We start from the raw sequence: 144,179 nt of genomic DNA, 5'->3' as shown, positions 1-144,179 counted from the left end.
CAGGGCATCCTCAGCCTGCCCGCATTCCTGCTGCTGCCAGCGGCCACTGGCCCGTGGGCTCCACTCGGGTTACAGCTGCATGGACAGGGCAGCCTGTGCCGGGCAGGGGCCACGGGGCTTTGGGCCCTGGGGCTGCTGCTGCTGCTGCTGCTGCTGGGGGCCATGGGCCCAACAGGGCCCCGAGCTCAGCCCCTGCCCCGCCAGCTGCCCTCAAAGCCCCACACTCCCCGAGCATCCCCATCACACCTGCCAGCGGGAAATACCACGGGCTTCAGGAAAGAAATTCCCCATAGTGACTACACGAAGGGATCCAAGGGGAAAGTCAGCACCAGCTGAGGTTTACAGCACCTTGACAATGGTGGCTGCAGGGCAGGTGAGATCTCCAGCGCCTGTGGCAGTGCCTGCTCTGCATGTGAGCCTGTGGGGCTGCTCCCAGTGGGACACAGCACCGGGCTCAGGCCAGTCTCAGCCCCTCACAGCTGATCCCAAGGAGCAGGCTCAGAAAGCATTTCCAGACCACTTCCTGTAGATATTTCAAAGGACTACATGTCATTCAAGGAAGTCACCTTGCACATTTAGTTTTGGTGTCGTGGCATGAGAAGCCATGAAGGTGCCTCTGAATGTGCGCTCAGGGCACTTTCACTGCCATCCCAAAGGGAACAGAAAGGACAGGCTTCTGCTTTCAGCACTGCTGAGCTCCTCACTACAATGATATCTCAGGAGAACGCAAGGTTGTGGGCGCCCAGGGGCCTATTACAGGAATTATAACACCGCGCTACAAAAATGACAAATTACAATAAAGTGAGGCAGCCCTTTCAATGCAATGTTTTATCAGTTTTATCAGGGCTTACTGAATGCAGCGTTGGCACCCTGCAGCAGCAACAGGGCCGGCTCAGCTGGTGAAGCCCAGGGGATATTTTGAAACATCTGCATCCCGTGCCACCAGAGCAGTGAATGTGGGGACAGCCACCTGCAGTGCAGGATCCTTGGGTCATCTTTTAGTCCTGTGGGTGGGCCACCCTTTACATCAGGGGCAGCTCTGGGTATCAAATTATCCAAAGATGAGAGGGACATACATGTTCCAGTTAGGTAGTCTCTCCTTGCAGAGTGGAAGACTTTTACCAAGGGAAGTTTGAAGTCATATATTCATTTGCTTTTTAAGGAGTTCCCAGATATTTCTATTGATTCAATTCGTCATGTAGCATTTTGAGACTCAATTCGGGAAAGATTCTTTCTTTTTAAAACTCAGGGAGGGATAAGAGTCGCAAAATTTTACCGAATTTTTCACATGATTTATACAGTTTTCTCAAGGCTTCAATGTTCTAATACTCAAATCATATTTTGAGTTCTGCCACCGGCATTCCTGAACCCACTAATACCAGGATAAGGGTGAGAGACAGGAACTGCTCTCTTGTAAAGCACAGACAATCCACCTGCTGTCTGACATCTTCCCTCCTTCTCTACCCCCTGCCCAGTCACATAGGCCTGGATTCTACCCTAACCCATTCTCCAGTACCTCTCCTCACTGGATCCCCCTCAGATAGCTCACAAAATGGAGTCCCTCCTCTGGAGGGGGTTGTCAATGTTGTCAACTCCCTCCCACCCCCAGCTCTCTCATCGCGTCTTCCCCGTGTTGCGTCCTACCCCTGCATCAGGAACCACCTCTGCATTGGGATCCAGAGCTTCCTTGCCTACTCCCGCTGCCCTACCCCCTCCAACTCAGCCCTTTGTGGATCCCACACTGTCAGAGCTGGAAGCGTGAGGGGCGGTAACCGGAAGGCCGCCATCTTGGCTACCAAAGGCCCACAACACCAGGCCTGGCCAGTCACCCCAAGGCCCCGCTCCTCTGCCGAAGAACAAGTTCCCTCTTCTGGAGAGGAGAGGGAAGGTTCATCCCACCTTCAGCATGAGCCTGAGGATTCTTGGCAGAGGATGGAGAAGCTGGCGGCTGAAGAGGGGGACTGGGAATTGGTAGCTAAAGTACAAGCAGCACCGGTGCAGTACCAGAGGGGGGCTAACCCCCGATGGGAAGCTGTCCCACACGGGAGATGAAAGATCTTTGTAAAGCAGCGAAAGACCATGGGAGGCGCTCACCGTACTTTAATAATTTGTTAAATGCCATCTTCACTGCACATGTTATGGTGCCTCACGATCTGCTCCGTTTTATACACATCCTACTTTCTCCCACTGAAATTATTCTGTGGGAAGGAATGGGGAAAAAACTAATAAAACAATTATTAAAAGACTATACTAGAGAAGACAGGTGGGCACACCTAACACTAGTACATCTAGCCAGTGAGGAAGATTTCACAAAACCTCATTCAATAGACCTTCCCAGAGCTCTGTTAGAAGAGATAAAAGTGCTGAAAAGACAGCTCTCAAGCAGACACCCAATGGAAAAACACCTACTCTAGATTTCATAGACATTCTGCAGGGACCTGGGCAATCCTTTCTAAAATTTATAGACCACCTTACACAAGCAATAGAGAAGCAAGGTGAACATCCAAACCCAGCAAGGTACTCCTTACTAAACTTGCTGAAACAAATGCTAACAACAACTGCAAAAACATTTTTCCTTTGCTACCCCTTAACCCAAAGCCTACCACTGCACAAATGGTCGAGGCATGCACACTTAGGGCATCCTTACACTGTGATGCCAGCCTAGCTAAGGCTACCAGTAAGGGCGTAGCAGAGGTGCGAGTAGCCTCCCAAGTTATTCCCTGACATACACATGAAAAAGGACCTGGCTTTAAGTGTAGGGAGATGGGGCATTTTCAACACAATTGTAAAAATTAAGGCTATTACAAGGGACCTTCTAGCTGTCACAGCCACTGTCCTCACTGCCCCCCTCGTCCACACGCTTTACAACATCAGCAAAACCACTGGCCTGCAGGAAACCCCACACAGACACAGAAAGGCCCTGCACGATGACACCAAATGCGAGGTCGTTCTGCCCTACTCTCCCCAACATCGTGGAGAACCAGCACAGAGACCTTCTCAGATGCATCAGGACAGCTCAATCACTGCAGAAAACTCGACAGAAGACAGCTCTGCCCTGGAACCTAAAGGCAGCTGGTAGGGGCCTTTTCGATTCCAATCAAAGATATTTATGTTCACCATATACCAACAGGCAAATACAGGCCTCAAGGACGGCCCAGAGACATTTTGATTTAAACCAACACTGGGGAAGGGATGGAGACACTAACTATACTACCTGAGGTACTCGCCTTGATGTCTTTGCAGGAGATAACTCTCCAGGCTCTATGCTTAGACTCTCCCCTTTTCATTCCAAAAGGAACAGTTAGAGCCAGAGCCTGCCTCCTACAGGACATGATCACCACACCAGTTGATCCAATGGTGATGTGGGCACAGACAACAGGCAGAAACAGACCCATTCTGAAGTGTGCTTTGTCATGTAAAGGGAGAAAGAGATATCTTTCAGGACTATTAGATACAAGAGCTGATGCCACTATAATTTCCTGCTCTGATTGGCTAAAGAATGGCCCCTGGTTCCAGCTGCTCTGGTAAGTATTAGCTACCAGGGGAGCCACTACCGGCTTCTGGAGTCAAGGTACCATCTGCATGGAAGGTCCTGAGGGCACACTTGCTACAGTAAGATCATTCATCACCCAGGCACCAATAACAATTTGAGAAAAAAGACCTCTTGTCTTAAAGTGGGACAGGGCTAGAGATCCTATCAATACCTCAGGATTTCTAGACAGGGCCAATGAGCAGCGCGCCCCCCTTCAATCAACCTGGAAGACCAACGACCCCATATGGGTGGATTAGTGGCCCCTCTCAGGCAGAAAGTTAAAGGCCCTGCAGTCCCACCTGCAGGAGCAGCTCTCTGTGGGCCACATTGTACCATCTACTACCCCCTGCAATGCACCTGTCACTATCATATGAAAGCCTGGCAAAGATAAGAGGTGGTTGCTGCAGGACCTCAGGAAAATCAACGAGGTCATCGAGGACATGGGTGCCCTCCAGTCCAGCCTGCCCTCAGCCTCCATGATACCTTGAGATTGCCGATGGTGCGGCATGCCGTAGTTGTGGGCAGCAGTTTTTGGAGTCCTCCTATTTTTCGGATATCTTCTTTGCCATTTAGGCTGTGATTGATGGAGCCTGACCACAGGAAGAGCATTGCTTTGAAGTTTGCATGGGTTGAGGTGTGAAGGAAGGCTAATTCAGGGAGGTTTAGTCCAATTGTACCTATGATTACACTGTTATTGGCAGATGGTTGATATAGATCCTAATGACTACTTTTTTGACACCCCCATGCAGCCCAATGACACCCTCCTGGTTTGCCTTTTCCGTCACTAAATTGACAAGTACCTTTACAGAGGCACCAGTGGACTGTATTGCCTCAACGACTGAAGAGTAGCCCAAATATTTGTCAATGACTTGAAATCCTAATTCTCTCGCCCTAATGCTAATAGTTTTCCGTTATATGGACCATATAATGAACATCCTAATGCTATCATTTCTCATTACATGGACGACACAGTCGTTTGTGCAGAAGCTCAATTCATTTTGGATGTTGCAGTACAAGATGTCATCACTGCAATACAAGAGAAAGGTTTTAAGATTACAGCAGATAAAGTTCAAAGGACAGCCCCTTCGAAGTGTCTCGGCCTAAAAACTGCAGAGAGAACCATCACACCACAAACACTGCACATCAAGGACAACCCAAAGACTCTGCCAGAACTCCACTAGCTCTGTGGAAGCAGTTGGCTATGTTCACTGCTGGGATCCACCACAGAAGATCTCATGCCACTGTTCCTGCTGCTCACTAAAGGCAGTGAAGGACTCGATTCCCGTGATCACTGACACTGGAGGCAAAAGCAGCTGTACAAAAGGTATCCTGGGTGATTCAAACTAAACAGGCACACAGATACCACCCTAATTTTCCTTTCTCCCTGGCAATCCTTGGTGTAAGTCCAAAATTCCATACATTATTGTTTCTGTGGGACTCAACTATCTCAGATGCCCTGATAATAATTGATTCGGTTTTCAGATGACACCAATCTACTAAAATGATAACAACCCAATAGAAAGTTATTGCACAACTTATCAGGAAAGCTAGAAAGTGTCTGTGCTCCCTTGCAGGAACAGACCTTATGAATATATACTTACCTCTCACTCAAGAGCCCCTCAATTGCCTACTTCAAACATCTGAAACACTGCAATATGCCTTAGATAGATTTTGGACAGGCAAGGATCCGCCACCAATTCTACCATCAAAACATTCCTGTGCTGCTCAGGATGTTCAAAATTACGTGAGACCTGGCAAGATCCATTGTAGCAACCTGCCGAAATTGTCAGAAACATGGCCTTGCTTCTCTCAGAGCTGCAGTCAATCCAAGAGGACTAGAGAGTCTCTAAATCTGGCAATCAGACACCACACATCAAGCCCCTTCTGGCAGACTAAAGTACATCCATGTCTCAATCGACACCTTTTCCAGTGGGATTTGCCTCTGCCCATGCTGGTGAAAAATCAGAAGAGGCTATAAAACATTAATTTTTAAGTTTTTCCACCTAAGCATATCCACACAAAATTAAAACTGACAATGCTCTTGCTTATACCTTGCACTGATTCCAACAAGTTTCTGACCACTGGGATATAAAACATGTCACAGGCATACCACATTCCACCACAGGACAGTCCATAGCCAAGAAGGCCCACTTGAGCCATCAAAAGGATCCTTGATCAACTGAGAGGGGTAATCCAGATATTATCTTCCATTGAAAGACTGGCCAAGGCCTTTTATGCACTCAACATTTTTAACAACCCATTTATGGAGACAACTCCCCCAGTCATCAGGCAGTTTACTAATTCAGCTGCAGCCCAATTAAAAGACCAGCCACCTGTGTTGATCAAAGACCCTGAATCTAAACAAATTATCGGCACCTTCCCATTGATTACTTGGGAAAGAGAAGATGCCCTTGTCTTTACAGAAACACTCGTAAGATGGATCCCAGCAAAATACATAAAAAATCTTTCTGGGAAGGGTGAGGCAAACACCAGAGCCACCATCAGAAGAACAGAATGGAAGCCTAAGAGAGACAGCAGCAGCCTGAAAAAGAAGAAAGGAAAGGACAGAAGATCTCCTAAGCAGCGTTGACCACACACACCAAGACCAAGATAGCTCAGACATCATTAACCAGGATATATGAATTAACATTTGTAAAAATTATATTTTAGCAATGATATATGGTTCTTCTAATAAGCTGTGTTCACACCCTTGCCTTACAGAAGAGAAAGTTTAGTGGCACCAGAACTTAAGTTCCACCTTCTAATCTCTTCATCAGTTTACTTTAAGGACACCCAAGCCTCCAGATACTAAATTAGCTAAAGTCAGTGGATGCTGCTATTGTTTGCTGCTGCAGCAGGAATCTGGATGCTCCTCACTGAGCCACATGCCTTCAGCTGGGCGCTTCCACAGACAAGCCACAATTTCTTGTCCATGGCCATGCCTGTCAGGCTTTTGAAGGCATGTGTTTTTTCTACCTGTTGTCACATAGGGAGTCAGTATACCAGGGCACCCAGCTGCTAAAAGATCAAGGAAACAAGATCCAGATAGAAGGCAACAACGACTGGTTCACTGGACTTTCCAAACACAGGGCTTTGCGAGGCTGGCTTTCATCTTTAGTAAAGATGGTTTTGTGAACTTGGTTTTTTGTATTCATTGTGTTGGTTTTTTTGTCCTTTTTTACTAAATGCCTGCAAAACTCTATAGCAGAAGCCTTTTTTATAGATAACAAAAAGGGGGAGATGTGAGGGTCCAGGGGCCTATCACTGGAACTGTAATACCTCAGGGCAAAGTGACCAAGGTAAAAGAGAGACACCGCTCTGAATGCAATGGTGTCGCCCATGGGCATTTAAAGGCTCATGGCTTTTTATTGGTATCACTCAGTTCAACTGCTGTATTTTCTTTATATGTATTCCCCCTAGAAGATCCTCGACTCTCCTGTACCTTTTCAGTCCTGGCTCTTTCCACTGCTCCCCGGCTTTTCCAACCAATTTTCCCTCTGAGTGCCAAACCCCATTTTGTCTCCGTTCCTGGACCCTATTCAGGGCAATCCACTTATATGTTTGCAGTTCCACACAAAGATCCCTCACTCGCCTCGTTCACCAGCAGTTTAAGCAAGCGTGTTCCCAGCTCTGCATGTGCAGGTCACACACAGAGCCTGGCTGTGGACAGGCTGCAACAGAAAACCTGAGTGCACCGGGGAACATGGCCTCTAATAAAAGGCACGAATCCAGCAACCCACCAAAGAAAAGACATACACGTCTCTACATTTTCCTTATCCTCGCAGTCCTCATGACACTTTCCTCATTTTCTCTGGGAATTTGGCATCTCTCTCTCTTGCCTGCAGGTCCAGCCACACGTATGACCCTGCAGGAACAGCCTGACCCCCAGAGAAGTGGAGGACCACACTTTGTCAGGAACTGTAGTGACAGGACAAGGAAAAATGGGATCAAACTACAAGAGATGCAAGGGATTAGATAATGGGAAGAAGTTCTTTACTCTCAGGGTGCTTGCCCCTGACACAGGGACCAGTGCACAGAGGCTGTGGATGCCCCATCCCCAGCAACATCCAAGGCCAGGTGGGACAGGGGCTACAGCAACCTGCTTGCTCAGCTTGGAACCACATCATCTTGAGGGTCCCTTCCAAGCCAAACCATTGAAATGATTTGATCATTCTGCCATCCCCATCTCTCACTGCGGAGCAGCCCTGAAACATCAGTGACATCACAGCTCCCAGAGGGTTCCAGGTGGAACGTCCAGGACCTGGAAACGAGCACAGCAGACACTTCCCTGGCTGCCAAGGGTCAGTTGCTGCTCACCCTGCGCTCTGACCCCCAGTGCTGAGGTGCTGCTGCTGCCTGGGCTTTTCCTGCTGCCTGATCTGGAGCGCCAATCCCAGCAGGATGTGCTCTGCTGTGCCCGTGCAGGTACAGTGCCATGCCAGGCAGGGGGCACCCGGCTTGGGCAGGCTGCCGCCATGTGGGAATGGATGGTGTGGGACAGGAAGCCCACTGGGAGATTGTGCTGCCCCTTGCAGACTGACAGAGACACCGTGGAGGACATGGAAGTGGACCTGGGCCTGGATGAGGAAGAAATGATGGAGGTGGACTCCTCCTCTACTTCCATGTCCTCCACTGTTGAGGACATGGAAGTAGACGAGGAGGACACCATCGAGGAGATGGAAGTCGATGAGGAGGATGACAACGAGGACATGGAAGTTGACGAGGAGAATGAGGAGGAGCCCATGGTCCTTGGATGAAGATGGAGCCCCACAGGTAAGACAGGCAGATGCTTCCCACGCCCTTCCCACAAACACACTGGGTCACCTGACACCAGGCTGGGGCAGGGCTGGATGGCCCCGCTCAGGGACATGGTGCCCGCAGGGGGCCTGGATTGTGCTGCCACAAGCACCAGCCCCGGCCTGCCCTGCGCTTGCCTGGGGCCACGCCAGCCCTGCCAGCCCCGGCCCAGCCCCTGGGGCCCAGCTCCCAGCCCTGCTGGGCCCAGTGCTGCCAGCTGAGTCCAGCTCCGCTGCTTCCTTTCTAACAGGACTCATGCACATGATGGCACTGCTCCGATGCCTTTGTAAATACGTTTCAGAATTCAGAAGTTGCTTTGTAAATACGTTCACTGCGTTGGAAGTTATTTGTAAATATGTTTCGAAGATTGTTAGCCCATCGGATCTCATGTAAATATGTTCTGTACATTATTCCTGTGGTTGTAATAACGATTGTCACAATGAAACTTCTTCTGTGAATCCTAGATTTGCTGATCTTCGGCAAATAAATCCTGTTTCTTTTTAAAACCTGACTTCTCTCGGCCATTCCTTTGGGCACAGGCAGCCTTTGCACACTTGTGGGTTCCACTTGTTCCGCGTTCCCAGGGCTGGAGGTCCCTGCTGGTGCTGGCACGGCCACCCCGGGGCTGGGGGTCCCTGTGCACAGGGGCTCCCACTGACACCACTCCTGCCACTGGGCACTGCTGCTCTTCCTGGCCTGCGGCACAGCGCTGTCCCCAAGAGCTCAGCTCTCACACAGGGGGCTCACAGCACTGGCCCCTGCAGCCATGCCACCAAAGCAGCCAGCAAACCTTCAGCCACCATTCCTGCTGCAGCCACAGGCACTCCTGGGCCCAGAGTCGCCAGCAGGCCACAGCCATGCAAAATCCACCTGCACGCTCTCAAGGCCATCACAGCCTTGGAACTGGGCCAGCTACATCTGGGATGCTGCAGCGGCTGATCTTTAAGCCTTGCAGCCTCCAAAGACCCTGGTCTCTGCTTCCCAGCCTGCTCTGCACTGCTCTGAGTCCGCATTGTTCCAGAGACAAAAGTCAAGCCAGGGCATCCTCACCCTGCCCGCATTCCTGCTGCTGCCAGCAGCCTCTGGCCCCTGGGCCCCACTCGGGTGACAGCTGTAGGGACGGGGCAGCCTGTGCCGGGCAGGGGCCACGGGGCTTTGGGCCCTGCGGCTGGTGCTGCTGCTGCTGCTGGGGGCCATGGACCCAACAGGGCCCCGAGCTCAGCCCCTGCCCGGGCAGCTGCCCTCAAAGCCCCACACTCCCCGAGCATCCCCATCACACCTGCCAGCGGGAAATACCACGGGCTTCAGGAAAGAAATTCCCCATAGTGACTAAACCAAGGGATCCAAGGGGAAAGTCAGCACCAGCTGAGGTTTACAGCACCTTGACAATGGTGGCTGCAGGGCAGGTGAGATCTCCAGCGCCTGTGGCAGTGCCTGCTCTGCATGTGAGCCTGTGGGGCTGCTCCCAGTGGGACACAGCACCGGGCTCAGGCCAGTCTCAGCCCCTCACAGCTGATCCCAAGGAGCAGGCTCAGAAAGCATTTCCAGACCACTTCCTGTAGATATTTCAAAGGACTACATGTCATTCAAGGAAGTCACCTTGCACATTTAGTTTTGGTGTCGTGGCATGAGAAGCCATGAAGGTGCCTCTGAATGTGCGCTCAGGGCACTTTCACTGCCATCCCAAAGGGAACAGAAAGGACAGGCTTCTGCTTTCAGCACTGCTGAGCTCCTCACTACAATGATATCTCAGGAGAACGCAAGGTTGTGGATGCCCAGGGGCCTATTACTGGAACTATAATACCTCACGACAAAAATGACAAATTAAAGTAAAATCAGGCAGCCCTTTCAATGCAATGTTTTATCAGTTTTATCAGGGCTTACTGAATGCAGCGTTGGCACCCTGCAGCAGCAACAGGGCCGGCTCAGCTGGTGAAGCTCAGGGGACATTGTGAAACATCTGCATCCCGTGCCACCAGAGCAGTGAATGTGGGGACAGCCACCTGCAGTGCAGGATCCTTGGGTCATCTTTTAGTCCTGTGGGTGGGCCACCCTTTACATCAGGGGCAGCTCTGGGTATCAAATTATCCAAAGATGAGAGGGACATATATGTTCCAGTTAGGTAGTCTCTCCTTGCAGAGTGGAAGACTTTTACTTAGGGAAGTTGGAAGTCATTTGTTCATTGGCTGTTTACGGAGTTCCCAGACATTTCTGTGTATTCTGTTCGTTTTATAGCATTCTGGGACTGAGTTAGGGAAAGTCTCTATTTTTAGAAAACTCAGGGAGTGATAAGAGTCGCAACATTTTACCAAATTTTTCATATGATTTATGAAGTTTTCTCAAGGGTTCAAAGTTCTAATATTCAATCCAGTCTTTGAGTTCTGCCCCCCGCATTCCTGAACCCTCTGACACCAATAGGATGAGAGACGGAAACTGCTGTAAAGCACAGACAAGCCACCTGCTGTCTGCCATCTCCCCTCCTTCCCTACCCCCTACCCACGTCTGTAGTGATCACACAGGCCTGGATTCTACCCTAACCCATTCTACAGTACCTCTCCTCACTGGATCCCCCTCAGATAGCTCACAAAATGGAGTCCCTCCTCTGGAGGGGGTTGTCAATGTCAAACTCCCTCCCACCCTCGGCTGGCTCATCGGGTCCTCCCCCTGTTTGGGTCCTATCCCTGCATCAGGAACCACCTCTGCATTGGGATCCAGAGCTTCCTTGCCTACAGCCGCTGCCCTACCCCCTCCAACTCGGCCCCTTGTGGATCCCACACTGTCGGAGCTGGAAGTGTGAGGGGCGGTAACCGGAAGGCCGCCATCTTGGCTACCAAAGGCCCACAACACCAGGCCTGGCCAGTCACCCCAAGGCCCCGCTCCTCTGCCGAAGAACAAGTTCCCTCTTCTGGAGAGGAGAGGGAAGGTTCATCCCACCTTCAGCATGAGCCTGAGGATTCTTGGCAGAGGATGGAGAAGCTGGCGGCTGAAGAGGGGGACTGGGAATTGGTAGCTAAAGTACAAGCAGCACCGGTGCAGTACCAGAGGGGGGCTAACCCCCGATGGGAAGCTGTCCCACACGGGAGATGAAAGATCTTTGTAAAGCAGCGAAAGACCATGGGAGGCGCTCACCGTACTTTAATAATTTGTTAAATGCCATCTTCACTGCACATGTTATGGTGCCTCACGATCTGCTCCGTTTTATACACATCCTACTTTCTCCCACTGAAATTATTCTGTGGGAAGAAATGGGGAAAAAACTAATAAAACAACTATTAAAAGACTATCCTAGGGAAGACTGGTGGACACACATAACATTAGTCCATCTAGCCAGTGAGGAAGATTTCACTTAGCCTCATTCAATAGACCTTCCCTGAGCTCTGTTAGAAGAGATAAAAGTGCTGAAAAGACAGCTCTCATGCAGACACCCAATGGAGAAACATCTACTCTAGATTTCACAGACATTCTCCAGGGACCTGTGGAATGCTTTCTAAAATTTATTGACCACCTTACAGAAGCAATAGAGAAGCAAGGTGAACATCCAAAAGCCAGGAAGGTACTGCCTCCTAAACTTGCTGAAACAAGTGCTAACAACACCTGTAAAGACATTTTAACTTCTCTACCCCTCAACAGATAGCCTACCATTGCACAAATGGTTGTGGCACGCACCATTAGGGCATCCTTATACTGTGATGCTAGCCGAGATAATGCTTCCTGTCACGGTGTAGTAGAGGTGCTAGTAGCCTCCCAGGTTATTCCCTGGCACACACATCAAAAAGGACCTTGCTTTAAATGTGCAGAGATGAGGCATTCTCAATAGAATTGTAAAAATACAGGCTATTACGAGGGACCTTCTAGCTGTCACAGCCACTGTCCTCACTGCCCCCCTCGTCCACACGCTTTACAACATCAGCAAAACCGCTGGCCTGCGGGAAACCCCACACAGACACAGAAAGGCCCTGCACGATGACACCAAATGCGAGGTCGTTCTGCCCTACTCTCCCCAACATCGTGGAGAACCAGCACAGCAACCTTCTCAGATCCAGCGGGACAGCTCGATCACTGCGGAAAACTCAACAGAAGACAGCTCTGCCCTGGAACCTAAAGGCAGCTAGTAAGCGCCTTTTCAATTCCAATCCACGATATTTATGTTCACCATATTCCCAGAGGCAAACACAGGCCTCAAGGACGGCCCAAAAACATTTTCATTTAAACCAACACTGGGGAAGGGATGGAGACACTAACTATACTACCTGAGGTACTCGCCTTGACGTCTTTGCAGGAGATAACTCTCCAGGCTCTATGCTTAGACCCTCCCCTTTTCATTCCAAAAGGAACAGTTATAGCCAGTGCCTACCTCCGACGGGACATGATCACCACACCAGCTGATCCAATGGTGATGTGGGCACAGACAACAGGCAGAAACAGTCCCATTCTAAAGTGTGCTTTGTCATGTAAAGGGAGAAAGAGATGTCTTTCACGACTATTAGATACAGGAGCTGACATCACCATAATTTCCTGCTCTGGTTGGTTAAAAGAATGGCCCCTGGTTCCAGCTGCTGGGGTAATTTAAGCCATCGAGAGAGCCACTACCGGCTTCTGGAGTCAAGGTACCATCTGCATGGAAGGTCCTGAGGGCACACTTGCTACAGTAAGATCATTCATCACCCAGGCACCAATAACAATTTGAGAAGAAGACCTCTTGTCCCAATGGGGGACAGGGCTAGAGATCCTATCAATACCTCAGGATTTCCACACGGGGCCACAGAGCAGCGCGCCACACTTCAGTCAACCTGTAAGATCAACGACCCCATATGGGTGGATCAGTGGCCCCTCTCAGGCAGAAAGTTAAAGGCCCTGCAGTCCCACCTGCAGGAGCAGCTCTCTGTGGGCCACACTGTACCATCTACTACCCCCTGCAATGCACCTGTCACTATCATACAAAAGCCTGGCAAAGACAAGAGGTGGCTGCTGCAGGACCGCAGGAAAATCAACGAGGTCATCGAGGACATGGGTGCCCTCCAGTCCAGCCTGCCCTCAGCCTCCATGATACCCCGAGACTGGTAGATACTTGTTATACATCTAAATGACTGCTTTTTTGACTTCTCCTTGCACGCCAACGAAAGCCCCTTGTTTGCTTTTTCCGTCCCCAAATCGACAAGCACCTTAACAGAGGTGCCAGTGGACTGTATTGCCTCAAGGGAATGAAGAAGAACCCAACTACTTGTCAATGCCTTGCAGCCCAAATTCTTTCGCAAAGCCAGAAAAGATGTCCTAATGCTATCATTTTTCATTACATGGACCATATATTAGTTTGTGCAGAAGCTCTGATCATTTTGGACTTTGCAGTACAGGATGTCATCACTGCGGTACAGCAGAAAGGTTTTGAGATTGCAACAGGTAAAGCCCAAAAGACAGCCCCCTGGAAGTATCTCGGCCTAAAAAGCACAGAGAGAACCATCACAGGCTAAACACTGCACATCAAGGACAACCCAAAGACTCTGCATGAATTCCACCAGCTCTGTGGAAGCATCAGTTGGGTACGCTCACTGCTGGGAATCACCACAGAAGATCTCGTGCCACTGTTCCTGCTGCTCCTTAAAGGCAGTGAAGGACTTGATTCCCGTGATCACTGACACTGGAGGCAAAAGCAGCTGTACAAAAGGTATCCTGGGTGATTCAAACTAAACAGGCACACAGACACCACCCTGATTTTCCTTTCTCCCTGGCAATGCTTGGTGTAAGTCCAAAATTCCATACATTATTGTTTCAGGAGGACTATACTATCTCAGATCCCAAAATACAAATTGAATGTGTCTTCAGAGCACACCAACCTACTAAAATGATAACAATCCAACAGAAAGTTATTACACAACTAATCAGGAAAGCTAGAAAACATCAGTGCTCCCTTGCAGGAACAGACCTTGTGAATATATACTTAGTTCTCACTCCAGAGCACCTCAATTGCCTACTTCAAACATCTGAAACACTGCAATATGCCTTAGACAGTCTTTAAACAGGCAAAGATCAGCCACCAATTCTACCGTCAAACCATTTCTGTGCTGCACAGGATGTTCAAAATCACCTGAGACCTGGCAAGATCCATTGTAGCCACCTGCCCAAATCGTCAGGAACATGGCCTTGCTTCTCTCAGAGCTGGAGTCAATCCAAGAGGACTAGAGAGTCTCCACATCTGGCAATCAGACATCACACACTAAGCCCCTTTTGCCAGACTAAAATACTTCCACGTCTCAATCGACACCTTTTCCAGTGGGATTTTTGCCCCTGCCCATGCTGGTGAAAAATCAGAAGAGGCTATAAAACATTACTTTTTAGTTTTTTCCACCTGAGCACTTCTACAGGAAATTAAAAGTGATAGTGCTCCTGCATATACCTCACACTGATGCAAACAAGTTTCTGACCACTGGGGTATAAAACATGTCACAGGCATGCCATGCTCCACCACAGGACAGTCCATAGCCGAGAGGGCCCACTGATCCATCAAAAGGATCCTTGATCAACTGAGAGGGGTAGTCCAGATATTATCTTCCATTGAAAGACTGGCCAAGGCCTTTTATGTATTCAACTTTTTGAACAACTCATTTATGGAGCCAACTCCCCCAGTCATCAGGCAGTTTACTAATTCAACTGCAGCCCAATTAAAAGACCAGCCACCTGTGTTGATCAAAGACCCTGAATCTAAACAAATTTATGGGCCCTTTCCCATTAAATACTTGGGGAAGAGAAGATGCCCTTGTCTTTACAGCAACACTCCTAAGATTGATCCCAGCAAAACACATAAAAACTCTTTCTGGGAACGGTGAGGCAAACACCAGAGCCACCACCAGAAGAACAGAATGGAAGCCTAAGAGGGACAGCAGCAGCCTGGAAAAGAAGAAGAAAAAGGACAGAAGAAGATCTCCTAAGCAGCATTGACCACACACACCAAGACCAAGATAGCTCAGACACCACTAACCAGGATATATGAATTAACATTTGTAAAAATTATATTTTAGCATTGATATGTGATTCTTCTAATAAGCTGTGTTCACACCCTTGGCTTACAGAAGAGAAAGTTTAGTGGCACCAGAACTTAAATTTCATCTTCTACTCACTTTATCTGTTTACTTTTAGGACACCCAAGCCTCCAGATACTAAATTAGCTAAAGTCAGAGGATGTTGCCATTGGTTGCCGCTGCAGCTGGAATCTGGATGCTCCTCACTGAGCCGCATGCCTTCAGCTGGGCGCTTCCACAGACAAGCCACAATTTCTTGTCCATGGCCATGCCTGTCAGGCTTTTGAAGGCATGTGTTTTTTCTACCTGTTGTCACATAGGGAGTCAGTATACCAGGGCACCCAGCTGCTAAAAGATCAAGGAAACAAGATCCAGATAGAAGGCAACAACGACTGGTTCACTGGACTTTCCAAACACAGGGCTTTGCGAGGCTGGCTTTCATCTTTAGTAAAGATGGTTTTGTGAACTTGGTTTTTTGTATTCATTGTGTTGGTTTTTTTGTCCTTTTTTACTAAATGCCTGCAAAACTCTATAGCAGAAGCCTTTTTTATAGATAACAAAAAGGGGGAGATGTGAGGGTCCAGGGGCCTATCACTGGAACTGTAATACCTCAGGGCAAAGTGACCAAGGTAAAAGAGAGACACCGCTCTGAATGCAATGGTGTCGCCCATGGGCATTTAAAGGCTCATGGCTTTTTATTGGTATCACTCAGTTCAACTGCTGTATTTTCTTTATATGTATTCCCCCTAGAAGATCCTCGACTCTCCTGTACCTTTTCAGTCCTGGCTCTTTCCACTGCTCCCCGGCTTTTCCAACCAATTTTCCCTCTGAGTGCCAAACCCCATTTTGTCTCCGTTCCTGGACCCTATTCAGGGCAATCCACTTATATGTTTGCAGTTCCACACAAAGATCCCTCACTCGCCTCGTTCACCAGCAGTTTAAGCAAGCGTGTTCCCAGCTCTGCATGTGCAGGTCACACACAGAGCCTGGCTGTGGACAGGCTGCAACAGAAAACCTGAGTGCACCGGGGAACATGGCCTCTAATAAAAGGCACGAATCCAGCAACCCACCAAAGAAAAGACATACACGTCTCTACATTTTCCTTATCCTCGCAGTCCTCATGACACTTTCCTCATTTTCTCTGGGAATTTGGCATCTCTCTCTCTTGCCTGCAGGTCCAGCCACACGTATGACCCTGCAGGAACAGCCTGACCCCCAGAGAAGTGGAGGACCACACTTTGTCAGGAACTGTAGTGACAGGACAAGGAAAAATGGGATCAAACTACAAGAGATGCAAGGGATTAGATAATGGGAAGAAGTTCTTTACTCTCAGGGTGCTTGCCCCTGACACAGGGACCAGTGCACAGAGGCTGTGGATGCCCCATCCCCAGCAACATCCAAGGCCAGGTGGGACAGGGGCTACAGCAACCTGCTTGCTCAGCTTGGAACCACATCATCTTGAGGGTCCCTTCCAAGCCAAACCATTGAAATGATTTGATCATTCTGCCATCCCCATCTCTCACTGCGGAGCAGCCCTGAAACATCAGTGACATCACAGCTCCCAGAGGGTTCCAGGTGGAACGTCCAGGACCTGGAAACGAGCACAGCAGACACTTCCCTGGCTGCCAAGGGTCAGTTGCTGCTCACCCTGCGCTCTGACCCCCAGTGCTGAGGTGCTGCTGCTGCCTGGGCTTTTCCTGCTGCCTGATCTGGAGCGCCAATCCCAGCAGGATGTGCTCTGCTGTGCCCGTGCAGGTACAGTGCCATGCCAGGCAGGGGGCACCCGGCTTGGGCAGGCTGCCGCCATGTGGGAATGGATGGTGTGGGACAGGAAGCCCACTGGGAGATTGTGCTGCCCCTTGCAGACTGACAGAGACACCGTGGAGGACATGGAAGTGGACCTGGGCCTGGATGAGGAAGAAATGATGGAGGTGGACTCCTCCTCTACTTCCATGTCCTCCACTGTTGAGGACATGGAAGTAGACGAGGAGGACACCATCGAGGAGATGGAAGTCGATGAGGAGGATGACAACGAGGACATGGAAGTTGACGAGGAGAATGAGGAGGAGCCCATGGTCCTTGGATGAAGATGGAGCCCCACAGGTAAGACAGGCAGATGCTTCCCACGCCCTTCCCACAAACACACTGGGTCACCTGACACCAGGCTGGGGCAGGGCTGGATGGCCCCGCTCAGGGACATGGTGCCCGCAGGGGGCCTGGATTGTGCTGCCACAAGCACCAGCCCCGGCCTGCCCTGCGCTTGCCTGGGGCCACGCCAGCCCTGCCAGCCCCGGCCCAGCCCCTGGGGCCCAGCTCCCAGCCCTGCTGGGCCCAGTGCTGCCAGCTGAGTCCAGCTCCGCTGCTTCCTTTCTAACAGGACTCATGCACATGATGGCACTGCTCCGATGCCTTTGTAAATACGTTTCAGAATTCAGAAGTTGCTTTGTAAATACGTTCACTGCGTTGGAAGTTATTTGTAAATATGTTTCGAAGATTGTTAGCCCATCGGATCTCATGTAAATATGTTCTGTACATTATTCCTGTGGTTGTAATAACGATTGTCACAATGAAACTTCTTCTGTGAATCCTAGATTTGCTGATCTTCGGCAAATAAATCCTGTTTCTTTTTAAAACCTGACTTCTCTCGGCCATTCCTTTGGGCACAGGCAGCCTTTGCACACTTGTGGGTTCCACTTGTTCCGCGTTCCCAGGGCTGGAGGTCCCTGCTGGTGCTGGCACGGCCACCCCGGGGCTGGGGGTCCCTGTGCACAGGGGCTCCCACTGACACCACTCCTGCCACTGGGCACTGCTGCTCTTCCTGGCCTGCGGCACAGCGCTGTCCCCAAGAGCTCAGCTCTCACACAGGGGGCTCACAGCACTGGCCCCTGCAGCCATGCCACCAAAGCAGCCAGCAAACCTTCAGCCACCATTCCTGCTGCAGCCACAGGCACTCCTGGGCCCAGAGTCGCCAGCAGGCCACAGCCATGCAAAATCCACCTGCACGCTCTCAAGGCCATCACAGCCTTGGAACTGGGCCAGCTACATCTGGGATGCTGCAGCGGCTGATCTTTAAGCCTTGCAGCCTCCAAAGACCCTGGTCTCTGCTTCCCAGCCTGCTCTGCACTGCTCTGAGTCCGCATTGTTCCAGAGACAAAAGTCAAGCCAGGGCATCCTCACCCTGCCCGCATTCCTGCTGCTGCCAGCGGCCTCTGGCCCCTGGGCCCCACTCGGGTGACAGCTGTAGGGACGGGGCAGCCTGTGCCGGGCAGGGGCCACGGGGCTTTGGGCCCTGCGGCTGGTGCTGCTGCTGCTGCTGGGGGCCATGGACCCAACAGGGCCCCGAGCTCAGCCCCTGCCCGGGCAGCTGCCCTCAAAGCCCCACACTCCCCGAGCATCCCCATCACACCTGCCAGCGGGAAATACCACGGGCTTCAGGAAAGAAATTCCCCATAGTGACTAAACCAAGGGATCCAAGGGGAAAGTCAGCACCAGCTGAGGTTTACAGCACCTTGACAATGGTGGCTGCAGGGCAGGTGAGATCTCCAGCGCCTGTGGCAGTGCCTGCTCTGCATGTGAGCCTGTGGGGCTGCTCCCAGTGGGACACAGCACCGGGCTCAGGCCAGTCTCAGCCCCTCACAGCTGATCCCAAGGAGCAGGCTCAGAAAGCATTTCCAGACCACTTCCTGTAGATATTTCAAAGGACTACATGTCATTCAAGGAAGTCACCTTGCACATTTAGTTTTGGTGTCGTGGCATGAGAAGCCATGAAGGTGCCTCTGAATGTGCGCTCAGGGCACTTTCACTGCCATCCCAAAGGGAACAGAAAGGACAGGCTTCTGCTTTCAGCACTGCTGAGCTCCTCACTACAATGATATCTCAGGAGAACGCAAGGTTGTGGATGCCCAGGGGCCTATTACTGGAACTATAATACCTCACGACAAAAATGACAAATTAAAGTAAAATCAGGCAGCCCTTTCAATGCAATGTTTTATCAGTTTTATCAGGGCTTACTGAATGCAGCGTTGGCACCCTGCAGCAGCAACAGGGCCGGCTCAGCTGGTGAAGCTCAGGGGACATTGTGAAACATCTGCATCCCGTGCCACCAGAGCAGTGAATGTGGGGACAGCCACCTGCAGTGCAGGATCCTTGGGTCATCTTTTAGTCCTGTGGGTGGGCCACCCTTTACATCAGGGGCAGCTCTGGGTATCAAATTATCCAAAGATGAGAGGGACATATATGTTCCAGTTAGGTAGTCTCTCCTTGCAGAGTGGAAGACTTTTACTTAGGGAAGTTGGAAGTCATTTGTTCATTGGCTGTTTACGGAGTTCCCAGACATTTCTGTGTATTCTGTTCGTTTTATAGCATTCTGGGACTGAGTTAGGGAAAGTCTCTATTTTTAGAAAACTCAGGGAGTGATAAGAGTCGCAACATTTTACCAAATTTTTCATATGATTTATGAAGTTTTCTCAAGGGTTCAAAGTTCTAATATTCAATCCAGTCTTTGAGTTCTGCCCCCCGCATTCCTGAACCCTCTGACACCAATAGGATGAGAGACGGAAACTGCTGTAAAGCACAGACAAGCCACCTGCTGTCTGCCATCTCCCCTCCTTCCCTACCCCCTACCCACGTCTGTAGTGATCACACAGGCCTGGATTCTACCCTAACCCATTCTACAGTACCTCTCCTCACTGGATCCCCCTCAGATAGCTCACAAAATGGAGTCCCTCCTCTGGAGGGGGTTGTCAATGTCAAACTCCCTCCCACCCTCGGCTGGCTCATCGGGTCCTCCCCCTGTTTGGGTCCTATCCCTGCATCAGGAACCACCTCTGCATTGGGATCCAGAGCTTCCTTGCCTACAGCCGCTGCCCTACCCCCTCCAACTCGGCCCCTTGTGGATCCCACACTGTCGGAGCTGGAAGTGTGAGGGGCGGTAACCGGAAGGCCGCCATCTTGGCTACCAAAGGCCCACAACACCAGGCCTGGCCAGTCACCCCAAGGCCCCGCTCCTCTGCCGAAGAACAAGTTCCCTCTTCTGGAGAGGAGAGGGAAGGTTCATCCCACCTTCAGCATGAGCCTGAGGATTCTTGGCAGAGGATGGAGAAGCTGGCGGCTGAAGAGGGGGACTGGGAATTGGTAGCTAAAGTACAAGCAGCACCGGTGCAGTACCAGAGGGGGGCTAACCCCCGATGGGAAGCTGTCCCACACGGGAGATGAAAGATCTTTGTAAAGCAGCGAAAGACCATGGGAGGCGCTCACCGTACTTTAATAATTTGTTAAATGCCATCTTCACTGCACATGTTATGGTGCCTCACGATCTGCTCCGTTTTATACACATCCTACTTTCTCCCACTGAAATTATTCTGTGGGAAGAAATGGGGAAAAAACTAATAAAACAACTATTAAAAGACTATCCTAGGGAAGACTGGTGGACACACATAACATTAGTCCATCTAGCCAGTGAGGAAGATTTCACTTAGCCTCATTCAATAGACCTTCCCTGAGCTCTGTTAGAAGAGATAAAAGTGCTGAAAAGACAGCTCTCATGCAGACACCCAATGGAGAAACATCTACTCTAGATTTCACAGACATTCTCCAGGGACCTGTGGAATGCTTTCTAAAATTTATTGACCACCTTACAGAAGCAATAGAGAAGCAAGGTGAACATCCAAAAGCCAGGAAGGTACTGCCTCCTAAACTTGCTGAAACAAGTGCTAACAACACCTGTAAAGACATTTTAACTTCTCTACCCCTCAACAGATAGCCTACCATTGCACAAATGGTTGTGGCACGCACCATTAGGGCATCCTTATACTGTGATGCTAGCCGAGATAATGCTTCCTGTCACGGTGTAGTAGAGGTGCTAGTAGCCTCCCAGGTTATTCCCTGGCACACACATCAAAAAGGACCTTGCTTTAAATGTGCAGAGATGAGGCATTCTCAATAGAATTGTAAAAATACAGGCTATTACGAGGGACCTTCTAGCTGTCACAGCCACTGTCCTCACTGCCCCCCTCGTCCACACGCTTTACAACATCAGCAAAACCGCTGGCCTGCGGGAAACCCCACACAGACACAGAAAGGCCCTGCACGATGACACCAAATGCGAGGTCGTTCTGCCCTACTCTCCCCAACATCGTGGAGAACCAGCACAGCAACCTTCTCAGATCCAGCGGGACAGCTCGATCACTGCGGAAAACTCAACAGAAGACAGCTCTGCCCTGGAACCTAAAGGCAGCTAGTAAGCGCCTTTTCAATTCCAATCCACGATATTTATGTTCACCATATTCCCAGAGGCAAACACAGGCCTCAAGGACGGCCCAAAAACATTTTCATTTAAACCAACACTGGGGAAGGGATGGAGACACTAACTATACTACCTGAGGTACTCGCCTTGACGTCTTTGCAGGAGATAACTCTCCAGGCTCTATGCTTAGACCCTCCCCTTTTCATTCCAAAAGGAACAGTTATAGCCAGTGCCTACCTCCGACGGGACATGATCACCACACCAGCTGATCCAATGGTGATGTGGGCACAGACAACAGGCAGAAACAGTCCCATTCTAAAGTGTGCTTTGTCATGTAAAGGGAGAAAGAGATGTCTTTCACGACTATTAGATACAGGAGCTGACATCACCATAATTTCCTGCTCTGGTTGGTTAAAAGAATGGCCCCTGGTTCCAGCTGCTGGGGTAATTTAAGCCATCGAGAGAGCCACTACCGGCTTCTGGAGTCAAGGTACCATCTGCATGGAAGGTCCTGAGGGCACACTTGCTACAGTAAGATCATTCATCACCCAGGCACCAATAACAATTTGAGAAGAAGACCTCTTGTCCCAATGGGGGACAGGGCTAGAGATCCTATCAATACCTCAGGATTTCCACACGGGGCCACAGAGCAGCGCGCCACACTTCAGTCAACCTGTAAGATCAACGACCCCATATGGGTGGATCAGTGGCCCCTCTCAGGCAGAAAGTTAAAGGCCCTGCAGTCCCACCTGCAGGAGCAGCTCTCTGTGGGCCACACTGTACCATCTACTACCCCCTGCAATGCACCTGTCACTATCATACAAAAGCCTGGCAAAGACAAGAGGTGGCTGCTGCAGGACCGCAGGAAAATCAACGAGGTCATCGAGGACATGGGTGCCCTCCAGTCCAGCCTGCCCTCAGCCTCCATGATACCCCGAGACTGGTAGATACTTGTTATACATCTAAATGACTGCTTTTTTGACTTCTCCTTGCACGCCAACGAAAGCCCCTTGTTTGCTTTTTCCGTCCCCAAATCGACAAGCACCTTAACAGAGGTGCCAGTGGACTGTATTGCCTCAAGGGAATGAAGAAGAACCCAACTACTTGTCAATGCCTTGCAGCCCAAATTCTTTCGCAAAGCCAGAAAAGATGTCCTAATGCTATCATTTTTCATTACATGGACCATATATTAGTTTGTGCAGAAGCTCTGATCATTTTGGACTTTGCAGTACAGGATGTCATCACTGCGGTACAGCAGAAAGGTTTTGAGATTGCAACAGGTAAAGCCCAAAAGACAGCCCCCTGGAAGTATCTCGGCCTAAAAAGCACAGAGAGAACCATCACAGGCTAAACACTGCACATCAAGGACAACCCAAAGACTCTGCATGAATTCCACCAGCTCTGTGGAAGCATCAGTTGGGTACGCTCACTGCTGGGAATCACCACAGAAGATCTCGTGCCACTGTTCCTGCTGCTCCTTAAAGGCAGTGAAGGACTTGATTCCCGTGATCACTGACACTGGAGGCAAAAGCAGCTGTACAAAAGGTATCCTGGGTGATTCAAACTAAACAGGCACACAGACACCACCCTGATTTTCCTTTCTCCCTGGCAATGCTTGGTGTAAGTCCAAAATTCCATACATTATTGTTTCAGGAGGACTATACTATCTCAGATCCCAAAATACAAATTGAATGTGTCTTCAGAGCACACCAACCTACTAAAATGATAACAATCCAACAGAAAGTTATTACACAACTAATCAGGAAAGCTAGAAAACATCAGTGCTCCCTTGCAGGAACAGACCTTGTGAATATATACTTAGTTCTCACTCCAGAGCACCTCAATTGCCTACTTCAAACATCTGAAACACTGCAATATGCCTTAGACAGTCTTTAAACAGGCAAAGATCAGCCACCAATTCTACCGTCAAACCATTTCTGTGCTGCACAGGATGTTCAAAATCACCTGAGACCTGGCAAGATCCATTGTAGCCACCTGCCCAAATCGTCAGGAACATGGCCTTGCTTCTCTCAGAGCTGGAGTCAATCCAAGAGGACTAGAGAGTCTCCACATCTGGCAATCAGACATCACACACTAAGCCCCTTTTGCCAGACTAAAATACTTCCACGTCTCAATCGACACCTTTTCCAGTGGGATTTTTGCCCCTGCCCATGCTGGTGAAAAATCAGAAGAGGCTATAAAACATTACTTTTTAGTTTTTTCCACCTGAGCACTTCTACAGGAAATTAAAAGTGATAGTGCTCCTGCATATACCTCACACTGATGCAAACAAGTTTCTGACCACTGGGGTATAAAACATGTCACAGGCATGCCATACTCCACCACAGGACAGTCCATAGCCGAGAGGGCCCACTGATCCATCAAAAGGATCCTTGATCAACTGAGAGGGGTAGTCCAGATATTATCTTCCATTGAAAGACTGGCCAAGGCCTTTTATGTATTCAACTTTTTGAACAACTCATTTATGGAGCCAACTCCCCCAGTCATCAGGCAGTTTACTAATTCAACTGCAGCCCAATTAAAAGACCAGCCACCTGTGTTGATCAAAGACCCTGAATCTAAACAAATTTATGGGCCCTTTCCCATTAAATACTTGGGGAAGAGAAGATGCCCTTGTCTTTACAGCAACACTCCTAAGATTGATCCCAGCAAAACACATAAAAACTCTTTCTGGGAACGGTGAGGCAAACACCAGAGCCACCACCAGAAGAACAGAATGGAAGCCTAAGAGGGACAGCAGCAGCCTGGAAAAGAAGAAGAAAAAGGACAGAAGAAGATCTCCTAAGCAGCATTGACCACACACACCAAGACCAAGATAGCTCAGACACCACTAACCAGGATATATGAATTAACATTTGTAAAAATTATATTTTAGCATTGATATGTGATTCTTCTAATAAGCTGTGTTCACACCCTTGGCTTACAGAAGAGAAAGTTTAGTGGCACCAGAACTTAAATTTCATCTTCTACTCACTTTATCTGTTTACTTTTAGGACACCCAAGCCTCCAGATACTAAATTAGCTAAAGTCAGAGGATGTTGCCATTGGTTGCCGCTGCAGCTGGAATCTGGATGCTCCTCACTGAGCCGCATGCCTTCAGCTGGGCGCTTCCACAGACAAGCCACAATTTCTTGTCCATGGCCATGCCTGTCAGGCTTTTGAAGGCATGTGTTTTTTCTACCTGTTGTCACATAGGGAGTCAGTATACCAGGGCATCCAGCTACTAAAAGATCAAGGAAAAACGATCCAGATGGAAGGCAACTACGACTGGTTCACTGGACTTTCCAAACAAAGGGGAGATGAAAGGCTGGCTTTCATCTTTAGTTAAGACTCTTGTGTGGAATTTGTTTATTGTATTCATTGTGTTGGTTATTTCGTCCTATTTTGCTAAATGCCTGCAAAACTCTATGGCAGGAGCCTTCTTTATAGACAACAAAAAGGGGGGAGTTGTGAGGGCCCAGGGGCCTACCACTGGAACTGTAATACCTCAGGGCAAAGTGACCAAGGAAAAAGAGAGACACCGCTCTGAATGCAATGGTGCCGACCATGGGCATCTGCAGGCTCCGGATGATACAGCACGTTTGTTCATATCACCGAGTTGAACTGCTGTGTTTTCCTTATATGTACACCCGCTGGAAGGTTCTCCCCTCTATTCTACCGTTTTGGTCCTGGCTCACTGCAATGCTACTCTGATTTTCCCCCCATTTTCCATCTGTGTGCCCAGCCCCTTTTTTCTCCCTTCCTAGACCCTCTTCAGGGCAATCCACAGTGTTTGGAGTTCCACACAAGGATCCTTCTCTCACCTCGTTCACCAGCAGTTTAAGCAAGTGTGCTCCCAGCGCTAGGAGTGCAGGTCGCTCACAGAGGCTGGGTGTAGACAGGCAGCAACACAGGAACTGAGTGCACCAGAGAACCTGGCCTCTAATACCAGGCATGAATCCTGTTGCCCACCCAAACCAACGCCTTGCATTTTTCTACATTTCCCGTCTTCTCTCATCTCTCGTGTCACTTTCCCCATTTTCTCTGACTGGGAACTTGGCTTCCCTGTCCTGTATGCAGGTCCAGCCACACGTGTGACCCTGCAGGAACAGCCTGACCCACAGGGAAGTGGGAGAGGACTCTTGGTCAGGAACTGTAGTGACAGGACAAGGGGGAATGGGAACAAACTGCAAGAGGTAGAGGAGATTTGATGATGGGAAGAAGTCCTTTACTCTCAGGGTGCTTGTCCCTGACACAGGGACCAGTGCACAGAGGCTGTGGATGCCCCATCCCCAGCAACATCCAAGGCCAGGTGGGACAGGGGCTACAGCAACCTGCTGTGCTGGGAGCTTGCTCAGCTTGGAACCACATCATCTTTAGGGTCCCTTCCAAGCCAAACCATTGAAATGATTTGATCATTCTGCCATCCCCATCTCTCACTGCGGAGCAGCCCTGAAACATCAGTGACATCACAGCTCCCAGAGGGTTCCAGGTGGAACGTCCAGGACCTGGAAACAAGCACAGCAGACACTTCCCCGGCTGCCAAGGGTCAGTTGCTGCTCACCCTGCGCTCTGACCCCCAGTGCTGAGGTGCTGCTGCTGCCTGGGCTTTTCCTGCTGCCTGATCTGGAGCGCCAATCCCAGCACAATGTGCTCTGCTGTGCCAATGGAGGTACAGTGCCATGCCAGGCAGGGGGCACCCGGCTTGGGCAGGCTGCCGCCATGTGGGAATGGATGGTGTGGGACAGGAAGCCCACTGGGAGATTGTGCTGCCCCTTGCAGACTGACAGAGACACCGTGGAGGACATGGAAGTGGACCTGGGCCTGGATGAGGAAGAAATGATGGAGGTGGACTCCTCCTCTACTTCCATGTCCTCCACTGTTGAGGACATGGAAGTAGACGAGGAGGACACCATCGAGGAGATGGAAGTCGATGAGGAGGATGACAACGAGGACATGGAAGTTGACGAGGAGAATGAGGAGGAGCCCATGGTCCTTGGATGAAGATGGAGCCCCACAGGTAAGACAGGCAGATGCTTCCCACGCCCTTCCCACAAACACACTGGGTCACCTGACACCAGGCTGGGGCAGGGCTGGATGGCCCCGCTCAGGGACACGGTGCCCGCAGGGGGCCTGGATTGTGCTGCCACAAGCACCAGCCCCGGCCTGCCCTGCGCTTGCCTGGGGCCACGCCAGCCCTGCCAGCCCCGGCCCAGCCCCTGGGGCCCAGCTCCCAGCCCTGCTGGGCCCAGTGCTGCCAGCTGAGTCCAGCTCCGCTGCTTCCTTTCTAACAGGACTCATGCACATGATGGCACTGCTCCGATGCCTTTGTAAATACGTTTCAGAATTCAGAAGTTGCTTTGTAAATACGTTCACTGCGTTGGAAGTTATTTGTAAATATGTTTCGAAGATTGTTAGCCCATCGGATCTCATGTAAATATGTTCTGTACATTATTCCTGTGGTTGTAATAACGATTGTCACAATGAAACTTCTTCTGTGAATCCTAGATTTGCTGATCTTCGGCAAATAAATCCTGTTTCTTTTTAAAACCTGACTTCTCTCGGCCATTCCTTTGGGCACAGGCAGCCTTTGCACACTTGTGGGTTCCACTTGTTCCGCGTTCCCAGGGCTGGAGGTCCCTGCTGGTGCTGGCACGGCCACCCCGGGGCTGGGGGTCCCTGTGCACAGGGGCTCCCACTGACACCACTCCTGCCACTGGGCACTGCTGCTCTTCCTGGCCTGCGGCACAGCGCTGTCCCCAAGAGCTCAGCTCTCACACAGGGGGCTCACAGCACTGGCCCCTGCAGCCATGCCACCAAAGCAGCCAGCAAACCTTCAGCCACCATTCCTGCTGCAGCCACAGGCACTCCTGGGCCCAGAGTCGCCAGCAGGCCACAGCCATGCAAAATCCACCTGCACGCTCTCAAGGCCATCACAGCCTTGGAACTGGGCCAGCTACATCTGGGATGCTGCAGCGGCTGATCTTTAAGCCTTGCAGCCTCCAAAGACCCTGGTCTCTGCTTCCCAGCCTGCTCTGCACTGCTCTGAGTCCGCATTGTTCCAGAGACAAAAGTCAAGCCAGGGCATCCTCACCCTGCCCGCATTCCTGCTGCTGCCAGCGGCCTCTGGCCCCTGGGCCCCACTCGGGTGACAGCTGTAGGGACGGGGCAGCCTGTGCCGGGCAGGGGCCACGGGGCTTTGGGCCCTGCGGCTGGTGCTGCTGCTGCTGCTGGGGGCCATGGACCCAACAGGGCCCCGAGCTCAGCCCCTGCCCGGGCAGCTGCCCTCAAAGCCCCACACTCCCCGAGCATCCCCATCACACCTGCCAGCGGGAAATACCACGGGCTTCAGGAAAGAAATTCCCCATAGTGACTAAACCAAGGGATCCAAGGGGAAAGTCAGCACCAGCTGAGGTTTACAGCACCTTGACAATGGTGGCTGCAGGGCAGGTGAGATCTCCAGCGCCTGTGGCAGTGCCTGCTCTGCATGTGAGCCTGTGGGGCTGCTCCCAGTGGGACACAGCACCGGGCTCAGGCCAGTCTCAGCCCCTCACAGCTGATCCCAAGGAGCAGGCTCAGAAAGCATTTCCAGACCACTTCCTGTAGATATTTCAAAGGACTACATGTCATTCAAGGAAGTCACCTTGCACATTTAGTTTTGGTGTCGTGGCATGAGAAGCCATGAAGGTGCCTCTGAATGTGCGCTCAGGGCACTTTCACTGCCATCCCAAAGGGAACAGAAAGGACAGGCTTCTGCTTTCAGCACTGCTGAGCTCCTCACTACAATGATATCTCAGGAGAACGCAAGGTTGTGGATGCCCAGGGGCCTATTACTGGAACTATAATACCTCACGACAAAAATGACAAATTAAAGTAAAATCAGGCAGCCCTTTCAATGCAATGTTTTATCAGTTTTATCAGGGCTTACTGAATGCAGCGTTGGCACCCTGCAGCAGCAACAGGGCCGGCTCAGCTGGTGAAGCTCAGGGGACATTGTGAAACATCTGCATCCCGTGCCACCAGAGCAGTGAATGTGGGGACAGCCACCTGCAGTGCAGGATCCTTGGGTCATCTTTTAGTCCTGTGGGTGGGCCACCCTTTACATCAGGGGCAGCTCTGGGTATCAAATTATCCAAAGATGAGAGGGACATATATGTTCCAGTTAGGTAGTCTCTCCTTGCAGAGTGGAAGACTTTTACTTAGGGAAGTTGGAAGTCATTTGTTCATTGGCTGTTTACGGAGTTCCCAGACATTTCTGTGTATTCTGTTCGTTTTATAGCATTCTGGGACTGAGTTAGGGAAAGTCTCTATTTTTAGAAAACTCAGGGAGTGATAAGAGTCGCAACATTTTACCAAATTTTTCATATGATTTATGAAGTTTTCTCAAGGGTTCAAAGTTCTAATATTCAATCCAGTCTTTGAGTTCTGCCCCCCGCATTCCTGAACCCTCTGACACCAATAGGATGAGAGACGGAAACTGCTGTAAAGCACAGACAAGCCACCTGCTGTCTGCCATCTCCCCTCCTTCCCTACCCCCTACCCACGTCTGTAGTGATCACACAGGCCTGGATTCTACCCTAACCCATTCTACAGTACCTCTCCTCACTGGATCCCCCTCAGATAGCTCACAAAATGGAGTCCCTCCTCTGGAGGGGGTTGTCAATGTCAAACTCCCTCCCACCCTCGGCTGGCTCATCGGGTCCTCCCCCTGTTTGGGTCCTATCCCTGCATCAGGAACCACCTCTGCATTGGGATCCAGAGCTTCCTTGCCTACAGCCGCTGCCCTACCCCCTCCAACTCGGCCCCTTGTGGATCCCACACTGTCGGAGCTGGAAGTGTGAGGGGCGGTAACCGGAAGGCCGCCATCTTGGCTACCAAAGGCCCACAACACCAGGCCTGGCCAGTCACCCCAAGGCCCCGCTCCTCTGCCGAAGAACAAGTTCCCTCTTCTGGAGAGGAGAGGGAAGGTTCATCCCACCTTCAGCATGAGCCTGAGGATTCTTGGCAGAGGATGGAGAAGCTGGCGGCTGAAGAGGGGGACTGGGAATTGGTAGCTAAAGTACAAGCAGCACCGGTGCAGTACCAGAGGGGGGCTAACCCCCGATGGGAAGCTGTCCCACACGGGAGATGAAAGATCTTTGTAAAGCAGCGAAAGACCATGGGAGGCGCTCACCGTACTTTAATAATTTGTTAAATGCCATCTTCACTGCACATGTTATGGTGCCTCACGATCTGCTCCGTTTTATACACATCCTACTTTCTCCCACTGAAATTATTCTGTGGGAAGAAATGGGGAAAAAACTAATAAAACAACTATTAAAAGACTATCCTAGGGAAGACTGGTGGACACACATAACATTAGTCCATCTAGCCAGTGAGGAAGATTTCACTTAGCCTCATTCAATAGACCTTCCCTGAGCTCTGTTAGAAGAGATAAAAGTGCTGAAAAGACAGCTCTCATGCAGACACCCAATGGAGAAACATCTACTCTAGATTTCACAGACATTCTCCAGGGACCTGTGGAATGCTTTCTAAAATTTATTGACCACCTTACAGAAGCAATAGAGAAGCAAGGTGAACATCCAAAAGCCAGGAAGGTACTGCCTCCTAAACTTGCTGAAACAAGTGCTAACAACACCTGTAAAGACATTTTAACTTCTCTACCCCTCAACAGATAGCCTACCATTGCACAAATGGTTGTGGCACGCACCATTAGGGCATCCTTATACTGTGATGCTAGCCGAGATAATGCTTCCTGTCACGGTGTAGTAGAGGTGCTAGTAGCCTCCCAGGTTATTCCCTGGCACACACATCAAAAAGGACCTTGCTTTAAATGTGCAGAGATGAGGCATTCTCAATAGAATTGTAAAAATACAGGCTATTACGAGGGACCTTCTAGCTGTCACAGCCACTGTCCTCACTGCCCCCCTCGTCCACACGCTTTACAACATCAGCAAAACCGCTGGCCTGCGGGAAACCCCACACAGACACAGAAAGGCCCTGCACGATGACACCAAATGCGAGGTCGTTCTGCCCTACTCTCCCCAACATCGTGGAGAACCAGCACAGCAACCTTCTCAGATCCAGCGGGACAGCTCGATCACTGCGGAAAACTCAACAGAAGACAGCTCTGCCCTGGAACCTAAAGGCAGCTAGTAAGCGCCTTTTCAATTCCAATCCACGATATTTATGTTCACCATATTCCCAGAGGCAAACACAGGCCTCAAGGACGGCCCAAAAACATTTTCATTTAAACCAACACTGGGGAAGGGATGGAGACACTAACTATACTACCTGAGGTACTCGCCTTGACGTCTTTGCAGGAGATAACTCTCCAGGCTCTATGCTTAGACCCTCCCCTTTTCATTCCAAAAGGAACAGTTATAGCCAGTGCCTACCTCCGACGGGACATGATCACCACACCAGCTGATCCAATGGTGATGTGGGCACAGACAACAGGCAGAAACAGTCCCATTCTAAAGTGTGCTTTGTCATGTAAAGGGAGAAAGAGATGTCTTTCACGACTATTAGATACAGGAGCTGACATCACCATAATTTCCTGCTCTGGTTGGTTAAAAGAATGGCCCCTGGTTCCAGCTGCTGGGGTAATTTAAGCCATCGAGAGAGCCACTACCGGCTTCTGGAGTCAAGGTACCATCTGCATGGAAGGTCCTGAGGGCACACTTGCTACAGTAAGATCATTCATCACCCAGGCACCAATAACAATTTGAGAAGAAGACCTCTTGTCCCAATGGGGGACAGGGCTAGAGATCCTATCAATACCTCAGGATTTCCACACGGGGCCACAGAGCAGCGCGCCACACTTCAGTCAACCTGTAAGATCAACGACCCCATATGGGTGGATCAGTGGCCCCTCTCAGGCAGAAAGTTAAAGGCCCTGCAGTCCCACCTGCAGGAGCAGCTCTCTGTGGGCCACACTGTACCATCTACTACCCCCTGCAATGCACCTGTCACTATCATACAAAAGCCTGGCAAAGACAAGAGGTGGCTGCTGCAGGACCGCAGGAAAATCAACGAGGTCATCGAGGACATGGGTGCCCTCCAGTCCAGCCTGCCCTCAGCCTCCATGATACCCCGAGACTGGTAGATACTTGTTATACATCTAAATGACTGCTTTTTTGACTTCTCCTTGCACGCCAACGAAAGCCCCTTGTTTGCTTTTTCCGTCCCCAAATCGACAAGCACCTTAACAGAGGTGCCAGTGGACTGTATTGCCTCAAGGGAATGAAGAAGAACCCAACTACTTGTCAATGCCTTGCAGCCCAAATTCTTTCGCAAAGCCAGAAAAGATGTCCTAATGCTATCATTTTTCATTACATGGACCATATATTAGTTTGTGCAGAAGCTCTGATCATTTTGGACTTTGCAGTACAGGATGTCATCACTGCGGTACAGCAGAAAGGTTTTGAGATTGCAACAGGTAAAGCCCAAAAGACAGCCCCCTGGAAGTATCTCGGCCTAAAAAGCACAGAGAGAACCATCACAGGCTAAACACTGCACATCAAGGACAACCCAAAGACTCTGCATGAATTCCACCAGCTCTGTGGAAGCATCAGTTGGGTACGCTCACTGCTGGGAATCACCACAGAAGATCTCGTGCCACTGTTCCTGCTGCTCCTTAAAGGCAGTGAAGGACTTGATTCCCGTGATCACTGACACTGGAGGCAAAAGCAGCTGTACAAAAGGTATCCTGGGTGATTCAAACTAAACAGGCACACAGACACCACCCTGATTTTCCTTTCTCCCTGGCAATGCTTGGTGTAAGTCCAAAATTCCATACATTATTGTTTCAGGAGGACTATACTATCTCAGATCCCAAAATACAAATTGAATGTGTCTTCAGAGCACACCAACCTACTAAAATGATAACAATCCAACAGAAAGTTATTACACAACTAATCAGGAAAGCTAGAAAACATCAGTGCTCCCTTGCAGGAACAGACCTTGTGAATATATACTTAGTTCTCACTCCAGAGCACCTCAATTGCCTACTTCAAACATCTGAAACACTGCAATATGCCTTAGACAGTCTTTAAACAGGCAAAGATCAGCCACCAATTCTACCGTCAAACCATTTCTGTGCTGCACAGGATGTTCAAAATCACCTGAGACCTGGCAAGATCCATTGTAGCCACCTGCCCAAATCGTCAGGAACATGGCCTTGCTTCTCTCAGAGCTGGAGTCAATCCAAGAGGACTAGAGAGTCTCCACATCTGGCAATCAGACATCACACACTAAGCCCCTTTTGCCAGACTAAAATACTTCCACGTCTCAATCGACACCTTTTCCAGTGGGATTTTTGCCCCTGCCCATGCTGGTGAAAAATCAGAAGAGGCTATAAAACATTACTTTTTAGTTTTTTCCACCTGAGCACTTCTACAGGAAATTAAAAGTGATAGTGCTCCTGCATATACCTCACACTGATGCAAACAAGTTTCTGACCACTGGGGTATAAAACATGTCACAGGCATGCCATACTCCACCACAGGACAGTCCATAGCCGAGAGGGCCCACTGATCCATCAAAAGGATCCTTGATCAACTGAGAGGGGTAGTCCAGATATTATCTTCCATTGAAAGACTGGCCAAGGCCTTTTATGTATTCAACTTTTTGAACAACTCATTTATGGAGCCAACTCCCCCAGTCATCAGGCAGTTTACTAATTCAACTGCAGCCCAATTAAAAGACCAGCCACCTGTGTTGATCAAAGACCCTGAATCTAAACAAATTTATGGGCCCTTTCCCATTAAATACTTGGGGAAGAGAAGATGCCCTTGTCTTTACAGCAACACTCCTAAGATTGATCCCAGCAAAACACATAAAAACTCTTTCTGGGAACGGTGAGGCAAACACCAGAGCCACCACCAGAAGAACAGAATGGAAGCCTAAGAGGGACAGCAGCAGCCTGGAAAAGAAGAAGAAAAAGGACAGAAGAAGATCTCCTAAGCAGCATTGACCACACACACCAAGACCAAGATAGCTCAGACACCACTAACCAGGATATATGAATTAACATTTGTAAAAATTATATTTTAGCATTGATATGTGATTCTTCTAATAAGCTGTGTTCACACCCTTGGCTTACAGAAGAGAAAGTTTAGTGGCACCAGAACTTAAATTTCATCTTCTACTCACTTTATCTGTTTACTTTTAGGACACCCAAGCCTCCAGATACTAAATTAGCTAAAGTCAGAGGATGTTGCCATTGGTTGCCGCTGCAGCTGGAATCTGGATGCTCCTCACTGAGCCGCATGCCTTCAGCTGGGCGCTTCCACAGACAAGCCACAATTTCTTGTCCATGGCCATGCCTGTCAGGCTTTTGAAGGCATGTGTTTTTTCTACCTGTTGTCACATAGGGAGTCAGTATACCAGGGCATCCAGCTACTAAAAGATCAAGGAAAAACGATCCAGATGGAAGGCAACTACGACTGGTTCACTGGACTTTCCAAACAAAGGGGAGATGAAAGGCTGGCTTTCATCTTTAGTTAAGACTCTTGTGTGGAATTTGTTTATTGTATTCATTGTGTTGGTTATTTCGTCCTATTTTGCTAAATGCCTGCAAAACTCTATGGCAGGAGCCTTCTTTATAGACAACAAAAAGGGGGGAGTTGTGAGGGCCCAGGGGCCTACCACTGGAACTGTAATACCTCAGGGCAAAGTGACCAAGGAAAAAGAGAGACACCGCTCTGAATGCAATGGTGCCGACCATGGGCATCTGCAGGCTCCGGATGATACAGCACGTTTGTTCATATCACCGAGTTGAACTGCTGTGTTTTCCTTATATGTACACCCGCTGGAAGGTTCTCCCCTCTATTCTACCGTTTTGGTCCTGGCTCACTGCAATGCTACTCTGATTTTCCCCCCATTTTCCATCTGTGTGCCCAGCCCCTTTTTTCTCCCTTCCTAGACCCTCTTCAGGGCAATCCACAGTGTTTGGAGTTCCACACAAGGATCCTTCTCTCACCTCGTTCACCAGCAGTTTAAGCAAGTGTGCTCCCAGCGCTAGGAGTGCAGGTCGCTCACAGAGGCTGGGTGTAGACAGGCAGCAACACAGGAACTGAGTGCACCAGAGAACCTGGCCTCTAATACCAGGCATGAATCCTGTTGCCCACCCAAACCAACGCCTTGCATTTTTCTACATTTCCCGTCTTCTCTCATCTCTCGTGTCACTTTCCCCATTTTCTCTGACTGGGAACTTGGCTTCCCTGTCCTGTATGCAGGTCCAGCCACACGTGTGACCCTGCAGGAACAGCCTGACCCACAGGGAAGTGGGAGAGGACTCTTGGTCAGGAACTGTAGTGACAGGACAAGGGGGAATGGGAACAAACTGCAAGAGGTAGAGGAGATTTGATGATGGGAAGAAGTCCTTTACTCTCAGGGTGCTTGTCCCTGACACAGGGACCAGTGCACAGAGGCTGTGGATGCCCCATCCCCAGCAACATCCAAGGCCAGGTGGGACAGGGGCTACAGCAACCTGCTGTGCTGGGAGCTTGCTCAGCTTGGAACCACATCATCTTTAGGGTCCCTTCCAAGCCAAACCATTGAAATGATTTGATCATTCTGCCATCCCCATCTCTCACTGCGGAGCAGCCCTGAAACATCAGTGACATCACAGCTCCCAGAGGGTTCCAGGTGGAACGTCCAGGACCTGGAAACAAGCACAGCAGACACTTCCCCGGCTGCCAAGGGTCAGTTGCTGCTCACCCTGCGCTCTGACCCCCAGTGCTGAGGTGCTGCTGCTGCCTGGGCTTTTCCTGCTGCCTGATCTGGAGCGCCAATCCCAGCACAATGTGCTCTGCTGTGCCAATGGAGGTACAGTGCCATGCCAGGCAGGGGGCACCGGGCTTGGGCAGGCTGCCGCCATGTGGGAATGGATGGTGTGGGACAGGAAGCCCACTGGGAGATTGTGCTGCCCCTTGCAGACTGACAGAGACACCGTGGAGGACATGGAAGTGGACCTGGGCCTGGATGAGGAAGAAATGATGGAGGTGGACTCCTCCTCTACTTCCATGTCCTCCACTGTTGAGGACATGGAAGTAGACGAGGAGGACACCATCGAGGAGATGGAAGTCGATGAGGAGGATGACAACGAGGACATGGAAGTTGACGAGGAGAATGAGGAGGAGCCCATGGTCCTTGGATGAAGATGGAGCCCCACAGGTAAGACAGGCAGATGCTTCCCACGCCCTTCCCACAAACACACTGGGTCACCTGACACCAGGCTGGGGCAGGGCTGGATGGCCCCGCTCAGGGACACGGTGCCCGCAGGGGGCCTGGATTGTGCTGCCACAAGCACCAGCCCCGGCCTGCCCTGCGCTTGCCTGGGGCCACGCCAGCCCTGCCAGCCCCGGCCCAGCCCCTGGGGCCCAGCTCCCAGCCCTGCTGGGCCCAGTGCTGCCAGCTGAGTCCAGCTCTGCTGCTTCCTTTCTAACAGGACTCATGCACATGATGGCACTGCTCCGATGCCTTTGTAAATACGTTTCAGAATTCAGAAGTTGCTTTGTAAATACGTTCACTGCGTTGGAAGTTATTTGTAAATATGTTTCGAAGATTGTTAGCCCATCGGATCTCATGTAAATATGTTCTGTACATTATTCCTGTGGTTGTAATAACGATTGTCACAATGAAACTTCTTCTGTGAATCCTAGATTTGCTGATCTTCGGCAAATAAATCCTGTTTCTTTTTAAAACCTGACTTCTCTCGGCCATTCCTTTGGGCACAGGCAGCCTTTGCACACTTGTGGGTTCCACTTGTTCCGCGTTCCCAGGGCTGGAGGTCCCTGCTGGTGCTGGCACGGCCACCCCGGGGCTGGGGGTCCCTGTGCACAGGGGCTCCCACTGACACCACTCCTGCCACTGGGCACTGCTGCTCTTCCTGGCCTGCGGCACAGCGCTGTCCCCAAGAGCTCAGCTCTCACACAGGGGGCTCACAGCACTGGCCCCTGCAGCCATGCCACCAAAGCAGCCAGCAAACCTTCAGCCACCATTCCTGCTGCAGCCACAGGCACTCCTGGGCCCAGAGTCGCCAGCAGGCCACAGCCATGCAAAATCCACCTGCACGCTCTCAAGGCCATCACAGCCTTGGAACTGGGCCAGCTACATCTGGGATGCTGCAGCGGCTGATCTTTAAGCCTTGCAGCCTCCAAAGACCCTGGTCTCTGCTTCCCAGCCTGCTCTGCACTGCTCTGAGTCCGCATTGTTCCAGAGACAAAAGTCAAGCCAGGGCATCCTCACCCTGCCCGCATTCCTGCTGCTGCCAGCGGCCTCTGGCCCCTGGGCCCCACTCGGGTGACAGCTGTAGGGACGGGGCAGCCTGTGCCGGGCAGGGGCCACGGGGCTTTGGGCCCTGCGGCTGGTGCTGCTGCTGCTGCTGGGGGCCATGGACCCAACAGGGCCCCGAGCTCAGCCCCTGCCCGGGCAGCTGCCCTCAAAGCCCCACACTCCCCGAGCATCCCCATCACACCTGCCAGCGGGAAATACCACGGGCTTCAGGAAAGAAATTCCCCATAGTGACTAAACCAAGGGATCCAAGGGGAAAGTCAGCACCAGCTGAGGTTTACAGCACCTTGACAATGGTGGCTGCAGGGCAGGTGAGATCTCCAGCGCCTGTGGCAGTGCCTGCTCTGCATGTGAGCCTGTGGGGCTGCTCCCAGTGGGACACAGCACCGGGCTCAGGCCAGTCTCAGCCCCTCACAGCTGATCCCAAGGAGCAGGCTCAGAAAGCATTTCCAGACCACTTCCTGTAGATATTTCAAAGGACTACATGTCATTCAAGGAAGTCACCTTGCACATTTAGTTTTGGTGTCGTGGCATGAGAAGCCATGAAGGTGCCTCTGAATGTGCGCTCAGGGCACTTTCACTGCCATCCCAAAGGGAACAGAAAGGACAGGCTTCTGCTTTCAGCACTGCTGAGCTCCTCACTACAATGATATCTCAGGAGAACGCAAGGTTGTGGATGCCCAGGGGCCTATTACTGGAACTATAATACCTCACGACAAAAATGACAAATTAAAGTAAAATCAGGCAGCCCTTTCAATGCAATGTTTTATCAGTTTTATCAGGGCTTACTGAATGCAGCGTTGGCACCCTGCAGCAGCAACAGGGCCGGCTCAGCTGGTGAAGCTCAGGGGACATTGTGAAACATCTGCATCCCGTGCCACCAGAGCAGTGAATGTGGGGACAGCCACCTGCAGTGCAGGATCCTTGGGTCATCTTTTAGTCCTGTGGGTGGGCCACCCTTTACATCAGGGGCAGCTCTGGGTATCAAATTATCCAAAGATGAGAGGGACATATATGTTCCAGTTAGGTAGTCTCTCCTTGCAGAGTGGAAGACTTTTACTTAGGGAAGTTGGAAGTCATTTGTTCATTGGCTGTTTACGGAGTTCCCAGACATTTCTGTGTATTCTGTTCGTTTTATAGCATTCTGGGACTGAGTTAGGGAAAGTCTCTATTTTTAGAAAACTCAGGGAGTGATAAGAGTCGCAACATTTTACCAAATTTTTCATATGATTTATGAAGTTTTCTCAAGGGTTCAAAGTTCTAATATTCAATCCAGTCTTTGAGTTCTGCCCCCCGCATTCCTGAACCCTCTGACACCAATAGGATGAGAGACGGAAACTGCTGTAAAGCACAGACAAGCCACCTGCTGTCTGCCATCTCCCCTCCTTCCCTACCCCCTACCCACGTCTGTAGTGATCACACAGGCCTGGATTCTACCCTAACCCATTCTACAGTACCTCTCCTCACTGGATCCCCCTCAGATAGCTCACAAAATGGAGTCCCTCCTCTGGAGGGGGTTGTCAATGTCAAACTCCCTCCCACCCTCGGCTGGCTCATCGGGTCCTCCCCCTGTTTGGGTCCTATCCCTGCATCAGGAACCACCTCTGCATTGGGATCCAGAGCTTCCTTGCCTACAGCCGCTGCCCTACCCCCTCCAACTCGGCCCCTTGTGGATCCCACACTGTCGGAGCTGGAAGTGTGAGGGGCGGTAACCGGAAGGCCGCCATCTTGGCTACCAAAGGCCCACAACACCAGGCCTGGCCAGTCACCCCAAGGCCCCGCTCCTCTGCCGAAGAACAAGTTCCCTCTTCTGGAGAGGAGAGGGAAGGTTCATCCCACCTTCAGCATGAGCCTGAGGATTCTTGGCAGAGGATGGAGAAGCTGGCGGCTGAAGAGGGGGACTGGGAATTGGTAGCTAAAGTACAAGCAGCACCGGTGCAGTACCAGAGGGGGGCTAACCCCCGATGGGAAGCTGTCCCACACGGGAGATGAAAGATCTTTGTAAAGCAGCGAAAGACCATGGGAGGCGCTCACCGTACTTTAATAATTTGTTAAATGCCATCTTCACTGCACATGTTATGGTGCCTCACGATCTGCTCCGTTTTATACACATCCTACTTTCTCCCACTGAAATTATTCTGTGGGAAGAAATGGGGAAAAAACTAATAAAACAACTATTAAAAGACTATCCTAGGGAAGACTGGTGGACACACATAACATTAGTCCATCTAGCCAGTGAGGAAGATTTCACTTAGCCTCATTCAATAGACCTTCCCTGAGCTCTGTTAGAAGAGATAAAAGTGCTGAAAAGACAGCTCTCATGCAGACACCCAATGGAGAAACATCTACTCTAGATTTCACAGACATTCTCCAGGGACCTGTGGAATGCTTTCTAAAATTTATTGACCACCTTACAGAAGCAATAGAGAAGCAAGGTGAACATCCAAAAGCCAGGAAGGTACTGCCTCCTAAACTTGCTGAAACAAGTGCTAACAACACCTGTAAAGACATTTTAACTTCTCTACCCCTCAACAGATAGCCTACCATTGCACAAATGGTTGTGGCACGCACCATTAGGGCATCCTTATACTGTGATGCTAGCCGAGATAATGCTTCCTGTCACGGTGTAGTAGAGGTGCTAGTAGCCTCCCAGGTTATTCCCTGGCACACACATCAAAAAGGACCTTGCTTTAAATGTGCAGAGATGAGGCATTCTCAATAGAATTGTAAAAATACAGGCTATTACGAGGGACCTTCTAGCTGTCACAGCCACTGTCCTCACTGCCCCCCTCGTCCACACGCTTTACAACATCAGCAAAACCGCTGGCCTGCGGGAAACCCCACACAGACACAGAAAGGCCCTGCACGATGACACCAAATGCGAGGTCGTTCTGCCCTACTCTCCCCAACATCGTGGAGAACCAGCACAGCAACCTTCTCAGATCCAGCGGGACAGCTCGATCACTGCGGAAAACTCAACAGAAGACAGCTCTGCCCTGGAACCTAAAGGCAGCTAGTAAGCGCCTTTTCAATTCCAATCCACGATATTTATGTTCACCATATTCCCAGAGGCAAACACAGGCCTCAAGGACGGCCCAAAAACATTTTCATTTAAACCAACACTGGGGAAGGGATGGAGACACTAACTATACTACCTGAGGTACTCGCCTTGACGTCTTTGCAGGAGATAACTCTCCAGGCTCTATGCTTAGACCCTCCCCTTTTCATTCCAAAAGGAACAGTTATAGCCAGTGCCTACCTCCGACGGGACATGATCACCACACCAGCTGATCCAATGGTGATGTGGGCACAGACAACAGGCAGAAACAGTCCCATTCTAAAGTGTGCTTTGTCATGTAAAGGGAGAAAGAGATGTCTTTCACGACTATTAGATACAGGAGCTGACATCACCATAATTTCCTGCTCTGGTTGGTTAAAAGAATGGCCCCTGGTTCCAGCTGCTGGGGTAATTTAAGCCATCGAGAGAGCCACTACCGGCTTCTGGAGTCAAGGTACCATCTGCATGGAAGGTCCTGAGGGCACACTTGCTACAGTAAGATCATTCATCACCCAGGCACCAATAACAATTTGAGAAGAAGACCTCTTGTCCCAATGGGGGACAGGGCTAGAGATCCTATCAATACCTCAGGATTTCCACACGGGGCCACAGAGCAGCGCGCCACACTTCAGTCAACCTGTAAGATCAACGACCCCATATGGGTGGATCAGTGGCCCCTCTCAGGCAGAAAGTTAAAGGCCCTGCAGTCCCACCTGCAGGAGCAGCTCTCTGTGGGCCACACTGTACCATCTACTACCCCCTGCAATGCACCTGTCACTATCATACAAAAGCCTGGCAAAGACAAGAGGTGGCTGCTGCAGGACCGCAGGAAAATCAACGAGGTCATCGAGGACATGGGTGCCCTCCAGTCCAGCCTGCCCTCAGCCTCCATGATACCCCGAGACTGGTAGATACTTGTTATACATCTAAATGACTGCTTTTTTGACTTCTCCTTGCACGCCAACGAAAGCCCCTTGTTTGCTTTTTCCGTCCCCAAATCGACAAGCACCTTAACAGAGGTGCCAGTGGACTGTATTGCCTCAAGGGAATGAAGAAGAACCCAACTACTTGTCAATGCCTTGCAGCCCAAATTCTTTCGCAAAGCCAGAAAAGATGTCCTAATGCTATCATTTTTCATTACATGGACCATATATTAGTTTGTGCAGAAGCTCTGATCATTTTGGACTTTGCAGTACAGGATGTCATCACTGCGGTACAGCAGAAAGGTTTTGAGATTGCAACAGGTAAAGCCCAAAAGACAGCCCCCTGGAAGTATCTCGGCCTAAAAAGCACAGAGAGAACCATCACAGGCTAAACACTGCACATCAAGGACAACCCAAAGACTCTGCATGAATTCCACCAGCTCTGTGGAAGCATCAGTTGGGTACGCTCACTGCTGGGAATCACCACAGAAGATCTCGTGCCACTGTTCCTGCTGCTCCTTAAAGGCAGTGAAGGACTTGATTCCCGTGATCACTGACACTGGAGGCAAAAGCAGCTGTACAAAAGGTATCCTGGGTGATTCAAACTAAACAGGCACACAGACACCACCCTGATTTTCCTTTCTCCCTGGCAATGCTTGGTGTAAGTCCAAAATTCCATACATTATTGTTTCAGGAGGACTATACTATCTCAGATCCCAAAATACAAATTGAATGTGTCTTCAGAGCACACCAACCTACTAAAATGATAACAATCCAACAGAAAGTTATTACACAACTAATCAGGAAAGCTAGAAAACATCAGTGCTCCCTTGCAGGAACAGACCTTGTGAATATATACTTAGTTCTCACTCCAGAGCACCTCAATTGCCTACTTCAAACATCTGAAACACTGCAATATGCCTTAGACAGTCTTTAAACAGGCAAAGATCAGCCACCAATTCTACCGTCAAACCATTTCTGTGCTGCACAGGATGTTCAAAATCACCTGAGACCTGGCAAGATCCATTGTAGCCACCTGCCCAAATCGTCAGGAACATGGCCTTGCTTCTCTCAGAGCTGGAGTCAATCCAAGAGGACTAGAGAGTCTCCACATCTGGCAATCAGACATCACACACTAAGCCCCTTTTGCCAGACTAAAATACTTCCACGTCTCAATCGACACCTTTTCCAGTGGGATTTTTGCCCCTGCCCATGCTGGTGAAAAATCAGAAGAGGCTATAAAACATTACTTTTTAGTTTTTTCCACCTGAGCACTTCTACAGGAAATTAAAAGTGATAGTGCTCCTGCATATACCTCACACTGATGCAAACAAGTTTCTGACCACTGGGGTATAAAACATGTCACAGGCATGCCATACTCCACCACAGGACAGTCCATAGCCGAGAGGGCCCACTGATCCATCAAAAGGATCCTTGATCAACTGAGAGGGGTAGTCCAGATATTATCTTCCATTGAAAGACTGGCCAAGGCCTTTTATGTATTCAACTTTTTGAACAACTCATTTATGGAGCCAACTCCCCCAGTCATCAGGCAGTTTACTAATTCAACTGCAGCCCAATTAAAAGACCAGCCACCTGTGTTGATCAAAGACCCTGAATCTAAACAAATTTATGGGCCCTTTCCCATTAAATACTTGGGGAAGAGAAGATGCCCTTGTCTTTACAGCAACACTCCTAAGATTGATCCCAGCAAAACACATAAAAACTCTTTCTGGGAACGGTGAGGCAAACACCAGAGCCACCACCAGAAGAACAGAATGGAAGCCTAAGAGGGACAGCAGCAGCCTGGAAAAGAAGAAGAAAAAGGACAGAAGAAGATCTCCTAAGCAGCATTGACCACACACACCAAGACCAAGATAGCTCAGACACCACTAACCAGGATATATGAATTAACATTTGTAAAAATTATATTTTAGCATTGATATGTGATTCTTCTAATAAGCTGTGTTCACACCCTTGGCTTACAGAAGAGAAAGTTTAGTGGCACCAGAACTTAAATTTCATCTTCTACTCACTTTATCTGTTTACTTTTAGGACACCCAAGCCTCCAGATACTAAATTAGCTAAAGTCAGAGGATGTTGCCATTGGTTGCCGCTGCAGCTGGAATCTGGATGCTCCTCACTGAGCCGCATGCCTTCAGCTGGGCGCTTCCACAGACAAGCCACAATTTCTTGTCCATGGCCATGCCTGTCAGGCTTTTGAAGGCATGTGTTTTTTCTACCTGTTGTCACATAGGGAGTCAGTATACCAGGGCATCCAGCTACTAAAAGATCAAGGAAAAACGATCCAGATGGAAGGCAACTACGACTGGTTCACTGGACTTTCCAAACAAAGGGGAGATGAAAGGCTGGCTTTCATCTTTAGTTAAGACTCTTGTGTGGAATTTGTTTATTGTATTCATTGTGTTGGTTATTTCGTCCTATTTTGCTAAATGCCTGCAAAACTCTATGGCAGGAGCCTTCTTTATAGACAACAAAAAGGGGGGAGTTGTGAGGGCCCAGGGGCCTACCACTGGAACTGTAATACCTCAGGGCAAAGTGACCAAGGAAAAAGAGAGACACCGCTCTGAATGCAATGGTGCCGACCATGGGCATCTGCAGGCTCCGGATGATACAGCACGTTTGTTCATATCACCGAGTTGAACTGCTGTGTTTTCCTTATATGTACACCCGCTGGAAGGTTCTCCCCTCTATTCTACCGTTTTGGTCCTGGCTCACTGCAATGCTACTCTGATTTTCCCCCCATTTTCCATCTGTGTGCCCAGCCCCTTTTTTCTCCCTTCCTAGACCCTCTTCAGGGCAATCCACAGTGTTTGGAGTTCCACACAAGGATCCTTCTCTCACCTCGTTCACCAGCAGTTTAAGCAAGTGTGCTCCCAGCGCTAGGAGTGCAGGTCGCTCACAGAGGCTGGGTGTAGACAGGCAGCAACACAGGAACTGAGTGCACCAGAGAACCTGGCCTCTAATACCAGGCATGAATCCTGTTGCCCACCCAAACCAACGCCTTGCATTTTTCTACATTTCCCGTCTTCTCTCATCTCTCGTGTCACTTTCCCCATTTTCTCTGACTGGGAACTTGGCTTCCCTGTCCTGTATGCAGGTCCAGCCACACGTGTGACCCTGCAGGAACAGCCTGACCCACAGGGAAGTGGGAGAGGACTCTTGGTCAGGAACTGTAGTGACAGGACAAGGGGGAATGGGAACAAACTGCAAGAGGTAGAGGAGATTTGATGATGGGAAGAAGTCCTTTACTCTCAGGGTGCTTGTCCCTGACACAGGGACCAGTGCACAGAGGCTGTGGATGCCCCATCCCCAGCAACATCCAAGGCCAGGTGGGACAGGGGCTACAGCAACCTGCTGTGCTGGGAGCTTGCTCAGCTTGGAACCACATCATCTTTAGGGTCCCTTCCAAGCCAAACCATTGAAATGATTTGATCATTCTGCCATCCCCATCTCTCACTGCGGAGCAGCCCTGAAACATCAGTGACATCACAGCTCCCAGAGGGTTCCAGGTGGAACGTCCAGGACCTGGAAACAAGCACAGCAGACACTTCCCCGGCTGCCAAGGGTCAGTTGCTGCTCACCCTGCGCTCTGACCCCCAGTGCTGAGGTGCTGCTGCTGCCTGGGCTTTTCCTGCTGCCTGATCTGGAGCGCCAATCCCAGCACAATGTGCTCTGCTGTGCCAATGGAGGTACAGTGCCATGCCAGGCAGGGGGCACCCGGCTTGGGCAGGCTGCCGCCATGTGGGAATGGATGGTGTGGGACAGGAAGCCCACTGGGAGATTGTGCTGCCCCTTGCAGACTGACAGAGACACCGTGGAGGACATGGAAGTGGACCTGGGCCTGGATGAGGAAGAAATGATGGAGGTGGACTCCTCCTCTACTTCCATGTCCTCCACTGTTGAGGACATGGAAGTAGACGAGGAGGACACCATCGAGGAGATGGAAGTCGATGAGGAGGATGACAACGAGGACATGGAAGTTGACGAGGAGAATGAGGAGGAGCCCATGGTCCTTGGATGAAGATGGAGCCCCACAGGTAAGACAGGCAGATGCTTCCCACGCCCTTCCCACAAACACACTGGGTCACCTGACACCAGGCTGGGGCAGGGCTGGATGGCCCCGCTCAGGGACACGGTGCCCGCAGGGGGCCTGGATTGTGCTGCCACAAGCACCAGCCCCGGCCTGCCCTGCGCTTGCCTGGGGCCACGCCAGCCCTGCCAGCCCCGGCCCAGCCCCTGGGGCCCAGCTCCCAGCCCTGCTGGGCCCAGTGCTGCCAGCTGAGTCCAGCTCCGCTGCTTCCTTTCTAACAGGACTCATGCACATGATGGCACTGCTCCGATGCCTTTGTAAATACGTTTCAGAATTCAGAAGTTGCTTTGTAAATACGTTCACTGCGTTGGAAGTTATTTGTAAATATGTTTCGAAGATTGTTAGCCCATCGGATCTCATGTAAATATGTTCTGTACATTATTCCTGTGGTTGTAATAACGATTGTCACAATGAAACTTCTTCTGTAAATCCTAGATTTGCTGATCTTTGGCAAATAAATCCTGTTTCTTTTTAAAACCTGACTTCTCTCGGCCATTCCTTTGGGCACAGGCAGCCTTTGCACACTTGTGGGTTCCACTTGTTCCGCGTTCCCAGGGCTGGAGGTCCCTGCTGGTGCTGGCACGGCCACCCCGGGGCTGGGGGTCCCTGTGCACAGGGGCTCCCACTGACACCACTCCTGCCACTGGGCACTGCTGCTCTTCCTGGCCTGCGGCACAGCGCTGTCCCCAAGAGCTCAGCTCTCACACAGGGGGCTCACAGCACTGGCCCCTGCAGCCATGCCACCAAAGCAGCCAGCAAACCTTCAGCCACCATTCCTGCTGCAGCCACAGGCACTCCTGGGCCCAGAGTCGCCAGCAGGCCACAGCCATGCAAAATCCACCTGCACGCTCTCAAGGCCATCACAGCCTTGGAACTGGGCCAGCTACATCTGGGATGCTGCAGCGGCTGATCTTTAAGCGTTGCAGAGTCCATAGGACCTGGTCTCTGCTTCCCAGCCTGCTCTACACTGCTCTGAGCCCGCATAGTTCCAGCGACAAAAGCCAGGCCAGAGCATCCTCACCCTGCCCGCTCTCCTGCTGCTGCCAGCGGCCACTGGCCCCTGGGCCCCACTCGGGTGACAGCTGCAGGGACAGGGCAGCCTGTGCTGGGCAGGGGCCACGGGGCTTTGGGCCCTGCGGCTGGTGCTGCTGCTGCTGCTGCTGGGGGCCATGGGCCCAACAGGGCCCCGAGCTCAGCCCCTGCCCGGGCAGCTGCCCTCAAAGCCCCACACTCCCCGAGCATCCCCATCACACCTGCCAGCGGGAAATACCACGGGCTTCAGGAAAGAAATTCCCCATAGTGACTAAACCAAGGGATCCAAGGGGAAAGTCAGCACCAGCTGAGGTTTACAGCATCTTGACAATGGTGGCTGCAGGGCAGGTGAGATCTGCAGGGCCTCTGGCAGTGCCTGCTCTGCATGTGAGCCTGTGGGGCTGCTCCCAGTGGGACACAGCACCGGGCTCCGGCCATCCCTCTGCCCCTCACAGCTGATCCCAAGGAGCAGGCTCAGAAAGCATTTCCAGACCACTTCCTGTAGATATTTCAAAGGACTACATGTCATTCAAGGAAGCCCCCTTGCACATTTAGTTTTGGTGTCGTGGCATGAGAAGCCATGAAGGTGCCTCTGAATGTGCGCTCAGGACACTTCCACTGCCATCCCAAAGGGATCACAAAGGACAGGCCTCAGCTTTCAGCACTGCTGAGCTCCTCACCCAGCAATGAAATCTCAGGAAGGGGCAGGAATTATGTGCTCCAGTGATTCTGGACTCCAATAAATGGCATAAATTCCACAGGCTATCTAACCCAATGACCTGCATGTCTCTTTTTCCTCTTTCTCTCATCCCTCATGTCAGTTTCCCCAAAACCTACCATTGCACATATGGCCAAAGCATCAACCATTAGGATATCCTTACACCATGATGCCAGCGTAGCTAAGGCAACATTAGTTTGAGCAGAAGCTCAAATCATTTTGCATGTTGCAGTACAAAATGTCATCACCACAGTACGGGAGAAAGATTTTTAGATTGCACCAGATAAATTCTAAAAGACAGACCCCTGGAAGTAGCTCGGCCTAAAAAGCGCAGAGAGAACCATCACACTCCAAACACAGCAAATCAAGGACAACCAAAAGACTTTGCCAGAACTCCACAGGCTGTGTGGAAGCTGTTTTGATGTCGTGGCATGAGAAGCCATGAAGTGCTCTGAAAGTGTACTCAGGGCACTTCCACTGCCATCCCAAATGGAACACAAAGGACAGGCCTCTACTTTCAGCACTGCTGAGCTCCTCACCCAGCAATGAAGTCTCTGGAAGATGCAGGAATTGAGTGTACCAGGGAACCTGGCCTCTAATAAAAGGCATGAATCCCACAGCCCACCCAACCCAAAGCCTTGTATATCTGTACCTTTTTCTTCTTCTCTCTTCTCTCGTGCCCCTTTCCCCATATTCTCTGTCCAGGAGTTTGGCTTCTCTCTCTCCTGTCTGCAGGTTCAGCCGCACGTGTGACCCTGTAGGAACAGCCTGACCTGCAAGCAAAGGTCACGTTATTTCAAAGCACTGCACTGCTCCAGCTTGGGGAGGAACTGGGAACTGAAGACATGTGCTCCTCCTTGGGAGCAGCTCCTTCCCATACCATACAGTGAGGAGTGGGATATCTACCACTGACCTCCTCCCATGCAGCAGCACCCCTGAAGTGCTGCTTTTCCCTCCCAGAATTGCCACCCTGATCCACCCAAGGTGTCCCTCCGCTGCCCGGCTGGCTCTGATCCACAGTGGAGGTGGAACCCTGAGCCCAGCAGACACTGATTCCTTCCCTTCTAGCCCAGGTCCTAGCAGAGCACTAAAACTCCACACCAGGAGAGGATTTGGAGGCTACATGGAGAAAGGGGAATTGTGTCTGATTGGGGCAGACAGAATAAAATGCAGCTGCCAAAGGGAAATCAAAGCATCACGCAGAGTACAGCCAGGTATGCTGCACATCAAGGCTGTGCTGGTGTAGAAATACTGTATTAAAAGGAATTTATGATCACTACTATCTGCCAACAAAAATACACAGAATACATTAAACTTCAGTTTTAAATGCAGAAAAGATAGGAAATTCAGAGTGGTTTTCACCACAAACACATCTCAATGGCCAGCCCAGCACTGGGGTCAAGGGGAGGCAATATTTGGTTGCAACCTCTTGATGGCATTTCTTCTTCTCCTAATGCAGGAATTCTGCCTGCCCAGGACAGCAAGGATGCAGGTGAACAGCTACAGAGCTGCTCACAGATGGACAGACAGACCAAAGCTGCTCATCTTCCACCTTCTGAGGAGGATTTCTTATTCAACCTTTCCTTTCTCTCTTCCTTTTACCTAAAAAGATACCTGGGATAGAGTAACAGCTTGCAGGAGACAGGGAGCATCTCCTACCAAAGGGAAGTGAAGGCAAGGGTAATTATTTTGTAGAATAAATACATGTACTCACAGACAAAAAGCTCTGGTCTTGGGAACAACTGGATTGATCCCTCCCTGTTCAAGACCAAAGAGACATTTCCCTGATCAAAGGACCTGGTCCCTCCTGTGTAAGACTGGGATGTTTGTCACAATTCAGACAGAAACATTTCAAAGCCTGTAGTCATCCAATAGGTATAAATGCTTTTAGAAAATGCAGGAAAATCCATCTTGGAAGATTTCCTATTAAAACAAGGTTTGTATTTCTGGTAGACTCTCTTTCTCTCCATCAGTCCTGTCCACTGGAAGCTGCACTGGTTGCATATGTGAGAGGACAGGTGTTATTATCTCCCCATTTTAGGGGAGGATAGGCTACATGTTCCTCCTCCACGCTTGGAATGCTTTCCATGGACAGATCCCAACCTTCTCCTGCTCCTTAAATTTGTGATACACAGGACCTTTAATCTCTGTCTATCTATGGGAGCATCCTCCCACGCTGAGAAATCGGGCTCTGCAGGAATTTGGTGCCCTCACCAATGTGTGCCCCTTGCTGGCGGTGGAGTGCTGGTCAGAAAGGAGTTTGTAGGATCTCCATGAAAAGGGCAACATCACATCTCCTGTCCCTGGCTCGGGCAACACCAGGACAGGGCTCTGCCAGCAAGGAAAACACAGCCAATGCTAACCTGCTCTAGTGGGAGACGTCCCTGCCCACGGCAGGGAGGTGGAACAAGGTCAGCTGTGAGGTCCCTTCCAGGCCAGGCTCTGAAGGATGAAATGCCATCGCAGGCTGAACGGGAGGTGGGAGGATGATCCCCTCCTCTGCAGACACAGCCAGGGCCCGGCTGGCTGCCTCCCCCCAAAGCCCAAAGCGTTCCTGACCATGCCACCAGCGCTGGGCAGGCCAGGTCACAGCCCCAGCAGTGGCTGTGGCAGCTCTGGGCTGTCACACAGCCGGGAATGGCCCCTGACAGGGAGCACAGCACAGCTCCAGCTGCATCCAGCCACAGCAGCCTGCCAGGGAGGGGAAGGAGGTGGATGGAATCCCATCGAGGGAATCACCCAAAGGGAAAGCACAGGAGCAGGCTCCAGAAGGGTGGGGGGCTGGGGGGCCCAGCCCTCCTGTTTCTGTTCTCAGTGTGAGAAATGCTACTCACTTCCAAAAAATTTAAAAGGTTTATTAAAACCTTATCAGAAATACAACAGCAGACGGAATAGAGAAAAGATTACAGCGCTGGGAGCAGAGGATTTCCCCACCATGTGCTCACCCACACCAGGGAGGTTTCATCTTGTAACCCTTTAGCCCCCCCAAAGTTCTCTCCATCGACTCCTCCTTCCCTGCCCAGGGGTGGAAATCCCTTCCTGACACCCTGAGTGGGGCTCAGGTGCTGCCACAGGAACGAGTGACCCTCCCAAATGTCCCAAACCCTTTACCCTGATAACAACACAAGGGGGTAAAGCATAACTATAAAACTTCTCTGAACATTTTCCTTTTAATTGTGAGAGTCAACCATGGCATTACTCATCTGTCTAATCAGTAAGAAGAAAACAAAACCAAACCCAGGCCTGGTGCTTATGAGCTGCACCCCCAGCACAGCCAAATCCCCAAGGCTGCATCAGCCAAGGCACAAACCCTTCCTGCTCCTCCTTTGCACACTAAATGGGATTTAACCAGGAGCATCCGAACCCCAGAGCAAAACTCACAGCCCTGATGTGTTTAAGCAGCTCTTGGTGCTCCAGAGATTTCCCCTCCCCACCCAGCACAGCAGCCCAGGTTCATGGCACAGCAGGACAAATGCGCTGCTTTAATAAATAAACCATGAAAAACATCTCTGTTTTCAACAAAAAGATTGACACCGACACATAAAAATGTTACAGCTGCTCAAGGAAGGTCTTCTGTCTTATTTAGTTTGGGGTATTTTGAAGTCAAAAGTGTGTTTGAGGGCAGGCTGGCTTGAATAATGTGATTAAAATTGCTGATTTAGACAAGTAAGCTGGAAATACTGAATTTTAATCATGTTTCAGTATGTAGCTTCTAGACATTTCCCTTAAAAATAGTTGATTCTCTTTGATTCCTATAATTTGATACTATTCAACAACTGGGAGCACACACTGGAACAATACATGTGTAAGCAATTACAAAGCTTCACATGCTGCTAAAACAGAACCATTCTGTTAATAGCTTTTTCCCGAGAGAAATTAATTTTTTACTTATTGTTTGCATTAAGTTGCATTTGGGAAAGGAAACTCAATTTAAAAAATACAAAACCACGCTTTCATTTAAGCCATTTCGTAACATTTTTTCTCCTTGACACCTCAGACAAATAAAATATGTGTATTCACAGGTAGGCACTGCATAGATGTGTTACTGAATCGTCCCTTTTCCCTGAGAGCTGCAAATCCTACAGCTGCCAGACCTCGTCCCTTGCTCCTCATAAAGGGAAAGAAGAGTTTCCATTCTAGTTAATTTCCCAGCTCTAAATCAACTACCCAGTGAGTAGAAATAGCTGTGAAATCCCCTCCACAAACCTGCCAGAAGGGTTCCAGCTGTGGAGAGGGAAGCAGCAAATTCCTGCTCCCACAATTGGTTTGGAACCCTTACCAATTAAAAAATATCCCACTCTTGGGATATTTTTAACCACAACTAAAATAAATTAAAATCAATTAAAAATAAGATCACAGACTCACAGTCTGGCTTGGGTGGAAAGGAACCTTAAAGCTCATCCAGTGCCATCCCCTGCCATGGCAGGGGACACCTCCCACTGTCCCAATGTCCAGCCTGGCCTTGGGCATTGCCAGGGATCCAGGGGCAGCCACAGCTGCTCTGGGCACCCTGTGCCAGGGCCTGCCCACCCTCACAGGGAAGAATTCCTCCCTAATATCCAATCTGAACCTGCTCTCAGTTGGAATAGGTGTTATTGCATTGCCTTGGGATGATGGATCTGGAGAAAGCCCCAGGGTGTGAGCAGAGCTCCCAATGCCGCTGCTGGGGACGTGCCACCCACCTGCTCCTCAGTCACTCAGCTGCCTCACAGCCAAAAGGACAGTGTCAAACAGGAAAAGTACTCCCAAAGGATAAAACCCTTGTCACTGCACAAATGACAGGTCTTTTTTGGAAAAAAATGTCAAAGCAGAGCGACAGAATTTATTTTCCCAACAGGAGACACTGATCCTCCTTTGGCGACACTGCAGGGATGGTGTTATTCCTGATCCTGATTTAATCTCTTTATTAGCTGCAGAAGCACCAGGACAGGCTTTGGTCTCCCATGCCAGCTCTGACTGACTGTCCCCACAAGCTGTCCCCACCCCTGGGTGCTGCCTCTGCAGCCCAAAGCACCTGGAGGTCCCTCTGAGCACTGGCACTCCTTCATTTGGATGCGTCCTGTCCATAAAGACACTTCAAGAGACGCCGAGGAAGACTTTAATTTATAGCCCCATTCTTTTAATCTTGGTCAGCCAGATTTTTTCAGACATCTGTTTATATCTCCTTATAATATATTGGCTGGAGCAGCAGCACCAGGCAGCAGCTCCCTCGCTGGGGCTCTGCTGACATTTATAAACCAAAGCGATTTCTCTCGTGTGCTTTATATTATCAGCTAAACCTGTCCACTTAAATTATTGCCTTGTAACCAAATCACAACTATCTGTTACTCTGCTCTGTGCACGTTTCCCAGGCTCTATACCAATATCAAGCTTTGCAGAGGCTAAAAACAAGATGATAAATTAATAAACAAATGGAAAACAGGACATGCTTTCACCAGGCTCACAACTGAGGGAGGATCAGGCACGTTGTGCACCACATTAGTAAAAGCAGAGGGCTGCTGTGTGGAATATGCAGCACACAGTGATAACCAAAGCACCCCATCTCTCTTCTTCTAGAGCAACCAAATGACCAGCTGTGTTTCCTCACTAAAGGAGAAAGGTCTCATCCTGGGCTCCTTTCCAGCACATCATTCCACATTCCACAGGTGGGTTTGTGTTCCAGCATGGGGACAGGGCTGAGCCCCAACTCACTGCACAGCTACAGGCTGGAAAGTTGTACATCACACACTGACCTGCAAACCTCCCACCAAGGTTGTGCAGTAACTCACTGCACTCCTGGCAGTGGCTTCCCCACCCCATCCCATCCCCCCCCATCCCATCCCCACCCCTTGAACAAAGCTGACAGCCACTGACTGCCCATCAAGAGGAGTCCAAGAGGGACAGGAGACTCTCCCCTGCAGCACCACCCTGTCCCCTTGGCACAGGAATGTCCCCTGGGAAGGCTGGAGAAAGCAGAACAAAGGTAATCCAGCTCACTGAGGCAGATTCCTGGCTTGTCGCCAAGTGAGCATCCTTGTTTGCCATTGTAAGAGAATTCAAAATCTATCAAGGGTTTGGAAACAAGCCCCAGTTATGACTCAGTAAGTGGCTCTGCAGCTCTCAAAAATTACCTCGGTGTGTGAGCAAGCCTCAGCTAGCATCTACCTTCCTTTACTCTTTGTTTCTCACCATGCAGGGAGTGAGGGAAAAAGGACTTTCTTTCTAGTACAGGCAACGAAGGAATTTGGAATCAATATGTGAATGTTCCAGCAAACCACACCGGCAGTGCTGCAGTACTGAAATAATCACACTGCCAGAGCATCCATAATAAGTTCTCCGACGGCACCACACCTTCTCCCTTAATAAAATAATGATTAAAAGCTACCAGGAGACAAATCCCAGCGAGCAGCAGAGCTCCCCACAGCTGCGTCCCCAGCTCCAGGAGCCACCAGTGCCAGGGCTGGGGACCTGGCTGAGGCTGGGGCATCCCGTGCTGGTGGCACATGGGGACACTGTGCCTGACTCCAGCTGTGCCTGGGTGGATGGGATGTCCCACACCAGTGTGCTCAGAGGAAAACAGAGGAGCCAGACCCAGTCTGGGGGCTCAGCTCACACCCTGACCCCAGACTCTGGTTACAGCTGCTGAGCAAGGAAGCAGCAAAGCCTGCCTCCATTTTTCTTTCCTTTCTTTCCTACAAAGGCAAGTCTACCTCTCTCCAGATTGTTTGTTCCTTCAAAACAAAACATTTTTACACACGCAAAAGGAAGACATGTAACAGACACAGGTGAGAATGAGATGGATTACTGATGGGAAGAAGAGGCCCAGAGCCTGAATCTCATTTTATTTCTTTCTGTCCCTTCTTCACTCAGCTTTTTGCATTAGTTCACTGTCTGGCATTTACTGCTCCTCCCAGTTAAGCGCCACTGGAAAATGTCATTAATATGCTCTATGTCACCTCCTCCTGATAGCTGGTGGAGAGATTTCACAGCACCAGGCCTGGAAGCTCCCCCAGCAGCTGCCCCAGCAACCCCAGCATTCCCCACCTCAGGCAGGGAGGAAGCTCAGACACCTGTGTGCACATCCCAAGTACAAACTCCTGTGACAAACTCCTCTTCCTGGGGAAGAAATGCTTTACAAATGCACTCCCTGGGCAGCTCCTCCTCCCATGGTACTGCTGGGAAGCCACAGCTGCCTGCTGAGTGCAGCATCTCCTCAGAGCAGCACCAGCCTGGGCACTGCCTCTCCACTGCTCAGGTAACCAGGGACAGCAGGGGCTCTGCAGGGGATGGGATGCAGGACGAACCCCTGGGGTGATGCACCATGCCCAGTGCCATGGTGCCACCTCTCCCAGGCGCTGCCCAGCTCAGGCTGGAGGAGCTGGGCTGCCTCTGCCTGCGAGTGACCAGCCCCGGTGCTGCCAGCCTGGTTTCATCACTGTTCTGTCTGATCATTGCCCAGAGGGCTGACAAGGACAGAGATGTCCTTCTCTTCATGGGATTGCAGAGGAAACCCTAAGAGAGGAGGTTTGTCCTTACAGCATGAGCAAACTGTGGAGGATTTTATTAAGAGTTGGTTAGCTGAGAAAGGCCACACTGACTTAATGCCGCTGGTTAAGCTTGAAAGGGAGGTCAGCAGTCTCTGATTCAGTGACTGCTGACAGGCAAGAATGCTGGATGACCTTGCTGCAACATGAGGAAAGGGAGGTGAGATTAGTCCTGAATATCTGCAGAATGTAACAGAAGAATAAGCACAAGAATGTAGAAGTAGGTGTAGTTGCTGATATGTAACTAACCAATCCTGAGCTCAACTTTTGCAATATGTATGAAGCTTATTAAGAACTGTATTTAACCCGCCGTATTCGATCAATAAATTGGACTTGGATGAACCAACTGGTGTCTGGGTCTCCTTCCTCCGACAGCAAACAATTGACACTGCTGCTTCCTTCTGCCTCCCAGGACACCCAGATGGAGCAACACAGGGGTTTAGATGGTGGATGCTGCTGCCTATTTCCCAATAAGCATCTCCTGCGGAAAAGCTGCTTGGGTGAACATTCAGGGAGAGCAGCCAAGTCCACACACCAGACTCACCATGGCCAGTTCAGCCACGAGAGGCAGAAGGGCCTTTTGTATGATAAATTCCTGCAAAGGCTTATTCCAGCACGCCAAAGGGGAATCAGAGACAAAAGAGTTGGCCATGTGGTGTGCACAGGGTTAATTAGGGGTCAGTGGCCAATGGTCCAAAGGCACTGGGGTGGCACAAAGGGCAGGGCAAAGGGCACTGCCCTACAGGGGAGACGCAGAGCCAGGCACCAGGGATACCACAACCAATGAGGGAACAGGGAAAGGAGAAACTACCAGAGTTTGGGACATATGGGGAAAGGAACTGGGGTGGTTCATAGTGTTGTGCAAGGCTCCATGGGGAAGTTTTCTCTTGCAGCCTAGGTGGAGACTCTATAGCATATTCTTCCAGGGCAAGGCCCTGGGGATTGCCCTGAGGGATTCAAAGGATTCCACACCCAGACACACAGGGAGCAGGCAGGGCCTGATCCCCCAGCGACAGACCTTGCAGAGGCTCTTCCAGAAAGGCCTGAAGGGAATGAATTGTTGAGAGACTAAATGAAGAGTTCAAAGCACCTCAATAAAACTAAGGAAGTCTCATGTACGAGCTTCAGTTGGCTAGTTTATCAGACAAACCTTTCTGTGACATTCCAAGCTATGTTAAGAAACATCCTGGAAATCGACCTGTCAGAATGGTGATGTCAAAGTATGACATCTTCTCCAACATCTGATTTTGTTCTGTGCTGCACTGGAGCAGGGACAGAAGCCATCTGAAATGCTTTCAAGCTTGCCAAGGGTGAATCTGTCCCCTGTCCAACATCCAGCACAGCTGCTGGCAGCAAAGGCATTCCTGGGAAAGCCCCAAAGCCACCCTGTTCTGCTACATCCCAACAGCAGGTGTGCTCCTGCCCAGGCTCCTCACAGGTCCCAAAGCAGCAGCACTGCTTTCTGCTTGAACCCCCCACTTGGACAGGGACAGGGAAAGAATTGTGGAACAGTTTGGTTGGAAGGGACCTTAAAGATCATCCAGTTCCAGCCCTCCTGCCACAGTGATGCCACCCCAAAAGGGCTGATCCCATTGCAGTTTCTCATTTAGCAAGAGACAAGTGACTCACTGGTGCTTGCTGTGCTGCTGCTCTCCCATGGCTGATGCCACAGAGCTCACTGGTGGACTCAGGGTGTTAAGGGCTGCTCACACCAGGATTACAGGGAGACACACCTCCACAATAACCCCTGGGAGAACTTTCTTGCACCCAGTGATTTTTAATGCCAACCTCGCTGCAGTAACCATATCTTTAAGCACCATCCATCAGGCCTTCAGCTCAAACATTTGTTTGGCTGAAAAGGGTTTTAGAGCCACTCTTTTGTCACAGTGCTGAGAGGTCTTCTCTGTAATTTGTTCCCCTCAGCAAATAGAATGAAAATGTTTTTAAAATGATGCCAGAATCCAATCCCTCCTCCTGTGATTCAATCCACAGCTAGCAGAGAACAAAGCCTCACAAGGAAGGGGCTCTCCACTAAGTAACCCTTGATTAGAGATGTGAAAGCACCATTCCATTTGGACATTGGGCTGGACAGCGCTCAAAACTGGGCCTTTTCCCTGAGCCAGGGTTCTTCTGTGGCATTGGGATTTATGTTCTCCCAGCTGATCAGCCGGTGCTGAGTGCTCTGAACGCTGCTATTCAAACAGAGGCACCCTGTGGGGGAGGCTGGGCTGGGCTCTCTCCTCACACCGCCTGCCCAATCCACTTGGCTTCTCCTGCAGCTCCTGCAGCAAGGGGGAAGGAGGGGCAGGCGAGTCCCTGGGACAGGCAGGGCCGTGGGGAGGGCCTGGCAGTGCCAGAGCAGGTCCCTGTGACTGCCACCCACTCTCCATGGCAGCCAAGGTGACGATGATGATGGTGGTGGCACACCAGGGGGCCCAGCCTCATGCCCAGAGCTGAGCCTGCTGAACACACACCAAACCTCATCCCTCCCGTGCAGGGGAGCCACAAGGACAGGAGGGGTGTCTGTCACACACAGGGCACAGTGTGGCCCTCCCATGAGGTGCCTGGGTCCCCTGGGAAGTCTGGAAGTGATGGAATTGAAGGTGGAAGCCAGCGAGGAGCCTAGGGAGAAGGGATCTCAGGGAAGGAGGGGTGACAGGAGGGCTCCAGGGGGAAGTACAGGGCCTCTGATGGGGGCACTGCTGCAGCATCTGCTGATGTACCTGCTGCTGCTGCTGCTGCTGCAGGAGGGAAATGCTTCCTGTGGCAAAGAGCTCATCCAACAAGTGCTCCATTCTCCACCTCCCTGCTGGGAGGGCTGCTCTGCCTTCAGTGCAACAGCAGAAAACACACCAGGAAAAAATAATCACAGGGCAGGAAGAAGAAGGAGTGTCCTTTTGTAGAGTGGGCACAACCTGTTTTCACTTTGCCAGCAAAGCCTTCTCCCCAGCTTCAAGGCAGGCACTGCAGTGAGTTACCACAGCCCTGGGCGCAGCAGGAGCCATGTGCTCAGGATTTAATACAAGGCACTTAATTTATTTTTTCTTCTGATACTGGGCTTGAAGTCTGTGAACTGCAGCAGTTTAGAGAGTTTAATCCCACAAAGGTCCGAGCAGAAGAAACAGAGAGACCAAACGTATCCAGCCACACTGATATCTCATCTCTCAAATGGCACACCAGGCTGCAGAGACACTGCAGTGACCTTTGTCTCACCATGTCCCCAAGTCAACATCCATGAGAAGCTTACTTACAAATGCTAGTTTTAATCCCTTTCCAACTCCCTACAATATTTATCCCCAAGCCAATGCTACAATCCATTCAATAATTGTCATTCCTCAGGTCTATTTGTTACTCCAGAAAGCCCATCTGGGATGCTGAAGGCTTGGCTACGTTCAGAGAAGATCAATACAGGATGTAGGCAGAGAAGAACAAGGCAGCTGACCAGGAGAATTGAGAACCTGACAAAAGGAACTGAGGATGATATTAATTTTGTGGGATTTTAGGCATTTAATACCTTTTGAGAGAGGCTTCTTTACTATGATGGAGGTTAGCACCTCCAGAACATCATCAACCATCATGTCTCCCACATGTGTCACTCTCAGCCTCTCCTCCTCTCTCAGCGACTCAGGAGAGGGCCACCAAAGAACCTGGCAATGTGGAGGCACAGAACAGACACAATAGGGAGGGATAATCCATCAGGACCAACACCAGTGTGAGAATCAGGTGGTTTAAAACAGCCCTGGTTAATCTGTTGTTGGAAACAAGGAGTTAAAGGCTAAAAGGACTCAACTTGAGGAGGGTAAAGGAGCTAAAAAGGAAACTATTTTCCAGGGAAGGGCTGGGAAGCTCAAGAAGGGGATTCATGACCAGGCCTCAGCACTCTCTGTTCCTGTCCTCAGCTTCTGAGTCTGTAACTCAGCGCTGAAGTTGCAAGGATGAGACACGCACAACACAAACTCCCTTCTCCCAGCTCCAGCTCGCAGTGGGAGCGTTTCAGGACACGCTGTGCCGCTGTCAGGGCGTGCAGCTGACTGCCTTGGATCCCCTCTGTGCTCGATGGGTGTCAGCTGCCTCCCCTCACCCAGGCCCCAGCCCTGTCCCAGCAGTGGTGCCCCCCAGGCCGGAGCATCCCGGGGCCGAGGGCTCCGCGGGGCTTGGCCAGCACTGCCCAGGCCAGCCTGGAGGTGCTGCTCCCACCCCCTGGCTGCCAGACCAGCAGGATGCATGGGCAGAGCTGCCTGCCAGCCCTGCTGCCAAGGCAGAGTGAGAACAAATTTGGATAATAAAAGCTGGAATAAGGAGATGCCTTGGAGAGCGCGCTGGAATAGTGCTTTGCGAAGCTTCAATTTAAAGCCTTGTTTCTACAGCTAACGCAGCCATAAGGGACATTAGCCTAATTTCGGTCAAGAGAACTTGCCAACACTGCAGTATTTAAGATAGACACTAAAGATGTGTTTTATCTCACAGATAGATCACTGGGAAAGGAAGGAGCTGTGCCACACTTGGTTCACAGGAAAATAAATTGACGTTCTCCCTGGGCCTAATTGGTGGATGCTGTTTTATAACACCACATGCACGAGCAGCCTCCCATTTTATCAGTGTGCAGCTGAGATTGGTGCCAAATCCACTAGAAAGTGGGGTTAGATACAGGAACCCACAGGGACATGCTTCAAATGGGCACCCAAGCACACAGACCTGGGCATTTTCCAGCCACAGAGTATCTGAAATATTGGGCAATGTCCTGAAGGGTCAGGTCCTTCTACTGATGGTGCTCACCAGCTGAGCCATAGTTGGTGGGGGGGCTTTCAGGGCCAAGGGGAGAAAACTGGGGATAGAAGAAAAGAACTGTCTTGGCTTCCTCAGGACCAGCACCAGGAACTCACCTGGCCTGGTTTTTAGAGATGCTCCATTGTGAGTCAATAGAAAGCAAAGAAAAGAGAGGCTGTACCCTGAAGCTTTAGGAGAAAAGTGTTGCAAGCTCCTGCTCCCATCATACCCCACTCTGAGGAACTAAAACATTCCCAGGAGTCCAAGTGTATTAAGGCTGGCATGGCTCCACAAGTCCCACGTGCCAGCCTTGGAGCTGGGTTTGAGACATGTCCAAGATAATGCTGGTGCCATGGCACAAAGGCTTGTCCCAGACTTGCAGCTTCTGCAGTGGAAAGTTGAAAATGCCCTTTTATTTGCAGTTGTTACACAGAAATAACAGCCATGTAACCTTGTCCCAGCCTTGGAAAAGAAATCAGCTTGCAGAGGAAGCCTGAGGGAGCACGACCCTGAGCTGCAGGCTCAAGGGCAGGAGGGTGGCTCTGCTCTGCCACGGATTCTGCCCTTGCAGGAGAACTAAATCACTACAACAGCCAGAAATGTCCCTCGGGAAGGAAATCCTCTCAAAGATAAATCAATAACTCAGTGTAATTTTAGCATGCAGCCAGGAGAATTTACATTGCCAGGAAGGCTGAGAGCTCTGCCACAGAGACAGAGGCACAGCATCATCAAACAGCCCTGCAGCAGATCCTGCACAGAGCTCGGGCTCTGGGTGTTCACTGCCAAGCCACGAGGCTGGGCTCTGCATTTTGGGACCCCACAGACCCAAATCACAGGGACAGCAGCAGGGATGTGGTCCAGCCAAACTCCCTTGGGACAAACCCACCTTTCCCTTTTCTCCTCTGCAGCAGCAAGGCTGCAGTCATGGCAGTGCTGGCAAACACTCCAGATCCTGCAGGGTGAGACACACAAAGCTCAGCTAAACCAGGCTCAGGAGCAGAGGGGGAGTGCTCCAGCCACAGCCCCCATCCCTGGCCAGGGGTTCCCACCAGCCAAGCCACCCACAAAACAGCACAACAAGGATGTGCCACAGCCCCCGGTGATTAATGAGACTGCAATTTACGTAATTATATTAATGCTAAGTACACTCGGAGCAGTAAGTTCAAGGGAAGTGATGACACTGTAGAAGAGCACAGTTCAACACTGAGCAGTAACTCCAGCAAAAAGGGGGGAGAAAAAAAAGCCCCTAATTATTCAGTAGCTCTTCTCCCAGATTCTCAGGGTCAGCTTGGAGGAGAAGGTGGCCTGAATTATATTTTCGTTTCCAGAACATCAACAGAATTGCTAAGTGAGTTCCAGCGGCAAGGTCAGAGCCTGCCCATTGTTATGCATGCCAGCCCCATCCCCCCGCAAGCTCTGCCGTGTCCCTGCCAGTGCTGCCACCACCGAGCCCTGCCACCCCGGGGACACAGGACCAGCTCCTGTGCCAGTGCTTGTCCTGGTCCCCAGCACGGACAGACAAACTGCAACAACCAATTCCTCAGAAGCCAGGTGTAGCCTCCATGTGTGAAGGTGCAGGAGCCTGTCCAGGATAAGCCTGAGGAGCAAACAGCCCAGTCCAGCCAGCAGAGGTTTGTGCACAGCCAGCCCTCTGCAGAGTGCCTGCTGGCACAGCCACAGCCCCTGGCAGATGTGGAGCCTGTGCCAGGGCATGCAGAGCTGGGAAGGACTGTGCCCACACACACACAGAGCTCTTCCCCTGTACACCCACCTGGAGCCACGGAAGCATTTTGGAGCACCCGTGCTGGCCACAGTCCTGTCACTCCTCACAGGTTCCTTTGGTGCCAACAAGCTCTCACACAGATTGTGCCCTCAGTGCTGATGTGCTCCAAGAGCCTCAGTCTGCAAATCCAGCTTTACAGCAGTTACCAATGCACACTGGGCTTCTGCATTGCTTCATTGAGACTTGGACTTTTACAGGGGCCTGGAGTGCCAGGACACAGGGAATGGCTTCCACTGCCAGAGGGCAGGGATGGATGGGATATTGGGAATCAGGAATTGTTCCCTGGGAGGGTGGGCAGGCCCTGGCACAGGGTGCTCAGAGCAGCTGGGGCTGCCCCTGGATCCCTGGCAGTGCCCAAGGCCAGGCTGGACACTGGGGCTGGAGCAGCCTGGGACAGTGGGAGGTGTCCCTGCCATGGCAGGGGATTGGAATTGGATGAGTTCAAGGTTCCCTTCCAACCCAAACCATTCTGGGATCCAATGACTCTGCACCTCTGAAATGATGAGATCTGCCTGCAGAGCTGCCCCAAGGGCCGAGGTCAGTGCTGGAAGCTAAAGGTGCATTATGACCACCCCACACAAAGCCAGGACAATGACTTGTTTTGCTCCTACAACACAGAACATGAAGCTGCCTGAAAAGCAAGGGCAGAAGAACGCTGCAAAGACAACACAAAAGAGGAGACCCCACAAGCCTCATGTGACCCCTGTGTCTGATTGAAAACCAAACTGAATTAAATGAGAAGTCACAAGTTTGGTGTCTCAGGATTGCACTCAGAGCTCTCCTGGTGCCTTCCACACTCAGCAGCAGCATCCAGCAAGAGGGAACATGCAGAAGGCAACTCAGTGATGATTAGGAAGACACATATAAAGTTATCCATCACAGAGCAACCTGTGTGCACCTACATGTCCTGCAATACAATCAGAAATCAATAGCAAGATGCAGAAATCCTCAATCACTCAGTAAAATATAAAGAACAATTGTAATATTGATTTTAAAAGCACCACTGTAAAGACAGTTGAGAAGAAGCCTGAGAAAGCAAAGCAAAATGCCTGAATTGAAACCTTTTTTTTCTTTTCCCTCAGAAAGATATTAATAATGGATTTTCAATGCAAGAAGAAAAACTGAAACCCACAGCAGATTCTCCTGGTAATAACAGCTTTCTGCAAAGCCCAGCTATTAATGTAACAGGGACATCCATCAATCAAGCACACAGAAAGTACTTTGAGAGCTAAAAAAAGAGCATGCAAACATCTGCTTTTGGCAACTTAAATTTTGCCCTTAAGCACAAAGAACATAATAAATTAACAGGAGGTTGGGCTTGAACTTGTTTTCCTCCATCCTGGACCTAAATGCTGAGGATAAGGATGAAGGTACACAAACATGCTGCTGCAGGGATATGTCATGACAAAAAGTCGGCGAAAGGAGCACAATTTCATTTGTGCTTTCATTTGAGAACACTGGTGCAAGAGGACACCAAGCAGGGGTGTAGCATCTCCCTGTGTGCAGTTCAGGGAGCTCCTGTGAACCCTTTTCCACCTCCAGCATCCTCAGCACATCCAAGACTGCTGGGGTGGTCCCACAGTGGAGTGACAATGTGCCAGTGTGCTCCAACGTGCCCATGGCTCCCCCCTCGCCCAGCTGCTTCCCTGCTCCCCGTGGAGCTGTGGTGATTTTGGCAGCTCCTCAGTCCCTCAGTCTTCTCTTCAACCACCACATCACACCTGGGGTCCATCCACGCAGCCAAGCACTGCCTGGGGTGTCCCAGCAACCCCAGAAAAGCTGGATTGGCACCAGGGGAATGGCTGCAGAAAGCAGCTGGGGTGTCCCCACGCCTCCAGTGTCTCCCCCCTTGTAAAACACAGCAGGTCAGAGCAAGTGCTGGAGATAATGAACACAATTTATGGATTCCAGCACAAGAGGCTGCAGGCATGGCTGCAACTAAGTCTTAATAAATTCTGAAGAGTGACACCATAAAATGGCATTATGGAAGGCTGTATTTATTGTCTCCCCATGCTTCTGTCTCCAAGGTGCCACGTTACACTTAATAACAGTTTTCTCCCCAGCTGCCAGTGTTGCAAATCCTGACAACCCTCCCCAAACACACACATCTCACCCAGTACACAGCTTCCATGGCAGGAACAGGCAAAAAGGATTAAACCAGTGCTGCCCAGCTGCTGCCCAGCCTGTCCCCTCTGTGCTGGCTCTGCAGGGCTCCCTGCCACGTAGCAGGACAGGAGTTCTGTCCCTGGAAGTGATGCAGAGGAGGAGCAGCTGCTGTGGGGTGGTACCTGCATGCCCAGTGTCCTGCTGGGACAGGAGCATCCCTGCCCTGCCCTGCTGGGAACACCAAGGCCCTGCCAGCAGAGCAGCCCCACCTGAAACTACTGCCTGCTGACACAGCAAGCTCCGGGCAAGGCACCAGCACAGCCCTGGGGAGAACCATGGGCAACCAGGGATCCTTATGGAGAACCAGAGATCCTCAAGGAAGACCATGGAGAACCAGAGATTCTCAAGGAGAACCATGGAGAACCAGAGGACCTCTGGTTCCTGGTGCCAGAAGGGCAGGAAACCTCCCCATTCAGCATTCCCACCTCCCCTACCACTGCAGTGTGCACTTCCATGGTTCCATATTTAGCTTTTGGGCCACGCATACAGTTTTTCTGGAGCATAATCTCCACTGAGTTTCTTGTTCTCCCTGCTGGTGTAGTGTTCTAAGCCTGCAAGAAAATCACTTTGAGCTTCAGGCAGTGCCTTGGGTGTGGATGGAGACTTGACAAGTATAAAGATGCTGCTGTTCCATCCCTGCCTGTATCACCTGAACTGCAGAAGGCACAAAAAAAATCATGTGAACCATCTTTAGTTCTCTTCAGAATACAAAAAGGTAATAAAAATGCCCAAACTCACATCTATCAGTTTATCAAGTACAGCAAGCTGTACAAACAGGAGTGCAGGTGTGTTTTGCACTCACAGTGGATGGAGCTGAGTGTGAACATCTCCTCACCCAGTGTCCCCCACTCTGGCCTCCGTGTCCCTCCTCTCTTGCCAGCTGACAGCCACCAGCTCTCCTCAGCAGCCTGGCTCTGCTCCTCCTCCAGGACAAGTCCTTTCCCCTTCAGAAAGCAAACCAAAGGTTTGGAGAGCATCTGAAGAGATCAGTGTGTGGAAGGATGATGAAACAGGAGTCAAGTGAAAGCCCCTTGGCTTCTCTTCCAGCAAAGGCTCTGCCCTCATGGACCCCCTTCCCTGCAGCCTCTGGCTCCTGGCTCCAGCCCTCTGGACCCACAGCTCCCCAGCAGCTCAGACATTTCCTGCTGCCTCTTTTCAGAGGAGCCCTTTCTGTGCTTGCCCTGCTCAGACTGCAGCTGATGTTAGTGGGGCAGCAGTCAGCACCACCACCAGGGCTTGCAGCCCTCTGTGAAGCCACTGTGAGATTTTCTGTCTCAAAAAAGGCACTGCCAGACAGTCCCTGATAGCTGAGCCTGGAAACACCTCTGGGATCAACCCCTGCTCCAGCAGTGTCCCCTCCAGCCCCAGGGCTGTGCTCAGGAGGGTCTGGGATGTCCCAGGACTCCATCACCTCTCTTGTGGAGCTGGCCTGCTCCAGCCACCCTGCAGTAACCATTTTTCTGTGTTTAAGCAGTGTTTTCTGTATGTTTTGCTGCTGGGATGGCAGCACAGCCAGTGGGGCAGCAGCCACTCATCCAGCATTTCCTCAGACAGTCTATAAATACCTGCACTCCACCTGTAAAACCCATCACCATGTGCACCCCCCTTACAGCTCCAGCTAATCCAGATACAGCCAGGGATAACAATTTTTTTGTGTATTATCTGGTGAAGAACAGACAGATAACTGTAATTAGTAGCACCCTGGTTAGGTGAAATGATAGTGTAATTAATGAAGATCAGGTAGGCTTTGTTTCAGATAAGGAAAGCAGCAGATTCTATCAAAAATGTAAATGCAGCTCAAAATCCAGTCTCAGTGATCACTTAGAGGTGCTTTTAGAAACACCACCAGCCTGAGATGCAGAGGTTTCGCTTGGGCTGAATGACACATCCTAAAAATAAACCCTGGTCCGGGGCTAACATGTAAATTGTTGATTAGATCTATTTATTCCCACCCCGCAGTGATGGGGGAGACTTGCAGCTCCCTGCTCCTCCTCTGGCTTTGCAGGATCACAGGCACATTCCTGTTATTGCTGCTTGCAAGGACTCTGCAACCCTGGGAGCTCTCCAGCAGCAGAAACAGCAGCAATTCCAAGTGACAGGCTGCATACATTAATTCTGTATTCACATAACATCCTGTTGCAAGTGAATGGCCCAAGCAAAACTTCCTGCAGTCTGAAGGATCAGGCAGAAAAATCAGAAGAGAGGAGCCTGAGTCTTTCGAATCAGAAATGCTGTCCCTCATTAGAATTTCCAACACCACCACCCTTACTCCTTCTAAAATGTAAACACATAATAAAAAATTAAACGTTAATCTGGCGTGGAAGAGTTCTTTCAATAAATGGGAATTAGCTGTACAAAACATCAGGACAGACCCAAGGAGATTACATTTCCTTCCCCAGCTTTTGCTGGTAAAGCAGGGCTGGAAAAACAGAGCCATATTTTATTTTATTTTAACTGGGAAGCTTCCTCAGGATGCCAAAGGAAGCAGCTTCAGTAAAGCAGAGCCATTTGTCTCAGTGTGCGTTCAAGTAAGAACAAATGCAAAACCAGCTTCTAGACCTCAAGGAGCATCAAATAGCTTTTTAATTTATGTCCCAAATTCCCTGCAGTTTCTGAAATTAACAGAGGGCAGGGTTCAGAGAAAATGCCTCGCTCACTCAAGACAGCTGGATGGATATTCTGAGTTTTCCTCAGAGGAGAAGGTGCTTTTGCACCAGAATGGAGCAGGCACAGCACGTGGCTCTGGAAGGATCTGTGGAAAAAGCAGACCTGTTGCTTGTGTGACCCTATAAATAAATGTATGGAAAACTGAATAACTTAGGAAAGAAAAAGGAGAAAAAAAAAGAAACCGGAGCCCCATCTGAGCAAGAGGACAATTTGCAGGCAAGAGCTGTGAAGGAGCAAGTGAAATATTCCTCACAGGAGCCATCTGACTGTGCTGACTGCTGAAAACCCTCTGGCCTTGTCCCTGCCCGCCCAGAATCAGCTCTGTGGAAGTTTCAGTAAGTCAGGCCTTAACCCATGGGGGAAACTGCAGGGAGGAAGGGCCTGGGCAAGACCATGGAAAACACTCCCTAATTATGGAAAAAGATAATGCTGCAAAACTGTGGGTAAGGGATGTATATGATGCAGACTGAACAGCAAGGAAAAACCAGGGATTAGCCCCTAGAGCCAAGTTCTTTTGTAACAACTGCCACACACATCCCAAGGCCCAAATCCAGCAGCTCCTGGAGCATATGGCCACATGTATCCTGGGAAAAGGGCTCAGAAATGGTCATCCTGGCCACAGGCTCAGACACCTGTGCTCCAGCAAACCTTCAGTCAGGGCAGGGTCTGGGTACAGAGACAGCAATGCCAAAGGGACAGATGTGGAAGGAGGTGGAAAGATGGTGCATCCCCTCAGGGCTGGGGCTGCCTCCTTCACCACCAGCAAATGACAGCAAACACAGGAGAGTGGGCTGAACACACAATGTCTGCAAGATATCTATAGGTCAGGGCTGAATCTATGACATTACAGAATAAAGTTGACAAATTTAGGAAAAAAAAAATCTCTGCAGGAATGCCTGACCCCAGAGCTGCCAGCCTCTCCCAGAGTGTGTGGTCAGTCACATCCTGCAGCAAACACCAAACACTGCAGTGCCTGCAGTGCCTGTCCCACACAAGATCACACATTTGAAGGCTGAGGGAATTGCTGTGATTATGTTTGATCAAACCTTCATAACTGTTTCAGTAACCCTGGGACCCAAGTCCCATGTTTTGAAAGCATATTCCCCCAGGAATTTCCCATTTCCCAAGGAAAATGTTGGAGCTTTGGGCCTGCTGTGGCTTGCTGGCTTTGGAAAGAGGAGAGATGCTAGCCAGACTGGAAATTCAAGATAACCAAGGCTGGAGGCACTGCCAAAACATTTCAGCAGAGGGAAAACATTTTTTTTCCAAAGCACTGTTACAAGCTTGAAATAAATGTGCAGACTGTTAGATAAAGACAGAGATAAAAATAGGCCTGTTATTAAATACCTCTTCTTTAATGAGGTTCATCCTTCTAAACAGTCACGCGAAGGTTATTGGAGCTATTGCAGCAAATCCAGCCTACTTGCACATAAAAACCAGAGCGAGGTATTCCTCATCACCCAGCACACATTTGAGCACCTCTCAGCAGCTCACAGGCTCACAGCATCCCCAGCTTGGCAGGGAGGAGATAAAAGCAAGGAATGAGAGATGTCTTCCCTGGGAAACAGTCTCTCTTCCTTCAAAGCACTTTTCCCCCACCAAACAATGTACATTTAACCACGGGAATGGTTCCACTGCTGATGTCTGCTGCTATTACACCACCAGCAGCCTGAGCATCATTAAAGTGAAGTTTGAAATTATTCTGAAAGCTGCAGCTTAACCTCCTCCTGTTGCACTAAAACCACTGCTTGACTCTCAGCACCTCATCCCCTGGTTTATGGCCACTCCTGACCACCTGGAATACCCTGCAGGGCTCAGAATTCCACAAACCACTAGCAGGAGTCATGGCTTGGCTCATGGAAACACAGCCCTGCACCCTTGTTCTGGCAGTGCCCACAGCCTAGCCCATGGCTCCGTGTTACAGAAGCTGAGATTTTATTCTGGCTGCTCAGAAGCACAGTTAGTTTTTGGCAGAAGGAGCATCCCTGCAAAAGTCTTTTGTAACCAGTTTGAAACCAGAACATCATGGCCAGCAAGGGACAGGACTGACCTGACACACCAAAAACCCACCCCAAGCCCACTCTGCTACTTAACCTGAGCAAGCATTGTAGGGCTTTTCCTCACCACACCAGTGCTGTCAGGACACTGCCACTTCTGCAAATGACAGAAGAGAAGTTTTACCTGCATTTGGGGGGCAAAAGCTGGCTCCCAATTCATGGAATTGGGGGTCCCAATTCTGTACAGAAATGCTGAAACCAAGCTGCAGGGCAGGACATTTGTGCTGTGATTCCCTGCCCAGAGCTGGCATCCTTCAAACACATCCTCCTGCTGGAGCAGGGGGCTGGGAACCCCTGTCTGCTCACTGTCCCAGCATCTCCCGAGCCCCAGTCCTGTCCTCTCACCAACAGCTGGAGGGAAACATCACCATCCCTCTTACCCAGACCAGGACCAGGGCATGGAGGGTGTGCTTGGTGAGCCCCATCTGCCTGGCACTGCCCCACACGCCAGGCAGGAGCAGCACCTGGAGCTTCAGCCCTGGCACTTCTGCCAAGGACTTGGAATTAGGCACAAGTGTTAGGGACACTGTGCCACCTGGGATGTGAGGATGAGGGGCAAAGGAAAGCTCACAAGGGTAGGAAGCTGAGAGAGGAGCCCATGAAGGCAGCTGGCAATAAAAAGGACAGGCAGGAGATAAATTAAGGAGATGGAAAGCCTCCTATGCTAGAAGTCAGATTGAAAACAAGTAGAGGGAGAACTACCAGGGACTATAACTCAGCTTCCAAGCCCTGAACATTAGCTCTCAAGTCAGCCTGGCCTGTCCTACCTGCTGGAATCATCCTCCAGCTCTCCTGTTGCTGGCCAGACAAGATTATAACAACTCCAGAGTTGAGATTCCTCCCATCTGCACATCACTAACAAGTCATTTTATAAAGAAACGTGGAGAAGAAGCATTTCATCTAGTATAGATGAGGTTTTTGAAATTCCATTTGCCTTCCCTCTGTATGCAAAACCGTGCTGATCTGATGAGGCTCCTATTTCCTGCATTAGACATGTCAAACTTTGCAAAAACGGGCATACGCTGGTGGTTTCACTCTGTATTTCACAGCCCTCTCTTGACTGTGCTGCCATAAATATTTCAGAGACCTGCCCACCACTGTCTCAGTTAGGTCTGGGTCAGTGAGAAGCCAATGGTTTGGACAGTGATGAATTCAGCAGAGCAATTAGCAAGAGTTGTTGCAGCTCAGGACATCCCAGCGAGCAGCAGGAGCAGACAAGGTGTGAGGGGACCCTCAGCAGCAGCCAGGTCACCCTCACGGGCTGTGGCACAGGCCTGGCACAGATCCTGCTGCCTCCTGCCTCCCCTGCCTCAGGAACCTCCTGTCAGCCAAATCAGTGCTGCCTCATTTGGCCACTGGAATCCCCTGGAGGACAGACTGGCAGTGAAACTGGGCTGAGGTGCTGCCCATCCTCAGCCCTGTCCTTGCACAACAAGCCCTTCAAAGCAGCCCTGAAAACACCTCCCTGCCGTGGCTGCCTGCAGAACTGGGCTCCCACAGGTGTAAAACCTTGTTTGAGCAGCAAATGAGACGGGAGAAGACCTGTGACAAGCAGGAGCAGCAAAGGCAGCCTGAGAATCCTTGGGAGCTGCAGCCATGGATATTTAAATGCCAAGCAATGTATCACTGGCTCCCTGCTGAACATGAGATGGTTTCATCTTTGCAGAAGCAGCACCAACAGCATGCTCATATCAGCTTCACTCTGGCAGCCTGACCAGCAGCAGCAGCTGTGGCTCCTTGGTTTTTAACTGGGAAATCATTGGGCACTGCAGAAAATTACTCTGGGCAGCACAAACAGTGGGGAGTCACTGCAGGTTCAGCTCTGCAAGGCAGAGCTTTAACCACAGCTGAAGGTGCAGGCCAGCTGAGCTCCCTGCTCTGCCCTGAGACATCCATCCAAAGCCCAGAGAGATCCACGCTGCACCGTGCCAGTCACAGTGCCAGGCTCTGCTCCATCCCTCCAGTCTGCAGGGAGCTGCTCTGCAGCAAAGGCAGCCTCTGTGCCCCACTGCTGCCTCTCTGCAGAGCAATCTGTAAATATTTTGATATTTGGGCAGTGGAGGTTCTCACTTGTCCATCTGGATTGGAAACTGGACTCATTAACTCCCAACTGTCAGCTGGAAAAGCTGCCAGAGGGTTTCTGCCACACTAGGGAGCAGCAAAGGACAGCTGCCACGGGGATGGGCAGAGCAGAGCCCTGTGCAGCCCCAGCTCTCCATTCATCACTGCTGGGGGGCGATTAATGCCCTTTTCCTTTCCCAATTAAACCCCTGCCTCTAATATCCTTGCTCTGAATCTTCACAGCAAACTCTTCCCAGAGGAGCCATTGCTGGGTGGAAAATTTCCCACCACTGCTGCGTGGAAAATCTGCTGCTCAGTGATACAACGAGATGGCCAGAGAAATCCAACTTTCAATCATCATCAGGAATGCTGAACAAAATATTGGGAAATTTGGTGCCCAAATAACAAAAGTAAAGTATGTTCCAGCTCCCAAGGGTACTGTCACATGGAGAAAGTGTATTCTGAAAGAAAAAAGACTGCAGAGGAAGCACAACTTCAAACAAACTCTGTTACCTGACCATGAGGAGTCAGAGCAGGGGTGTGAACCTTCATTCAGAGGAAACAGCAATCCCACTCACTAAACCCCAAAAAACCTCCAGGTTCCCGTGGACTCCAACCATGGACAGAAGGAAAAGCCCCACAGATGATGCTCAAAAGTCTAAGAGCAGAGGTGCTGGAAGCCTCTCTGGGGAACACATCTCCCTTCAGTCTGAGCCTGCACCTGGTGCATTATTTAGTGCCAAGTGAGAAAGAAGCAATGCCTAACCAAGTGTTAAAGGGCTTTGGGAAGTTTCACCAACCTTTCCAGAGCCATCAGCTCCGGCTGCCTGGCAGAAGAGACAACTGATCTTGCTTCCAGATTAAAGGCAGCACAGCTCTTAGGGCAACTGTCTCTCTGTGTTTGCATCCAGCCACCTCCAGCAGCTTGAAGTGTGCTCAAAGTGCAAGGAAGCACTTGATCAAAATCCAGCTCACACTGTAGACAGCGAGGAACAAGCACCCAAAGCATTACAGACACAACAACAATCGAATCTGAGGAGGGATTTGACAGGTTACAGGTTGATGACGCTGCTGCAGTCCCGGTGGAAATGTGGATTGATGCAATTAGCAACAGGGAACTGGAAACTCAGCAGAGGAAAACTGGGAACACATCTATAAAAGATGAGCTGCTGCACCATTGTAGAGAAGCACAAAATCCTGCGTGAGCTCAGAACAGGAACAAGTTGAAACAGGAGTGAGATGGGAGAAACGCAGCTCCAAGCTCCCTCCCAGTGCTCAGAACTGTAGATCCAAATTCTAAATTCAAACACTTGAATTTGCTTCCCCCAGAGAGACTGGCCTAGTTTGCCGCAGGGATACAACGGGAGAGGGAGTGGGGGTGTCCTGGAGACATGGGCAGCAGAAGGCAAACCCTGAGCCCAGCCAGGCTCTGCTCAGCTGCCAGTGAGTGCAGCCACATGGAAAACATGGCAAGATGCAGAACCAGTGGGATGGACACGCTGCCAAGTTGCGTGGCTCTGCTGCAGCACCAAAAGGTGAATCCCTGTGCAGCCACAGCAGCAGCTGTGCCAGGTCAGCTCCCTGCCAGCCAGAGCTGAGCTCACACTGGGAAAGTGTGGCCAGAGGCTACAGGGATGGGCTCATGCTGGCAGCAGGGCCCCAGCCTTGGCTAACACGTGCTGAAGGTGTCAGTGTCAGTCCTCACAGGGATTTCACTGCAGAAGAACCCCAGGAGACAGAAACCCAGGCTGGAAGCAGGAGACCAAGGCCGGCTCCTCTTTGTGCCACGTCCCCAGTGCTGGGGTCTGTAGCAGTCAGAACATGAGGCAGGACACCATTTAAGTCTTTACAAGAGTAACCAAAATTACTCTCCTCTGTGAATACTGACAAGCTCCCCACTTCCACAAGCCCTTCACTGCATGTGCCCAACATGGAATAACTACAAAAATGAAGCGGAATAAGGCACCCGAGCAGTGGAGAAGGTGCTTGTGAACAAACCCTGCAATGAGGTTTCTAATGATTGCAAGTATGTACATGTTCTGCTCCAACAAAGCTGGTGGGGACCTGCCAGGCTGAATAATGAGCAGGGACACCACACGCCTTCCATACATACTGGTACAGAAATGGAACATAAGTATATACTGCAGCTCTGTGGAACGCAGGGGCTTTTGTAGCCATTTATGTTATACAAAGATTTACATTTGGAAAAGTCATTCTGCTATATCTGGCAGAAATTTCAAGACAAATGGAACCCATACTTATTCTTTCAATGATAATACTGAGCACAGGATAAAGCTCTTAAATTCAGAGCACTTTATAAAAATTAATTACTACTTAGTTCACCCTTGTGAGGTGGGAAGGTATTACACCTGCATATACATGAGGACACCAAAGCACAAGTGGATTAAACAGCTCGTTCAGGATCCCAGAGACAGGCTAATTGTTGAAATATGTATGCACATGTGCATCTGTGTGTGTTTGAATGGGTTTGGCCCCTCCAGAGCCTTCTCAGCACACAGAGGCCAAGCTGCTCTGCTGGGCTCCTCTCACCGCAGAGTCCCAGGCATGTCTAATGAAAGACACCAACCCAAAGAAAGGGAAGAGATTTTTTGTGGTTTGCACAGATGGAAATAAAAGCTAGCTTTCAAACAGGCGAGGAACAGAAAAGCCATTGTTAAAAAGCTGTGCAGTGCTCCAGTGACAGCCCCTAATCAGCTTGCCACTGAGCAGCGCCACACCAGAGCACAGCAGACCTGGGAATCCACGTGCCAACAAATGTTATAAAACCTGGCCCTTGACAAATGAAGAGAGAAAGGGCTGTGGAGCCAGTGACAGAGACAGCCCCCCACCCACAGGGGGCTGGCAGCCCACTCCTCCTGCTCCAGTGACCTGAAAGCCCTGGAGCAACCTCTCCCCTCCTTGGACGCTTTGCTCACCACCTCCAGTCCCTGCACTGGGTCACCGAGTCCTCCTCTCTGTGTGAGCACCAGCAAAAGCACACATTGTCATGGGAACAAACAGCTCTTAGAGAGTCTGCAAGGCTCCTGTCAGTGCTGGCAGGTGGGTTCCAGAGGCATGCTATAATTAGCAGTTACCTGGATGCAGGGCTTGCCACTGATCCGTGGGGTAAAACACTTCCAGGTCTTCAGGATCAGCGTCATCCTCTGTCCCCAGCTCCTTCCCACTGTCATCTTTTTCATCATTTATGTCGCTCTCTTCTATTTTTGTAAGGGCAAACTCCTTTTGGAGAGAAGAGATTCAGCTCATTAGCAATTGCATCTGGATAATTTAGTGCTGGCTGAGAATACAAAATTTTTTCCCTTGCCAGCAGATTTTTTTTTTTTTGACATCTGAGATTCTTTCCACATGGTTAAATTTAGATTTAAAGTATATTAAAGGTTAAATATACATAACTAGCATGACATTTGTGCTGAACAAAGCAACGCAGCTTATTTCCTATTCCAGAGTAGGTTGCAGGTTTCAAACCAGCTCTCACAGAGCCTTACCTGTATTTCAGTCAGAGGCAGGAGCCCTGGCTATTATTAGGGTTGTATAACATTGTAAGACCCCATTTTCCCTTGCCTAAAAATATGTCAAACTTTTAACTTTTTCAGCTGAAATTTTCCACACGAGTGGAATGCCTCAAGGCTTGTTGGTTGGTTTGGGGTTTGGTGAGTTTTTTTGGGTTTTGTTGGGTTGTTTGTTTTTTTTTTTTTTTTCTTTTTCTTAAATGCACTTATTTCAGGCTTGGAGAAGATTTCAGCTAAAATAGTTCAGCTGTTTCCAAAATAGGACACGGGAAAAAACACACCGAGCTGCCCACATGATACAAATGTGAGGATCCTCTTCTCCACCCTCTTCCAGTGTTCTCCAAGGCTTTTAAAACAATGAGGCAGGGATTTAATCACCACCTCCATGGCAATGCAGCACGAGGCTGGCAGAGGTGTGGGAGAGCAGCCAGCACGAGCGGCTCGATGTTACACCAAGGGAAAAACAGCAGGGAAAAAAATCCTTGCTGTGAGGGAAACCTTGGTGTTCAATGGAAAGCCTCCCTGGGGAGCTGGTGGGAGTCACAAAAAACTCTGGAGAGTGCACAGAAATGACCTGTACTCTCACACCAGGCACTGACTCTGGGTCTGGGCTGTTCTGGTTCCAGCAGGAACAGATGAACTGGTCCAGGCTCATCATCCCCACAGCTCAGTGCCTGCTGAAGGGAATATTTTCAGCTTCTGAGATCACCAATTCAGTCACCACTGAGGAATTTGAGTTAACCACCCTACAGGGAATGATAGTCCTAATTGTTGGCAATTAAGATGGAGTTACAGCTCACTTCATGAAGTGTTTGGTTCTTGATCCTTAGGATGTTTTCACAGGGAAAAATGTAAGTAAATTCAGAGGTTAACTGGGAAATTCTGGGACACATTCTGCCTTCAGTTCTTCCACTCTTTGGGAAAAAATGCATGCACATTTTCTGTCAGAATTTGGATGCTCTGCATATAAATATCCGTTTCCAGCCTAGAAGAGTCTTTCTGAGCAACAGAAATGTCAACCTGAGCAAAACACGCAGAGTAGCAACAACAGTGTGGATGTGGCACTTGGGGACGTGGGCTGGTGGTGGCCTTGGCAGCACTGGGTTAAAGGTTGTACTCAATGATCACAAAGGTCTCTCCCAACCTACACAATTGCACAGTTCCATGATTGTGGTAACACACAAGGAAGGCTGACAAACCTATAGAATGTTTTTATTTCAGCTGTGGAAAGCGACTGCGATTTCAGAAATGCACGAGGAACCAGATCTTAACTCCTGCTTTTGCTGAGTGCATCAGGGGCTTGCAATTGTTTAAATTATAACAAATGGTTAAAGCTCAGGAACAATCACAGCCATAAAAGCCCAGGTTCTGCACATGAAAATCAATGTTAACATTTTCTGAGCCAAGACTCAACAGGACTAAAAAAGAGTGAGTGGAGCAGTTATTACTTAGCTGATTTCCACAGCTCTGTGATTATCCAAGAGGGAGTTAGTGATACAGGCTATTGTAAATTTACCACCAGGCCTCCCAGTGCTGGATCTGTTCACACACATAATGGAGACAGCTGATGTTTACCAGCTCTGCTCAGGAAAAGTGTGGGGTTTAAACGCTCAGTAAGGATAAAAGGATGTGACTTGGTTCATTTAAGTGCTGCTGTCACTGCCTGGCCACAGTTGCTTTGCAATACCCCATTTTCATTAGCATTTCTAGCAAAAATGGGCAGCACCACACAAGCGATTCCTCATTTACACAGAAATCAGCAGCACCCTTTCTGGTTTGTTTTCGTAATTCAAGCAGGAGAAAGACATTTCCTAAAGAATAATGAGCATTTCCTTAAAGGCAAAAAGCATCCGTGTTTTATCAGTCTGAAGTCAAGTGGAGCAGCCAAAACTTACAGGCACTCTCTGTCCCAGGCTGGAGCAGGAGAGGAGCACAGAGCCCAGCAGCAGCAGCAGGCTGACCCTGGAGGTGCTGGAGAGGAGCCTGGCCCAAGGAGACATTGCCACCAGCCTCCAATGCAAAGCAAAACAAACCCAACAGTATTTTTTTTCCCATTTTTGCAGGTTTCCAGACTCTTTACACAACACTTTGCAACACAGCGTGGGATCAGGGGTGTGACATGGCAGGAGGCACAACACCTCGAGGTGTGAGCACAGGGACTCGTGGGGCTCACTGCTAATGGGGTTTGTGACAGGTAATGCCAAGAACTCATACTGACCCCACAGGGGATGATATTTCTCCTAGAAAATATGAGGAGACCTGCAAGACTTGTTTAAAATCTCTGTGTCAGTGCCATGGATGACAACTGGAGGGAAAAATAAAAAGCCGTGCAATCCTGTGAAGGTTTTTTATGCCTGTGCCTCATTTTAAGCACTGAAGTAGCTGCGTTAATTCAAATTAAACAAAACGACCAGCTGCCCAAGGAACAGGGGTTCATCTCATCCATATGTAGGTTTTTCTTGAGGAAAACAACATTTTGCAGAGGTCAGCAAGGTTTACTCAGTGGTTCCTACAGCACAAGGCTTTACCTGCTGCTCAGAGCAGAGGCTCAGCCCAGCCATGGGGCCAGGAGCTGGCTCTGACCATGCTCAGGTGTTCCAGGGAGCAGAGCCATGGCACAGACCCACTCTGATGGGGCACAGAGCCACCCTGATGGAGCACAGAGCTACCCTGATGGAGGACAGAGCCATCCTGATGAGGTACAGAGCCATCCTGATGGGGCACAGAGCCATCCTGATGGGGCACAGAGCCACCCTGATGGGGTACAAAGCCATCCTGATGGGGCACAGAGCCACCCTTATGGGGTACAGAGCCACCCTGATGGGGCACAGAGTCACCCTGATGGGTACAGAGCCACCCTGATGGGGTACAGAGCCACCCTGATGGGTACAGAGCCATCCTGATGGGGCACAGAGCCACCCTGATGGGTATAGAGCCACCCTGATGGGTACAGAGCCACCCTGATGGGGCACAGAGCACATCACGGGGAAATGAAGGCTGCTGCTGCTGCTGTGGGTGCCAGTGCCTGGGCACAGAGCAGTTGTGCCCACCCTGCGTGTGAGCTCACACACGTGTGCCCCCAGTGCCTCACACGAGGCTCGGGATCCACCTACAGCCTTCAGCTCTCTGCTGGGCTAGGGAGTGCAGCAGCCTGCCAGCACACAGGCTGCACAAGTATTTCCTTTGATTGGCTCTAAATTTACACACTGCTAAATTAAACTAAATGAGGTCTTTTGAAAGAAGATAGGACTGATTAGTTCCTTTCAAACACTCCTTCATTACTCATCCCTCCATCAAGTCTGCTCCTACTCCTATCCAGGTTTTAAAGAAGTTCCTCCCCTACACACAGTCCGAAATATCTTGCTTTGCTGTCCATCAGGGTGGCACATCAGGTAGCAGAGCTCTCCCTCACTGAAGCAACCACTTTGTGTCCCACAAAGCAGAAAACCTGCTCACAGCAGCACCCAACACCAGCTCCTGGCACCAAAGAGCCTCTGCCCCCAGAAGCCTTCAGGGACGTGGAGGGAAGCCTCCTCTCCTTCCACCCTTTCACTGGTACCTTGTCCCTACACTCCACTTTGTTATTTCTTCCTCTCCCTGCTTGGTTTTTGCCAGAAAAGGAAGAGGAAACCAGGAGAGGGACAGAGCAGAGGTAACAGTGCACCTGATGTACTTCTGCAGCCTCCAAAAACTCCTGAGCCAGGGTCTTCCTGAGCAGCAGCCTCTTCCTTTGAGCCACCTCGACCACATCAACTGGATTTTTCTCATTAATTGGTTTTGGAACAGATCTGGATTTCTGACACCCACAGCATGCCTGAGCAATGAGCATCCCCCTGCTTAACTCACACAGTTCAGGAAAGCATCACCTCTCAGTTCCTACTTCAGTGTCTCCTCTTTCCTAAAGGGTCAAAGAACCACCTCAAGGGCCCACAAGCCCTTATTAAACCACAGCTGGAGTAAAAGAAAAGCTCCCTGTTTTCATAAGCTAACCTGTGGCCAGAGCCTCCAGCTCTCTCCTGGGACATGGCCAAGCAAATCCAGGCTACAACCAACACCCAGGCTCCTGAGCTGGCACACCCAGAGCACAATGCACAGCCTCAAACTCCCTCTGCTCCCAGATCTTGATCCTTGTGTCCTTCTGGACAGTCCCACAGTCCTGACCTCAGTCCAGTGTGACCACAACACACAATTAATTCCCTCTCACCTCAGAACAAACTAAAGCTTTTTACACAGGAACAGGTTTCTTGGTTTGATTGAGGTTTTTTCAGTTATAAAACAAGCAGCAAAACTGGAATAATGAAAAATAGATGTATCCCTCAAACTTTATCTGCAAGCCTGGAAATAAAAAGAGAAAAAAAAAAAAAAAAGAAAGAGAAATTCAACAAAGCAGTGGCTGAAAGCAAACGCACCCTCCCAATAAAAATAGAGCTCACGTGTACCGAGGAGGCTGCTAGCAAATGACAGCACAGCCTCTTCCAAGCCTCCAGCCTCCTGCCTGCCTGGCAGATGACATCTGCACAACAATTAGCACTTTGCTTCAGTCCCAGGTAGGCAGGAGGAGCCAACATGTGCAACAGGGGCTCTGGAGCTCCTGGAGAGGAGCTTCTGCACAGGCTGACATCTCCTTACAGACAGACACACACACAGAGCAGGAGAGGATTTCCACACAGAATGTTCTGTGGATACAGTGGATTTCCAGAAACAACTCTCACAGCCTGCGAAGCAGAAAGGATGGGCGTGGTGACCTCACCTGCACACGGAATGTTTGCTTGGATTTGAGGGCATCTTTGGGGATCCAGCACGTACAGCAGCCAGGCAGCAGCAAAACTGGACTAGGAAGGTCACAAATTCCCCTTGTGCAGAATGGAGGGGCTGTTTTTTCTCAATAATCCTTTTTGTCAAACAAAATCAGGCACTAGGGAAAGAGCAAAGGGTCAGACTCTGAGAAGTCTCCTCTGCTGGCAGTAACCCTCCTGTCAGAGATGGGGATGTTGCTGGCTGGGAGGTTCTGCTCCACAGCTCCAGAAATCCTGGTCTGCACCAACAGCAGCAGAAACAGCCCAGAGCTGTGCTCCCCATTAGCAGGGACATTCCAGTGAGGGCAGAGCTGTGCACAGCCCCGGGAATGCAGCTCCCACAGCCACAGGTGACAGCCCCAAGGCAGCCAGTGAGAGGAGCACATGTCATTGATGCCTCCTGCTGCTGGCAGCGCTGCCCTCACAGCCCAGCACAGAGCCCACACTGCCCGTCCTGTGCCACTCCAACAAATCCTCCAGGAGCCTCATCTGAGCCCTGACCTGCTGCTCCAGGAGAGCACACAGACATCCCACAGCCCCTCAGCCCCAACATCAGCCTCTGGCTTTGCAGCCAGCTGGAAGCAGAATTCCAGAATCACTGAGCTTGGAAGAGACTGCCAGGACCATTGAGTCCAAGTTGTGCCTGATCCCCACCTCGTCCCCTGCCCAGAGCACTCAGTGCCACCTCCAGCCCTTCCTGGGCACCTCCAGGGATGGGAACTCCAAACCCCCCTGGGCAGCCCCTCCCAATCCCTGAGCCCCCTTTCCATGGGGAAATTCCTGCTGTGCCCACCCTGAGCCTGTAGGCAATTTCCTCTTGTCTTGTCCCTCATTCCCTGGGAGCAGAGCCTGACTCCAATCTGGCTCCTCCCTCCTGGAGAAGGTTCCCCTGAGTCTCCTATTCTCCAGGCTGAGCCCCTTTCCCAGCTGCTCCTCACAGTTCCATATACTGCTGGGACTCTCCAGCCCCTTCCCAGCTCTGTTCCCTTCCCTGGACATGCTCCAGCCCCTCCATGTTTTTCTTGCCATGAGAGCTCAGAACTGGACACAAGACTGGAGGTCCCTCAGCAGTACCAGCACAGGGGACAGGCACTGTCCTGCTCCTGCTGCCACCCCAGTGCTGATACAAAAACACCAATTATCTCCAAGAATAAGCAATACCAATAAGCTAATCCTTGTTTTCACCTAGGGATGACCTGAGGGAGCAGGATTGGTATTACAGCCTTACAAACTGTCTGCAGGTTAACTCAGGGCAGGTTTCTGTCCAGCCAGCCTCACTGAGATGGCAAGGGGAGCACCAGCAGCACACTGTGCCATCCAGCACAAAGCACCAACAGAGCTCCCTCAGTGAGAGCAGGGCAGGGATGGGAACCCCCAGGCACCTCCAGTTGAAGCAGGGCACAAAGCCCTGGCGGCACTCACAGCCTCTGAGGCTGAAGGAGAAGTTTCCTGGGCAACAGCAGCTCAGGGAATGAGCTCCAGCCAGCCATGCACGGGGGCTGTGGGACTGGAGAGGCTCTCAGGACACAGAGTGCACTCACAGCGAGCTGAGATCCCCTTCACACACAATGTCCTTCCAATGGTGGCATCCAGGGCCGAGCCCCTGTGACAGGCTGAGGGATGTGCAGTGCCACAGACAAAGAGAAGGAAATTCAGCTGACCTGACCTGCAATTTCCCTCCTCTGAGCAAGAGGGTCCCCAGGTCTGTGAGGAGCACTCATGTTTGCTGGTGTGCTACAGACACCTTGGGAGCACCCTGTGGCCAGCTGTCCCTCCTGCTTGCCAACTGCACAGCTACACCAGCAGGAGAAAGAGGAGGCTTGGAGCTGAAATTCAGCCTATGCCTAGGACAGGAAACAGCTGGACGGTGAAGAGAGGATTATTGGGAGGCCACAGAGGATCACTGGGAGGCCACACTCTAATGCCCTTCCCCAGTCACTAGCTGGGTGTGCACAACCCTGTGCTTTCACGCAGGACAACCTGCACACATCATCACCCGAGGTCAATGCCCAGGATGATCCCAGCAGCTCTGCTCCTCCAGGCATCCTGTCCTCAGGAAAGCACCCCTGTGCCTCCAGTGGGTGTCCCAGCCCCACTCCAGTGAGAGCCCCAAGCCCTGCCAGAGGGTCCCACCTGGGCACAAAGCCCCAGCCAGGCAAGGCAGCCCAGGGAGCACCAGTTGTTTTCCAGCCCCCTCACACCTCCAGGATCCCAGTGGAGAGGGTGTAGCTGCCACACAGACCATTCCATTCATGTCGCTTATGAAATGGCTTTAAAAAAACATTTATTCTTCTTGCCTGCTCCTCATCATTTACTCCTACTAGGACTCTGCTCTGGCATGTTAAAAACACTCCTACACAAAGGGAAAAGTTGTGGGAACACCTTCTTGCTGCCTACAGAGAACCCACACAGCAAGGAAGCCACACTTTGAGGCTGGTAGGAATAAACTGGGCTGGCTGGGCCCAGCCTGAGCAGGGGCAGCAGGTCCTGCTCCAAACTTGAACCAGCCCACAGGAGGGAATTGTAACACGGGCACAGGGTGGCAGGGGCAGGATAACCATGGCACAAACACATGTTTACAGAACTTGGCATCTACTGAGCACTCATGCAACCTTTGTAACCACTGCTAACAAATATTAACAATAAATATTAATAACCCCTCCAGGCTACCTGTGCAGCCATCAGCTCACATCAGCCCCTCGAGCAGCAGCTTGGCCACGACACTACCCAACGAAGCTCCGACAGCCCTGCCAGGTGCCAGGAGCAGGACAGGGATGTGTCCAGCAGCAGGAGACAGCCCAGCAGTGCCTGGGCACGGTGGGGGCAGCTCCTGGCACCAGCAGCTTCACCAGCACTGCCACAGCTCCCCCAAGAGCAAGGGAGGGGTGGTTGTGTGTTGGATAAAGCCAGAACCGCCCCTTCTACGCGGCCACAGCAACCCTGACCCTGCTGTTTATACAGCTCGCACAGTTTAACACTAAGCATCGTTTAGTCTATCATTTAAATTGACTTCATTCATTCATTCAGCAAGCTGCATTCACACAAAACGCTGCTCTCCAGAGGGCAGGAGCACAGCTTTGAGCTGGGATGGTGTGAAGGCTGAGCAAGGCTGCCCTCATCCTCGTTAGCGACCGTGGCACAGGGGCCACGCTCATTAGTGCTGCTGGCAGAAGGGGCCACGCTCCACCGGGGCTCAGCACGACCCCAATTCCATGAGCTGCCTCCCCCAGACCCTCCACGCCAGAGACAGACTGCTGAGTCCAGCACGGGGAATCTTCTCTGCCAGCATGGAGTGTGCAGAAGCAGAGCGTGCCTCGGAGATCAGAGGCTGAATTTATCATTTATTATTTATAAGCAGCGCATCTCTCTGAATTTCTGGCAGCTGCTCTCACAGGGCTCTGCTCTGCCTGCACACCACATGACACTGACTCCTCAGAGCTCCGGGGTTGGCAGGGACCTCTGGGCCCACACCAGAGCACTGGTGCTGATTTGCTCCAATTTAGGACTTCAGGACTTGCCTGGAGATGAGAGTGCACAGGGACCTTCAGGACAAACATCTTTCTAAAAGCTGTCACACTGCTTGACCTCCACCACATGAAACAGCTTTTCCCTTCCTCTTCGCCTCCCCACCACCCAGCCAAAACACCTCTCATCCTACCCATACCTATTCCCTTCTCCCACTCCTTGCTGCAATTTCCCATGCACAGCACAGACAATAAGTGATGTTTTCTCCCCCCCTCAGATCTATCCTTTCCACCAGTTCCTATCTGCAAGGTGACACGTTGCCTCACACTATCCCAGGAGTCTCCCAGCATTCCGTGTGTTTTTATCCCCTCTGCTTTCCCAAGCTTGGAGAATCTAACAGGAAAGAAAGCACATGCTGCACTAACAAGGTCCCAGAGAATCCTGATGTCCCACTGCAGCTGGGCCCACGAATTGCCAAAGATTTAACTGGCTTGTTCCCAGCCTCTCTGGAAACAGCTTTTTGTATTTTCCAAGTGCCTGCTGTTCACCCATGGTTCTCATAGGGAATAACAACCTCCTTCCCCTGTCAGATGCCAGCTTCCCTATAAAGAAACTCAATTAAGAGGTTAAGAAACCATGAAAAAAAAATTCCTGCTCAGTGTTACAGAAATCCAGCGGTGATGGATCCAGCACACGACTCCCACAGCAGCAGCCACACCACACTGCCTGCCCAGCACAGCCATCCCTGCCCCTGGCTGAATCTCAGTCAGGAGCCCCAGCTCAGCCTGCAGGTTTCCTTCCCATGGGGATTGCCAAGCCAAGGAACCCCTGCCAGTCCCTGCAGAGCACTGGCACAGAGCTGCCCCAACAGTGGGCACGCAAAGGACTCCTCCAGCTGCCCTATTGATCTGCCAGGAGGCACGAGCTGTGAGATTCATGAAAAATGCATTTTCTCACCTCTCCATAGAGCGTCAGTCGGTGGTGACAGCTCTGACTCCCTGTGACAAGCCAGGGGACTGGGAGCAGCAGGGAGCAGAATGGCACACGGGCAGCAAACGTGGGGCTCACCTGCTGCATGCCCTGGGTATGTGCACAGGAATAACATGGCATAGCAGCTTGTGGACTGAGCTCATGGAATGCCTGGCTGGATGTCCAGCCCTGGCTTGGCTCCCACATGCTTCCAGTTTTGTGGCAAGCTCCCAGATGAAAAGGCAGAGGCCACTGGGATCCACCTCGTGGGTCAAACCCAGTCAGGAGCTTCCAGACTGGCAGCAAAACCTGGGATAAAGCCCTAACAAGCCAATCTCAAACCCACCCCTGAAGGGGAGGAAGGAGCTCTCTGGGGATGAACACAACCTGCTGCCACATAGGCTCCCTCAGGACCAGTCCTGGCTTTGTCCCCAGTCCCTGCATCAATCTGGACACATCAGTGCCCACGCTGGGCACTGCTCAGCTGCTCCATTCCAACACTGACACCATGGTTACAAACACTGAGGTCAGCAGCAGTAGCTCCCTGTGCTTGGATCAAAGGCTTGATGCAAGTTTGCTTTTTTTCCGTCCCTGCACTGGTCCTTTCTCAGTGGTTGCAGAGGATGCCTTTGTTAAGCAATTAAATAAGCCCTGGGACAGGAATGAGCATGAAGGGAGAGCTGAGAGATTGCCAGTCCCACCATCCAGAAGTGACTCTTGTGGTCATTGCCGTTCCTCTATCCAGGCATTTCCCACCAAGACTGAAAAGCAACTCTTGCTCCCCAACCATCAAAGCTTCCCCAGGACAAAGCCAAAGCAGAACAGCCAGCCACTGCAGGCAGCATTCCTTCAACAGGGTTTTTCCTAAGGAAATTTAAATTAAAACAAGCCCCAAGGCCTGCAAATGCAGAAGCAAATGCACAGACACAGAAAGCAGAAAGAGAACATAGTTCCTTCCCTCTCATGTTGTTCATCTGGCACCCCTGCTTTGGGGAATGGTTTGTTGCCTTTTAGAGCTATTTTAGATGCTACCTGCAGCAACGTGTGGAGAAAACAGTTGAAATGTGATGGTGCAGCATTCTTTTTAATTAAACAATCCCTCAGGCACCATGGAATGGCTCCAGTCAAGCCCAGGACACTGCAGGTCTGCCTCCTCGGGGGGAGATGCTGGCCCCACTCCTTCAGCACAGCAGAAGGTCTCCCAGGCCCTCTGGAGGTCTGCTATCAGATGGCCCAGATCTTCTGCAGGCTTTGTCCTTCCTGCTGCCATCCTGGCTTTTTGCCCTGTCAGCCTCTGCGAAGCAGAGCTTTGATCCTCCAAGCAACTCCTGATTCAGGGACCTTCTTTCCTTCTGCTGCCCAAACACGAAGGACATGCAGCTGGAGCTCCCCATCACCTCACCTTCAGATGGGAAAGCTTTGATGTGGTACAGAGTGCCTGCACCTGAGATTCTCAGGTCTCTTCAAACAGCAGCAGAGCCACAGCTTGTGATCCGTGCAAAAGAGCATTTTCCTTGGGAATGGAAGTCACGCCAGCGTTCATCTCCACCTTGTCATGGCAGAACAAGCTGCATCGGTGCTTCAAAGAGCTCCTCAGCCTTAAATCCTTATAAAACGTTGACTAAGTGGAGAACCTGTCTCTGAACATCTCATGAATCCCAGCAGAGGTTATGAAACAGCTTTCCTGTGACTGCCTGCACTGCCATGGGACCCTGCGCGTGCCACTGGAACCGCAGCACCATGGGCTCCCCTCACAAGGAACGCTCTGCTGCCCCAGGAGATCTGCATTCACGGCTTGTGGAGAGAGAACTAAAGAGCCAGTAAAGCTCCCAGGTCCCTCCTGGGCTCCATGACCAGGCTCCCTGCTCCTCAGAGCCGTGGGGTTCACTCAGCAGAACTTCAGCTCCATCCCCATTGCCCCTCAGCCACAGCACTCCTAAACCTGCTCTGAGGAAGAACAGAGACGTGTTCTGAGTGGGTTTCCTCCACAATTTTCTCTTCTAAGGGACAATTACTCTGTTTGTAACCTCAGTACCTTCCCGTGAAAGCACTGTTTCTCATCTGGAGCTCAGACCAACAGCAGGAGATCCAGACACTCAAAAGGAAAATCCTTTTGGTGAGACACCCTATAAAGAGCCATTTCATGGACTGGCATATCTCAGTCTTGAGCAGCACTGCTCCACAGAGGCTTCTTCCTTTGACAGTCCTGGCTGTCACTGTACCTGCTGGCTCTGCAAACACCCAAGCAGCAGCTAAAGGACACAGGGACTTTCACTCCCATGTCTTGGTGTTTGCTGTGAGGTGATTGGCAAAGCCAAGAGCTTGAAATCTGCTGTCAGAGCAAGCAGCAGGCTGTTCCCTCACACACCCTCAGCTCTGATCCAAGAGGCACCTGCAGCACCTTCCTCTCTGCTGTGAGACACCAGAACATCCTGAGCAGCTGCCTGTGCATCCTGGTGGTGCCATGGCAGGTGGGACATGGCACATCCACCACAGGTTTGCCACACCACGTCTGTACATGTCTGAGCTTCTCCCATGATAACTGCAGCTCTCAGCTGTCCCCTCCTGCACACAGGTTTTCTACCCAGCCATTCTGCAGAGTTCCTCCATCAGCTGCCATCTAAATAAAGCTGCTCTGTGAATCCAGGCTGTTTCAGTGACAGCCTCCACAGTGACTTCCAGTGACCACACACGTCACACGCCAAGACAAGTTTTAGCACTGACCCCAATGAGGGAGTGAGAAATCTCCACGCACCCAAAGGCAGGCAGGGGCAGTTCCTCATATGTCAAAGGGAACAGCAGTGGGAACAGGCCACATGTTTTCTGAGGCAAGGACCCTGACAAATGGCACATTTATGGTGCTATTCAGGAAGAAACAATAACTACAGTGGCCTCCAGTCTCCAGCTCTTTTAAGTCTGTACTTAAAGAAAGAGCAAAAAAAGACCAAAGCAAACAAGGCTTCCACAAAACCCTCTGAACAGGCTTTTAGCTGCTGGACAAAAGCGTGGCAGCAGGAACTGCTCTGCATTGTCCCATCTCATTCCTGTTTCGTAACAGCCCCGGCACTGCAGGCAAAGCACAGCAGCAGCAAAGCCCTGCTTGGGTGCTGGAGCTGCCCTGACTCCAGCTCCTGCCTTGCCACTGTGCTCCAGGTGTGCTCCAGGTGTTTCCCAGGTGTGCTCCAGGTGTGCCCCAGGAGTGCTCCAGGTGTGCTCCAGGTGTGCCTGGCTGCCCTGGCACATGCTGCCTGCTGGGCTTGTTCATCCCAGGGCAAGGAGCAGGGAGCCAGTCCGGGCACCCATGATGCCATGAGGATTTTTTGCCATTCTTTTATGTACCTTTTATGTATTCTCAGTGCCCCTAACATGCACACTTGTAATTCCTTATGTCTGATCACTTACCATAAGCCTGGCATTCTGTTAGGTCAGAAAACCAAATATCCAAAAGGCCTCTCAGCTGGAGGCCAGAAAGCCCTAAGCTATCTTGAGAAACCAAGATCCCCTCTAAAATACATCCTGTAAACTAAAATTAAGCCCATCTAGTGAGAAATACTTTGAAATAGGAAGATATCAGGCTATGCCTTCAAGCCTCTCATTGAGGCATCTTTGTTAAATATGCTAATTTGCAAGGTCTATAAATTGTATACCATGTGTGTGCATTTCAGCACATTCCACCTTGGTGAAGTGGTGCACCATAAAGATCTTTATTAAATGCCAAGAGAAAAACCCTTTATCCCCTAACTGTGTCAGGCTCCTCATTTTAAGACCAAGGAAAAGGCATCACCTGGTGGGTTCTGTGTGCCCAAGGGCATAGAACAGCAGCACCCAAGGCTCCATGCACAGCTCCAGGATGATCTCCTGGGAACACATTCCCAGCACACATAACTCTCTGTCTAATCAGGCACTCAGCCCTGTTTTGGAGGAGATTTACAGAGAGGGTTTTTTTCTCTTGGAAGCAATAATAGATGGACAGCAGGAAAGGGAAGAAATTAATGAACAAGTAATCATTCCCAAAGTTGCAAATAGGAGCAATTCCTCACTCTGAGACAACTCTGGAAAACAAGATTAAAATGCTTAGGGGACATATTCTGAAAACTGCAGGTAATAGAACAGATAAAATGTATTTACACTATCTCACAGGGGACATGGACTTTTTATTCTGCTGAGGAATGTAATATTCTGCTGCTCATTGGAGAGCTAAAAGGGTGTCCTAATAAAAGGAACTTAACAAAGTGTTTTTAGTGGCAACTGGGTCTGATTCCAGAACACAGGCTCTCCTCTGCCCCGCCATGGGAGCCACAACCAGCACCTGCAGACACACCCAGCACACAAACACCGTTAATAATCCATGCCAGCAGCACCATTACCAAGCAGCAGAAAGGAGGCTGGGATGGCAGGGGGGGTCACAGCAACGCTCTCTGCACTGATGTTTCCTAAGAGGAGGAGGCAGGGCTGCCTTCCTCCACTTCCCAGCGCCCGCAGAGCCGCGGCTGCCAGCGAACAGACTGTGCCTCAAGTAGCCGCCAGCAGAAACAATTTCTCATGTGTCAGATCAAATAAACTCTTAGGAGGCCACTGTGCTCCCTGAAGCAGACGGCTGCCAAACTCCAGAGGAGAAATCCAAGGAAGCGAGCCAGCCGTGTCAGCCCCAAGTGCTTGAGCAGCCCAGCACACTCCTTGTTGTGAGACTGCAGATCCCGTGCAGCACCCCACACCAGGCAGACACCAGCAGCTCCCATCAGGAACAAGGGTTTGGTGTTTAAATTAGCACTCCACATAGTCCGGAAACTCCACATTCCTCATCCAGTGGCACAGCACATCGCTCATCCCGGGGAGGCCTGAGGAAGGCTGGTATCTGCCAGGTGTCTGGAATGGGCTGCAATGGATTATCACTTGTCTGAGCAAGTGCTTCTCCCCTCCCAGCCAGCACGTGCTCTCCTGCTACAATAATTCCCTCAAAACTGCATTATAGATTACTACTTTTTCATTTTAAATAGACTTATTTTTGTTCACTCCCAAGCACCATTGCAGTTCCCCATGCATTGGGCTTGTGCCCTTGTGCTGAGGCCCCTTGCAGGTCCTGTTTGCTGCATAGTCCTGCAAGAGCCACTAAAGTACAGGGCCCAGGCATGTCCTTGTCTGTGATCCTGCTGGGCAGAACAAACCCCTGAAGTTGCTGTGGGCACTTCCGCAAGAATAAATCATGCCAGCAGTACTGTGAGGATCTCAAATCACTCACCTGCTCGTGCAAAGACCAGGCTCAAGCACTCCCTGGTCTGCACAGAGGGCACATCCCTCAGCCCGGGGCTCAGCCACTGGCTCCAGATGATCCAGTGTGCTCCATCTGGGAGCAGCCACCTGAGCCCTGCCACAGCCAGGAAAGCCTCTCCTTCTATAGATGATGGATAATGGCCCCATAAAAGTGAGTCTGCAAGAGGCCTAAAGTTCCCAGCTGGAAGGAGATTATTTTATGGCACAGTGAGAGCAGCCACAGGCAGAAAGGCAGGAGATGCAAAGGAAGGACAGGAGAAGCTGGACGTGTTGCTTCAAGTCACCAGAAAGCAACATCCTGCCCCAAACCCCAGCAACAGAACCTTGACACTGCCTATCAACAAAACGAAGTGAGCAAATGGGAAATCTGGTAGCCTAAAGCAAGGAACAAGGATTCAGGCATGGGGCATTCCCCCAGCATTAGCAGGGCCAGTACAAACCTCAGCTGTGAGGGGTTTTTCCAGTTTATTTAAACAGCATCCGGTGCCTGATGACGAGTTCTATTTATACCCCTTCTATCTGTACCGGGACTCCTCTCCAGCCACAGGGACTGGCAGGAGCACAGGACCCCATCCATTGCTCCAGGAGCCTCTCACCCAGCTCAGAACACAACCCTCAGCCGGCCCAGGCACCAGGAGAGCTGCAAAGGACTCACGGTGCTGCTTCCAGCAAGGAGCAAACAACACAGGCTGTGCCTGGAACACGTCAAGCGTTACACTGAGATCCCAGGGAGGGGGAGGAGGTTACAGCCTCCAGTCTGTCATTTCCAGCCATGCTTTTCAGGCAGGTACAGCTGCACAGACATCAGGAGTCAGGTTCCCACAGATTCCCAGCCTTTGCACGCTCCAGTTTCCAGCCAGCAGCTCTCTGGACTGTGACCCAGCCCAGCTCAGCGGTGGAAAGCAGTGCCAGCTCCAGGCACAGCCCTTGCCCCCAGCCTTTGAAGGCAGGTTAAGCAGGCAAAGCCTTAGGCATCAACCTAGGACATGGCTTGAACTCACATCTCTGAATGGAGACTCCGCCTCTGAAAAATTAATGCTTTGTTCAGCTCTCTGCCTTTGAGAGATTTCTGAGAGAATCAAAGGGCTGGAGTGCAGTGCGAGTCACACTCACATCGGGTTCCTCAGCAAACTCTGGTTCTGTTCCTGAACAATGGTAATTTCTCCAGACACCTGGAGAAACCAAATCTGCCTCAGCCAGCCCATCTCACCCTGCTCCTCAAATCTGAACAAAGGAGCCCATTAACAGCACCCGTGACAAATTTCTTTACCCAAGAACACGTGTCCAAGTGCCACGCTGTGAGCACTCAGATGGTTCCCAGAAACCTCCTGCTGATGTGGAACACTCTGCCTGAGCTACCCCACATACACTCTGTACTTGATTACCCCACGCTTGCTGGGAGAAGAGGAACAAAATGCACTCCGGAGCCACTTACTGATTCCTGATTTGAGTACAGCCATGGCAGCAACACCATTTTTCCCTCCCTCTCCAAGGCTGGCACATGCCATGTCCAGTTCCCAGAGACAGGAATCTCACACCCAGCCCTTCTGTTCTGTCACCCTCAGGAGGGCCCATCTGGAGGAGCCATCACACACTAGGTACCAACACAGTATTCGAAACTACATGCAGAACTTGCAGAAGTACTTAGATCACCCACGGCTCCTGCTGGAAATTTTCCACAGTGTAAGAGTTTATTTTGTGGGCAGGAAGAGAGCAAGAAAATTAATTAAGGCAGAGTAAGAAGAAAAAACTCCTCCCAAAGTGAGTTAAATACACTAAAGCAGCAGTTGTGAGCAGGCCAAGTCCATTTTAAGGGCTATACATTTTCACTTCCACAGTCTTGAAAAGGAAAATGAAGAGACTTCGTTCTGTATGCATACTGTCCACCCTTTGTTATTGTCTGTCTATTGATGCTCAGTTGAAAAACAGAATTTAATTAAACCCCACAGTACTGCATTGCCTGCCTTTGAAATATGCCTGCATTAGTGGATCATTACAGTAAATGAAATACAGCTTCATATCGGATTTTTCAAACAACGTCCTAAAACTGTTACAAATTAAATAATACTCCTGCAGAGAGAAATTAAGAGACAGTGTTTTTAGCAAGGGCAAAGAGATGTTTACAGATGAAGTCTGGAATAAGACGTGGAGGCAATGAGGCAGAGTTGCCACAGGGCCCTTCCAGACCTTGTTGGGAGGGTTCTGTGTACCAGAAACTAGAAAGGAAAGAGTGTGCCAGGGGCAGGCACACAGAAAAGGCAGTGTCCCCAATCCCCCAAGAATTCTGCATGACCAGAACAGGGTTTTGGGGTATGCTCAACCCAGAGAGGTGTTTCTGCATGGGGGAGAACTCACTGCAGCCACACACCCTCCACGTCCTCCCCAAACCCGGCCAAAGCAGCAGCAGCCATGGGAGGTGAAGCCTTGTAACCACTCAAAGCATTGAAAGCCTGGACACTCAGTGGGCAAGGAAAGGGATCCAGGAAGGTGCTGTTGTGGCAGGATGACAAATACCTACAACAGGGAGGAGAAAAGCAACAGGAGCTTTGTTATCTCGGGGTAAGTAAAAGCACAAGTGGGTCAGTGAGTCAGCATTGGGCACAGCAGCAATGCCTGATGTGGAACACAGCAAAGCAGGTGAATATTGTATGAGCCTTACAGCTCTGGCTTCAAGAGATCTTCTCCTTAATAGCACCTGAGCTGGTGCCAAGTGTTCTTTGACGATTTATTTACTCCAAGAAATCATTTTCCCTAAATAAGAGGACCCCGTTACCGCATCCTTCTTCACGTGAGCCTGGAAAAGGCTGCGCCCTGCAGCTCCTGTGGCCTCATCTCCATGGTGATGCACCAACACACACACACACACACACTGACTCCAGCAAGAAGGCAAACCTCCCCAAAGGAAAGGCTGAACCTCCCAAAAAGAAAGGCTGAACCTGCCCAAGGGAGAGGCTGAACCTGCCCAAGGGAGAGGCTGAACCTGCCCAAGGGAGAGGCTGAACGTGCCCAAAGGAAAGGCTGAACGTGCCCAAAGGAAAGGCTGAACCTGCCCAAGGGAGCGGCTGAACGTGCCCAAGGGAGAGGCTGAACGTCCCCAAAGGAAAGGCTGAACCTGCCCAAAGGAAAGGCTGAACCTCCCCAAAGGAAAGGCTGAACGTGCCCAAGGGAGAGGCTGAACAGCCCCCAGGGAAAGGCTGCAGGTGGCAGAGCTCTCAGCAGCACCAGGCCTGGCACAAGGTGTGCTGCAGGTGTTGGCAGGCAGGGCTTCCCTGAGAAGCAGAGCAGGTCAGCCTATCAACAGGCTGGAAATAAAGAAAACCTAGCAAGGGCACCTCTGGATCCATTTTGTAGGAAAACAGCACATTTCCAGCTGCTGTCCATGCCAGGGAGCAGCAACTGAGAGACAAGTTCCTGTAGTTCTCATCAGCCTGTGAATCAATTATTTCTAGGAAGAAGGTTCAGCATATAATCATTGAAAGCTGTCAACTTCCAGCCCACAGAGCTTCCTCTGTGGAAAGGCTGCTGGTCTGTGAGCCAGGGACTCCTCACCCCTCATGTCACAGGATTAAATGAGCAGCTGTGACACGAGGGGATCCATTACACTACAGCCACAATGAGCACTGGCACCCCAAAGCACTAACAGCACTCAGCAACATCAGGCAAAAACCACAGGAACACAGCAAATGCAGCCCAGCATCCTTCCTAAAGGAAAAATAGTGGTGAAAGGGCATTGGGAGTGATGTAACAGGGCTGGCACATGGAGCAGCTGGGGAAAGAGACTCTGACAAGGCTCTGTGGGGCCAGCCTGTCGAAGGCAAGGCAAGCACAGCACTCAAGCACCAGCCCAGTGCTCTCCTACCCCCACAGCAAAGCCTCTGTAGGGATCAACAACTCTCAGCCACTCACCTGCACACCCCCAATGCTCTCCATCAGGAGACTCTGGTTTTGTGCTTCCCAGGCTCTGGCAAAGCCACCCCTAATGGTTAAGAGCAGCACAAGCAGCTTGCAGAGAGGATGGAGATTGCTGAGGCTCTGCAGCTCCCGAGGGTGGGAGCAATCCTCGAGTGCCACAATCATCAGGCTGTGGGAGCACACCAGGAGCAGGGCAGGCAGAGGCTGAAAACGAGCAGGCTTCACACTCCCAGGTACTGCAGGAAACGTGCTCATCCTCAGCTCACCAGCACTCTTTGAGCACAGCCAGAATGAGGTCTGAACATTAAAAACATACCAGAGTGCTGCTCCCAGTCTGCTGGAGGAAATAAAGGGAGGGGGATGTCTGATGGGGAGGAGAGGGCGCAGCACAGGCACCTCTGGAAGAGCCCTGCCTCTGCAGTTCAAGGTTAAACACCTCCTTTGCACTCATCTCTGAATCTGCCTCTCTTTAAAGCTGCACCAGGTAATTAGAATCATTATAACTATTATTAGACCATAATATTATTATAACATTTTTGCTACACTTGACATCTGTTGGCTGATAGATTTAACTGGTACATAAGAAATAGCTGTGCAGAGATTTCTTGAAAATGAGCACCAACACGGAAGACACTAAAGCATTCTGCATTCAAAAAGTTAATTTTCTGGAAGGACACTTGAAATAAAAATTCTAAAATTAGGTTAAACCTTTAAAACCTGCCCTTAAAGGAATTATTTGGCCTTTAAGTAGGCAACCATTTAAAAAATCCTGACTTTTATTTAGATGCTGGAAGACATATATGTGGCTTGGTATCTCCTTCAGATCAACATATGCATCTTTTTCCCATCTACTCCAGAGATTTCTAAATCATCCTTCCATCTTCCTTTCCCTCTCTCTGCAGCAGGCACTTGAATTATTTGGGCAGAGTCTGACTGCACAGGGAACCAGTATAATCAGGGCTCTTACAATCTGCTGTCTGCAAATCCTATAGAATTATCAGCAAACACACATCCAGAATAAAATACAGCTTCCTGCAGCCCATGAAGCCCAAAGGGCTTTGCAAACCAGACTTGGGATGCAATTTATCCACCACTGAGATTCAGCTGTAATCCAGAGTGGAACACAACCTTTCCATCCATATTTAACTACAGCACACAGCCCCCTGGAGAAAAGTAAGGAAGAATCCAACAGAAGCCATAGGAAGGTTTTAGGGAGACTGAATTTTCTGCCCTGGAACTGAAATTAGGTCAGGGCATCCACCAAGTTGGACACAATGATGCTTCCAAGTGCCTTCCAACTCAGAATATTCCATGATTCCATGACTCTACCATCAGCCACCGACCAATAGAAAGAGGGCACAGCATCTCCATCCTGTTGATGGTGTCCCTGAAGCACACCTGGATTGAACAGCTGGGTACCACAAGTTACCAGCCTGGAGAGGAGGAAGACATGAACACCCTGTGTTGTCCTTAAATTCAGCGGGGCCCAAATTTCGCCCCACAGTTACACCCATGTGCAAAGAAAGATGGAATAGCATTTCAGAAAAGGACCAATTCTTGAACCTCAGGCAGCTGAGCCCAGCAGCTCAGTACTCACAGAACTCAGGGAGGGTAGAGCTCGGCAGAGATGTTTGCTCCAGTGAAATCTATTTCAGCTCTTCCTTAAGCAGTTGGCACTGAGGTGACAGCAGAGGCCTGGTGCAGTGAGGTGTCCTGCAACCACACCCACCATGACACACTATTTAGGAATAAAAATGAGCGTCATTAATTTCTCCAGAGCAGGTAGTTTTATCTTCTCCACAGAAGAGCAACCACACAAGGAACTTGGAATTGCTTGAGGAGAAAAATGCATTTTTGCTACCTTAGCCACATACAGACAAGCCCAACTCTCACTGAGGAGAGACTTATAGAGAGAAAAGGGGAGCAGGAGATGCTGGACACAACTTCCCCCATGCACAGCCCACTGCTGAGGCAGCTCTGAACGGGAAGCAGGGCTGAGGATTGTCTCAGAGCTGTGACAGCCCCAGCAAGCATCAGCAAGAAGCCCCAGGTGAACAAAGTTCATGAAAGCTCTTAAAAATCACCTCAGCCTTCAGAAGGAGAGCACAACACAATCCTCCCCTACAGAGACCTGCCCATCACACCTCTGACCAGCACAAAGCAGGTGTTTCACTCTATCCATCTGATGCTTTCAACAGCCAGAGGAGCTGGGTCTGGGCAAGCTCACCTTCATGAGGCCCAGTGCTCATTAATAAGAAAAAAAAAGACCAACCAAAGCAACTCAACCCCACACACTTGAAGGGTAGCCATCAGCAATTCCCTGTCACCACAAGAGAAATCCTTGTGTATGAGCCCTGGGAGCTCAGCCCAGGTCTGCTTCTGTTCAACCTTTCCATTAATAGTTTGAACAAAGAAGAGAAAGCACTTTTATAAAACCTGAAAGGATGCCCAGGAGTTAAGAGCTGGAGGCACTCTGGAGGTCATGATCAGAATTAATAAACTGAAGAAAAGTTCCCAAAACACCAACAAATCAATAGAAAGAAAAGCAAGGAAAACAATGCAAAGAAGTGTACTTGGAAACAGCACAAGCAGAGATCAAACACACAAACAGAGTCCAGGGGAAAGTTCTCCAGACAGAGGGAACCTGGGGAAAACTGGGGACCAGACTAAATGTGCCAACACTGTGACACCACAGCTCCAAAGAGCTGAACTCCCCTCTGTGATCCAGAAACATAAAATACCCAGTTCTGGGCTCTGTGCTGGTATCAGCTCTGAGGTACACACAAACCAGAGGGTCTGGGCAGCCAGCAGAGCAGTCAGCAGTATAAAACATGCTGCCCTATACCAGCTGTGGAGAGGTTTCTCCATCCCTGCTCCCTCCAGGGCCAGTCCCAGCTCTCAGATTTTAACAGGGTTTACTCACAAGGAAAACCAGTCACAGGACTCCCCACTCTATGAAGGCAAGACACAAACTGGCTGCTCAGTTTGCTGCAAGGACAAGTTAGATGGGCTGTCAGGCTCTGAGAATGGGATTCCATCAAGGCCCAGAGGGAACTGGGCCCTGTCCAGATCTGCACTACCATCCACCACTGCCCAGCCTGGAGCCAAGCATCTCTCCCCTGGCTCAGGACAGGGGCATGGACAAGGAGGCTGTTCCAGCCCTGTATTTCCTTTTAGCATCCTCCATCTGGCTACTCCTACAGCAGTGACAAAGCCAAATGAACAGCCTTCTCTTCCCCAAAATACAACAGAGCTCCTCATCCTGCTGAGGGGCACCCACACAACACAGAGCCAGCACTGCTGTGACCGTTTCCATTCACGCCTTCCTTATCCCTCACTAACAGAGCTCATCAAGCTTCATTTGCCACCTGCTGCTGCAGCAGAGAAGCCAGCAGGGAATGGGATGCTGCCCTGGGGGAGGGCATGGTTTCCTAGCTTCCCTCCTCCCCTTCCACCCCACTGACCTCTGCAATGCCTGAAGCCCACAGGGGCCATCACCCAGCCCTGCCCACCCCAGACACCTTAATTTGAGGGGACAGTTGTTAAAAGCCATTGCCACAAGGTGTTACAAAGCAGGTGACACCAGAACACAGCTGCACCAAACCCAACCAGCAGCTTGGGAGAAACCCAGCGAGGGGGCAAAAGCTACAAATCTCATGCAAAAGCAGGGCTTCAGGAACGTTTCACATTTCCCAAAGACTCAGAGGGATTTGGGGTTTTGCTGAGCTGCCTCGTGAACCACAGCCAGAATGGATCTCACGGTGAGCAGGCGCCGTCTCCCTTGGCAGGGCTGCTTCCCAGAGATCCCCAGCCTTGTGTCACTTCCCACTGCAGGTCCTAAGAATATCTGCGTGCTCATAAAAAATAGCAACCAACTATTGAGAACTTATCAACAAAGTGCTCGACAAATCTTAATTAAAGCTGATTCACCTCCCTCATGAGCCCGAGTGGAGCATTATTTCTCAGAGGAGAACGCTGGGTGTAAGAGCTGAGGTGGGTTACAAAAGCCATGGAGGGAGTCAGTAGCACAGAGGATTAGCACATGGAAAGGCTGACTATTATCCCTAAATTTATCCAAATAATCCACTGCCTCACAAATTCTCACGGTATGGCTGCTGTGCATTCAACCCCATCTGCTCAACCCAAGCAGAAGCAGAGACAGGTGTGGGGGTGCTGGAGTTTGCCAGGCGTTTTATTGCTCAGGCTAAAGGAATTCTCCACTGTAAAAATGAAGAAGGTGGTGGCAGTAGCACCAGCCCTGCTCTTGTGCTGCTTCAGGACACAGGGACAACACTGTGGGTTCAAAGGCTGTTCTGACAGTTCACCAGGAATTGTTTCCAGCTGATTTCTTACCAAGAATCATATTTGTATCCTTTCAAATTTAGTAAATACATGGTCACACAGACAGCGGCCTCCAGGAACTCGCAACACTGCTCTCCCACCTCTGGTAGTTGGACGACTACACTGAAGTTTCTGGGACAGCATTTTGGATACTTCCACCACAGAAATACCCTAGAGGCTGCTGAAAAACTAAGTGGATCAGGCTGGGTCATTTTAAGGCAGGACTGGGGGAAAGAAAAGACAGAAACTTAGAAGTGCATCCCTTAACAGTGCTACTCCCAGAGAACAAATGAATTCAAATGATCACAGGGAGCAGGAGCACGGCAGCAGCACGTTGGGTAAATGACAGGGCATGTCACCATCTTCTAACATCCTCTGGACACTTATCTGCACTTAAAAGGCTCCTGCCAGGCTGTGCACGGACCAGCCTCTTCCACAGACAGCTCCACCACAGAAATGCCTCTGCTTATCACCCTCCTTTGGCAGGCACACTGAGCAGCACCAGCGCAGGCAGCTCTGCCTCTGCGCTGCACTCAGACAGGGTTAGTTCTAGCAAAGAAACACTGCAGAATAAATAACTTAAGAATTTGTGTCTATAGAGCTTGGTGTAAACCCAGACCCTCCTGAAGGTGGGCAGCATCAGAGCTCTGTCAAAGCTCACTTCTAATGCAAGTGTTAGTCAACCACTGAACTTAAACATTTTAAGGCAACATTCCAAACAGTGTTTATATACAAAATCCCATTTGCTCAGCGTTCTCCTTCCTGGCCTTGTGGAATGCATCGTTTCACCAGTTCTCCTGCCAGAAAACCATATGCGGGCTTGTACCAAAACAATTAAACCAGTTTTAAAATTCAGACCTCGTGTTACAGAGCGCACACCCTGAAGAAACATCCATTTTAATATCCCAGAGCTACTTCAAATTTTCCAGCACGTTTTTATTCCACAGCAGCCTGGGCACACAGTAGGCCAGAGGTCACGCAGCCTTGTGCTCCAGGCAGGATCCAAACTGTGCCCGTTGGGGGAAACTCACGTGTAAGATTTTTGTTTAAAAGCCCTGAGTGTAAGGGACCCCTGCCCTACTCCGACTGTGTGCCTAAGTGCCCCTCACAGGGCACGCGTTTGCTGCAACACTCCAGCCGCCCAGGCTGCCCGTCCTGCCGGGCCTGCCGAGCCTCCGGGGCCGCACACGCAACGTCCCCAACAGCCCGGCCACAGCCAATGAGGGGAACCGGGCCGGCGGGCAGCCTCCACCCGGCAAGGCCTTACCGCCGGCTCCGCGCGCGCGAGGGCAAAGCAGGGAGGCAGCAGCAGGTACCCCCGGGCCGGGACCAGGGCTCCGTCCCGGATTGCAGATCCCCGACCCGGAGCTACGCCCCGGCCCTCACAGGCCGCCAGCACCACCGCCCCCTGCTACCCCCCCCACTCCAACTCACCGCTCCGCACTGCGCCAGCCGCCCCGCCCCGGCCCCGCTCTAGCCAATCAGTGCCGTCCCTGCACGAGCTCCTGCCATTGGCCCCGCCCCTGGCCCCGGCCTACTCACTCAGCACAGCCCCACTCTTGGCCACACCTCCTGACCCGTGCCTGTCTGTCAGCACCGCCCTTGGTCCCGCCCCCTAGTCCTGGCCCCGCCCCCTGATCGTGGTCCCGCCTGTGCCCTGTGAGGCGATGGTGGCGGCGCTGTCTTGGCCCCGCCGTGTCCCGGACTGGATTCGCCGGCCTGAGCCTGAGCCTGAGCCTGAGCCTGAGCCTGAGCCTGAGCCTGAGCCGTGTCCCGGGCCGAGCCTGAGCCTGAGCCGTGTCCCGGGCCGATCTGAGCCGTGTCCCGGGCCGATCTGAGCCGTGTGCCGGGATGGGTTAGCCGGGCTGAGCCGTGTCCGCTGCCCTGGGCTGCGGGAGCCTCCCTGGCTGTGGGAACGGCGTGTCCCGGGCAGCAACTCCATCCTGGAGGATCTGTCTCTCAGGAGTGAATGCCTGCTTTGGCGCGCCTCTGTGCATCGTGTTAGGTTGGACTAATGGAGGAATTTCTCTGTGGAAAGGGTGGTCCGGCCTTGGCAGGGGCTGCCCAGGGAGGTGTTGGAGTCTCCTGCCCTGCACCTGTCCAAGGAGGGGCTGGAGGTGGCACCCAGTGCTCTGGGCTGGTGACAAGGTGGGAATATCTGGGATGGATGCCTGGGATCAGGAGGGAATATTTGCAATGATCTGGAGATATTGGCTTTACACATCACATCATCCCTGCCACAGGCTACTTCAGCACCCCCTTTATTTTTCACAGGTTTTGAGGAAGGTAGTGAGGTTTCAGGTAAACACAAGGGTGTAAATTCTCAGTCTTGGCACCCCTGGTTGATGCTGAAATGAGGTGAGAAAGTCAGAGAAGGCACAGGGAGCTCACTGGTCCCCTCACCTCATTCACTCAAAGCACTCTGCTGATTAAAATCATGCCAAAGCATTTCCCACCCCTCTCCCAACTGCAACTGAGTGATGGCATTGCAGAGATGATGGAAAATCAGCCACGAGCTGTGCAGCCCTCCCTGGTGAGGGCTGGGCTGTGGCTGAGGAACAGGCCATGGGATCCACTGCACAGCAGCCAAAACCAACGTGCCAGCCCCAAAATTAAACCTGCAATGCTTAATCATCTAGTGAAAGATGCTCAGTGACATCAGGGGACCTGTCCCTGGGCCACTGTCCCCACGGCTCTGCTCACCTATGCTGTGTTTCACTGCTGGCACCCACAGAGATCCTGGAGGCAGGAGATTGACTGTAAGCAAATCTCAGCTCTCCTTGCCAGTAATTGAATATTTTCAATCTTTCCAGGTTGGTTGTAAACATCTCAAAAACGTAATCTGGAATCAAATCCCTCAAAGCCTGTCAGGAGTGCACCAGAGCTTTATAGATGTTTATGATTTTTGTTGAGGTTTGTAGTTTCTCAGGCAGCTACGTGACTGCTGCCTGGGTGTAACTCCTGGCTTTTGGATGGGGGAAGTACTGCTCTACTTCATCCTCTTCCTCCTCCTTTTGGGCTCCACACACCAAGCCAAGGCTGGCAGCCAGGCAGGACTGGTCTCTGCTTGCAGCCCAGGAGCCAAATTTCAGCTGGGGCACTGAGAAGGGGATTTTCCCCCTGCTTGTCTCAGGCTGCTGCACACCAGGCACTTTGGGAAGCCTCACTGAGATGCTCAGTCCATCCAGAGAGGAGCACTGCTGCATCCCTGGGTAATCCCAACCAAATCCCACATCTGAAACTGCTCCCACATCTAAGAGATAAGAAAATACACTCTGCATGTATTACCTTCTGCATCTGGAGTTCCTCTCTCTGGTCTGATGGGATGAAGGGCTTTCTCAAAAGGTATTAGAGAAGATGGGTGTGAGAGAGTAATTTGGGACTGGGAGTAATTTTTCATCAGTATACTTAAAGACAATCACAGCACTAGGAGGGAGGCCTAATTGTGGAGTTGTGTAATTAGTTTTTATGTCACTGCAATTATTCTGTTGGCTACATATAAAGAACATGGGAAAATGCAGCACTTAATTTTAAATCACGATTTGATTCTCTTTTAGTAGGTAATTGATGCTGATCACATCACTTAGCAGCAACTATAAAATGTCCTATTTAGATTGTAAAAGGATGGAGAAAAGGACTGAGCAGATAGGTAATTGATGAATCGCGGGCAGCGTTGGTGGGAGGCAGCAGGAATCCCTCAGCTGCCTCTGCCTGCAGCTGCTCCTGGGCTTCCTTAGTGCCCAGGGCTTTAACAGGCACTGAGCCCCTGTCCCAATCCCACAGCATTGCTCTGTCCTGGACAGCAGTGGAACAGGGCAGCTGCTTTTCATGGAATTGATCCCTCCTGGGAAAACCCCCTCCTTTAAGGAATCCAGATCTTCTTCCTGGAATTGATCCCTCCTGGCTAAACCCCTTCCTTTAAGGAATCCAGATTTTCTTCATGGAGTTGATCCTTCCTGGCTAAACCCCTTCCTTTAAGGAATCCAGATGTTCCTCTGGCAAAGGTGTGTGAGTTTGCTCCCAGGACTGCCATATGCTCATCTGGAGCCACCAGGCTCTTCTCCTCTCAAGGCTGTTTGGCTTCTCCAGTGACTCAGTTGTGGCAATGTGTCCCAAATTTGGTCAAAACAGCTAAACACTCCCAGATACATAACTGGACATTTAAGTCCACAAGCAAAATTAAGTCCCAAGGTGCCAATGCTGTGAAGCCTCACAGTGCTGCCCTTGACAGGTAACTTAGTTTTTGGTGATGGGTTCATACTAAAAGTACCTGCAAGTAGTTTTGGTTGGGGGAAGACCCAGAGACAAGGCCCACAGCAAGGCACAGACATCCAGAGGGTTCAGTTGCCCTTTTCTCTCTGGAATGATGCCAGGATGAGCATGAGAGGTGTCTCTTCTGGGTACAAAGCAAACTCCACAGGCTACAGGAGACTCCTGAGGTCACATTTCCAGGTGGCAGGTCCAGGCTTTGCACTTGCACCAAAACAGATGGATTTGTGGCCAGACAAGCCACTGCATAGAGTCCTACCAGGATTTTTAAGTGAAACACTTTTCCCCTTCAGCCTTTCCTTCCCCTGAACCTTTTTTGTGTGCTGTAGCAAAATATGAGATGGAATTTGGGCTCCAGTGGGTGTAATTGCTGAACAGCCTGCCCTGGCCAGCCTCACCGCTGCCAGAGTGCTGCTCACAGCCACTTTCCTGCTGACACAATGAAATGCATTTTTACAGCCCAAGACATGAGTCATGACCCAGCCTGAGTTCAGAGCAGAGCATTTTTTAAGTACTTGTGACTCCAAAGAGGCCGGAGGGGAACCCTGGGCTTGAGATAGGATAGCATCATAACTGCAGAGTTTCCCCAGTCACTTTTAAAAATGCTTTTTCTCACCCATTTTGTGTGCTGGGACGTGAAGACTATTGTAGGACCTGTTCTGCCATGTCAGCATCAGCCTCTCTGAATTGCTGTGAGGATCAGATGAGTCCATCTTGCAGTCTCTTATCACCAGCAGCACAAATCCTATTTCATTCACTGCCAAAAAAAGAGACTAATCCAAAGGCGTTTGCCATCAGTCCCTCGGGGGCTCTGGAGCCATAAGTGGGATGCAATGAGCCCGGGGCCATCCCTGCTCTAGAAGGGCTCTGCCGGCGGGGATGCAGCTTGGGGTTTGCAGGTGAGCTGCTGCCCATGCAGCCCTGGCACAGCTCGGGGTCAGGCCCGCCGGGTGACAGCCCCTGACAGTCCCTGTGCCGTGTCCCCAGGAGTGATCTGTGCTGGCACTGAGGGCTCAGCACCCGGTGGGTGACAGCCCCTGAGGGTCCCTGTGCCATGTCCTCAGGACAGCTTTGTCCTGGCACTAAGGGCTCAGTGCCCGCTGGGTGACAGCCCCTGAGGGTCCCTGTGCCATGTCCTCAGGACAGCTTTGTCCTGGCACTAAGGGCTCAGTGCCCGCTGGGTGACAGCTCCTGATGGTCCCTGTGCCATGTCCCCAGGACAGCTCTGTTCTGGCACAGCTCAGGCTCAGCACCCACTGCCCGACAGCCCTTGACAGTGCCTGTGCCATGTCCCTAGGACAGCTCTGTCCCCATGGGAGCTGTGCCAGGGTGAGAGGGGCGATGCCGGGGGGCTGCCGCCTTTCACCCCCGTTATTAACGGCACCGCTCGGCACCGACGGGTTCTTCACAGCATGCCGGGCCCCCGGGCTGCGCTCGCTCGCTCCCTCCCGCCTTGTTAAATTTGGATTAAATCAGCGAAGCCAACACAGTGATCAATTCCCAGTGCTCTGCTCTGGAGCCGGGCACAAATGAGGGGAAAGCAGGGAGGAGAATAAAGCCCGGAGTGAGGGCACAGGGACCTGCAGGTACAGGAAGGATGTGAATGGAAACTCAAGTTTTCAGTGCCACCAGCTCAGCTGTGACTAGGCAGGGACAGCGACCCTAGGGAAGCTTTTCTAGAAGCCATCATGCCAGATGATCTGGGCAGGGGCCTTTATGGGTGCTCAAGCCAGGATTTAGGTGAAAAATTGGCCAGCACAGAGGGCCATGCAGGCAGCAAGGGGACAGTTCAATCCCCTGCCTCCTCCCCATGGAACAGAGCCCGGTCACAGACACACAGTCCTGGTTACCCCCCAGCAAAGTCAGACTCCCTTGGCCTGGAGCAGTCAGTCCCTCCCAGGGCTGAAGGTTTCAGATCACTGGACAGCTGTGGGCAGCACCATCCCTGCCTCTCTGGCTGCCTCCCCCAGGAGCCACATCCTGGCTGCCACCTCCTTGTCACTGCATTTGAAGCACGTCCACATCACAGCACACACGGGCTCAGGAGCAAGGCCAGGGACAATTAATAAAACGCCTCCCCTAAGGTGGAAATGAGACCACCCATCTCAGCAGTGTCACACCGCTAAAGGAGAGGGGATTGTTATGAGCCATTATTCCCTGCACAAATGGGCTTTAAATCATCATCCATCACCAGCACCCAGCACTGGATGTTCCAAAGGTGTCCAGCAAAGCCTTTGTGGCTCCTTTCCACCATGGCATGGGTGACCACAGTGCCCATCACCTGGAGATCCTCACGGAGCCTCCACACCCACACTCTGCTGCTGCTCTGGGAAGAAATCAGCCCTGCCAAACATCAGCAAGACCAAACGTGCTGCTTTGGGGTCTCAGGTCTATCTCCCTGGGGTGGGATCATAGGAGGGCAGGGTTCCTCAGCTGCCCCACTCCTCCTGGCCTGGCAGGGGAATTGGGTTGTTATGGAGCAGCAGTGCAGGAATTGAAAGCCTTTTTCCTTCTGGAAGCCCTTGAGGCTGCCGGTCTCAGCTGAGCCGCCGCTTGCCAACTGTTTTTCATTTCTTCTCTGTTTCATCTAAACTTTCCATTGGGTTCCTCATCCATCTGAGCTGCAATGATAACTATGGAAATAAAGAGGCATTTACAGCCCCTCCCTTGGGCTGATTCTGTGTATAAACAAGCTGTGCTCACAGCATCCTCCTCTCCACAGTGCTGATTCAGGAGCAGCAGGGTCTGCCCAGGACTCAGTGGGCACAAGGATTTGGGGGAAATCCCTGGGTCACTGTGGGGAGAAAACTGCAGCAAAAGGAATGGGGCAAGCAAGGCCCACCGGGACTTCTGTAAAGGACTAGAAGGGAAAGAACAACAGCTGAAGAGCTGGATGTGCAAAGTATGAAGAAAGGCTTTAATTTGCACAGAATCTCTTAATCCATTAATCACAGGGACATTTGTGTATGAAAATCTCCCTCTCGTTTAATACTATCTCAGGTTTGTCCAAGAAGGTAATAACTGTTTGGCAGGGGAGTGGGAGGGGCAAGGTGGGACAGACAAAGGCCATGGGCTTGTTTCCAGGGAGAGATCAGCCATTAACAGCGTGGAGCCAGCCCAGGGATGAGCAGCCATGAAAAGCACTGGACATGGCAGTCCAGGAGTGACAGCGGCACTGGGGACACCAGTCCCCTGAAAGAGGATGTCCCAGTGCCTCTTGGCTCTCTGGAGGTTGCCTGCAAAGGCTGGACAAACTTGCCTCGGTGCCTGGAATAGAGGGTTTGGGGGTTTAAGAGCAGACTCTGACATCTTCCCTTCCCCTCCACCACAGTCATTTCCTCTTCATTCGCTGCTCCAGTGTTCCTTTCCTCGCCCTACAGAGCTGGATTGTGAGGATCATCCTGGAGGCAGGGGGAAGCTCTGGCAGCATAGCATGGACTGATCCATCCCCTGATCTTCACCTGATGCTTCTCTCAGGTTTAACCTGTTCTGCTTTAATCCCACATTCTTTCTCAGCAAATCCAGCCTTGCACCAGACCAGCCAAAGTCTCCTTGTGTCCCATGATGGTCCCACAAACCTCAGAATTCCCTGTCAGCCGTAGGTAAACATAATATCTACAAACCCAGCTGCCTTCCTGGAGCCGTTACCTGTGTTCCTCAAGGGAGGAAAACAGGAAAAATTAGTATGCGGCTTCTTCCTCGAGAAATCAATGCGATCTCAACTCACTGTGAAGTTCCCTGACTGTTAGAGATGCTGCACTGGTAAAATCTAACCCTCAGAGGAGAAAGGGTGGGAAAAAAAGAAAGAAAAATAAATTCCAGTGACTAGACAAGTCTAAAATGTTGCAGAAGGCTAAACTGCCAGGGCTGGGGCTTGTTTGGAAGTCCCAGAGTGGAGAGGGCTGTGCAGTCCAGCTGTTTATCACCCCACCAAGAATCAGCTGTAATTGTTAATTCTAATTACAACTGTTGGGTAAAAATGTAATCAAGAGTTTCCATTAGGAAAAAAAAAAAGATATTTCATCTAAATTAAAAGTTTTGTTTTTTGAGAAAGGGGGGAAACGTTGAAAATTTTGTAACAACTCATTTCAGCATTTTCAAGATGAAAAGGGATGTATTTTTGCTGTGAAATGCATCATCAATTCAAATTGTCTTATCTTACAGTCTGAAGAGCAAAAAATAGTTTTCAAATCAAAGCAAAAATGGTATTTTTAGGCATTTTATTTAAAAAAGCCTATCTGGAGGTTTCTGTCCTAATTAAGAATGATTATTGGTTTTCTTTTTTTCTTAATGGAATAAGCTGTTCCTAGTTAGCTCTGCTCTAAAACATTGGGTTGATGTTGATGTGCCCACCCATCTGCCCCCGCACCTGACCCCAGGGCTGTGCTCACACCACCCCACTCTGCGTGTCAGCACTGCCTGAAATCCCTGGGATTTGAGTCAGGCTTTATAAAACTCACAGAACTAAAGCAAATTCCTTGCTGCCAGGAGACCTGGTAGGGCACTGGAAGGACACAGGTGTGTTTGGTGGGCCTTGTGCAGGTCTCAATTCCTGAGGCAGGCTGATTGTGGTGCCCACACTCGAGCAAGGCAGCTGCAACCCCCCCTTGTACGTTTGACCCTGTGGCTGATGCCATGGAATTGCCACAGATCCCAGCAGGGGTTTGCATCCTGGGGGATCCTCTCCACACGATTAGCAGATCACCTTTATCACACTGAGACAGTGGCTTGGGATCTGGTAGATGAATAGCAGAGCTTGTGGTTTGTGATCTGTCCTCTGGCTAGGAGCACTGAAGGAGAGGACAGAAAAGATGGGGGTTAAATAGGAGCTGGGAGCAAAAGGGGACACCAGGGAAGGAGACTGGGCCAAGGAGAAGCTCAGAAGGAGGAGAGCAGGGTGGAAGAGGAAGGGAGCAAAGCTCAAGGGCTCTGCCAGAGATGAAATGGAAAAAGGAATTGCTGTGCAGCAGTTTCAGCCCAGAACAGAGGGAACTGCACGGGCTCCTCGAGCTGCCCGAGGGCATTTTGAACAACAAAACCAGCAAGCTCTGACAGGGCCAGGAGACCCAGGCAAGAGTGAATGGACAGAGGGGCTGCAGGGTCCCACAGGCAGGGTCCCACAGGCAGGGCACGCTCCTGCCCAGCCACATCCAGAGCGGCACTGCCCTTGCTGCTGCTGCACCACCCCTCTGGCAGCCTGATCGGGGTTATGTCACCTTTCCTGACTGCTCTTTCCCCCGATCAAGTGAGGTTGCTGCTCCAGCTCCCTGCAAGGAGCAGCCGGAGCAGCCTTTCCTGAGCTGCCTAGAGGGACACAGCCAGCCCCAGCCTCCGAGGCAGCTGAGCAGCAGATCCTGGCCCACTGCCACCCCCGGGGAGCTGTGCTGGCAGAGCTGGCACCCAGGACATGGCACCAAGCCCCGGTGGGAGGCTGCAGGCCCTTGGCCAGGGAAGGAGATGGTTGGATCATGGGTTCTTCCTGCAGGGAGCAACTGCTGGGTGAAGCCTGGAGCACCCACTCACACGTGGGAGCAGACACAGGGGATAACACACTGCACCAGTGCTTTATGCACCTAACTCAAAATAAGCTTTCTTTTTAAAAAACATATCTAAGAAGAATGATTTTTCTCTCTCTTTTTTTTTTGTTATTATTTTGAAGTTATAAATTATTGAAAAAAATTATTCTCACTACTCGCCCAAATCATTCTCAGGCAAAGAAAAGGCAGCTCTACCTTCAACACTGCTTTGTAACAAAATGAGTCAGATTCATTTTGCTCATGATTTGCCCTTGGCTCCCTTTGTCCATGTCTTAAACTACATCCTGGCTCGGTCTGATTAGCAGCGTGTCCTCGGAGGCAGAGGAGGCCCTACAAGAGCCCGAGGTATTGCAGGTCAAGATTAAAGTGCTCTGCATGACATTCACTGTCAAAGCTGTAACTGGCTTAACTCAGTGCAATTAGATGGCTCAAAGGTTACACAGTAACGGCAGCAGTGTTTCAGTGCAGCTGATTAAAGCACAGCCCTGGCGTTAAAGGATGTGATTAAAAGGCAGTGTCAGGGCTGAGACCTGGCAGAAGAGCTCAGCAGGCAGGGTTAAATCCACAGCTTCTTCTGAGGTTGGACACCCCAGGGCCTGGAAAAGATTTCCAAGTATCAGCTGAGCCAGCTCAGCTTTTAGGTCTGGAATGCAATCTTGTGATGGCAGTGGGGAAGTGGAAATGGCCCCTCTGTGGAGGCAGAGGAGATGATGGAATTACAGAATGGGTTGGGTCAGAAGAGACCATCAAAATAATTTTATTCCTCCCCCTGCCATGGCAGGGACACCTCCCACTGTCCCAGGCTGCTCCCAGCCCCAATGTCCAGCCTGGCCATGGGCACTGCCAGGGATCCAGGGGCAGCCACAACTGCTCTGGGCACCCTGCCAGGGCCTGCCCACCCTCACAGGGAACAATTCCTGATTCCCAATATCCCATCCATCTGTTGCCTTCTGATGCAAGGCAGGCGACCTGGTTCAGACGAACAGCACGGCAGCCCTCTCACTAGGGACACTCGGGCCAATGACACACGCAGACATCAATGTGATGGACGGTCAAAAGGCGTTTATTATCTCGTCTCTTGGGTTTTTATAGTCTAAGGGGTCTCTACGTCAGCATGGGTCTGTCTTTACCATCTATGGTTAGTAAGAGGTGGACTGTTACTGGGTAGGGGATGGAAAGTTACTGGAATTTGGTTAGGCGGGTTACATTCCTATGTTAGTTTCTTATCTATGGGAAGCAGATGGTCTTATCTAAGGGGATCTGAGGGTCCTGGCTTTCCGTGACATCGCGAGATCTTCCGCAGCGCCTTTCCCTGTCTACCACATCTCCCCCCCCCTTTTCACAAATGAATGAGGTAGTCATGCCTATAGGTACTTAAGTGAGGTATAGGGTTGTAGCTTGACAAGGGAAAAGGGTCTTGGGAGTCCTGAGTAAGCTTTTGTCAGACAAGTTCGGAGGATCTTGTGACTGATGGTGTTCCCTGGTTGAATTCTCTGGTTGAATTCTCCGGTTGAATTCACAGCAATTGTTGTCGGCCTAGGTACAGGATGTTGGTCCGTTCCAGGCGGGTCTGGACGAACGAGACCAGCTTGTTCAGCAGGCATGGTCCGAAGGTGACTGTTAGAAACAGCATGGCCAATGGACCTATCAAGACAGAAATCAGAGTGGTTAGCCAAGGTGATTGATTGAACCAGGACTCATACCAGCCCTGTTGGGCCTCCCTGTCTTTCTGTCTCTGAGCCAGTCGGTTCCGGAGTTCTGCCATGGAGTCCCTCACGACTCCCGTGTGGTCTGCGTAGAAACAGCACTCCTCCTTCAAGGCGGCGCACAGGCCCCCTTGCTGCATGAACAGGAGGTCTAGGCCTCGCCTGTTCTGCAAGACCACTTCCGAGAGTGAGGAGACCGACTTCTCTAGAAAGGAGATGGATTTCTCGATCCTTTGCAGGTCCTCGTCAATTGTTGCTTGCAGCTGGGACAGTCCTTGGTGCTGGGTCGCTAGGGCTGAGACTCCTGTGGCCGTTCCGGCTGCTCCCAGGCCGAGCAGCATCGCGATAGTTATACCTGTCAATATTTCTCTTTTGTGGATCCGGCCGGGTCCCTCAAGAAGATGGTACATTTCTTTGTCTGAGTGGTACAGGATCCTAGGAACAATCAGAACTTGGACACAGAAGTCATTAGAGTCATTGAATTTGGGAAGGAACACACAAGGACTCACTCCGGATCGCTGGCAAACCCACATCCCAGATGCGGCTGGGACTGCCCATTTATTGTTTTTCCTGTTAGGCTTGACTACTTTGGTGCAGACATTGCCTTTCCGCCTAGCTAGGGTTGCATTGCCAAAGCATCTGCCTCGGCCTGTGACTTGACTCAGGGTGATTCCCTTGCGAGGGGTGTCCCATCTGCACTGGTGAGGGGCGTCGGCTGAGGAATAACTGAAGGGAGTGTTTAAGGCGACTCCTTCGAAAAAGGGAGGTTTGACATCGTAACAAAGCCAGCAGGATTCGGTTAGGTTAGGGTTAGATTCGTTCAGGGATAGGAAGGTAGCTTCTAACATACGAAGGATTGGGTCTGAGTCTGACTTGGTTAAGTGGCTCATCTGAAAGGTTTCCGCTTGACCGGTCAGGACTTTGCTGACCCCTGTGGGTAAGGTTTTGGGGTAGGTTACGTTTCTCCCTTTCGGCACACTTTTAATCGCTTTGTTGGGTCCGACTGCTCGGGGTGCTGACGGTTGAAGCCTGATAATTTGCACGTTCGCCCTCTCTTTTGACCCTTGAAGGACCACTGTCCACGTTCTGCCTGTGGCCCAGCTAGGGTGATCTGGCTGCAAGACCGTCATGTTGTACTCGGTGCATGCCCGAAATCTAGGGATTTTATGTTGGTTTCGATGGAAGTTCCCGTGAAAGAAGAGGGGTATTTTGCAACCAATGGGTGCCCAGGTGAATTGTAGGAATTTGTCTGGCTCTTGTGGATCCCACCCAGGCCCCGATGGCCTGGCATCTGTAACTATGGTTTCGCAGCCCCAGTGCCCACAATATCCCCACCCTGGGTGATTGCAGTAGCTTTTCCCAGGGTTTGAAGCTGGGCACCAGTAGGATAGGTACGAGTGTTTGACGTGTGGGGAATAGGGGTGTACCTTTGGCTGTCCTGGAAACAGGTCGGTGATGCGGAGCACGAAGGATGGGGTGTTCGGTGTGGTGATTTGTCTGAGCGCTTTGCCCCTACTAAGGTGTCGCATGACCCACCTGAAGGGCTGATGGGGGTAGTGGTCTGGGCTGGCTTGCCCCCTGGCAACAAGCCCCCCGGCTTGCCGCCTGGCAACAAGCCCCAACAGCAAAATCACACAGAAACACCCTTGGTGCTTGGGTCTCACCCGTGCGGGTCTCTCAGGTGCTGCTTGGCGGCTTGGTGGTCTGTCGCTTTCGTCCGGAACCGGGATGTACGCGTCACGAGGGCGTCCCACGAGCAGGTCCTGTAAACAGATACTCGCAATTCTCGTCAGTCTCAATCTGCTCGCCCTGAATGTCCGGTTTAATCGACTTAAGTGGACACCACCTGATTTTGCCGTCCTTTTTGACCGCTGCGTACCCTCGCCCTGTGAGCACCAGCCTCCAACCCCGTTCCCACTCGCCTAGCTCGTTTTTGATTACCACCTGCGGGCCCTCTTCTAACGTTCGAGTGACCCAGTGTTTTTGAACGGGACTGTTTGTTTCATCTCCCCTAGGGAATTGATTCAGTGCCAGCAAGGCGGTTGCCAGCATGCGTGCCTGATCTCCTGGGGGAATGGCGTTGGCAAAGCCCTCTGCTTTTGCCAACACTTCTATCTTGGTTTTCAGGGTCTGGTTTGCTCTCTCTACTATGGCCTGTCCGGTACTCTTATGTGGGATGCCGTGCACTAGCGTGATACCCCATTTCGAGGCGAATTGCTGTACTTGTTTGGATTTGAAGTTGGAGCCGTTGTCCGTTTTGATCTGCTTGGGGATGCCAAGCCAAGCCATGGCTGTCAGCCAGTGCTGAATCGTGGCTTTGGAATTGGTTTTGGGGTGCTGTGTAGCTACGATCGCTCCGCTATAAGTGTCTACTGTCACTGCAAGCCATGCTCGGGGCTTCAGTATTTCGCACCAGGTGAAGTCCGACTGCCAGATTTCCGAGGGCTTGAGACCTCTCGGGTTGACTCCATAGGACCAAAGGGGTGACTTCTGGCAATGAGGGCAAGTGGCTACCACATGTTTGGCGTCCGCCGTCGAGATTCCGCATCTCTTCGCCAGTGCTTTGACTCCGATGTGGAGCGACTCGTGCAGTTGACGAGCTCTTTGCAAGGTCCAAACGCCTTTCGCTGCGGCGTCTGCTTTGTCGTTGCCGATCTGGAAGTAACCTTTGACTGGGTCATGGCTGTTGATGTGGATGACTGACACGGTGCCCTGTCGCGAGGAGAGTGCTTCTTCCAGAATTAGGGCTGCTGCAGATGTTGACACTCCTGGTCCTGCCATGGCTAGGCTGAGCCTTGCCACGAATATGGAGTCCGTTACGATGTTGAGGTGTTCGTCTTGGAAGAGTCCGCACGCCAAAACCACTGCTGCTGCTTCCAGTTGTTGCACTGACAGTGTGGGGTCCCTCGCTTTGACGCAGTGCCATTGCTCTCCTGCCTGCCACACTGCTGCTGCGGTTGAGGTCGTGGAGGAAGCGTCTGTGAAGACCGTTGGTCCCGGCTGCGGTCTGTCCTTGACCTTCGGTGGCATGTCCATGTCGACTATGGTCAGCAGCTTAGTCCAGGGTGGCTTGGAAGAGTAGGAGATTTCTCCTCCGAAGCCGGAGAGAGCAAGGGCCAGGTACTCCGATATTGCGGTTGACTCTGTGGTCGGCTGCTTGCGAAACGGAAGGTGGATGCTTGTCGGCTCTGTCCCTAGGTGTTTCAAGGCGAGTCTCCTGCCTTTCATGATGAGGTTGGCAATGCACTCGATTCCTGGGGAAAACGCACGAGCGGGTCTTCCGAGGACCACCCATTGGATCGGTCGGGCCTTTTCTGCAAGTCCTTGGGCGAGTGCTCCCACTCCCCCCTTCGGTGTAAAGTGGACGTACAGGTCCAGTGGCATGGCTGGGTTCCACCTGGCAAGCGTGCCAGTGGCCATTTGGTTTTCGATGAAGTCGAGGGAGCTCTTTGCTCGCTGTGTCAGCTCCTTGGGTTCCCAGGGGTTCTTTCCTTTCAGGAGGTCGTACAGAGGGTCCATGACCTCGGGAGGAATCAGGATGATGTTGCGAAGCCACTGCAGCGATCCCACCAGGCGTTGCACGTCGTGGAGCGTCTCGATGTCTCGGTTGATCTTCATCTCGGGGGGTGTCACGTAGGAGCTTGTGATGCCTACTCCCAGGAAGGTCACGAAGGGTCCTTTCTTGATCTTTGCGCTCGCGATCTCGAAGCCGTTGGCTTGAAGGGTTTCCGTGACTGTGGTCACCAGGTGATCCACTTGACTTGTCGATGGTGCTGCGACCAGGATGTCGTCCATGTACTGGATGATGGTTGCGGTGGGGTAGGAGTGTCGGACTGGCGTCAGTGCTTTGTCCACGGTGATTTGGCATATGGTGGGACTGTCGACCAGGCCTTGCGGAAGTACTCTCCATTGGAAGCGAAGGTTGGGTCGCTTGCCGTTCCGAAATGCCACGGAAAAGGCGAATCGTTCTCTGTCCTCAGGGTGCAGGGGTATTGAAAAGAAGCAGTCCTTGATGTCCAGTACTGCACACGGCTGCCCTGTGGGGATGGCTGAGTTCGTGGGAAGCAGTGTCTGGACTGGACCCATGGGTCTGATCGTCTTGTTCACTTCTCTCAGGTCGTGGACGAGACGATAGCCTTGTCCGGACCTTTTGGGGACCACAAATACCGGGGTGTTCCATGGGCTGGTGGAGGGTTCTATGTGACCCTTTTGCAGTTCTCGATCGACCAGTTCCAGCAAGGCTGCCATTCGAGGCTCTGTGAGGGGCCACTGCTCAACCCATACAGGGTCTGATGATTTCCAAGTCAATTTGATTGGCAGCGGAGGGTGTACGGCAGTGGCCCTCAGGATAAATTTGTGATCCGAAATCCTAGCAAGGAGAGAACATCCCTTCCTAACAGGGGTGGAGAATTCTGCAAAATGTAGGGGTAGATTGCTACTGTCTGTTCTGGTCCCTTTTTCGTGTGAAGTGTTATAGCCACCAGCTGGGTGCTTTTCCATGCCCGGGACTGCCCCCCCACTCCGTTCACTGGGGGAACTTCTTTGAATTGCCAATGTCCGGGCCAATGCGTTTGGGGAATAATCGTGCAGTCTGATCCCGTGTCCGCCCAAAACTGAAGCCCTATGACGTGAGGATCTTGGCTGCCGTAAAGGCGGCATGTCCCCCACACCATCAAGGGTTCCTTCCCTATTTTCATGACCAAGGCCACCCAGGGATCCCGCTCTGGGGCGTCCCCTGCTGGTCCTGTGACTCCGGCGCGGGTTGTGGTGGTGGGGGGTGCGAAGGTATTGAGGGTGCTGCACAACTCTGCCATTGTATTGCTGGGGGGGATGCAAAGGTGACTGCTCCCTGTGGGGGCATAGGGTATGAGAGTCCCCTGCCCCACTGGGGGTTGCTGTAGCTGGGCCGCTGCATATTCCAGGTGGGAGGGGGCTGAACACGGCCCAGCCACCCCCTCCCTCTCCCGTTTCCCTGGGGCCTGGATCTGCATTCCTTAGCTAAGTGCCCCTTCCTTCCACACCCCCAGCACGGTCCCCTGCCTCCCGCTTGGCGTGGTGGAGCAGCTGCTGATAGGCGCCTTGGCTGGGGGCAGTTTGCTGCCAAGTGGCCTGCCTGGCCACACTTAAGGCACGCCATCACGCTGGTTATTGCAGTTTGAACTGCTGCTTGGATGGGAGCTAGGTGTTCCTCCTTTGCAACGTGTCTGATCATGGCAGCTATATTGGACCCCTGTGGCAGTGATCTTAAAATGTCCTTAGTGGCTGAGTTGCATTGCTGGCGTAAGCACTCTGCCAGCACGGGACCCTTCACCTCTGAGGGTAAGGCAGAGGAATCTAATGCAGCCTGGAGCTTATCCATGAATTGAGTGAAGCTCTCACTCTCACCCTGTTTTATGGAAGACCATGGAGAGGGTTTGGCTACCACTTTAGAAGCGTCACGGATGGCTTCTCGGGCAGCTCGGGTCGTTGTCATGACCTCATGGGCTCGCAGGCCCTCAGCCTGTTGCTGGGGGGTGATCATAGTGGGGTCTGTGCCCATAAGCCTCTGTATGCTGGAACCGTGCAGTGGATGGTCTGCCCCTGTTACCAAGGCTAGCTGTTTCATGCAATTATCCTCCCATTCTTGTTTGAAAACGATCATCCCTGCACCATCGAATATCATTCTACATGTCTGCTTAATATCAAAGGGAAGCATGTCGTCCCCACCAAAAAGGCCGTCTATAAGTGTGCAAACCATGGCAGAATTAATTCCCTTATCCGCAATCGCTTTAACAATTGCCTGCACATCTTTTGGATTGACTGGTGAATAAGTCCTTTGGTTTCCGCCTGCCCCCCCCACACGGACCGGGAACACTAAAGTGGCAGACGGAGCCCATTCCACGCAAGCCATTTTTATTTTCCGCCAATTTGTGAGCGGGGTTTGGTTTTCCTCTGGTAACCCCTTCACCCAAGCGGGAGCACTGTGGCTAGTAACCTTACACGCCGCTTCTCTCTCTCTGTTAAAGTCGTAATCCCGATCGGAATCCTCCGATCCTATCTCGGGCTCGGAGCTCGAGCCCGAGTCCGAGCCGGAAGTTGAATAAGGAGACGCTTCCGGGCTGCTCTGCCTTTTCCCCGGACTCCGACCCCGCCCCCTCCTGCGGGGGTCGAGCCGTTCCCTCTCCCTGGGGTCCCCCCGCCTCCTGCTGGGGGAGGTCCTTGCCCTATAAGGACCTAATGTGAACTGAGGGCTCTGATTGGTCTTACGCGTCTCCGCGGGGGCCGCCCCGTCTCCCCGCTCGCCCGCGCATGCGTTGTTAAGCGGGCTGACCGCGCTTCCGCCCCCCGCCTCCTCCTTTCCGCCCGGACCACGTGGTTCGGCGCCATTTTCAAACGCATAAGGTGGGGGGGCGTTTTTATTGGTCCCTACGGGGTCCACCGATTCGGCCGCGTTCCGCGCCTCCTCCGCGAGCCCCCGCCAGAACGTCCGCGGGTGTTCCTTCCCCTCTGATGGTGAATCCGCTCGCTGAGGGGGGTTTGGCGTTCGCGCCTCCGCGCGCCCGCCCGGGTCAGGCCCCTCCGCGGTTTGTGTCGCCGCGCCCACCCCCAACTGCGGCACGGCTAATAAACAAGTTCGCGCAGCTATCCAGGTTTCTTGCTCTTGTCGAGCCTTTTGCAGAGCCTGGACAACCCTGCCCCACGATTTTAGGGCTTTCCCTGAGCCCGAGGACATGGTGTCCTCCGCCAGGGCTTTTGTACAATTATCCCACACGTCCGAATGTAGGACGTCCACGGGGCTTTCAATAGCCCCAAGCTTAATCAGTCTCGGCAATGCCAGAGATAAATCCCTAAGTTTACATTCTATACCCCATTGTGCATGCATCTCTGTTACGACCTTCGCAATGGCTTCCATGGTCCACGCTGGTCCGGAGGCGTCCCTCCCGCTGTGGTCAGACCTGCTGCCAGCAGCCGCTGATCTCTGGCCAGGAGAACTCCCGAACCTCGGGGGCTGCAGCAGTCCCGGATTCGGCACCAGTTTGTTGCCTTCTGATGCAAGGCAGGCGACCTGGTTCAGACGAACAGCACGGCAGCCCTCTCACTAGGGCCACTCGGGCCAATGACACACGCAGACATCAATGTGATGGACGGTCAAAAGGCGTTTATTATCTCGTCTCTTGGGTTTTTATAGTCTAAGGGGTCTCTACGTCAACGTGGGTCTGTCTTTACCATCTATGGTTAGTAAGAGGTGTGTGGGATCTCAGTCTCTCAGAACTGGGGGGGCTCGGGAGTCCTGGAATGTTGCCAGAAATGTCTGGTGGCTGGACTTTGATCCCACATGGGAGATGACATCAGTATGAGGACGGGAGGATTTCACTGGGGTGAATGGTGAAGGGACAAGTTAATTGGAGTGTGAGATACAGGGTTTAAGATCCCTGTACAGGGGGGTCTAGAGAGGTAAGATGGAGGAATTGGGGCGTGCCCTTCTCCTTCTTCTTCTTCCTCTAGGCCTCCATCTTCTGTGGTGATGTTGGCACTCCAGGATTGGACCTTACTAGGGGAACACTGGTTAATAAGGGTAGAGGGTATTGGAGAAAAATGATAAATATTGCATACGTAACTCCGGGTATAAAGATAGATGGCCGCCCCAGGGGCTCTCAGTGTGTGTGCCCATGGCTGACTGCTGAGCAGAACTCTGTCAGGCCAAGAGAAAATCTTTTAGATAAGCAATTAATAAACACTGAGACCGAGAACAAATCTGAAGCTTCCTCTCGTCCTTTCGAACCCAGGGGCCCAAGGCCATCTTTGGGCTTTTCCCAGACCATCTAAACAGCACCCAAAATCCGACAACTGGCGTCCGCTGTGCGGGCTATCTCCCACCAAACCTTTCGGGGGGGGGAAAAGCCCTGAAGAGCTGAAGAGCCAAGAGGACAGCACTGACAACTCCTGAGGAGGGAAGCTTGAAGAAAGAAAGAAGAAAAAGAAAAAACCTGCCGGGAGAAGCTGCAAAAATCATCAGTCACTGAGAAATTCCATCTCTCAGCTTCTGCCGAAGACAGTTCGTAGCAGAGCGGCCTGGACTGGGACCAGAAAGGCGCCTCTGGATCCATCTCTTGTAATCTGCTGGACGGAGAACAGGAGCCTCCAGACCACTCTGACGACAGATTCGGTAAGAAGGCCAAAATAATATTATGGGGGCCACACTCTCCCAAGAACAACGGGAAATCTTATCCACCTTACAAAGTGTAGCAGAATTATATACAGAAGGGATCCCAAAGAAAGAATTAAAACAGCTGTTACTATGGGCAAGGCTTAATTATCCACTTGCAGAGACATATCTGTTGTTCGAAGTGGGGTTTTGGCAAGAAATTAATAGGCATTTATATATTTTAGCAACAAAAAAAGATGAGACAGCGTTAAAGCTACTCTCGCCGGCAAGAATCATGTTACAAGGTATTTCAGTGCAGTCTAAAAGACTGGAAAAGCAGCGAGAAGCTGCGGTACCCTCAGAGAAGGGGGCGGAGCAGCGGAGCTCCGGGAAAAAAATTGCTCTGGCTTTAAAAAGCCAGGGGGAAAGGGCTCTCGAAAAAAGAGAGCAGGAAAAAATATTAAAACCCCCGAACAAAAAATGCAACAAACCCCAAGGGCGTCCTGAAACTCCAGAGAGTGTGGAGGAGTCAGGAGCAGAAGGGGGGGAGCAGGAAGATAAGGGATCGGGGGGGGGGCCTGCTCGCGGCGAAAGCGGCGACGCGGTGGCGGCGGCAAACGCGGGCAGCGCGGGTGAAGATGAGGAGACGCGCGCGGAGGGCGAAACTCGCAAAAACCGGGGTGTAGACTCACATACCAGCGCGGGGGCGGCGAGCGCGGAAGGCGGGCTGAGGGAAAATGTGCAACCTCAGAGAGCCGCCGCGGTGAGACGCAGGAGGCGCGCGGTTGTGACGTCAGACCCGGTGCGACGGTCAGCTCGAATCGCGGGGAGAGCCGGAGTGCCGGCGGGAGAGGCGAACACAACGTCAGAGGAGGAGGGGTTGGACTCTGGGACAGACCGAGGGGCGGGGACGTCGGAGGTGGGACAGGGGGGAGACGATGACGTCAGCTTGGGGGACACAGGGAGCAGCTCGGAGAGTACGCATGCGCAGAAAGTAGGACGCGCGCGGACCCGAGCCCGGTCCCCTGTGACGTCGCGGGTGAGGAGGGGCCGTGTTAGGGATTCTACGTCCCGGGGCTCCACACCGTCTCCAGATCTGGTGCCTTTGGTTCAGACCCTCGGAGTCCCAGTCCCTTCCCCTCACGGGGGACGCCGAGCCAGAAGAGGAAGTGGGGCAGTCGAGCTTGCTCCGTCATCCGAGCCAGGAAGGCCGGTGACAGCGCCACCTAGTGGCAGGAGGGCAGAAGTGCACGACATGCCGAGTTGGCTCGGCGGAGCCACAGCGCCATCTCGTGGCGAGACTGCAACAATGCAGCAATTTTTTCCAACAATATATAAAAAGAAAAGCACCTCGAAGAAGACAATGTTAACACGACAAAGGGATTATCCATCCACTTCGGGATTTCATGAAGATGATGAAAGCTCAGATGAAGAACAGCTACAAGGGGAAGATGTCATAAGGATCACAGCATCGGAAGGTGTCCCAACATGGATGCTATCAGCAGCAGAAGCAGCAAAAAGCTTCTTGCATTCATTCGATACAGTAAAGAAGAAATATCAACAGGATCCTCGAGTTTCCTTTTCGGATTTAGGAGCAAGGCCAAAAACCTCAAGGCGAAAAATGAGACACCATGAATCACCGATGACATCTACAACACCATTATTCATGCAAATCCCAATGGAGTCTGACGAAGAGGGGTTTCAAGAGCCAGTGAAGACAATGGATTGGAGGCAAATCAGAAAAGCATTGGAAAAGGAAAAGCATTTATTCCCGGGATCAGGGGATTTGACAATGCCAGTGACATATGATGCCCAGGGACAGAATCCAAGGTGGGAAAGGATGGGTCATGAGACACTCAAAGACTTAGGGAAGGCAGCTCAGACTTTTGGGCTGAACTCACAATACTTCAAACAGCTATTAAGAGGGACATTCTCTATGTATGATCTCACACCATATGACATTCGAAGTATTGTGGCAATGATCCTCACTGATACACAGAGTCTTATCTGGGAAAAAAGGTGGAGAAAATATCTTGCTGAGTTGCGGAACAGATACCAAGGTGGGCCGAATGCGAACCTCACAGAAGGGCAATTAGCAGGGGATCCTCCAGATGACAATCCAGGGGAACAAGCAGCGCGGCTTCCACGAAGAGTGTTAAGCGACATCAAAGAAGCAGCGCGATTGGCAATCATGCAAATTACGCCGACAGGAGCTCCGGATGTCCCGTTCTCTTGCATCAGGCAAGGTCCCACAGAGCCATTCATGTCATTCATCGACCGACTCACGCAAGCCGTGGATCGACAGGTGACAACAGAAGAAGTGAAGAGGCCTCTCTTGGAAAATTTAGCTTTCGGCAATGCCAACCCGGATTGTCAACGGGTGATTAGCACCATGCCAGGACGGCCATCCTTGGCAGAGATGGTGGAGGCATGCAGCAAGGTGGGGACGCCTCAGCACGTCACAGCGATTGTAAAGAATGAATTAAAAGAGGAATGGGAGAAACAGCTAAAGGGACGCTCAGAAGGGCAATCAGAGGACAAGACATTGGAGAAGATGTTCGAGAAATTACTCCATCAACAGGACGAAAATGTCAACAAAGTTCTTGCGGCAATGCAGAAAAAGAACAGACCCCAAGGAGGACAGTGCTACGGATGTGGGGAATCTGGGCACATGAAAAGGAATTGCCCACGGACACATATACCAACGCCAGCCCAGAGAGCGGAAAGACCAATTTGCGCACGGTGCGGAAGAGGAAGACACTCTGTGAAAGAATGTTATTCCCGGACAGATGTGGAAGGAAATCCGTTGCCGCATCCGGGAAACGGGAAATTGAGCGCGAGAAATCCCCAGCGCGCTCCGACACAAGTACTGGCGGTGTCACAAGAACAGACAGGGCAGTCATCAGTGAGCGACAAGCAGATACCCTCAGCAAAACCCTCAGTCGATTCCACAGTGACCCAGACCTCCTCCCACCAGGGGCACAGTGTGCATTGGCAGCTTCAAAACTAGTATGCTTTCTAGATGAAAGTCATGCGGAGATACCAACAGGTATCCGCGGGGACTCATATAAGAAACAAGATTTCTTGATAATTGGACAAGATAAGTGCAGTATTCTTGGGCTCATTGTCTATCCAACAGTTGTCTCAGCAGACAAAAATACAGAGTTAACAGTTTTGGCAAGAGCGCTTCGTCCACCATTGACTGTACCGGAAAATACTGTGGTTGCAAGAGCCTTCGCATTGCCGCCACACGTAGTTGGAGAGGTCATGTCAATCTTCGACGAAGAAGGTCTCCCTATGAAAGAGCATGTTGAAGTACATACAACATGGGTGAAGCACATAGGTCGAGACCGACCCACGCTCACGTGCCAATTGACATGTGGGGACAGGACAATATTGATCAGAGGTATGCTCGACACAGGGGCGGATGTAACAGTAATATCGTACATCTTTTGGCCACGCAATTGGAGCTTGGTCGCGCCATTGGGCTCTCTCTCAGGCATCGGGGGAGCATCTCTGTGTCTGCAAAGTGAGAATTCCGTCGTTGTCACGGGACCAGGAGATAAGACGGCGATCATTCGTCCTTTTGTCGTTCAAAAGCCGATCACAGTCTGGGGTCGGGACCTTTTGGCACAATGGGGCGCGAAGATCGAAATGGATTTTTAATAGGGGTCACTGCAGCACTCGCCACACTGAAGCTGACATGGAAAACAGATGATCCAGTTTGGGTGGATCAGTGGCCCCTTGAGCGGAAAAAATTGAGTGCTTTGAAAGACCTGGTCCAAGAACAATTGCAGAAGGGACACATCAAGCCAACAGACAGCCCTTGGAATTCTCCGGTGTTTGTCATCAAGAAAAAGCTGTCGGGCAAGTGGAGGTTGTTACACGACCTCAGGAAGATCAACGAAGTCATAGAAGACATGGGGCCACTTCAGTTGGGACTTCCATCTGTCTCGATGATTCCCAGAGATTGGCAGCTTGTGGTCATTGACCTCAAGGATTGTTTTTTCAGTATCCCACTCCATCCAGATGATGCTCCGAGATTTGCCTTTTCAGTTCCGAGTATCAACAGGGAAACGCCTCTGCAGCGGTACCATTGGGTCGTTCTTCCACAAGGCCTCAAGAATTCTCCAACACTCTGTCAATGGTACGTGGCACGAGCTTTGGCACCAGCACGGAAGAAATTTCCGAAGGCGAAGATCATTCATTACATGGATGATTTGCTCATTGCAGCATCAACACGACAGGAGCTGCAAGAAGCTCGTGACTGTGTGATCGCAGAGGTGCAAAAGGCAGGTCTGGAAATCAGCATTTCAAAGATTCAAGAGGTTGCACCTTGGAAATATCTAGGGTGGAAAATCTCAGAGAAAACAATAAAGCCTCAAAAGGTGGAGATCAGCACAAAGGTCAACAATTTGCATGATCTGCAACAGCTTTTGGGAGAAATCAACTGGATGAGACCAGTTTTGGGAATCACAAATAGTGACATTCCAGCACTGCTTGATCTCTTGAGAGGAGACACAGACATTCGTTCTCCCACGACACTCACACCAGAAGCAAGAAAAGAGTTGGAGAAAATCTCGGACGCGGTACAGAAAAGGCAGGCACACCGATTTGTTCCATCGTTGCCTTTTCAGTTGGCAGTGCTGGGGAAGAAAACGCAGTTCCATGGTTTGATCTTCCAATGGGATGAATCACAAAAGGACTCTTTGATAATCATAGAGTGGATTTTCCTACCGCACAGGCCCGCGAAAACGATTCTCACAGATCTGGAGATGGCAGCACAAATCATCATAAAGGCGAGAACAAGGCTGCTGACAATGGCAGGAAGAGAATTCTCAGTCATCAGATTACCTCTGAAACGAGACTACTTCGATTGGGCAATGCAACAATCGAAAGACCTGTTAATCGCATTGTTAGCGTTCCCAGGAACTTGCACAATCCACTTTCCCCAACACAGAATACTGCAATCGCAAATATGCTATAGAGCAAAACCACAGATAAGTGAAGAACCTTTGGACGGGATCACCGTGTTCACGGATGGCTAGGGGAAGACACACAAGTCAGTGATCACGTGGAGAGACTCAACGACAGGGGATTGGGAATCAGACGTGAGGATGGTTCAGGGCTCTCCACAAATTGTGGAGTTGGCAGCCATTGTCCGGGCATTTCAGTTGTTCAAACAGCCTCTCAATCTGGTGACAGATTCCGCATATGTTGCGGGTGTGGTCAAGAGATTGGAGGGTTCGCTCTTGAAAGAAGTCAGTAATGAGGTTTTATACTCATACCTGACAAGCTTGAAAACACTGCTAGAGAGCAGGGAAAGAGAGTATTTTATCACGCACATTAGAGCGCACACAACACTTCCAGGGTTTTTAGCGGAAGGGAATGCTCGGGCGGACAGGTTGACAATGCCCATTTTGCAAACACTGCCGGACATTTTTGAGCAGGCAAGGTTAAGTCATGCGTTCTTTCATCAGAATGCGCAAGCGCTAATGGAGTCCTTTCGTCTCACAAAGAGTCAGGCGAGGGAGATCATTAGTGCTTGTCCAGACTGTCAGCTTGTGCAGCCACCTTCTTCTACCGGGGCCATCAATCCGCGGGGGCTGCAAAGTCTTCAGTTGTGGCAAGCTGATGTCACAAAATACCCATCTTTTGGGAGGCTCAAAAATGTTCATGTTTCTGTAGATACATTCTCAGGTGCAGTCTTTGCTTCAGCACATGCTGGGGAAACAGCAGACCATGCTTGCCGACACTTTCTGCAGGCATTTGCAGCATTAGGTGTGCCTCAGGAGATAAAAACAGATAATGGACCAACATACACAGGCAGGGTGCTTGACAGATTCCTGAAAAGATGGGGTGTCAGACACACGTTTGGTATTCCGCATTCACCCACAGGTCAGGCAATCATTGAGAGAACACATCACACCCTAAAATCCCTTTTGGACAGACAGAGAAGGGGTGAGCCAGAGGCAACACCTCACATGAAATTAAATAAGGCACTGTATGTGCTGAATTTCCTAAATAGCTCATCCTCGGAACCTGATCCACCGATCGTGAGACATTTTCTAAACAACACACAGGCAAAGCTAAGGGAAAATCCTTTAGTTTTGATCAGGAACCCAGAGATCGGACAAATAGAGGGTCCTTTCAAACTAATCACTTGGGGAAAGGGTTTCGTTTGTATCTCCACAGATCGAGGTCTGAAGTGGGTGTCGGCACGGCACGTGAAGCCATTCCGAACGCGAGAACACGAGAATGCTGATCCAAGAAGCAAAGAGACGAGTACTCAGACAGAAGTCGAGACTCGGGCTGCGAAAAACGACCCAGAAGAGAAATGAAAAGAAACTAAGGACTTTGGGGGGCTTTCACATAAAAGCAAAAAAGGTCTTTTGGTGCAAACAGAAGGGGGAGATGTGGGATCTCAGTCTCTCAGAACTGGGGGGCTCGGGAGTCCTGGAATGTTGCCAGAAATGTCTGGTGGCTGGACTTTGATCCCACATGGGAGATGACATCAGTATGAGGACGGGAGGATTTCACTGGGGTGAATGGTGAAGGGACAAGTTAATTGGAGTGTGAGATACAGGGTTTAAGATCCCTGTACAGGGGGGTCTAGAGAGGTAAGATGGAGGAATTGGGGCGTGCCCTTCTCCTTCTTCTTCTTCCTCTAGGCCTCCATCTTCTGTGGTGATGTTGGCACTCCAGGATTGGACCTTACTAGGGGAACACTGGTTAATAAGGGTAGAGGGTATTGGAGAAAAATGATAAATATTGCATACGTAACTCCGGGTATAAAGATAGATGGCCGCCCCAGGGGCTCTCAGTGTGTGTGCCCATGGCTGACTGCTGAGCAGAACTCTGTCAGGCCAAGAGAAAATCTTTTAGATAAGCAATTAATAAACACTGAGACCGAGAACAAATCTGAAGCTTCCTCTCGTCCTTTCGAACCCGGGGGCCCAAGGCCATCTTTGGGCTTTTCCCAGACCATCTAAACAGCACCCAAAATCCGACAGAGGTGGACTGTTACTGGGTAGGGGATGGAAAGTTACTGGAATTTGGTTAGGCGGGTTACATTCCTATGTTAGTTTCTTATCTATGGGAAGCAGATGGTCTTATCTAAGGGGATCTGAGGGTCCTGGCTTTCCGTGACATCGCGAGATCTTCCGCAGCGCCTTTCCCTGTCTACCACATCCATCCCTGCCCTCTGGCAGTGGGAGCCATTCCCTGTGTCTTATCCCTCCATCCCTTGTCCCAGTCCCTCTCCAGCTCTCCTGGAGCCCCTTTAGGCCCTGGAAGGGGCTCTGAGCTCTCCCTGGAGCCTTCTTTTGTCCAGGTGAGCACCCCCAGCTCTCCCAGCCTGGCTCCATGGCAGAGGGGCTCCAATCCTGGGAGCATCTCCATGGCCTCTCTGGACCTGCTCCAACAGCTCCAGGTCCTTCTGATGCTGGAGCAGCTCTGCAGGGGTATCTCACAAGGGCAGAATAGAGGGGGACCATCCCCCCCTCACCTGCTGCCCACTCCTCTGTGGGTGCAGCCCAGCACAGGGGAGTTTCTGGGCTGCCACTGTTGGCTCATGTCCAGCTTTTCATCCATTATATCCTCCAAGCCCTTCTTTGCTGGTCAATGAGCTCTTCTCCCAGTCTGTGCTCATGTGTGGGGTATCCCTGACCTGGGTGCAGCACCTCAAAGAGGAAAAGGCACCATCGAGGCCATGGCTGCCCTGCCTTCTGCTGTGTGGGAGCCAAGCAAGGCTGGTGTCACTCACAGGGCAGTGCAAGCACCAACACCCATGAGGTGTCATCATCACAGGCCCCAGCCATGACAGACACCAGGGGGATAAAAGTTCTTCTCACCAAAGCCTGAACGTGCTTGGCTGTGGGGCTGGAGGTGACCACCATGGTAAATGATGATGTACATCCACAGATCTTTTCTTCCATAGGTTTACTGAATTTTCTTCCTCTTCCCACGGTACTACTCTGTCTTTTTCTCCAGTGACTGACAGTGTGGCCAAATGGTGTTGAGCCAAAATCTGATTGGTACAGAAGGATCACAGTACCAGCCCTGCAGTGCCAGAGCTGAGCAGTGACGGGGGGTAGGCAGTGAGCCCTGGGCACGGGTGTGTTCAGGGCTGAGGTGACAGTAAAGGATCTCTCTTGCTGCCACAGGAGCTGCAGACATCAGCTACATGGGGGATGTCCCACCCCAGGCTTGGAGCACACGTCTTTTGAAGCACTACAGCTCCATGCCAGTGCAGATCTCTTGAGTGGATGCACTGTGCCAGCAGACAGTGCTCATGTCCTGGTTTAACCCATCCTGCTAATTTATGGGAGCAAAATCACTCAGATGCGATTCCTCCTTTATGCTGCAACTGAACATTCACTTGACAGAGGTTTCCCAGGCTTCTGGAGCCAGTTGAGTTGCTTTGAACACAAGCTGCAGGGCTGTGCTGGGATGCAGGGAGCTCAGGGGAGGCTGTGTCTAGACTAGAGGAACTCCCCAGGAGGCTTGCTGGGCTTTTGTTTTGTAGTAACTCATATCTCTAATCTGGCTTGGAACAAAGCATCTCAGTCCTTTCAGGCCTTGCTATGACACTTGCAGGAGAAAAGGAGGCTCTGTTTAGTGGTCAGCAAGCCAAGATGAACAACAGGGACTGGCTGCAGCTAATGCAGAGAGCACATTCCTGTGACAGAAAAGGGCTTCACCCCCATGGCAGAGCTGCTCTGCTGTGTTTCATCTGGTTTGATGCTTTTCACCCAAAGTTCACAAATGATGTGCCCTTGGCCATGGGCAGCGAGACCCCCAGGAACAAGAGCATGAAGTGTTCTGTGTCTGCTCTTACCTGTCTCTCCCCCAGACAGGTTTTGCTGTGCTGCACTGGGCATAGCTGGGAAACCTGTTCCTCACCAGGTTCATCAGTGACAGGGGAAGCACCGAGCTCCTTCTGCTCAGCACCAGCCTCTGTTCCTGCACACAGCAGTGTCCTGGGCACAACGAGCCCAGAGCTTCCCAGGGCAAGGCAGGATCAGGCTGAGCTGGAGAGGAGCACCCCACATCCAGGAAGAATAGCTGCCTGCTTGGGCTAAAAATAGAACATGAAACATTTGAAGAAGACAGAGCTGGAGTGGGTGATTGCCTGAGGCAAGGCACAGCTCCAGCTGAGTTCACTGCTGAGCTCTGAGAGCATAAGCACATGAGGAGCATGGGGGAGGGATGCCAGGCTTTCTGGAAAGGCCTTCAAGTGTCGCAATGGAGCACAAAGCCCAGGGAAAATCTTCCTTTGAATGGATCCCCAGCGAGGGAGTTACAGTTACACTGCTGTGCCCAGACATGGATACACAGAGCACTGGGCTGATGTAACAGCATCCAGTGGAGGTCAGGGAAGGTGTGGAATTGTGCTTCTCCCAGCAAGGCACTTGGCAGCACCACAGCTTTTTCTCTGCTTATTTCAGGGCTGGATTTTTGTTGCTGGCAGCTGTTTCTGAGCTGACACTTCTACCTCCCGTGCCCGAAGTGGGACACATCAGGGGCAAGCAGAGGCAGCTCACCAGCCCTCTGCTTCCCATGAGCCGGTGCTTGAGTTCAGTTCTCCCAGCTCCACAGATCGTGTTCCTGCTCCGGCTCTGTCAGGGATGCTGGAAGTGTCCAAGGCCAGGTCGGACAGGGACTGGAGCAACCTGGGACAGTGGAAGGTGTACCTGCCCATGGCAGGGAGTGGGACGAGACGATCTTAAAGTCCCTCCCGGTGCCTGATTACCGAGGGTTTTTCCCCGCCCCGGGGGCAGCGGCCGAAGTGAGCGGTGTCTGTGGAATGACCTCGGCAGCGTGGCCAGGCCCGCTCCTTTTCTGCCCCCGCCGCCGCGTGGAGATGAAGCGGTTCTGGGGGGCTGGGCTTCTTCAGCTCGCCGCCATGAGGGCCAGGAGCGGCTCTGGCGGGCCGGGCTCCTTCGCCATGAGGGCAGGGAGTGGCTCTGGTGGGCTGGGCTCCTTCAGCTCGCCGCTATGAGGGCAAGGAGCAGCTCTGGCGGGCCAGGCTCCTTCAGCTCGCCGCCGTGAGGGCAAGGAGCGGCTCTGGCGGGCCGAGCTCCCTCGCCATGAGGGGCCACCGCCGCCATGAGGTGAGGCGGGGGGGGGCGGGTACAGGGCACGGGTGGCGGTGTTGGCGGCGGCAGCGGGGCTGGAGACCGGGGCTCCGGGGCAGGAAGGCGCCACCTGAAATACTCACTGTCTCCTATTTAGCTGTTCGGCCGGGGGACTGGGGATGTTGCTCGGCTGTGCAGTTCAGCATTAATTCCTCAGCCTTTCGCTCGGTGTGCTGGCTTTTGTCCTCTGCCACAAGCCAGGCCGCTGCTGTCGAGCTTTGTGAATACAGATGGAACTAATGGCTTATTTGTGATGTTTCTGCTGTCCTCTCTTTAGGCCTTCAGCCGATGACCGATGGCGGTGACCCGCCCGCAGGAGCAGCTCTGAGGTGCCCCGGCCCCGTCGCGTGTGGAACCCCGAGCTGAGCTGTGCTGAGCTGTGCTGGGACAGCTGGGGAGGCACTCCGGGAGGGCACTAGAGCCTGCGAGAGCAGATGTGAAGGGATAACCTGCCCATGGGACACAGCAAGAGCTCTGGAGCCACATGGGTGAGATGTGACCGTGAGCCAGCCTGGGAAAATGGGCAAAAATGTTTTGCTGTCTAAAAGGCCTCTGCTGGCTCCTGTGCTAGCCTCAGGTCCTCAGGGTGGAAATAACGTGGTTTATCCAGAAATAAGTTTAGCTTATCTATTCCTCTTGCTGGATGAAGCCTTGATGAGAGTAGGCATCATCAGAAAAGTGCCTCCACGTTTTTTCTGCCCTGTAAACCCCCCAGTTTTGGGGTTTTTGTCTCCCAGCAGTAGTCAGCTGCCTGTGGCTGCTCAGTGCCTGTGCCAGTGTTATGCTGCTGGGAGAGAAAGGTGCTGCTGAGCTTTCCTGGCACCAGTGAGGCCGTCCTGGTGCTCAGTGGTGCCAAGTTTTGGCAGCACTCTGCATGCCTGGGAGTGGAGTAACTCCTGCCCGTGGAGACAGGTGACTAGACTGTACATGTTCATGCAGCAACAGGCAGCTTTATTGAGACCTAACTTCCTCATATAGATAAGAAGGCCCATGAAGGTAATCCTCATTGGCTGAGCCAGTTACTACTCAGCTAACCAGCCAATAGCAGCCTGAGTCTCCAATGGCCTGGGTCTACTCTTACTGGTCGAATTACATAAGCAAGGTAATTATATAATAAATCACTTATGAAGTTGGAATTATTTATACTGTGTGGCCTACAGGCCAGATGTAGAGCATCACAGAGGAATAGCTCATAAATATGGAACTTGTGTGTGTCATAAAACCTCTGTTCGCATGATGTTTGGGGCACTTGAATGGAGGAAGGATCCTCCAAGTGATCAGTGCTGCAATAAAAACGAATGCTTTTTGATACTCAAACGGTGTTAGAAAGTTTCTTTTTGGGTGATTTCAGTGTCAGTTCCACAAGGCCCTGTAGATTCACAGTGGCCCCTTGGTTCTAAAGTGTCACGATGGCCTCAGTCCCACAAGGCCCCACAATGTCCAAAGAGTCCCCTTAATTCCATGGGGCCCTGAAGAGCTACAATGGCCCCTCGGCTCCATGAGGCCCTGCAGTGCCACCCTGGGGCAGGAGGCCAGGAGAAACTCATTCCCCACACGCTGCAGCTCCCTGGGCCGGCTGGCACCTACCCTTCTCCCAGGCCAGCACTGCCTGGCACAGTCAGGGCTGAGCCACACTGCAGCTCCCTGCAAACCACGGCAGGGGCTGCGAGGCCAAAACCCGAGTCACAGACAGTTTGTCACTCTTCCTGTCTGTATCTGACCAAGAAATGTCCCATTGTGGGGTCCCCTTTCCTGCAGTCAGTGCAGCACTGGGACCATCCCTGGAGCTCTGAGCGAGAGAAATGGCCAGCGCTGCACCTCTGCACTGACTTGGGGATGGTGGGAAATGCTCTCTGGGGTGGCTGGAACCATGGAAAAAGGACAGTTGGGAGCACAGAGGGAGACCCAGATGGGCTGCTGGACTGGGGCAAGACATCTCTGTCTGGGGGAGAAGTTGGCTGTGAAACTCCCTCCTGTGAATGCTCACGTGCCCAAGAGTTGGGCACTGAAGAGCATCACAACAACAGACAGGAGGATGGGGCGGCCAGGATTAAAGTGCCTCAGGGGGGTCTGGACTGGCCACACAAGGGTGAACCCTGGACACCATCTCCAGGTTATCCCTGACTGTGAAACATGGGCTGAGATCAAGCAGGGCCAGGCCAGGCAAAGCCCCTGTGGTGTGGGGGGGCAATGGTGGGAATATAAATCTGGGGCGACACGTGGTCTTGGTAGTAGGTGTAGTAAATTGGGAGCACCATTCCTAAACCACAACAGCCCTGTCAGAACCAGGCCTGTCCCTGCACTGCCCCCGCTCTGCTGCCCCACAGCTGCTGGATCAGGAAGGACAGAGCCATGGGGGAGGAAAATGCACAGGGGCTCCTCCTGGGAGCGACCTTCCATCCTGATACTCAGACCCCAAGGCAGAAACCCCCATCCTCAGCTGGGAGGTCACCATCAGAGTCTCTGCCAATATCCCACTTTGTGAATCTTTCACACTGAGATTTTGGTCCTTCCTTTCAGTTTCTTTACTTTTGGGGCTTTTAATGATTCCTCCATAAACATGGCAATTCATGTCCCTAATATGGCAATTCTTTCCTTTTTATGAAAGCGTTGGGAATTAGGCCACATTAAAATGCTGGCAGGGTGTGCATAGATATTTGCAGCCCTGTGGAGAAGCAGTTGGGATATAAGAACCAAAGAAATGTAAAATGGTTTGAGTTAGAAGAGACCGAAAAGAGTCTCTGGTAAAACTCCCATTACCCAGGAACACCTTCACTCGTTCAGGTTGTGCAAAGCCCCTGACCTTAAACACATCCAGGGATGGGGTTTCAATTCTGAGGGCAGCCTATGCCAGTGTCCTGCCACCATCATCAAAAAATATTTTATCCTTACAGAAAATCTAAATCTGCCCTCAGTCACTTAAAAGATACAGTGTATTATTCTGTATTATATTCCCCAATACAATCTTGGGCAAAAATGTACTCAGCCATTCCTGGATTTAAATCACATCTCCAGGGCTGAGCACCTTTGAGAAGGCCCAGAGATCTCCCAGGATGGGATTTGGAGGCCCCAAGAACATGATCACTGTATGGGAACTGGAAGTCCTGGGTTCAGTGGAAACTGAGGGCAGAACAAGAACAGCCTGTGAGGATGACAAAGGTGGATTCAAATATATTGGACCTCTTCTTCATAGGGGAAATGAACCTGAGATAGAAATAATGTCACCAAGTGCAGCTGTGAAGACCCAGAATGGAAAGGAGAGATTAATTTCCCTCCCAGGGCAGGGCTGTGGCACAACACATCTCCCAGAAGGAGTCTGGGTCAGCCCCAGGCTCTGTGTGGGCAGGCAGAGGCAGGCAGGAGGCAGAGCTGTCAGCAAAGGAAGGGGCCAGCCAGGTGGGGCAGCCGGGGGATGCCGACAGCCTGCAGGGACAGAGGCGCAGGGCAGGGACACCGTGGGACAGCCTGGGCTGCACAGGGCACAGGGATGGGCAGCAGCTGCAAGACAGCCCTGCCAGAGGTGACAAGTGACCCTTGCAGGCCTGGGGCCTCATTGCCTCCTTGTCCCTGCTCAGCAGCCTGGCAGGGGCTGCCCCATGCTCCTGCCCTTGCCATTGCCCATCCCCACATGCCAGTGCCGATCCCAGCAAGAGCCCTGAGCAAGGAGGGAGGGACAGGATCTGCCTGGCCAGGGGCTGGGGCTCAGGCCTTGGCCCTTGGCATTCCTCAAACACATCCAGGTTTGCTCAGCACCAGAGACACCTTGGCCTTGTTTGTCCCCAGCTGTCATCACTGCCTCCAGTGTTCTCCTCTAACTGGAACCTGGGGAAAATTTCTCATTTGTGTCTCTCAGTGGTACCCATTAAAACTTGGAAAACTTTGGAGTTTCAATTTAATTTTGAGTTCTTGAGAAGTTTTTTGAACACTCTCTCAGGGACTCTGATGTAAATAACACCAAATCCCCAAGAGTCTCATGTAAGTCCTTGTGCTGTGTCTGTGCTGCTGAGCTTTAAAGGAACAGCTCTTGCCAGGACCAGCTCCTCTCCCAGCCCAGCAGGGCAGAGGGCTCTGCCTGCAGGCACTGAGGGGACAGGAGCCAGGCAGACACAGGCTGAAGGCAATCAGGATTGGGAAGACATTGAGCTGAGACTTCACTTGGGGAAACATCTTCACAGCCCTGTGCATGGTGAGTCTGTGGGTGCAGGGCAATGTCCCTTGTGCTCCTGGAGGGATCTCCTGAAGCCAGTGCACCCTATAGCCTGGGGGATGTGTCAGGAGGTCTCTCCCAGTTTCTCTGTGGCACAGGAGCAGGAGGAGGATGCGCTGCAGAGCAGAGCTGCCCTGGGCACCGTCAGAGGGACAGGGCAGGACGGCTCCTGCTGCCAGGGACAGCTGCAGGGGGTGAAGCTGGGGCTGCAGCCAGGGCCGCCCAGGGCTGTCCTGCAGAGCAGCTCCTGCAGCCCTCAGGGCTCTTGGCCAGCCCAGGGCATGTGCCACCTGCCAGGGGCAGCTCTCAGCATGCCTGGCAGCTCCCCATGGACGCTGCAGTGGAGAAATTGGAGGTGGAAGGAGCCACCCCCATCAGGGCAGATTCCTCCTGCTGTGGAGATGGTGCTGCATGGCCAGGGCTGCTCTCAGCTTTCTCCTAAAGGGAAAGGAAAGGGGCTGTCAGCTTTGGCTGTGTCACTGAGATTCCTGCACTGTTAGCCTGGGCATCAGCAGATGTGTCTCAGATCTCCCTCAGACAGTGCCTCTTCAGCCTCCTCTCCCTACAGACAGCAGAAGCAGCACCTTGGCTTGCAGCATCTCTGTTTGTCTGGCCTGCCCTTAAGGCCCTGCTGCCAGGGAGATGCCCCTGGGCAGTGCCCTGTGCTGGGAGGTGTCTGCAGGACAGAGCTGGGACCCCAGGGCTGGGCTGGGCCCTGGCAGCACAGGCAGGGACAAGGCTCGGTTAGAGAGAAACAGCTCCCAGTAGGCACAACTCCAGGCAGCAGAGAGCCAGACCAGCCCTAGGTATCCTTTCCTGTTCATGTGCATAGGGAAGGAGAGAAGGGTTTGGAAAAAAAAAAAATTTCAACTGGAGAATTCAAAAAGTCTACTTCATTTTTCAAAAAATATTAAAGCGTGATCACGGTGAAATAGAGAGATTTAAATGAACAAAGGGCACCAGTGTGGTTCCAGCAGGTCTGACTGCCCTGTGGCACAGGGAGCCCTGTTTTCCCTCAGGTCTCCCCAGTATTCAGGCTGAGTGCAATACTGAAAGTAAAGCAGTAACTCAGAAGGAGCACAAGCCTGAAAAAAAAAAAGAAAATCTGTCCAAGCTTGTCAATGTCTTTTTCAACAGTGCACCATGCCCAGAGTAAAGGAATGTCCAACAGCAGCTCCATCAGGCACTTCCTCCTGCTGGCATTGGCAGACACGTGGCAGCTGCAGCTCCTGCACTTCTGCCTCTTCCTGGGCATCTCCCTGGCTGCCCTCCTGGGCAACGGCCTCATCATCAGTGCCGTAGCCTGCGGCCACCACCTGTGCATGCCCATGTTCTTCTTCCCGCTCAACCTGGCCCTCACTGACCTGGACTCCATCTGCACCACTGTCCCCAAAGCCATGCACAATTCCCTCTGGGACACCATGGACATCTCCTTCTCAGGATGTGCTGCACAGGTGTTTTTCTTTTTGTTTTTCCTCTCAGCAGAGTATTTCCTCCTGACCATCATGTGCTATGACCACTACGTGTCCATCTGCAAACCCCTGCACTACGGGACCCTCCTGGGCAGCAGAGCTTGTGCCCACATGGCAGCAGCTGCCTGGGCCAGTGCCTTTCTCAATGCTCTGCTGCAAATGGCCAATACATTTTCATTGCCCCTGTGCCATGGCAATGCCCTGGGCCAATTCTTCTGTGAAGTTCCCCAGATCCTCAAACTCTCCTGCTCCAAATCCTGCCTCAGGGAACTTGTGCTTCTTGCTGTCAGTGTCTGTTTAGCATTTGGCTGCTTTGTGTTCATTGTTTTCTCCTATGTGCAGATCTTCAGGGCCATGCTGAGGATCCCCTCTGAGCAGGGATGGCACAAAGCCTTTTCCACCTGCCTCCCTCACCTGGTTGTGGTCTCCCTGTTTCTCAGCACTGCAGCATTTGCCCACCTGAAGCCCCCCTCCATCTCTTCCCCATCCCTGGATCTGTCAGTGTCAGTTCTGTACTCGGTGGTGTCTCCAGCCCTTAATCCCATCATCTACAGCCTGAGGAACCAGGAGCTCAAGGCTACAGTGTGGAGACTGATGACTGGATGCTTTTCAGAAACATTAAACTGCTGGCCAATTTCCAGTTTCTTAAATAAAAAGACTTATAATAAAAATCATCTTTGATATTTGTTGGTTTGGTTGTGGGTGATTTTCCTTTGTTTTTTTTTTTTTTTTTCTATTGTCCACAAAGGACTGTCATTCCTTGCGCCATTTCTCCTTTTGTTTCCCTCCACTTTAACCGTGGCCCCAGACTGCGTCAATGAGGAGCTGGTCTCTTGGTGGCTTTGAAGGAACTAAAGGATCTCCTAGCATTGTTTTCACCAGAGATGCCCCTTCTGTTCTCTTCTCTGGAGCTGCAGCAGCAATGTCTGTGTGCAGAGCTGGGGGCAGATCAGTGCTGGCACAGCAGCTGTGCCCAGCAGCAGCAGCACTTGGTATTGCCAGTGCTGCTGCCGTGGCCCGGCCCCGCTGCCCTGGTGGCCCTGGTGTTGCTGTAGGGCCTGAGTGCTCTCGGGGCCAGGCACAGTCCTGGGGGTGGCAGTGCCGGGGCTGCAGCAGGGACAGGCCATGGGCACTGCTGGGGCAGCACTGACGCCTCAGCCCAGGGCCTGGGAGCTCCAGGCTCCTTGCCCAGGCTCTCTCAAGAACACGCCCAGGCCAATACTCAGCACAGAAGAGCCCCGTGAGCAGCCCCAGGCTGGCCGTGGGCAGGCTGGGGGCAAACAGCATGGCTGGGGCTCTGCAAGGGCCCTGGGGGAGATGGGAAGGAGCAGCAGAGCAGGGGCTGATCCATCCCCAGTGCGCTGCACAGCCCAGGGCAGCGTCCCAGAGCGTCCTCATGGAGCTGCCAACAACATCCCCCCTCTGCAGCCCTGGCCTCTCCCCCAGCTCACACAGGTGCCCCATCCTTGCAGGCACAGACACGGCAGCACTGCCTCAGGAGCCCCTGTTTGCATTGCACAGAGCAGGGGGAGCACCCCCATGCTGTTGCTGTGGGGACATGAAGCTGAGGGAGCACAAATGGCATCAGCCCCTGGGGCCAGCAAGGGCTGGGGGACACCAGGGAAACCACTCAGCTTTGTCCTGGCCTCTGCACTCAGCCAGAAAGTTTGTTCCCATCAGCTGGGAGTTTCCTGTGCCACTGCAGACGCTGTTGGTCAGAGCCAGGGCTGCCTGGCAGCCACCCCCAAACTGCCCTGAGCATTTCCTTGGCTTCACCTTTGCTTTCTTTACTCTCCCTACTACAAATTTCTTCCTGTTGCCCACCCCTTTTCTCTGCCTGCAAACAGCCCATCCCTGTTTGCCCTTTCCTCTCTGGCCCCACTCCCCATTGCAGTTCCTGACTTGGCCCCATGGGAACACCCCTTGGGCAGCAGGATCATCCTAAAAGTGCTGCAGGAATTGTCTGCAGGCTCCTCCAGTGCCTGGTGCTGCTCCCTTGCCACAGGGAGCACATCTGGGCTGCTGTGTCTGGCTCTGGGTCTCCCTGTTCTGGGCAGTGAAGACGAGCTGCAGAGGCTCTGCAGGACTGACAGGATGGGCTTTGGGGCTGGAAGGAGAAGCTGAGGGACCTGGGCTGCTGGAGCTTCTCAAGAGGAGGCCCAGGGCTCCTCCTGCAACTGCTCCAAGGGTGGTTCCAGAGAGTCACAGAATCAGCAAGTCTGGAAAAGGCCATGGAGATCATCAAGTCCAACCTGTGCCCTGACACTGCCTTGTCTCCCTGAGCCTCCTCTTTTCCAGGATAAACAACCCTAGCTCCATTAGCTGCTCCTCACAGAACTTTTGCTCCAGACCCCTCCCCAGCCTTGTTGCCCTTCTCTGGACACACTTCAGCCCCTCCATGGCCTTCCTAAATTGGGGACCCAGAACTGCAAACGGCACTCGAGGTGTGGCCTCACCAGTGCTGAGTGCAGGGCAAGAATGTCTCCCCTGCCCCTGCTGGCCACACCATTCCTGATCCAGGCCAGGAGCCATTGGCCTTCTTGGCCACCTGGGCACACTGCTGCCTCATCTCCAGCCTGCTGTCCATCAGTCCCTGCAGGTCCCTTTCTGCCTGGCTGCTGTCCAGCCACTCTGTCCCCAGCCTGTAGCACTGCAGGGGTTGTTGTGACCAAAGTGCAGGATCCAGCACTTGGTCTTGTTCAACCTCACCTTGTTGGATTTGGGCCCTGAATCCAGCCTGTCCAGGGCCCTCTGCAGAGCCCTCCTACCCTCCAGCAGATCAACATTCCCAGACAACTTGTTGTCTTCTGCAAATTTGATGATGGTGGACTAAATCTCCTTATCTAAATCATCAATGCAGATATTGAAATCACTGCTGGCTGGCTCTGACCCCTCGGCCATCCTGTGGGTGCCCTGTGATGGCACTCAGGGTGATCTGTTTCATAACCTTGCCGGGCACCCAGGTCAGGCTGACAGGCCTGGAAGTCCCCAGCTCCTCCTTCCAGCCCTTCTTGGGGATGGGCTCACATTGGCACCTCCAGTCCTCTGGGACCTCCCTGCTGAGCCAGCACTGATGGTAAATGATGGAGAGCAGATTGGGGAGCTCATCCACCAGCTCCCTCATCCCCCTGGGATGGATTCCATCTGCTCCCAGAGACACCTGTGAGCATCTGAGTGGCTCAGCAGGTGCCCAGCTTCTTCCTCCTGGATTACAGGGAGCCTGTTCTGCTCCCTGTGCCCATCTACCAGCTCAGGAGAACACTTGTTTTGAGGACAACTTGACTTATTCTTGAAAATTGGAGCAAAGAAGGTGTTAAGCAGCTCAGCTTTTCCTTATCTTACTTATTGTATTCCCCACTGCCTCCAATAAAGTGTAGATGTTCTACTTATCCCTCCTTATACTATTAGGAAAATTTTAGAACAGTTTTTATTATTTTTCACAGAAGTGGCTGGGTTATGTTTTAATTGACCTTTTACCACTCTACTTTTCTTTCTGCATGACCTAACAGCATCCTTAAACACTTCCTGAGATGCCTGATCTTCTGTCTGAAGGTGATGCACCCTCTTTTTTCCCTCAGTTCCCACAAAAGCTCCATGCCCAGCCAGGACAATAGTTAGCTGGCTCAACTTTTGCACAGAGGCACAGGCTGCTCCTTCTCCCTCAAGTTTTCTTTCTTGAGGTGTGCCCATCCTTCCTGGACACTTTGTTTTTAAGAACTGTTTCCCTTAAAAAGTCAGTATCTGATTTGGTACTCTCCAAATCTGCACCCTGAATAAGCCAATGTCTGCCCTCTCTAATTCCAGTGATGAAGTTTTGTTGCAGCCCCTCTTTCTTTCATAGAATATTGGAAACTGTTATTTCATGGTGACTTTGCCTCAGGCAGCCTTCAACCACCACATCTCCCACCAACCCTTCTCTGTTTGTGAACACCAGCCCTTCTCTCTTTGTGAAAGAGCTTTCCTTGGGAGTGGGTCTGTTACCAAAAATTTGGCAAAATAATAAAACTCCATAACCCCAATGTAGCATTAAGAAGCAACATTCTTTATTTGGCTGGATTCACAGGGGGATAGCTCCTCCCAAAGCTGTGCATGCTGAGTACAGGAAAGCTCCTGTTTATATTCTGTATTTTGCATACACATTCATTGATTGTCCTGGACTAAACACACATATGATAATCATTTCCCCAAAGTCATTAACATATTTCCCCTCCCCTTTACCCATGCATTCTCCTGTCCTGGGGGGTCTCTCTGCTGGACCCTGGTGCTCAGGGACTCCAATGTTCCAGTGGGCCTGGCTGAGCTGGCAGGACACTGAGGCTGGTGAATTTCAGTTCCCCTTCTCACACAATGGGCATTGTTTGGTTTCCATAGGCCTGGGGTTTTGGAGAACCAGCACTGTGTGTGCTCACCTGGTGTAGACAATTTATCCTCTGGTGACATGAGGTCACAGAGTGGGCTATGACATCACAGAGTGGGTTATGTGAGGTCACTGAGCAACTACGGCATCATAGGCTGTCTCTGTGACATCACAGAGACAGGTGTGACATCACAGGGCAGAGGTCTGACATCACAGAGCAGACTATGACATCATAGAGTTGGCTGTGACATTAGAGACCAGCGATCTGACTTTAGATAATGGGTTGTGACATCACAGAGCTGGCTGTGACATCAGGGGGGGGTGGCTGTGTGACATCACAGGAGGGCTGTGTGACTTCACAGAGTGGGTTGTGGCATCAAAGACCAGCATAGCGATATCAGAGGAAAAACTATGTCATTACTGAGCAGGCTGTGATGTCACAGGAGGGCTGTGTGAGGTCACTGGGTTGGTCACTCTGCCCCAGGCCCCCCTAACAGTTTCCCCCCAGAAGTCCAAAGCTGTTCATGCCCAGCAGGGTCCCTGTCCCCCGGGATCCCCCCGGCCCACCTGGAGCCACAGCCTCCACCAAAGGATGTTCCACAGGATCCACCCCAGAGACTGACATGGGACAAGAGGCTGGGCTGTGTGACCAGGACATCAAGGACAGGGATTATCCAGGTCACGGTGGCCTGGTTTGGGGTCCCAGGGCAGGAAAGATGTCTGGCAGCTGGAGCAGGGTCTGGGAAGGGCCTCCAGGGTGGGGCTGGAGCCCCTGGGCTGTGAGCAGAGGCTGAGGGAGCTGGGCTGGTCCAGCCTGGAGCAGGGAAGGCTGAGGGGCTCCTCATCCCAGCCTGGCAGTGCCAGCAAGGAGGGGATGGAGAGCACAGATCCCCTGTGTGTCTCAGGCAGTTTCTTCTGCAAAAAAGCAAGTGGGAGTTGATACCAAGGAGCTGAAAGCTGCAGGTGCAGCCTTCAGTGGAGGAAGCTCAGATTTGCACAAGGCTGCTCAGGGCCCCAGGGGCTGGATGAGGGAAATGGTGGGGAGGGGTTCGGGAAAAAGTCTGATTGATTGTCAGCCACAAAGGGTCCTGATGTTCATGTCTATTCACACTGCATTAGGATGTGCTAAGATCAATATCAACAGGAAATTGCTGATATCAATTAACAAACAGGAAAAGAAAATTAACAAGAAAAAAGAGTATCTTTGCATTGTTTTCAATATAATAGATTCAGTTCAAATATGACTCTGAAATCTGTCTAATTAACCACAAAAATTTGTAGACCTTAAATTATTACCAAGGTCTTGTCTTGTCAGAGTGTTTTAAAATGTTAATGAGCCCTCCAGCTCTGAATTCCTGAACTGAAAAGCTGAAGGCAGAACAAGCCTCTGGAGAAGTAAAATTCATATGGGAAACTCCAAGGTGCTGAGGATCCATCCTGATCAGAGAAGGAATGAACAGAAATGGGCACAGCTTTGTGGCTGCCCCAGCTTTGGCATGGGCCCTGGGCCTGGAGGAGGAGCAGCTCTTGAGGCCCCAAGGCCGGGGCTCTTGTGCTGCCCTGAGCAGATGGGATGGCAGCAGGGGCTGCAGAGCTCTCAGCACCTCAGCCTGAGGGGAGCAGGGCAGCCAGGGAGCCTCCTTTGGCTTTGGCCAAGCACCTTCCCCCGTGGCTGGGGCTGAGTCCTGTGGCAGCTGCAGCTGCTGCTGTGCCCTTGCCAGGGGATGAGGCCATGGGGCAGTGCCCAGAGCAGCCTGGCCTGAGCAGAGCTGTGGGGCCAGAGCCAGCTGGGCTGGGCTGGGGAGAGGCTCTTGGTGCTGCCCAGAGCTCAGGGCAGCTGGCAGAGCTTGCAGGGAGCTGGGCTGGGCTCAGAGAGCCTGGCCCGGAAACCATCAGTGTCCACCTCAGCCTGGCTGAGCGTGCGGGGGCCAAGAAGAGCAGCCCAGGGTCTGCAAGTTCTCTGGGTGGGAGCTGAGCTTGTGAGCCCTTGAGCCCTGCCAAGTGCTGTGGCTGAACCTCCAACTCCAGAGGAGATTGGACAGATGGGGGCAGACACAAATCATTCCTGCTGCATTCTCTCTTTTGTTTGCTTGTACAGGTGACCTGGATCCATATGTAGAGGAGGGGTTTTGTGCCAGATAACACTGATAGGGTGAGAAGAATAATATTATGTAGCTGAAAATAATATTTCATGCATAATACACACTGAGGAAAAAAAGACACATATGATCAGAATAGCATCTGAGTTTTTCAGAGGATGAGAGACCCATTGATGTTCCAGTAGTCAAACCTGTTCAAATACTTTCCTCGGGGCTTCCTTGAGATGAGAGGTGACCACCAGAGGCCAAAGCCAGCCAGAGCTCTCTGTCCTGGCAGCTTTTGTCGGGGAGAACCCTTGCAGATAGGGAATTTTTCAGGGGGAGTATCAATTTTGGCTGTGAGAACCTGGGAAGACAGATGGCTCTTTTCCATAGGAAGGAAAGCACAAAGCTCCAGTGCTCCAGGGGCTGATGAGAGGCAGCCCTCAGCATTCCAAGATCAGCTGGACCTGTCAGGTGGCCCCTGAGAGGCCAAACCAGCCAGATCTGTTCCATGTTTCTTTGGTTCCATGAGGCCCTGCAGTATCACAATGTTCTCCTTGCTTCTGCAGTGTGACAATGGCCCTGTGCTTCCATGAGGCCCTGCAGGGTCACAGTGGCCCTTTGGTTCTGTGGGGCCCCACAGTGTCCCAATGGTCTCCATGATTCGTTGGGGCCTTGCAATGCCACAATGCTCTCCATGGATCCACGGTGCCCTGCAGGATCACAACGGCCCTTTGGTTCCACAAGGCCCTGAAATGCAGCAATGGCCTCTTGGTTCCACAAAGTCCTGCTGCTTCACACTGGCCCCTAGGGACCATGCAGCCCTACAGAGCCACAGTGATGGCCTTGATGCCACAGGGTCCTCACAGTGTCACAATGATGTCTGCATTTCAGAAGGCCCCATAGTTTCACAATGGTCTCTTGGATCCATGGTATCCTGCAATGTCACAATAGCTCCTGCATTTCAAATGGCCCAACAGTGTCACAATGGTCTCCAAGGTTCCATGAGGCATGTGAGACCCAGCTCTCAGGAAGCCAAAGGCAGGCAGACTTGTTGGCAATGGCGGCTTTTGTCTGGGAGCAATCTCTGGATATTGGGAATTTTGGAGAGGGAATCCCATTTTGGCTATGGATGCTTGAACGAGAAAAGCAGTTCTTTTCCATTTGAAGGAAAGCCCAGAGCCCCAGCATTTCAGGGGTACAAGAGAAGAGAACCTCGACATGCCAAGGGCATTTGGACCAGTCAAGCCAAGCCAACCAGACCTGTTCCCTGTTCCCTTGTTTCCATGGGACCCTGCAGTGTCACAGTGGTGGTGTCATATTGGATCCTTGGTTCCATGAGGCCCAGATGTGTCACACTGGCCTCTTGTTTCAATGGGGCTCCAGAGTGACACAATGGTCCCTTGCTTCCATGAGGCCTGGCAGTGTCACAGGGGTCTCCTTGGTTGCCGCAGTATCAAAATGGACATTTGGTTCCAAGGGAACTCACAATGTCAGAAGGGTCTCCTTGGTTCCATGAGGCCCTGCAGAGCCCCTTGATTCAACGAGGCCTCCAAGTGTCATTATGGCCTCCAGGATTCCATGAGGCCGCGCAATGTCCCAATGGACCTCTGGTTCCATGGAGTCCTCCACTGTTCCATGGATCCTTAGTTCCAGGGGCCCTGCAGTGTCACAATGGACTCCTTGGTTCCATGGTGCCACACAGTATGACAACTGCCCCTTGGCCTGCCAAGACCCCATAGTGTCACAATGGTTCCTTGGTTCACGAAGCCTTGCTGTATTACAATAGACTTCTGGTTCCATGAGATTTCACACTGCCAGCAGCAGTCTCCTTGGTTCTGCAGTGTCACCATGGACCCTTTGTTCCATGACGTTCCGCAGTAGAACACGGTCACCTTGGTTCCATGAGGTTCTGCAGTGTCACAATGGGCCCATGGTTCCACCAGGCCTTGCTGTGTCACAATGGCCCCTTGGTTCCAAGAGGTTTCTCAGGGCCACAATGATCTCCTTGGATCCACAGTATCACAATGGACCATTGGTTCAATGAGGTCCCAATGTGCCAAAATGGATTTTGGCTCCATGGGGTTCTGCTGTGTCACAATGGACCCTTTGTTCCATGAGTTTGCACAGTGTCACAGCTGACTCCTTGGGTCTGTGAAGCCCCGCTGTCACCATACTCTGAAATATCAGAATAAGGCTTCTTAACACTAATTTGGTATTTCAGAGGGTGTCATTTATTCACGCCAGAGTTCTAGTGAGGGATAACTCCTAACCTTACACGGACCTGTAATTCTACCAGTGTGTTGCATATATACAGTTGCTAAATGTGAATTACAATTTACCCATTTCCATAAAACCCACTACAAGTTCCCAGATTCACTCCTTGTTTTCTCTATCCCTGCACCCTTGAGCCAGATGTCTTCTTCTTCTCTTCCAACCATCCTTGCTCGGAAAGCAGCCCCTGCATGCCTTGTTCCTGTACTGAAAGTCCACAGGAAGGGTAAAAATGAAATGAACCCTTTTGGTATCAGCCCCAGGCTCTGTGTGGGCAGGCAGAGGCAGGCAGGAGGCAGAGCTGTCAGCAAAGGAAGGGCCCAGCAAGGTGGGGCAGCCAGGGGATGCCGACAGCCTGCAGGGACAGAGGCGCAGGGCAGGGACACCGTGGGACAGCCTGGGCTGCACAGGGCACAGGGATGGGCAGCAGCTGCAAGACAGCCCTGCCAGAGCCAACATGGGCAGCACTTTGGCCATAGCTGCTGGCCCTGGGCCTGAGGCCACGAGGGGACAAGTGACCCTTGCAGGGCTGGGGCTCATTGCCTCCTTGTCCCTGCTCAGCAGCCTGGCAGGGGCCGCCCCATGCTCCTGCCCTTGCCATTGCCCATCCCCACATGCCAGTGCCGATCCCAGCAAGAGCCCTGAGCAAGGAGGGAGGGACAGGATCTGCCTGGCCAGGGGCCGGGGCTCAGGCCTTGGCCCTTGGCATTCCTCAAACACATCCAGGTTTGCTCAGCACCAGAGACACCTTGGCCTTGTTTGTTACCAGCTGTCATCACTGCCTCCAGTGTTCTGCTCTAACTGGAACCCGGGGACATTTTGTCAGTTATGTCCCTCATGTGGGACCCATTAAACCTCAAAAAACTTTGGAGTTTCAATTTAATTTTGAGTTCTTGAGAAGTTTTTTGAAGGCACTCCCAGGGACTAAGTCCAATGTAAACAACACCAAAACCCTGAGAGGGTCATTAAAATTTTCCTAGTCCAGTGTTAGAGAAATATTTCAAAGACTTGTAAGAAATACACTTTCCTATTTTAAAGGATGTATTTTATTTTATTTTATTTTATTTTATTTTATTTTATTTTATTTTATTTTACTTGGAGAAGAGGTGATTGCAGCATTCTGTGATTGATATAGACCCAGGGTCTCCTCAGCAGCTCTGGCCTGCTCACAGAAGCTGTGACTGGAGCTCTGACCCAGTGTGGACAACCTTGCTCCACATTGCCCAGCCCCATCCTGTCTGTCCTCACTGCCCTGGGCCCTGCTGTGCTTGCAGAGCTGGCTGCACCCAACCTAAGTGGGGTTTTCCCTTTTTGTACTTTTTGCAGCAATCTGAAACTGATGAGTTTCCCCACTGCAAACAGACACACTGCTCAGGTGTGTGCCAGCCCCAGGTGCCACCAAAGCCACTGCAGAGCTGCCCTGGGCCAGCTGTGAGGGTGGATCATCAGCCCAAGCTGCACTGGGCCACTGCAAGGGGCTGTGGCCATGAGCACTGCACTGACCCCACTGCTGGGTTTGGCTGCCATGGCCTCCGTGAGAAATTAAACTGTCCTTGGAAACACTGGGGAGGACTGGGACATACTGGGGAACACTGGGAATGCTGTGGGAAACACTGGGACATACTGGGAGTGACACTGGGGGATACTGGGACATAACGGGGACACTGGGGTTATTGCAGAGAAGATTGGGGACACTGGGGCATCCTGTGGATGACACTGGGAGGAACTGGAAAGAACTGGGAATCAACTCAGGTGTATTGGGATGGACTGAGCTGTACTGGGAGGAACTGGAGGGGCACTGGGGTTGTACTGGATTGTACTTGGGATGAACTGGGCTTTACTGAGGGTTTACTGGTCTGTACTGGGAATGAACTGGGCTGTAGTGGGAGGGACTGGAGGAGGGTGAATAGGCTGTTACCGCCTCCACCGCATCCCATTTGCCGAGGCTCCCGCCCATCACCAGTTGCAGTCAATCAGCACCAGGGATCCGAGTCTGGGGTTGGTGCCTAGATGGGCGCCATATTTTATTTTTGCATGCAACTCCCGTCATGCCCCACGGCCTGTTACAGCCTCATTGGAGCAAGGACTACAACGCCCATCATGCCCCGTGCTCCACAGAATCCCGGGATCCGCCCACATCTTTCCCATAATTTTCCCCCAGACCCTCCAGGATCCCTCCGTGCTCCCTCAGCGCCCATTCGGGACCCCCTAAAGTGTCCCCGGACCCCCTGAGTGCTCCGAACCCCACAGATGCCCCGTACAGTCACTTCTGGGAATTCATTTCCTGTCATCCCCGCAGCTCCACGGCCCCTCAGAACACAGTCCCGCGCCTAAAACTCCTGCCGTGCCCCACACCCTAAAGAGCCCGGTTAGAGCTCCCCGAGCTCCCGGCAAGTGCTCCCAAACAGTTTAAGTTTCCCCAAGGACCTCAAGTCACGGCTCGGATGCAAAAGTGTCTCCCAAGAGCCTTCCTGGACCCCAAACATCGTGTTCGAGCCACTTCCGGGACTACAGCTCCCATCATGCTCTGCACCCCACCGAGAGCCAGTGCAGCTGCGCCCAGAACTCCCATGATGCTCCGCGGCCTCTTTAAACCGTTTGATACCCTTGCCTAAAACTCCCGTCACCTCCTGCGCCCCAGAGAGCCCCGTTCGAGCCCCCCAAGGGCCCACCCGGAGCCTGAAGGGCCCCAAATTCCCCTCCCTGACCTCCAAGGGCACCCCTGGACCCCCAAGTTTTGCCCCAGACCCCGAACTGTCCCTCAGAATCCCTGAGTGCCCCTCCAAGTTCCCACCTGGCTCCCCCAAGTGTCTTCCAGACCCTCAAGTTCTCTCTGAATTCTCTCCCCAGACCCAAAACTGCCTCAAATGTTCCCCAGAAATGTTTTAAGGGACCCCAAAGTGGCCTCTGTGAGACGCAAGGCTGTATTTCGTGTCAGGTACAAACAGGCAATATGTGCATTTGCGAATGCGAAATGTATGGACCCTGACAATGGGAGAGCTGTGAATTCTAATAATAACTGAGGAAAATAAAGCATGGAAAAAGGCCTTTGAACCTATCTTTTGTTTGCAATTAACCCTGGTTGATTTAGGAGCATTGGAATTAAGGTGTTAAGGATGTTGCTTTTGGCCTGCATTTAATCCATAAAAAGCTTTGCAATAATAACCTTTTGAAGTATAATTTTAGAATATTACTTGTATCCTTGAAACTATAGCTTTAGAATACATATAAAGGAAATATGCTTATCTCACGGCTTATTGAAGCAGAGAAAAACAGCTTGAGAAAGAAAGATGAACATCACCTCAAGGATTTATGCCTTAGACCAAAGGTTAGCAAGACATCACTGTTACTAGATTTATAGTCTCGGCAATTAAAAGGTGGACCCACATCTGGGGAGCTGGACCCCACCAGATGGGATTCGTCTTTCTTCTTTCGGAAACTGGACCACCACCATCTGGGGATACTCCTTTGAGAATACATCCTGAGAAATTAAAATCACAATTGTGATGTAATAATTTGGAATAAAAATTGCTGATGAGTAAAAATAATTGGAAATAGAAACTGCTGAAAAACCTGATGAGTACCCTTATAAATACCTGTAAGCCTCAACTATCAGTGTGTAGTTGGAGGGAAAACTTCCCCCATTGTACCCAGTGCTGTATTGCTCATACTTTACCATATTAAATAATAAATTGATTGCTGCTTGAATATTGGCCTAGTCAAGCTTCTTATTTATAACACTGTTACCTGTGCTCTTGTATGGGCTGTCCGTGGCAGTTGGTAATTCATATGCTGTCATGCTGTGAACTGAATTCACACCTTATATGAAATAAACAGGGCCAGGAGACTTCTTGAAATAAACAAGGGCCAGGAGACTTCTTCTCCTTTTTAATGCCTTTATTAAAAGTGATCAGCTCAGGGTTGGGCAGCTCGACGGGTCTGCAGCATCCGTCGTCTCTCCCAAAGCGACTCA

This window comes from Melozone crissalis, unplaced genomic scaffold (assembly GCF_028551555.1).
Source record: "Melozone crissalis strain CALT ecotype California unplaced genomic scaffold, PUWL_Pcris_2 ptg000537l_1, whole genome shotgun sequence".
NCBI classification, from domain to species: domain Eukaryota; kingdom Metazoa; phylum Chordata; class Aves; order Passeriformes; family Passerellidae; genus Melozone; species Melozone crissalis.
This window is presented reverse-complemented; position numbering follows the sequence as displayed.